Below are 121,896 nucleotides of genomic sequence, written 5' to 3' on the forward strand. Positions count from 1 at the left end.
AGTGTGACCAATAGTAACACATCTGCCAACGGGGGTGGGGTTTACATTTATAATGACTCATCAGGTTGACCAATAGTGACAGATCTGCCAACGTGGGTTGGCTTTACATTTATAATGACCAGATCTGCCAACCAATCACGAGCGATTATACTTGTTTAAAACTAGTGGTTTCATCCAATCCTGAGTGAGGATATTCAAGCCATCTCTGGCCAGGCGCGGTTTCGCTGCTATTCATATGCTAATTAGAGCCTTCGCTGTGGTTCGTTTCCGACAATTTTCGGCACAGACGAACGCGGCGTTCGCAGCCTGTAAATTGTCGTTAACTCCCGAAAATTAGGGAGATTTCCGGGCGTTTACAGGGACGAAAATCCGACTTTTCATGCAGTGCCATTAGCTGTATTTTGTGCTTTTGCAGTGTCCCAGCAATGAGCTGAGACAGTGGTGGCGCCATCATTCCCCAGTTTCACCTTATTAATTGTAAAAAACAGAACAAAAAACAAGAAAATCACCACAAGCAACAGAATGCTAGTCTATATGTTTTTAGAACTCAGAACGTACCAATTGTAAAAATACTTACTTCTGAAGGTTTGCAAGGTGTCACGGTTTCACCCTCACTTTCAACCTCACTGACGCTGACATCTTTGATGGGATTATTCTTGGTGATAACCTTTCTCACGTCCACTAACAAAGCAGGAATCTCTGGAAAATATTTTGAATTAAAAAATTAGTGTGCTACAAAATTATACAGGTGGCAACCACGTTGACTGTATATTGAGTCAAAGGAAGATGTGCCGTAATGATTATAGCTTTGTGTATTATTTCTTAGCCTCACAAGCCAGATGAACCTCGCATGTTTTCACAATGTGAGATACAGTCTTCCACCATTCCCCATTCATAACATTCTGGGAAGGCAGGCTTACCACATATCAAATGGCCAAACTAGCAGGATTTTCTCTACTTCACTTAGTTGTTATACTTTTGCTGTATTGCACACTCTGGCCAGGAGAGGGCACGTTTCAATGAATGAGCAGCAGGCAGCAGGTGGCTGGCCCTGAGGTTGGTTCTTCTATTTTTCCCTTTTTTTGGTGTTGGGAGTTTTTTCTTGACCGCTACAAGGTTTCAAGTCAGGGAGTGGCGTTTCATTTTCTATAAACAGTGATTAAGGGCCCTAAATAAACTTGAACAGTTTGGTGGTATCTCACTCCAGCAAAGAACAGTGAGTGGCATTTGCAGTAGTAACACTGATGTAAACAAGTAGGCGTTTTTGTCCAACATAAATGATCTGAATGATGCTTAATAATAATAATAATAATAATAATAATAATTAATGCTCTCCATGTTGCTACTGAATTTTCAAGCTTACACATATTGATTTGAGTAATTCGTGGCTCGTTCAAACTCATTTGATGTTGACAATTCCGATGTTGGATAGTAGCCTATGCTTTAAATGATCACACTCGACTACAGGAGACCGCTCTAGGCGCATGCACGTCCAGTATTTAGCAGGTCCTGGGTAATAAGACATCAATGAAAAAGGAAAAGTAGCCCAACTCAGCTGTTTGCCATGTAAAGCGTGATTTCTTTCCATGGTGAGTAACTGCAGTCACTGCAAGGGTTGGGCACCTCCAAAGCCCATTTTAAGCCAGTAAAAACCCTGGCTAGGTGTTGAAGATCACACATGGAATAAGATTTAGCAACTGTATTGACTACTTCTTGTCTCATATGCTTAACTGAAGGCAGCGTGCTAAATTAATGATTGGTTTGTCCGAATGCAAGCCCACCTATTTTCTAGCATCTATGGGAATCATCACCAGACTGAATCTCGCGATGTGAAATTCAAGATTCATCTGGCAGCAAAGCTATTTCCTCCTACCACATTAATCTATTTTATCTAAAATGAAGAGGTACTCATTACTATTTAAACTTAAAGAGAGATACTTGCCTTTAACTGCCATGTTGCGCAGTTTGGTATTTTCCTTCTGCAAAGCCTTGACCTGGTTCTGAAGGTCTCTGATTTGGGCAGCATTTTCATTGCTGGAAGATTCTCCTGGACTCCGGATTCCTGGGGTAAGTTGGTTGTCTTCAGAAAGAATTTCTTCCTCAGCCCGTCTCTGAGCTACAAGTTTGGGCTTTTTCTATAGGGTAAAGATATTGACTTTTGATTATGGATGAACCAACACACAAATACTCTAATTTGATACCAGTTCCAGTTTTGAGGACATTTTCAATTTTCAATTCCTAATGTATTAAAAAGTAATCATGTTGCAGAACTCTGATATACTGTATATAGTATGGTGTGGCTCTATAAACAGAAAATCTATTTCAAAGCTGTACTAATACACACTAATGCATTGTCTAAATGAGAGAATATGGAGAAGGCAGTAGCCTGTATAGACGGTAGTGCTGTCTTTGGTCACATCCAACTGCAACCCAGTATCACCACCTAGTGCATTGTATAGCTGTTCAATTACCTTTCTTGGAATTTCACAGTTTGTCTCCAGTGGGCCTCGAATCCTCATCTTCATCAAAGAACAGGCGTTTGGGTTTTCTGAGTCTCTTGTGGTCTTGTGGCACGTCCACTTTTACAAGTTCCCGCTCAGCGGATTTCAGTGTAGACTCTTTTTCTACATTAATGTGGGAAGACAGAATTTTAAATGCCAACAAGATGCCAAAAATCAACACCATTAACGTTACAAGCTATAAAACACTGTATACTTGAGGGCTAACAGTAAACTTTCAAAATTAATAATGTGTCCCATTATTGATTTCTTTCAAAAGTAGCCCTGTAAATCCAAGTAATGTGCAGCTAGTTGGTCATTATTGCCTGATGTGTGATCACCCTGAGTGGGTGTCATTTAGCCTATTTTGCAATAAAGGCGGGTCCACAGCGGACCGAAAATCGGCGTCTTTGAGAGAGTCGGCGTACGTGACATGAGTCTCCTTGGTGTGGTCGCTCGAATCGGCCCACGTCGGCGTTCATTTCAGCCGATTCAAATGTGTAATCCGCCATTCGAGTCGGCCATATTAAGTAGCCCGACTTCATTTACCGACGCGAGTCGGGCAGTCGGTGCGGTGTGGACCCGCCTTAAGGTACACCTGGCTATACATTGCTAATTGTTACCTTATTAGCATGCTGGCCTAAGAGTTTTCTAATTTAAGTTATGGTCACTATTAAAATTAAGGGCTGAACTTACCTGCTAACTGCAGCACCACTGCATGCTCAACTTGCCATCCGTTCACAGGCTTCTTGGTGTTAGCCATGCGACATTCAACAAGATATGTTCTGGAAGTATCTGTTGGGTCAAAGTCAATTATCCAGTTTGTTGGTACAATGCTAACCGCATCTTTGTCTGGTCCCTTAGTCCAAGACACAAGGGCATACCGATACTTCGACATTTTATTTAGCAAATTCAAACGTAGCTGTTGCTGCCTATCTACAATTTAAGCGGCCTTTTCCTTATCGCGAGAGTGCGCCGCCTAGTCCCGCCCTACTGTGCTATGATTGGCTAATACTACTGTGCTGTGGTTGGCATCGTTTTCCGGTTTTGCGGACCAATCACGGCGCACTTGTCCATCAGTCGCGATCAGAACGCTCATATGTCCCAGGGGAAAAAATGGACCGATTGAAAAGGAAATATATTCTCCCTGGTTCCGATAAAACGGAGATTCCAGCAAGAACAAAACGATGGAAAAAAAGGTTAGTGTTTTGCTTCATCCTAGCCGACTATAATAAGCAGCGCAGTTGTGATTCTTTACTAGCGTTAGGTTACGCAACCGGTAACTTTGGCTGTGTTTTAGCTGTTCATGCTAACGTAGCTAACGTTAGCAGTTAGCTGATGCTTGCTTCATTCAACTGGTTTCGCGGTAGGGATGATGAAGGGCAGCCCAGTCGCCAGAATAAAATGTTGTCATTGTATGCTTCTGTAAACCACGGATAGGTATTTTTCCAGCTGTGTTTGTAGCGACCAAAAACATGATCTTTTCCTAACCCTAAACCTTTGAAGTGCAAATTCTTAGGTTTAGTCAGAGTTGACTGGATTATGACTGGGACTTTTTAAACTTCTTACTTTCATTAACTAATTTTCAGACATGCAGTAGCTGAGCCATCACATATGTCTTGTTATGAATAGACAAGCTTTTTGGGGGAAACATTAAAATCCGTCGGTGTTTGAAAGATATACATTTATTAAAATCAAGCAATTTTTTCTTATCATTTGCATCCTTAATCACAGGAAAGCACTGACAGAGGCAAACAACATTGAGGTTCATCAGTCAATCCAGGATCTGGTGAGTCATGAATATGTAAATATAAAGTTACACCTTTTTGTAGACCTTTTGAAAGTTACTTGTGCTGTGTGTCTGTTCTGTCTTCAGGAAAGAAGACAGAAAGTCTACATAGAAAGTGTTTTGGACATAATATGTGAGAACTTTGTCCTTTTTTTTATTTTTAGCCAAGAGCCCATGACAGTTCAGAGGTCTGGAGCCCCCTAAGTGGACTATCTTCCCAAAGTCTATCAACAACTACAGAAGAAGTCGATGTAAGTTTCAGCTGCTTAATGTCTTGTTACCAAGATAGTCATGATACATTGTGACCAATAATAGCTCAATAGTGTCTTTTGTGATCTATTGTTCTCATATAACAGAACCTGAATCATAATTCCTCTGACCACTACTCTGACAATGGTTCTGAAGATGCACATGATGTCACCCACATTGCCGTAAGTATAGTGTACTTTTTTCAAATTGCACATTCTATGTGTAAGGTTTGTTTAAAAATATCTCTTAATATCAATAAGAATTAACCAAGTTACATCTTGGTAGCTTTGGCCACATGCAGGTTGTTTTGGAGACTATGTATGGGTATTTATTTTGTAATCTGTTTTTCAGATAACTGATGACGATTCTGAAGCTTGGGCTCCTCTCAGTGGACAACAAAGTGTGTCAGGAGCAGAAGTCTGTGTAAGTTTCAACTGTGTGGTGTGTAGTTGAACAATGTATTCTTTAGCAACGCTATCAACTTTAGCAAGTATTAGCATTTGAGAGTAAGAAAATGCTTGATTTCAGCTGGTATCCCCCCAGCCAGCACATTAAAAAACATTGCACCAAAGTGGATGGTTGTGCATGGCAAGGTGTACTGTGATATATTTTGCTATAGGTTTCAGGTCATTGTCTATAGCCCTACTGGTTTCTGTGTTTGACTGATTCACTGAAGCTACTTAAAAACTGTAATTTAATCAAGACTTTTTATTCTTACACAACAGAACCTGAATCATAATTCCTCTGACCACGACTCTGACAATGGTTCTGAAGATGCACACGATGTTGGTGACATTACCGTAAGTAGAATGTACTTTTAACTTGGCACTGATCTAAGATCATATTTTGATACACTAACCATAACCAAACTGTTTCATTTACTGTCAACACATTTGTTTTTATTTTTATGTGTGTTTTTAATTATTTTTTAGGGGATAGCCGATGATCTCTCTGAAGCTTGGACCCCTCTCAGTGGACAGCGGTGCCTTTCAGGAAAAGAAGTCTCTGTAGGTACCAGTTATAATAAGCGTAAATGATCAATGCATCCTTCAGTAAAAGCAAAGCATAAGCCTTTTCTTGTGTGAATGTGTGTGAAGCTGCTTAATTTGAAAATTAGTAAAGACTTGATCATTGTTCTCAAAAAACAGAACTTGATGGGTCATGATGATTCTGACCATGACGTTGAAAACTTCTCTGAAGATGCTCATGATGCTCAACACACCACTGTAATTATAAAGAAAAGTATATGAATGGGTTAGTTTCATAGATGCTATACTGTATGTAAGTCACAATTTTATTTCAGCAGATTGAGTTTTACAGGATCAGGTAAGATTGATCATGTGGGCAAGTTCAGTCAATTTCTGAATAATTGAGCTTTAGAGGAACAGTTCACCCAAAAGTGAAAATGTTGTCATACAGTATCTATTCACCCCCCTGCCACTTGAAACACAGGTGATGTCTTTGTCCACACAACACACAGGAGGCAGCTAGCACAATTCCATAGCAGCCTTCTCCAAAACAACTAAAATCCTCTGGTACAGCTCTGTAGAGTTCCAACATTGTTTCTAAAATTACCTGGTATGGCCATATGCTGCTGTACATTTTGGAGTAGATTTAATAATGTAAAAAATTAGAGACTCAGCCGCAACACCCCTTTTTCCAAAAACAATGGCATGGATACCCGACATAATCCTCAGCCCTTGTGGGTGACAAGTTTCGATGGGAACTACTTCCTGCTGAAAAGATGTAATAATACAAATTTGTCAGAATTAGACATTCAGGATCATTGTCATTGTTCCACTTAGCAGGTTTAAGCAGCCTGCTTTTTCAATCTAAATTGGTATTAGTTCTCATGTGTCCTGAAAACCCAGGCAGTTCCTCTGAAATGTTAATTTCCTATTTTGCAAAATTAATTCATTTGTAAAATGTTTGTGGGTCTATTTTATTTCTTATGTTATTTTCAAATAATCAGAATTTACTTTTTCTTTTCTCCCTATTACAGAGCCTGCATGCAGACCATGGTGAATTTATGCCCAGATATCCTACATCCCCACTCTTGTTTGAGGATGAATGTTCCACAGAGTGTGATCTTCACTTCAGTGATCCACCAAATTTGAGCCCAGCATCAGAGTCATCAAATAACTTCATTCCTGATAACGTGGATGACGGTGTCGGTATCGGTGTGTTTGAACGAAGGCAGTCTTTTACTGACTCTGACTCTGAATCCATTCTTGGCAGTGGAGAACAATTTGCCCCTGTCTATTAAGACAGTACTGATGAGTCAGTGAATGAGGAATCACGTTTGGGAGAAGGCAGCAATTAAAAGTTTCCTCATGTAAATGAAGAGCCACTTTACACTGGATCACGACTAACCAAAGCTCAGAGTTTTTTACTTATACTCTCGTTTGTTTTGAGACACGCACTCACTGGTTTGGCCCTCTCTGATCTTCTGGATTTGATTAATATTCACTGTCCAGAAAACACACCGTCAACCTCAAAGCATCTGTTCTTAAAAGAGCTTAAGCCAATACAAGGTCACCTACAATGTCACATATACTGTCCAAATTGTGAATATTACATTGGTGACGAAGTTAGTGAAGGGCAGTGTACTGTGTGCAACACAACGTGGGATAAAAACAGCTCACTGAAGAATGGAAACTTCTTCATATACTTACCAATCCAGACACAGTTGGAACATCTTCTTCAAAGAGAAGATGTTGCAGGTTCTCTCAAGTCAGGAAATGGCACATGTAATTCTGAAAATTATGATGATATATGTAGTGGTAAAATGTACCATAATCTGAGCAAAAATGGAGGCCCACTTGATTGTCCTCATGGATACTCCTTAACACTCAACTGCGATGGTGTACCTGTGTTTAAATCGTCACTGTATAGTATTTGGCCATTACAAGGGATTGTAAACGAGCTTCCTTACCCTGTACGCAAAGAAAATGTTTTACTTTTTGGCTTGTGGTTTGGCAGTAAAAAGCCAAATGTTAATACATTTTTAAAGCCGTTCACTCTAGAGTGTCAGAAGTTGTCAACTGTGGGCTTCAAGTTAAAAAGAAACAGCATTTTGGAACAATGTAGAGTTGTGGCAGCTCTTATGATGTGTGATTCAGTTGCCAGGCCCATACTACAAAACATGACCCAGTTCAATGGTCATTACGGGTGCAGCCTCTGTTTACATCCTGGTGAACAAGTTCAAAAGGGAAATGGTACTGTTAGGGCATACCCATACATAGATGTTCCAAAAAGGGACCATGCTTCAACCATAAATGATGCAAGGGAGGCTCTGCGTACCACAAAATCTGTGAGGGGTGTTAAAGGACCCACATGTCTTATAAACATTCCACACTTTGACATCATATCTGGCATGCCCCCTGACCATATGCATAATATACATCTTGGTGTGGTTCGGCAAATGACAAGCATGTGGCTGGACAGTGAAAACCACGAGAAGCCATATTATATTGGGAATAGAGTGACTGAACTTGATCAGCAACTCTTACTAATCAAGCCTCCTTGCAATGTGACAAGAGTGCCCCGATCTTTTCAGCAAAGGAGGTTTTGGAAGGCTAGTGAATGGCAGAACTGGTTACTGTTTTATAGTATCTTTGTGCTAAAAGGAATTCTGCCCCAGGTATTTTACAAACACTAGTTAATCCTTGTCACATTCATGTTCTTACTATGCAAGGACATTATTACAACAGATGAGTTAAAAAGATGTGAAAAACTGGTTGTAGATTTTGTCAAACAATTTGAAACACTCTATGGAAAGCAAAATGTGTCATTTAATGTACATTTATGTCTTCATTTGCCTGAATCTGTAAAGAATTGGGGACCTTTATGGGCACATTCAGGCTATATTTTTGAGTCATTTAATGGGGACATACTAAAAATGTTTCATGGCACTCAATGTGTTCCTTTCCAGATAATGAAAGAATTCACATATAGACAAGTATTGCCTCTTTTGAGAAATGATGCATTGAGAAATGCTGTGCCTGAATGCATCCAGCTGTATAACCACTTAACTGGTCAAAAAAGACTGAAGCAGTTTGAAAGAGTAGCAGATCAGGTAGTTACCCTTGGTTTGCATTATTCACGAAAACTTACTAGTGAAGAGATACTGGCCGTGAGAGAGCAACTTTCAGTCACCGTGGATACAGTTGTGAAAATATTCAGTAGACTTCTAGTGAAAGGACAACTGTATTACTCACAAGAGTTTACTAGAGTAGTGAAAAGGAACAGCTTCACTGTTTTGTTACAAAATGGACACATAATCACTGTTTACTATTACATTATAGTAGAGCAACAAGGTAACAGAAAATGCTTTGCTCTTGGAAAACAGTATGATAGATCACACAGTACATTAATTAATGTACAAAATGTAGTTGGTCTGAAAAGAGTATTGCAGGGCAGGAAAGTGATATTTGATGTGACGATGTTCAAAAGAAAATGCATGCTAATTGATCTGCCACAATATGCAAGCCTCTATGCATGCATACCTCCAAGATGCAGTGTGGAGGACTGAAAATTTGAGGGCACAGTAGATGTCTATTGGCAAGAAAAACATGTCTGTCACTGCGTTCCAGTACCCATACTACTGTTGGGACCTAACCGTTAGGACTACACAATGCGGCCTACAGAAGCCTACACATGCGGCCAGGACAAAGGGACAAAGGGGATTAAAAACTACACCGCCATTTTAGTTTCACATCTCACCCAGGTGAGAGATGCGACGCCACCCAACCATCCTATTGGCTGACATCTTCAGGGAACCCCGGGGGGTCCCCTGGAGCGGCCTGAGCTTTATAAACCGAAGCCGCCCGGAGAACGCTCTCTTATTCACTCTTACTCCGACTCCTACTGGCCTCTTCCTACAACCGGCGCAACTCCACGTTGCAACGGGAGGCGACCCCCTCCCGCAGCGCACCGCTGCAACAAGAGGAACCAAGCCGGTTCCTGCCGTCCAGCTACCAGACGCTGTCTGAAGTAAGCTGACTAAATCGCCAAGCCGCGATTATATCGCCGTCCGTGGAAGAAAGAAACACGGACTGTTTTCTTTATTTGAGTTTGATCAACGAGAGGAAACCCGCTCCGCTCTCGTCTGGACGAAGCCGACTCATCACGTCCCCCGCTGACGCCGGGGACTCACGAACCACCGCCGTTACGGAACGCCGTCATCGTCTTACGCAACGATACCAGTAAGAGGCTATCAGTCTGGGCAGAGACACAAGTGATAGTGTAGGATATGCTTGTAATTCTTGTTAATGTGTTTTAAGTTCTGATCGCGGACCGCCGAGTCCGTTGGTTCATGTGCTGCTGTATTTGAATACTGATTGTGTACACGCAGCTGGGTTGATTTCTGTAACAGTGTTTTCGACTAACCTCCGCCATATTCGCGAGCTCAGAAAGCCTCTACTATCAGTTAAAAGACCGGTCTCGCGGAATAAACGCCAGTTCATTCACGCGAGCCCGTGTGGTAACGGCACGCTTTCTGTCCCTCCGAATATCGCTCGCGCATCCTCTCTCTCTTTGTTTGTGCCCCGCTAACACACACACACCGCACACACGTGTCCTAAGCCAGCTGTTCCCGGCGGGCGCTAGGGACATAGCTACATCTGGTGGCTACATACGGCTATCTCACTCTCTCTCTCTCTCTCTCTCTCTCTCGCTACTCCGTCAGACCTCAGTGGCTCCGCCCCTGACCGCTGCGAGGAATAGCTCCACCTCTCTCTCTCTCTCTCTCTCTCGCTACCCCATCGAACCTCAGTGGCTCCGCCCCTGAACGCTGCGAGGAATAGCTCCATCTGGTGGCCGCACATCAGCTATCTCTCCCTCTCTCTCTCGACACGCACGCACGCACGCACGCACACACGCACACGCACGCACACACACACATACGCACACACACACTCCACGTGTGTCTCTCCTTCTGTTTAGCTTAGTTTTGTGTGTTAGGTAGTTAGGTAATAAGGCTTTGTTAATTGCAGTGTTATTGATTGTGATCATTATTACTGATTTTAATAAATCTTATTATATTATAACTAGCGGTCTCTTGTGCTTGTTGTGTATATGTCACTGGATAACAGCAGGTTGTGAAGGCTAGTGCTTGAATTTCACGCCTTTTAATTGTTCGATTGGTTTTGTACTCCTATGCCAATGATCACGATGATTGGCATGTGAGTATAAAACCTTCATATTGAGACTGAATACAGTTTTAGGTTATCTTTTCCCTGATCCCAGGGTGGTGCCCCGTTTATTCATGATTATATCATGATAATATATTAAATATAATTATTAATACCGATAATCATATTGATATTGATAGTTAACTGTTGATAACCAAATCTGCTCCTGCTACAACCCTAACATAAATGTCGCCCCGTGTGAGGGCTTCTTAAACCAGCTTTATCCAGAGATTTATGCACAATAACCTGAGAATTATAGTAATAATAACAATAATGGGAATTGTTGTTATTGATATCATTGTTTAGAAATCGATGTTCAAGGATCGATTTGTTTGCTCCCTGTTACTATTTGCCAAGCAAATACAGTTGAGGGTTGCATATGCATGTTGTGATTAGCCATTTATTGTTTGACAACAATACTAACAAACTACGCAGTGGTAGGGATACTAAGACGCGTTATAACACTGTTATTACTCACCAGAGGTGCTAGAGACACCTCATTGACAGTCCACAGGCTGTAGAAGAGTACTAACATCTCCATTGTAAGTCACAGGTCGACGCAGCTCACCTGTGCACCCACATCAGTATAACAACAAATACATTCTTTTTTCTTGCGATTAGCACCGAACAAGTAAAGCCACCGTATTCTCCCTTTACTAGAAGTAGAGCAGAGAATAGAGCCACAGAGTGCACCGACTCTGTGAACGTTGAAATTGTACCTTGCTATTTCCACCACGGGTTCTAGCTCGAGTTAAAATTTCTAAATAATTCCCTAACTGTTCCTGCCGCGCATTTCAGTTAGCGTGCCTTTGGCAAAGAATTAAGTAAGCAGCCTACAGTAAGTCTGAGTTGCTGTATAGAATCATTAGAGCGTGAAGCTGACCTCTCTAAAAGAGAACCGCCAGTCACCTTATCAGGTGATTTGCATAACCCCCCTCCTTTCTCTCCAGACACAATGGAGAACTTTTGTGAACAGTTCATCTCATCTGTGGCACAGAGCCTTCAGACAGGCTACTCTGAGTTTTTGCAGAAACTAAATCTCAGTGAGTGCCAAGAGGAGATCAACGTGTTACTGAACAGCAGATCTGATGAAGTAACATCATCCAAGGGTCCATTATTAAAATGCTTGCTACTGACTTTCTACAAACAAACCTGTCTCTTGGTTCAGAGTAAATCTGCCCTAGAGAAAAAAGTGGTAGCACTAGAGGAGCAAAGTGCTTGTCGCCTCCACGACGCTCAAGCAGCAGACATGAGAGCCATGCGTTATTTAGATGTCCTGCACACCACAGAGTCCCAGTTTTTGTCCTACAAAAACAGGTGGTCGAAGTCTAAACCAGAATGTCCTCCCTCAGCCGACTCGGCCAGTCAGTGTGATTCCGGCTTCTCCGACTCCCACTCTTTTTGTAGTGAAAATACGACTCCTCCGCCATGCAGAAGATGGGAACAGTTACCAGCGGACACAAAGTCCTTAAGACAAACTCCACTGAGAGATAGCGGTAACGGCTACGCAGCTTCCCATTGCTCCGACACAGACAGCGAAGAAACCAGCAGTGGAACTTACACAAGTTCTCCTCCAAAATCTTCCTATCTTTGGAACAAACCTGTAATTTGCGACGCGCCTCCTCAACCTAGCTTAGTCTCGCCTTCACCAGAAAGGACGCCACAGCGCTTCCGCTTTGAAGAGCTTGAGAGCATGGCTAAAGATATTCAACATTTTGATCCCGACAACTCAAACCATAATATTGACGAATATTTGAGAGAGTTAGACAGACTCCTGATTGACCTCCCCCATGCCTCCTCACGGGAGAAGCTCAGACTAGTCGGGAAGACCACAACCAGACATGTCCGCAGTTTCATAGGAACACTTGCACCCAGAACCCAGGACCGATACCCCAGACTTTGTGCAGCACTCCGGAAGGAGTATAGCCGGGACTGGGATCCCGCCGCCGCTACGATCAGTGCCCTCGCCGTCGTACATGAGGAGCAGGAATCACCCACGGAGTACTATTGGCGCTTCAGGGCCGCCTATGCTCAGGGCCGTAACTCCCCAGGAGTGGAGGAAGAGCCTGCCTTCAAGGCCCTCTTCCTGCATAACCTACACGAAAGTGTGCGCTACGATGCCACCATACACTTCAGGACACATCGACTCTCCATGCAAGAGATTCGTAATTACGCACAGATGGCTTGGGAAACCCACTTAGCGCGCAAACTTAAAAGCCAGCCCGCTAACTTCGACACATCTGCGTCCGAAACGTCTGCCGCCTTAAAGCATAGCCCTCGTAACAGCGCGAAAGGGGGTGAGCGGCCAGCACGCCCCAGGAATCAGACAAAACCAAGGAACGAGAGTAACTCCCAAACATCCGCCGCCTTAAAGCAGAGCCCTCATAACAGCGCGAAAGGGGGTGAGCTGCCAGCACGCCCCTGGAATCAGACAAACTCCCAAACTGACGAAGATAGGGATCCGTGCGACCCGATCGAGAAGCTGATAAAAACGATAGCGCTATGGCGTGACGCGACCCAACCATCACTAAACTCCCCCCAGAAGCCTGGTAAGAGACGGCGGGGGGATACTGAGCATCACCGACATGCCCACCAACTGCGTCGAGATGGGCATTCACACAGAAGTAGTAGGAAGCCCTACTCCGAAATTCTGTCCCAGTCACGTGAACCAGCAGTGTACAAACATGACAACTCAGATAATGACAGCGCCTCTGACATTTCCTCTGTTTCTGGCTACATGGAGCGTTACAGCCCTGAGCCACAACATAGTAAATATGGCTAACTTAAATCTTCTCCAGGAGTAAACCAAACGACCACTAACCCCTTCTCCTTTTCCTCCTTCGTTCCGTTTCATAGTTGGGGTGTGTCCTGTTTGAAACTACCTGAGTGTAATGACAATGTTGATGTTTGTGAAAATTGTGTCTTAGCAGATGTTTGATATAGGTTAGATGGTTAGAAATCTCTGCCCAGACCGTAGAAATCTCTGCCCAGACCTTGCCTCAATCTCTGCCCAGACAATGCTGCAACAAGAGGATCAAGTTATGGACTTTAACCTGAATGAACTGTTTAACCTCTTTTCCATGGAATATACAGACTGTTTGGACTCCCACATGTGTCAAGGAATACATGGACGGTTCGGCCCTTATGTTGCTCCGAAGGTTGCGTCCCACACCTCAACCTTCAGACCAAAAGGGGGACTGTTGGGACCTAACCGTTAGGACTACACAATGCGGCCTACAGAAGCCTACACATGCGGCCAGGACAAAGGGACAAAGGGGATTAAAAACTACACCGCCATTTTAGTTTCACATCTCACCCAGGTGAGAGATGCGACGCCACCCAACCATCCTATTGGCTGACATCTTCAGGGAACCCCGGGGGGTCCCCTGGAGCGGCCTGAGCTTTATAAACCGAAGCCGCCCGGAGAACGCTCTCTTATTCACTCTTACTCCGACTCCTACTGGCCTCTTCCTACAACCGGCGCAACTCCACGTTGCAACGGGAGGCGACCCCCTCCCGCAGCGCACCGCTGCAACAAGAGGAACCAAGCCGGTTCCTGCCGTCCAGCTACCAGACGCTGTCTGAAGTAAGCTGACTAAATCGCCAAGCCGCGATTATATCGCCGTCCGTGGAAGAAAGAAACACGGACTGTTTTCTTTATTTGAGTTTGATCAACGAGAGGAAACCCGCTCCGCTCTCGTCTGGACGAAGCCGACTCATCACGTCCCCCGCTGACGCCGGGGACTCACGAACCACCGCCGTTACGGAACGCCGTCATCGTCTTACGCAACGATACCAGTAAGAGGCTATCAGTCTGGGCAGAGACACAAGTGATAGTGTAGGATATGCTTGTAATTCTTGTTAATGTGTTTTAAGTTCTGATCGCGGACCGCCGAGTCCGTTGGTTCATGTGCTGCTGTATTTGAATACTGATTGTGTACACGCAGCTGGGTTGATTTCTGTAACAGTGTTTTCGACTAACCTCCGCCATATTCGCGAGCTCAGAAAGCCTCTACTATCAGTTAAAAGACCGGTCTCGCGGAATAAACGCCAGTTCATTCACGCGAGCCCGTGTGGTAACGGCACGCTTTCTGTCCCTCCGAATATCGCTCGCGCATCCTCTCTCTTTGTTTGTGCCCCGCTAACACACACACACCGCACACACGTGTCCTAAGCCAGCTGTTCCCGGCGGGCGCTAGGGACATAGCTACATCTGGTGGCTACATACGGCTATCTCACTCTCTCTCTCTCTCTCTCTCTCTCTCGCTACTCCGTCAGACCTCAGTGGCTCCGCCCCTGACCGCTGCGAGGAATAGCTCCACCTCTCTCTCTCTCTCTCTCTCTCGCTACCCCATCGAACCTCAGTGGCTCCGCCCCTGAACGCTGCGAGGAATAGCTCCATCTGGTGGCCGCACATCAGCTATCTCTCCCTCTCTCTCTCGACACGCACGCACGCACGCACGCACACACGCACACGCACGCACACACACACATACGCACACACACACTCCACGTGTGTCTCTCCTTCTGTTTAGCTTAGTTTTGTGTGTTAGGTAGTTAGGTAATAAGGCTTTGTTAATTGCAGTGTTATTGATTGTGATCATTATTACTGATTTTAATAAATCTTATTATATTATAACTAGCGGTCTCTTGTGCTTGTTGTGTATATGTCACTGGATAACAGCAGGTTGTGAAGGCTAGTGCTTGAATTTCACGCCTTTTAATTGTTCGATTGGTTTTGTACTCCTATGCCAATGATCACGATGATTGGCATGTGAGTATAAAACCTTCATATTGAGACTGAATACAGTTTTAGGTTATCTTTTCCCTGATCCCAGGGTGGTGCCCCGTTTATTCATGATTATATCATGATAATATATTAAATATAATTATTAATACCGATAATCATATTGATATTGATAGTTAACTGTTGATAACCAAATCTGCTCCTGCTACAACCCTAACATAAATGTCGCCCCGTGTGAGGGCTTCTTAAACCAGCTTTATCCAGAGATTTATGCACAATAACCTGAGAATTATAGTAATAATAACAATAATGGGAATTGTTGTTATTGATATCATTGTTTAGAAATCGATGTTCAAGGATCGATTTGTTTGCTCCCTGTTACTATTTGCCAAGCAAATACAGTTGAGGGTTGCATATGCATGTTGTGATTAGCCATTTATTGTTTGACAACAATACTAACAAACTACGCAGTGGTAGGGATACTAAGACGCGTTATAACACTGTTATTACTCACCAGAGGTGCTAGAGACACCTCATTGACAGTCCACAGGCTGTAGAAGAGTACTAACATCTCCATTGTAAGTCACAGGTCGACGCAGCTCACCTGTGCACCCACATCAGTATAACAACAAATACATTCTTTTTTCTTGCGATTAGCACCGAACAAGTAAAGCCACCGTATTCTCCCTTTACTAGAAGTAGAGCAGAGAATAGAGCCACAGAGTGCACCGACTCTGTGAACGTTGAAATTGTACCTTGCTATTTCCACCACGGGTTCTAGCTCGAGTTAAAATTTCTAAATAATTCCCTAACTGTTCCTGCCGCGCATTTCAGTTAGCGTGCCTTTGGCAAAGAATTAAGTAAGCAGCCTACAGTAAGTCTGAGTTGCTGTATAGAATCATTAGAGCGTGAAGCTGACCTCTCTAAAAGAGAACCGCCAGTCACCTTATCAGGTGATTTGCATAACCCCCCTCCTTTCTCTCCAGACACAATGGAGAACTTTTGTGAACAGTTCATCTCATCTGTGGCACAGAGCCTTCAGACAGGCTACTCTGAGTTTTTGCAGAAACTAAATCTCAGTGAGTGCCAAGAGGAGATCAACGTGTTACTGAACAGCAGATCTGATGAAGTAACATCATCCAAGGGTCCATTATTAAAATGCTTGCTACTGACTTTCTACAAACAAACCTGTCTCTTGGTTCAGAGTAAATCTGCCCTAGAGAAAAAAGTGGTAGCACTAGAGGAGCAAAGTGCTTGTCGCCTCCACGACGCTCAAGCAGCAGACATGAGAGCCATGCGTTATTTAGATGTCCTGCACACCACAGAGTCCCAGTTTTTGTCCTACAAAAACAGGTGGTCGAAGTCTAAACCAGAATGTCCTCCCTCAGCCGACTCGGCCAGTCAGTGTGATTCCGGCTTCTCCGACTCCCACTCTTTTTGTAGTGAAAATACGACTCCTCCGCCATGCAGAAGATGGGAACAGTTACCAGCGGACACAAAGTCCTTAAGACAAACTCCACTGAGAGATAGCGGTAACGGCTACGCAGCTTCCCATTGCTCCGACACAGACAGCGAAGAAACCAGCAGTGGAACTTACACAAGTTCTCCTCCAAAATCTTCCTATCTTTGGAACAAACCTGTAATTTGCGACGCGCCTCCTCAACCTAGCTTAGTCTCGCCTTCACCAGAAAGGACGCCACAGCGCTTCCGCTTTGAAGAGCTTGAGAGCATGGCTAAAGATATTCAACATTTTGATCCCGACAACTCAAACCATAATATTGACGAATATTTGAGAGAGTTAGACAGACTCCTGATTGACCTCCCCCATGCCTCCTCACGGGAGAAGCTCAGACTAGTCGGGAAGACCACAACCAGACATGTCCGCAGTTTCATAGGAACACTTGCACCCAGAACCCAGGACCGATACCCCAGACTTTGTGCAGCACTCCGGAAGGAGTATAGCCGGGACTGGGATCCCGCCGCCGCTACGATCAGTGCCCTCGCCGTCGTACATGAGGAGCAGGAATCACCCACGGAGTACTATTGGCGCTTCAGGGCCGCCTATGCTCAGGGCCGTAACTCCCCAGGAGTGGAGGAAGAGCCTGCCTTCAAGGCCCTCTTCCTGCATAACCTACACGAAAGTGTGCGCTACGATGCCACCATACACTTCAGGACACATCGACTCTCCATGCAAGAGATTCGTAATTACGCACAGATGGCTTGGGAAACCCACTTAGCGCGCAAACTTAAAAGCCAGCCCGCTAACTTCGACACATCTGCGTCCGAAACGTCTGCCGCCTTAAAGCATAGCCCTCGTAACAGCGCGAAAGGGGGTGAGCGGCCAGCACGCCCCAGGAATCAGACAAAACCAAGGAACGAGAGTAACTCCCAAACATCCGCCGCCTTAAAGCAGAGCCCTCATAACAGCGCGAAAGGGGGTGAGCTGCCAGCACGCCCCTGGAATCAGACAAACTCCCAAACTGACGAAGATAGGGATCCGTGCGACCCGATCGAGAAGCTGATAAAAACGATAGCGCTATGGCGTGACGCGACCCAACCATCACTAAACTCCCCCCAGAAGCCTGGTAAGAGACGGCGGGGGGATACTGAGCATCACCGACATGCCCACCAACTGCGTCGAGATGGGCATTCACACAGAAGTAGTAGGAAGCCCTACTCCGAAATTCTGTCCCAGTCACGTGAACCAGCAGTGTACAAACATGACAACTCAGATAATGACAGCGCCTCTGACATTTCCTCTGTTTCTGGCTACATGGAGCGTTACAGCCCTGAGCCACAACATAGTAAATATGGCTAACTTAAATCTTCTCCAGGAGTAAACCAAACGACCACTAACCCCTTCTCCTTTTCCTCCTTCGTTCCGTTTCATAGTTGGGGTGTGTCCTGTTTGAAACTACCTGAGTGTAATGACAATGTTGATGTTTGTGAAAATTGTGTCTTAGCAGATGTTTGATATAGGTTAGATGGTTAGAAATCTCTGCCCAGACCGTAGAAATCTCTGCCCAGACCTTGCCTCAATCTCTGCCCAGACAATGCTGCAACAAGAGGATCAAGTTATGGACTTTAACCTGAATGAACTGTTTAACCTCTTTTCCATGGAATATACAGACTGTTTGGACTCCCACATGTGTCAAGGAATACATGGACGGTTCGGCCCTTATGTTGCTCCGAAGGTTGCGTCCCACACCTCAACCTTCAGACCAAAAGGGGGACTGTTGGGACCTAACCGTTAGGACTACACAATGCGGCCTACAGAAGCCTACACATGCGGCCAGGACAAAGGGACAAAGGGGATTAAAAACTACACCGCCATTTTAGTTTCACATCTCACCCAGGTGAGAGATGCGACGCCACCCAACCATCCTATTGGCTGACATCTTCAGGGAACCCCGGGGGGTCCCCTGGAGCGGCCTGAGCTTTATAAACCGAAGCCGCCCGGAGAACGCTCTCTTATTCACTCTTACTCCGACTCCTACTGGCCTCTTCCTACAACCGGCGCAACTCCACGTTGCAACGGGAGGCGACCCCCTCCCGCAGCGCACCGCTGCAACAAGAGGAACCAAGCCGGTTCCTGCCGTCCAGCTACCAGACGCTGTCTGAAGTAAGCTGACTAAATCGCCAAGCCGCGATTATATCGCCGTCCGTGGAAGAAAGAAACACGGACTGTTTTCTTTATTTGAGTTTGATCAACGAGAGGAAACCCGCTCCGCTCTCGTCTGGACGAAGCCGACTCATCACGTCCCCCGCTGACGCCGGGGACTCACGAACCACCGCCGTTACGGAACGCCGTCATCGTCTTACGCAACGATACCAGTAAGAGGCTATCAGTCTGGGCAGAGACACAAGTGATAGTGTAGGATATGCTTGTAATTCTTGTTAATGTGTTTTAAGTTCTGATCGCGGACCGCCGAGTCCGTTGGTTCATGTGCTGCTGTATTTGAATACTGATTGTGTACACGCAGCTGGGTTGATTTCTGTAACAGTGTTTTCGACTAACCTCCGCCATATTCGCGAGCTCAGAAAGCCTCTACTATCAGTTAAAAGACCGGTCTCGCGGAATAAACGCCAGTTCATTCACGCGAGCCCGTGTGGTAACGGCACGCTTTCTGTCCCTCCGAATATCGCTCGCGCATCCTCTCTCTTTGTTTGTGCCCCGCTAACACACACACACCGCACACACGTGTCCTAAGCCAGCTGTTCCCGGCGGGCGCTAGGGACATAGCTACATCTGGTGGCTACATACGGCTATCTCACTCTCTCTCTCTCTCTCTCTCTCTCTCGCTACTCCGTCAGACCTCAGTGGCTCCGCCCCTGACCGCTGCGAGGAATAGCTCCACCTCTCTCTCTCTCTCTCTCTCTCGCTACCCCATCGAACCTCAGTGGCTCCGCCCCTGAACGCTGCGAGGAATAGCTCCATCTGGTGGCCGCACATCAGCTATCTCTCCCTCTCTCTCTCGACACGCACGCACGCACGCACGCACACACGCACACGCACGCACACACACACATACGCACACACACACTCCACGTGTGTCTCTCCTTCTGTTTAGCTTAGTTTTGTGTGTTAGGTAGTTAGGTAATAAGGCTTTGTTAATTGCAGTGTTATTGATTGTGATCATTATTACTGATTTTAATAAATCTTATTATATTATAACTAGCGGTCTCTTGTGCTTGTTGTGTATATGTCACTGGATAACAGCAGGTTGTGAAGGCTAGTGCTTGAATTTCACGCCTTTTAATTGTTCGATTGGTTTTGTACTCCTATGCCAATGATCACGATGATTGGCATGTGAGTATAAAACCTTCATATTGAGACTGAATACAGTTTTAGGTTATCTTTTCCCTGATCCCAGGGTGGTGCCCCGTTTATTCATGATTATATCATGATAATATATTAAATATAATTATTAATACCGATAATCATATTGATATTGATAGTTAACTGTTGATAACCAAATCTGCTCCTGCTACAACCCTAACACTACCATACTATTTGCGTGTATTTTTTATTTTATTCTTTTACATAATACTGCTATGTAGTTCCTGGGTCGTAGACAAAGGTCCCTAATTTTCGTATCTCTGTCTCACTCCCTCTGTCTGTGGCTTGCTGTTTCATGCTCTCTTACCTGGTATAACTGGACGTGCATAGCCATTAATCAGAGCGCACTGACAAGTGTAAATGTACATAGGCATAAAGTTTGAAAATGAGCACTCAATCCATTAAGGTATAAATGTCGTTTTCTTCTTACCATGTTGCCAAAATGACTAACATGGCATCCAATTGTCCAAAAATCCTAAAATTTTACTGAGTATTTGTTTTCAGTAAACACTTTTTTTTCATATATATCATCACATATTTTCATATATGAAATGTGTAACTATGCAAACAATGAAGTGAGATGACTGTTTGATTATCTGTTCAGCTTTATGAAAATTCATGCGTTAACTCATGAAAGAGAAATGAATTAATTCAGTGTTTCAATAAAACTATTAGATGTAAAAATATAGTGCAGTTTTTGTCTTCATTGCAATATATTTTTTATATGTATCAATATATAGCCATACATGGTCCATGCATATATTGCAGTATATTGAAAAATATAAGCACTAGTTTCCCATATATGGAAATATATTATTTATTATATTGCATTATATTTTCCAATATATTGCTATATATTTTTGTTTCATAAGGGTATGTAACTTTTACATACAGATATGTATAGAGAACAAATGGTCTATTTATTTATACCTTAACAGTTACCTCCATCCAAGTGTGGCGGTGTTTTTGGCCCCTGTAAAAAGGTGGTCATTCTCACCCCAGAGTTTAATGAACTCCTCCGTCTGCTCCTTGCTCCCTACAACAACAACGACATGTAATGCACATTTCCTGTTATGTCAACAGGCAAAATGATTGTACGATATAATAACAATATTAACAGTAATAATGCTCCTAAGGTAAGCTCTGTATTCAGCCCAAACGTTTACAGTTTTACAGCCTACAAATACAGCGGGGCTCACAACCCATCGTTATATATTCAGCTGCATTCAGCTTTGGGCGCAGGAGAGGAGCGAACTGTAGCCTACACAACTTACAACGAGAACAAATTAACTTAACAGCTTCACGGTTACAATAAGATATAAGTTACCATCGGAGCTTGTAACATTTGAAAGTGAAGGGTTTTAGGCTTACGTTACGTTTAAGGGCTAACGTTAACAGAGCTCCTCGTATCAACAGCCTTAAGCTACATCACGTAGCTGGCCCTTCATTCCGGTGGCTACACGTATTAGCATTATTAACTTCACACATTTTAACATTTAAATATGTTTTAAGGCCCCTTGAACGTCCGGCGTTAAGCAAAAACCCGTTACTTACATTTAAATGTGTACTCCGGTGCCGGAGCTGCTGCTGTTTCCCGCCGCCATTGTTCGTTTAACAGCGGCATCTTGGGATATGGGAGGCCGCGAAGGATAGTAGCAGTGCATCCTCCGAATACAGGGAAAAGGAGGACACATTTGTCGGCCGCATTTGGAGGAGCCTTCGAATTTAGACGAATTGGGACAGCCTTCGCACAGCTCTGTGACGTAAGCGGCCTTCGAATGCAGCCTCCGAAGGCTGCAGACCCTGAATTGGGACACAGCTATAGAGTCAGTCAACACAGCCAACATGGCGCCTGCATTAGCATTTCTTACCGGAGCTAAAGCCCGCTAACAGGGGCGTTCCGTTCCACCTGAATCTTCACACGTTTCACCCTGACGAACGAACAACAGTCTGTGCCAGAGGAATTATAGTGAATTTCTGGTTTGAAGAGTGTATATTCCCTACCGGGAGTTCTCAGTTGGTGAGCTGGGTGCTCTCAGGCAATATCTTCTGCCGAAAAGAGAGTGAATACCGGCTGAGACTTTTACTCATAGCGGACGCGCCACCCTCTGGTTGGCCAGGGAACTGCACTATTTCAAACAGCAAGCTCAGAAACCCAGGTGGGTTACATATGCAATGCATTCGGTTTCATCAAAATAAAGATAAATAAGCCAGTCAGGCTAAACTGAAAAGACAAAATAAAGGTAGGCCTAAAAACAAAACCCCATCCTACCAGCCATTAACGGCCCATTAACAAATTGTTTCGCTCACAAAGATCTGTCTGGCTGCAGTTTATTTGGCTACAGACTTTTTTAAGTTATTTGCCAAAAATGCCAGGTGATTCACATGTTCTGGCTCTAGGGAAGAGCGTTGCTTTGTGACTATGTTCCCCGCGGTGGAAAACACTCGTTCCGACCTCACGGATGTCCCAGGTATTGCCAGGTTGCCGTGTGCCAGCTGGGCGAGATGGGGGTACTTGGGGCTCCGCTCCTTCCTCCAATACAGGGGGTTGCTGTTAGACGGGGGTGGGGGCTCATTGTTGTAGGCCATCATTTCTCTTTGGATCACATCTTCATTCGATCTAACTGTTAAAAATAATAAAAATGTTCTGTTAATGTGTTGTTTAGGCTACGTCCAATGCAGGGTTTGAGTTTGAGTTGTTATGAAGGCAATCAATATTTGAAACGTTTTGTATTATTTCTTATTGATTATAATAGCATAATTATTACCTGCTCCGGCCGAGTTCTGGCAGTAAACATCACCAAAGAGGTCCCCCATCGCACTAATAGCATTATTTTCCTTGCGCTGCTGTGGCGCTGTAGTCATGGCGTTCTCATCGTCGCCTTCCGCGCCTGTCTCCTCGCTGAGGTCTGCAAGCTCCCTCTGGACCTTATCTCGCACTGCCTGTCGCGACTCTTGTTCCAAATGAACCAGCCGGTGAAATCGAGGTAGCTGGCTGTGTTCAGTAGCAAGAATGCATCTTTGTTGGGGCCATATCGCGCCTTCAGATCAGTTGACATCATTTTTTTCATCTCTCTCAGTCCTGCCGGGTCATCGGTGGAGGGCTTTAGTTGTGTCAGAAGCACGTACTGCAGGGGAAGGACCGCTGATGCTGTTGGGTAGTCTTCTGTTGACAGCGCCTGGTTGGCTACTTTGAACGGCTTCAGCACGTCTTTCACCTGTGGGACAAACATATTTAATTACAAACTTATTCTAGCGCCACTAACATTAGATAGCTAGCTAACATGCTATACTGCTAGCTAGTAAGTGCAGATAGGCTGTGTGCCACTTGACGTTACACAAAACACAAACTTAGCTTAGCCAACGTTAACTAGACTTACACTGCATGAAAAGTGGGATTTTCGTCAGTTAGCGGCCCTGTAAATTCCCGTGGAAGTTCAGGTTTACGACTGCAAACGGCAATTTGCAGGAAACACAGAAAACTGACGTAAATTGCCGGGAATTGACGTGGGCCTTGCTTGGCAGTTGTCCCCCCATGCCCCCCCTCCCCGTAATCCTAGGGGAGGCTTTAACATGTAAATGAAAATGCTGTGAGCTATACAAATGCAAATCAGGGTAGGGGGAGTTTTCCCCCAGGAGACATTTTTCTGAAAGGTGTTAACTTCATTTCATCTTCATTCAAAGATATAACTTAATTTCATCTTCATTCAAAGATACACAAAACAATTTGCTTCAACAATTACTTTTAATCAGGCTTTGCCACAAAGGTAAAATGTACATTCATGCAAACAACATCACAGTCTCCTAGAGCTCAACCACTGTGCATAGTGGTATGACTACAGTGACCCTTTCTTTGGTCTTGCTTAAATGCACAGTGGATGTGTTAACCACACATCTCCCAGCAATGCGCTCAACAGGCAGAAATGATGCTGGGTATGACGTGTCTGTTCGCTGCAAGCTCCAAACTTCTATTGGCTTTCCATAAAAATGTCTGTCCGGATGGGGATGAAGCCAGGAAACTTGCGCAATAACATGTTTAAATGCAGTACCTTTTGACACAACATTAACAACTATAAACTGCTTTATAATGGCTGGTCGTAGTTCTGCTAGAGGGTCAAGGATGGGTTCATAATAATTATTAACGCCGTGCACCGTTGTCCGTTAAAGGGACGGATGCAGGCACCGGGCGCCTCATTCAGTGGAGGGAACGATGCGGAGACGTTCACGTTCACCGGCAGCAGGAATGCTGCTCTGAGAGGCTTCACTTAAGAAAATGTGGTTTAAATGTTATAATTCTTATATCCAGGACTGCTGGAGACTCTCAGGATGATTGCGGTAAGAATATGTTCCTTCCGGTGACATGCTGTGAGGACGCCAAAAACGCCGACCACGCCGCTCCTTCAAACAATTAAGTTCTAGATTGAGTTTTATATCTCCCCTAAATTAGCTCTTTCTGGTGATTTATATCAGTTCGTCAAACTTATGCCGTCTACACTCCGCAGTGCAATAATGGATCCCGAAGCATTAGCGAAAATGATTAGAGACATTGTGCGGGAGGAAATCTCTGCGGCTTTTGACACGAAGCTGAAGCCGATGCAGGAGGAGCTAAGTAAGTTAAATCTTACATTAACAGCATGTAAATCAAAAGTGGAGGACTTGGAAATTTCTACAAATACAATGGAAGAACGCATCCAATCTTTGGAGAAGAGCTACAAAGCTCTGTTGGGAGAGAACGAAGAATTAAAAGAAAAAACACAAGCGCTGGAAAATCACAGCAGGAAGTACAATCTCCGAATTATTGGCCTGCAACAGGGGATAGAGGCAGGTAACCCCACTGCCTTTGTTACCAAGCTTTTGTATGAACTGTTCGGGGAAGAAAAACTGGGCCCGCAACCACTTGTGAGCATGGCGCATCGCACCGGACCAATTGCGCAAAATGAGAGCCGCTGTATGATCACCCGGCTACACAGCTTCGAAGTGAGACGCACCATCCAGCGCCTGGTCGGAGCCATGGGAGGAAAACTAAACTATAGAGGAAGAAGAATTCATATCTACCCTGATATGACCACAGAGCAGCGCAAACAACAGGCGCGTTTCAACGATATCAGGGCGCTATTACGCACAGCCAACCTGAGGCATGGCATGGCTTATTCTGCCAAACTGCTGGTGACTTTCAGGGAGAAAACGTACGCTTTCACTAGAGCTACGGATGCGATGGATTTCTTCGAACAACAGGTGAAACCATCTCTTAATATCCCGACTGACTGAACATTTTCTGTCCTCAGTTATCATGAGGTGCGGATACAAACTTTCTGATTCATGACAGTTGTTGGACATGAGTGATGTCTTCTCTTGTCTCTCTTTTCTTTTTTCTTCCACTCTCCCATCCTCTAACATCAAAGTAGTAACTTTGGTAATAAGATTAGAAATTACGTTTAACTATATTAATGAACTTGGGAGTCACTTATAGAAGCGGCGAGGATGTGTTTTTTGTTTTTCTTTCTCCTTCTTAAAGCGTGTTACACATCCGCACAGATGGGGCGGAGTGAGAGGAGTCTGTTCAATAGGGCAATATATTTTCTTTCTGCTACATCTGTATTTTTGATTATATTTGTGTCCTATTGGTGGGTGACCCAGAGGGTCGGGGTGGGGGGATGTACAGGATCTTGTTTATATCTTTGTGAAGAATGGTGCTGGTATGAATTTGGTTTATTAGAATATGGTTGAAACTTATTTTTCATTTATATACTTCCTTTCCCTGAATGCTTCAGTATTGAAAACCACATGGGCAGTTTGAATATATTTTGTTGCAACTTAAAGGGCCTTAATTCCCCTAATAAGAGAGTAGCCTGTTTGGATCTATTAGCAAGAAACAAAATTGATTTAGCTATGTTTCAGGAGACACATTTGCAAAGAGATGATGTTAACAGAATGGAAAATCACTTGTATAAAGTATGTGCTTCCTCTTCTGCTTTAAATAAAACAAAAGGAGTCATTATACTAATTCGTAAAGCACTACGATTTACCATCATTGACAAGGGAGGTGATGAAGATGGTAGAGTTGCTTTTGTTAAGTGTATTTACAATGAAAGGAAACTGGCATTTATCAATATATATGCCCCTAACTCATATGATGATGTTTTTTTTACTCAATTGAATAGTATACTGGCTGAACTTTCTGACTTTGAGTTGGTAATCGGCTCTGACATGAATGCCATATTGGATCACAAATTGGATAAATCAAGTAAATCTGACTCTAATGTACAAGCAACCAAAGCAATACAGCATTTACTCTCTGACTTTAATCTTATGGATGTCTGGCGGTTACACCATCCCACTGCTAAGGAGTATACTTTTTTCTCAAATAGGCATAAAACTTTTACAAGGATAGATTTTATTTTTATGTCTACTCCCCTTATATCTTTGGTTCAAAACATAGAAATAAAGCACATGACCCTAACAGATCACCATGCATATGTATGTCAATTAATGGTCTCAAATTTGTCTAAAAGAGCCACTAGGTGGCGCTTTGATCTAACTTTGTTACAAAATCAAGATTTTTGCGAACAATTTAAATTGGAACTTGTAGAATTTTTGGAGATGAATCGTCACTCTGTGGATGATGCTAGATATCTTTGGGACTCAATAAAAGGCTTCATAAGGAATTATGCCAGTTCATATTCTTCTAGACTCAATAAAGCCCAGCTTAAGAGAATTGGGGAATTAGAGGCCTCAATGACTGACTTAGAACGATCTCAACAAATGCATTTTTCTGAGCAAACAGCCAAGTCATTAACAAAAATAAAAGTAGAACTTAACTTAATATTAACGCAGAGAGCTGAGTTTGTTATACATAAAAATAGAATGAATAACTTTTTTTATGGTAATCGTCCCAGTCGGCTTTTAGCCAATAAAATAAAAACAAATGATCAGCTTACAAATATAGCAATCATTGCATCAGAAACTGGCTCTATGATATCTGATCCTGATTTGATTAATCAAAGATTCTTTAACTTCTATAAAAAGTTGTACACTTCAGATAATATTGCATCAGTTTCAGAGAAGGATAACTATCTCCAGAAATTAAAGCTAACTTCATTATCAAAAGAAGAGGCTTTTATATTAGGGGCCCCTTTATCACTGGATGAACTTAAACAGTCCTTAGAAAAAATGAATAAAGGTAGGTCCCCTGGAATTGATGGCATACATCCTGAGGTCTATTCAAAATTTTGGAGCATTTTAGGACCACCATTACTGGAGATGTTTAACACAGCTATTCAAAAAGGATGTTTTGGAAGAGATGTAAATACAGCGTTAATAATACTTCTTTCAAAAAAAGATAAGGACCCAACTAATTGCGGTAATTATCGCCCCCTATCGTTACTGAATGCAGACATCAAATTATTTTCAAAGACACTTGCTAGTAGGTTGGAGCTGTATCTGCCAAAATTGATTCATCCAGATCAAAGTGGATTTGTAAAAAAGCGCCTCTCAGCAGACAATTTGCGACGTCTATTGCATATTCTTGATACTTCTGATAATCTATCATCAAGAGCCATCTTGTCAATTGATGCAGAAAAGGCCTTTGATCGCCTTGAGTGGTCTTTTCTATGGTCTGTACTCAATTCCATGGGTTTGGGGTCAAATTTTATTAACATGGTCAAAACTATTTATGCAAATCCTTCAGCTAGTGTAAGTACAGGTAATATACACTCTCCTCCCTTTAAATTAAGCAGGAGCAGTCGGCAGGGAGATCCGATTTCTTCAATGTTGTTTATATTATCATTGGAGCCTTTAGCAGAGTCTATTAGGTTATCCCCAAACATTACACCAATAAAAATTAAATCCACTTTGCATCATATATCTTTATTTGCTGATGACGTCCTTTTATTTTTTTCTGATATTAAGTACTCTCTTCCAAGCATCCTTAATATATTTGAACAGTTTAGTTATGTTTCCAGTTATAAGATAAACTGGTCTAAGTCCTCCCTTTTACCATTGAACTCTGCGAGCAAGGACGAATGTACAGATTTCAATATCCCGGTAGTATCTCACTTTAAATACTTAGGAGTAAATGTATATACATCATTACAAAAAACAATCACTAAGAATTATAATAACACCCTAAATATGGTCAAACAAGACCTGGAAAGATGGCAGAAGCTACCTATATTTTTGTCTGGTAGAATTTCAATAATTAAAATGAATGTGCTTCCTAGAGTTAATTTCTGTAGCTATATGCTACCTATGGCACCTCCTCCAAGATATTGGGAGAAAATACATAGCATTATTACAAGGTTTTTATGGAGAGGCAGACGATCAAAAATAAAGTTAACTAATTTACAAAGAAAGAAGGAATCGGGAGGCTTATCAGTTCCTAATTTCAAACTTTACTTTTATGCCCTAACTATCCGTCCTTTGTTAAATTGGTTTAGTGAGAAAACTTCTCCTCCATGGCTTAATATAGAGAAGAATTTGGTGGCACCTGCCTCTTTAAATGATTGTTTGTTTACAGGTCTCTCTGTCAATAAATGTAAACTGGAGTATGGTTCAGTAATAGCCAGTGCAATTCAAAATTTCAGGAAAATAGAAAGAATATATAATTGGACATCTAAATGGCATGCAAGTACTCCACTATTCTATAACATCCTTCTTAAGTCTGGTGGGGAGCACTTTATCTCACCTCAGTGGTCTAAAGCAGGAATCCACAGTTTAGGAGACATTATGAATGACGATGGGTTAAGAAGTTTTCAGGATTTGAGTGAAACATTTAAACTGTCATCAAATTCCTTCTTTTTATATTTACAATTACGTTCTGCCTTAAGAGCAGCAGGTATTTTGACAGATAGGAAACCTCTTTATCATCCAATAATGGAATTATTTAAGAAAATGTCAGGGCTACCTAAAGGACATGTCTCAGTAATCTATAATAGTTTGTTGGAACATATGCAGACCCCTTTAGCGATAACTAATGTGTGGAATAAGGACTGCCCTGAATCATCTATAGACTGGAATAGAGTTTGGAGGAATAATGCGTACTCCTCACAAAATCTAAATAATAAATTAACCAATCTCAACTTCTTATATCGCACTTATTTAACACCAAAACGGCGCTTACTGATTAAGTTATCTCCTTCTCCAAATTGTAATCTATGTGACTTGAATCAAATAGGGACCTTTTTGCATATCATGTGGGAGTGTCCACCAGTTCAAAATTTTTGGCAACAAATAGTAAAACATCTGTACAATGCACTCGGCTTAGAGTTTGACCTCTCCCCAAAATGTATGCTTCTAAATGATGATTCTGGGCAAAACCTTAACCATACGCAAAGGCTGCTGTGGCTTTCTGCTTGTACAGTGGCTAAAAAGATGTTAGCGGTTAGGTGGCAACCACCGCATGCACTTCCTATACTTCAATGGACTTACTCTTTAATAGAGTTGTTATCCCTGGAGCTCTCTGTTGCAAAAATGAATGGAGCAGGTCAGAGGGTGCTCAATGCAAGGAAGGAGGCACTCGAGCTAGCTCGAGCTATGATTTAAACTTTTATTATTATTTAATATTTTTATGTATCTATCTGAAATATCCAGCACGGTTTGAAAATGAGAGAAGGACCTGTGCGAGGGGTTTGGGGAGGGTTAAGGGGTTAAATAATGTGCAGGTGTTGTGTGTTGTTGTTTTTTCATTGCTTTAGTTATGATTTGTCTCTGCCAATTGTACATAGTAACGATATTAATTTGTCTAATGGTTGGGGTGTGTTCATGTTCTTGGGTATGATTATGGTTACTCGTCTATGTATGTGTGTATATATATGAGTGTGTCTATGTGTATATGTATATGTATGTGTTGCACCTGTATAAAAAAAAAAAAAAAAAAAAAAAAAAAAAGAATATGTTCGGTTACTGCTAGCTAAGCTAAAATTAGCAAAGCAAGCCCAAGCTAAAAGTAGCTTAAAAGCTAATAGTCCAAGCTAAAAGTAGCATAGTAGCTTTGTAAAAGAACAAGAGAGAGGAACCAGTGTAACGTTAAGTTGCTTTGTTAAGTGTATGTTGTTGGTCTTTTACAGGAAGCAGTACGCCGTCTTCACAACTCGGAGACGAATTGTAGGCTCTACGAACCGGAGCAAGGGTACGATTTAAAGAATATGCTTTCATTCTGCTGTATAAGGAAATAGATGCGTTAACAGTAGATACCGATCTTAACTGTTCATTTTGTTTTCACAGACGAACCTCGCCTCATAACGAAGCTGTGACCTCTTACTTGCTCGGAGCTTTGTCCGCAAGTCCGGATTTCTATGACGCTGATAGTGACGCCATTGTGTGTAAGTAACTTTTACTGATTTCTTCTTCCTTGTTTTAATTTTACTGTGACTTAAGTTTTCTTATTCATACCACTCATTTAATTGTTTTCCAGCTGCCTGTAAGACATACTATGAAACGGTACGCAGGAGCTTCAGACACACACAGCCTGATCTCGCATCGCAGGCGGAAGCTGTGAAGACGTCAGCTCGGAGTCGTTCCAGGAGAAAGAGGGTAAGACTTATTAGATTTATTAGATCCGTTTTTGGTCAATGTGACCAAACCTACCTAAACCTATTTTTCAGGTGCATTAATAGATGTGTTGTGTCCATGCGCAGTGCATCGCGCAGTACTGATTGTCTTTATTTATTGTTTTACAGCTGCTGGAAGCGAGACGGAGTGTGCTTGCTGGCGATGAGGTGGACCGTTGGAAGTGCGCCACCACAGACATGATGTCTGATGAGGAGGACGGCGTCGTTGGCGGGGTGTCTGGATGGATTGTGCGACAGCCAGGAGCTCACCGAGCTCTGTGCGACTCTACAGTCGCGATTAGAGAAGACTCCCAAGTACAGGGCCACGCACCGCAGGCGGCTGTAAAATTGACCAAATTCGGACAGAATGTCGCCAGTTCATTTGTTTGTTGTGTGGGCAAATTTGTACAGTTGTGTGTTGTGTTGTCAATAAAGCTCTTTCTTTGAATACTTCCTCCTGGCAATTTTTCCTTTCCTCAATAAATTCATTCATATTTATACTTATAAATATATAAATAAATAAAAATAAATATATATGTATATATATATATACAGTGATAGATCTGCTAACCAATCACTAGTGATTATTCTTGTTTAAAAGACCCAGTGTGACCAATAGTAACACATCTGCCAACGGGGGTGGGGTTTACATTTATAATGACTCATCAGGTTGACCAATAGTGATGGATCTGCCAACGTGGGTTGGCTTTACATTTATAATGACCAGATCTGCCAACCAATCACGAGCGATTATACTTGTTTAAAACTAGTGGTTTCATCCAATCCTGAGTGAGGATATTCAAGCCATCTCTGGCCAGGCGCGGTTTCGCTGCTATTCATATGCTAATTAGAGCCTTCGCTGTGGTTCGTTTCCGACAATTTTCGGCACAGACGAACGCGGCGTTCGCAGCCTGTAAATTGTCGTTAACTCCCGAAAATTAGGGAGATTTCCGGGCGTTTACAGGGACGAAAATCCGACTTTTCATGCAGTGTTATACGTGACGTGTTATTACATTTGCAAACAGTAATGTTAACATTACGTATATAATATTATTAGACCACCCAACATAATTAGCCAACGTTACTGACCTTCTCCATCAGGGTGCACTCCACACTGCTGAGCTCCAGGTGGTTTCTTCTCCATTATCACTGCTGCAACGGGCTTGTTGATCAGCTGCCCGACTAGGGTTGCAAAGGGGTGGAAAATTCCCGGTACATTTCCGGAAAGTTTCCGGTAAATTTCCACGGGAACTTAAGCTTGGGAATTTTGGAAATATTCCATATTTGGAAACTCTCCATGGGAATAATGGGAATTATGGGAATTTAGGGGAACTAACTGGGAATATATTATATCCAAGCAAAAATGAACAGAACTCATAAGAAAACATCCATACAAAATGTTTTCAACAGATATTTCAACAGATTTATTTGAAAGTAGAACAGAACATGTTTTAATTAGTTGTTTCATGGGTGAAGTCAAGAACAGGAATGTTAGGTTCAATATATCATCTCCCAACCCCACTCATTCAAAAATGGAATGGAATGTTCCCATACATTGTCTATGTAAGAAGCCGTGCAATGCCGTCGCGGAGCGGCGAATTTCGAGAGACGGAGGGCCGCCGCCCGCAAGCCGGACCGTTGTCGATCTAAAATAAAGACAGATTCAGCAACTGCATAGCTTATTTCTCACCTAAAATGTTTTCAGAAACACATTTCAGTGAACTATTTTCGTAAAATAAGAGGGAGGTGGGAGGCTTATAAAATAAGAGGGAGGGGAGAACGATACGAGCTCAGAGGAGCACAGAGGGAAGGGGTGCGTGTGTGTGTGTGTGTGTGTGTGTGTGTGTGTGGGGGGGGGGGTTCTTTTTTCAAACCTTTCAAATCGTAGACTAGAGGGCTCCTTACCCAAGTAAAGGTGTGTAGCCTGACATGTAGCCTACTTTAGATTAGGTTTAACAGCAACTACTAGTAGTCGTGCAGATGTGTATTTCTATTATGTGATATCATGGGTTTCATTCCTCCATACAACTCTGTTACAGCTACTGTGTCCTGCAAGGACTTTGGTGTTGGCACAGCCATGGTTCCAGACCTGTTTCACAACCACTCCAATAAGGAGACCATCAAAGAGAGCTCGCCTGGACCCGGTAGAGGAGGAGGATACTTTGGAGGGCAGCTCTTCCTTGACTTCAGAAGAGCTTGATATGACCCTGCAGAGTCGGCCACAAACAGTTTGCGAGTTATGAAAATATATTTTATTGCCATACCACCTGTTTTTAATAACGTTTTGTAGTGTATGATCAACCTGGAGGAAAAACATTTTAGGAATGCTTCAATAAACTGCTGCAGATTTGTGATGTTACTATGACAGATGTTTCTGTTATTTAGTCCAATCCACTGAGGGGATGCAAAAATAAAGGCCTATCTCTGTAATACAGTTCAGAAACACTACAAACAAAGACAGAACTAAGATTTCTGCCTAAAAGTCAGTTTTTTTCTCCCCACTGTCGCACTGCAATGCTACCTCCTGGGTGATGTTGGGATTTTGAAAATGTATTGCCTCTGAAAATCAAAAGTTCTCATCCTGCTGTGTTCTGAGGTAACTGTGAACTTCAACTGCTGATTAATTCGACAATAAAGTCTTTACAGTAATTGTAAAATGTGTCATGGTTAATATTACTGAAGTAATGGTCAGGAAGACTGCATAATATGTTGCATAGAGGGATTTATTTTTTATAAAACACAATTGATAAACAAACAACTGACTGCTGTATTCCTCTTACGTGTAAAGCACCATAACCAGCTGTATATAATTTCATGCGTTTTGGAGAGAGAACATTCAGACAGACAGTTCCAACCAGGATGTCCCACCATGCAAGCCTCTTCCTCCTCCAGCTGCTGCATCCGTCTTCTTGCGTAGTGTGAATCATGATCATCGTCATGTTATGTGAATAATAATCTCAACAGACAACTTGGTGTAACAAAGTAACATTACCCGTGGTGTCTCCATGCAGCCGACATGTTCAGTGTCTGAAGGCTGTTGCACAATTCCCACATGGTCACCTAGATGAATATAGTACAGAATTTGAGCATTTCAACAACAAATCTTGTTAATATGGTAACCTGACGGACACTGCTGACAAGCTGAGGTGTAAACTTCATGTTTGAATTTTGTAACAGTAAGTTTGGCACGTAATGTTGAGATGGAGCAAATCACGTTATAAAACACAGCACACAGCCTATAATTCAAAATCCAATACATAATTCTGGAGGACGACATGATACTGACCAAATCCTGTTGCTTGTATATCTTTGTGTAGAGGATCAAGTTTTTAATCCCGTTAATGTGATGTAAACAAACTGCCCGCATACAGGACGCTGTTTTCATCGGGTTCTCATCCTTTTAAATTGTTGCGTCCCCATTTGGAAAACATGCAACTGTGACCTGTCAACAACACGGCACTACTAACGATATTAATTGTGGCCAAAATAGCTCACAGATACGTTACTTATAGAGCGAAGAACGCAGCATTAGCGTCATTGTGCTTAGCGCTAGCTACGCTAAAACACATCGAGTTACTGTCGAAAACGTTACACAAACATGTTAACTAACCATCCAGGTTCGTCCTGCTGCATCCGTGGCGTCGGAACTTCTACAGGAGCTGGTCCTGGTTCTGGGTTGGAGTCCGGTTCGAAGCGGTACGGCTGGACCGCTGTTAGTTTGTAGCGTAGAACCATAACCATGGCAACAAGCTGGACGCGGACAGCACGGGGTGGAGAGACACAACCACTTCCTCAGTAGGAGCGGGGTCGGGGGTCATCTCATTAGCATAAGGCTACACCTCGACAGACTCACCCGTTTGAAAAAGTGGGGTAAAAAAGCTGAAAATGAGGAGTGTGATCCACTCCGAAATACATGTTCCGATTGTTTTTTCCAGTTGAGGAATTCAAAGACCAGGTTTGGAGACATCAATAAAAAAAAATAGCATAATAGGGCCCCTTTAATACAACAGAATGAATCTTTCCTGCAGGTTAACTATCTCATATTTACACTGCATGAACACAAACCGAAATAATAAACATGGCTGGCCAATAGCTTGCCGCTTTGACCCGCGAACTCTTGAACCATATAATTGTTTACGGCTGCAGCCGTAGCTGGTCTTAACCTGGACATTAGCATTAGCTTCCACATTTACAGCTTCCGCAAGAACACACTCCACATATAATAATAATCAACACATCATAGCCCACAAATGGCCATTTCAAATTATGTACCATACACACTTACTCTTTTACACATACAGCATTACCCCACAAATGCCGAGGAGCCAAAAGAAAATAAACATAACGGCAACGGTGCCTGATGCCATTTTAGGCGCTACAAAACTCAAGTACCATGGCACTTTAGTTTAGAGTTCTCAATGGGTCGGGTTGGCCTGACAAACCCGATGGGACCCGCGGGTTCGGGCCGGGTTCGGGTCTAAAATATAAGTAAGTGACTCGGGTCGGACCTCGATCTTAATTTTTTCCGCTCAGTGAAAAAAAAAAAAAAAAGTATTAATCATCGCTGCTGTTCACCGTAAAGTCTGGCTGCTGCGTGTTACGTGCATCATGGAGAGGGGCGGGGGCAGACCTGACGCCGCTGCGTTCACGTTTCATGTAACTTCAAGTCATTGTGTTTCTCTTTCTTAATTAGAGTAAAATAATCAAATAAAATGATAGGGTTAGGGTTAGGGTTATGTTGAGCTGATATCTTGCTTTCTTATCTCCACCACTTTGGCTGTACCCATGTTTGGAATTCCGTCGATGCTGCTTAAATTTACCAGCTGGTTAAAGTCTGAAATTAAATGGAATATCCAGTTTCTGACGAAGTAAACTGGTCAGTTGAGGGACAGAATCAGGGCGACACTGGAGTGACACTCCAGTGTCGCCCTGATTCTGGAGTGTCACTCTCTCAACCTGTAGACGAAATGCCTCTTCTTCTGCCATGGTCCTACAGCTGTTGAGAGGATCATCGGTTTACCTTCAGTCCTGCAAAAAAGTACTAAGTCAGTTCAAATCCATTTTCTTTGTCAGTGTGAGCATTTAAATTTACATTCAAACATTAACGATAAGAATTGTTATTTTATCATTTCCCCCACAAGTCTCCATTCCATAATTTTTCCATTTTGTTTTTGTCTGTTATTACTTTTCAACAATACTTTGTAGGAAGCTTATATACAATATTGGGTTTATTGCTTTTTTCAACCAAATTTGAATGGCTAAATTACATTTTGTAACTGCATGTTAGCAGAGTGCAACCTGTATTTAACTCAAGAGAATAAAGTGCTTGTTGGTAATAAGGAGTTGTCCACTTTTCATGTAGGCAGTTAGAAGGTAAACATCATGGAGTTCTGACACCCTCCTCATGTCATGGGATTCTTGTGCAGTCACCTCATAGGCACGAAGGTGTTCACTGAACCAGGACTAACCTGTACCTACCAGTAATTCTGGCAGTCGAATAAAACTTGGTGTTTGACGAGTATTATATCCACTATCCGTTTGAACTGGGGTAACCAAACTTCCACTCCAGTGCAATCAAACATGCCACCAACATAACAAATGCTGTCTATAGCAATTTTGGAAGTGCGATACACTGTGGTGCTGTTTGTTATTTGATGTACGTCACTCTGGGCTTCTGGGGTAAGGGTGTTAACAAACATTTTTTACAGCAAAGGTCTCCGCTGAGGGCTTGAAGAAATTTGGTAGTGACAGGTGATAGGCCATCTGTTGCTGATGCTTGTAAGCAAGTGTTTTAGTGATGTTTTTGAAGTTGTGAGCGTCGTGTACTATTTTTTTTTAAACACTTTGTGTGTTCCCTCAAATCTAATGGTCCAAAAATGTACAAGAGGGCCAAAACGGCAAATCATCTCTGGATAGTGCTCAATGAAATGGTGTTTTGGCCGCAAGTTGACATTTGGAAATACCTCCTGGAATAATTGACGATGGTCAGAGATTTTCATAGATAAGTATTGTAACTCATCTGTGAAAACTGGGGACAAAACTAATTCCACCAAATCTTTCAAATTCATCAAGATCTCCCAAGCTTTGTCTTCTGCAGGGACCAAGGTGCCAACAATGGTGGGGAGAAGCCTGATCATGTCAAATTCTCATGACCATTGCCTCCAATGGTTTGCCTTTTGGAAAAGCTTTTTGAAATAGGCTGAGGATGATCCACTTTGTCAGAATTCTCAAAAGGAAACTGCAAGATTCAACTGCAAGTATTTTTTTCGTATCAGCTCCTGCAAACACAGAGCTAACTCCACTGGTACCACACCTTCTAAGACAACAAGCCGTCTTTACACCATAATCCTCCACAACATTCCCAGTTTCAATGTCAGTGCACAACTGGTCATGACTTTCCTTTGACCTCAGCTCAAATGTTGTTGCCTCATGTATTTGAATTTCTTCCTTGGCAGCATAACAATCTGCAAGGGCATGGTCCACTGAAGTTTTCTTTGAACCCTGCAAGTCCATGTGCAGCTAAATTGTCTGCCACAACACACAACAATGTCCCGTGAAAATTTTAGCCTAAACCATCCACAAAGAGACCATCACTTTCTAGGACTCTCAAATCATTCAGAATTGGCTCAAAACCCTTTTCGTAGCCACAAGTTTTCAGGTCATTCGAATTGCAAATGAACCCAGCTGCATAGTGTGCAGGGCCCGGTTTCCCGAAGCCTTCTTAAAGCCTTCTTAACGCTACGTCATTCGTAACCCCTACTTAGAGTTCATACTTAACATTTCGCGTGTTTCCCGAAACGTTCTTTGCTACGAATCTCTTTCGTACGTCATACATTGGTAAGAGTGGTCTGGAGCACTCTTAGAGCCTTCTTAGCTCTACCGTAGTGATGTTTCTGCTCCTGACACTAGTCGCCGCCACTGTACGGTAATCCAGAAATCCCCGTTGCGCATGGAACTGCACATTGCCAGTGTAGTGTTTCACCAATGGTTTTAAGTCATTCATGAAGAAAATAAAAATAAAATGCGCATGCATTTCATCACAAGGCTAAGCTTTACCTCAACCTCAGAAGTAGCCTAGGTATATTACAGTGTCATTTAATTAGCCCATTATCCCTAGTCAATGCCAAGGCATGTCATAAATGGACGCCGGTGACAGTTGTGAACGGTGGCAAAACTATGGCAGCGATACAACGCAGCCTGAACCAAAGACGTCGCCGACCTCGGAGCCGTTTAGTTGGAATAACTAATTTCATAAGGATCAACTTCAATCCCATGGATATATTGACCGACGCGGCTATATTGCATAAGTTTCGACTACAACGGCAACAAATACGCATGTAATTAAGGATCTAATTGGCTCAATCTCCCCCGCTGTTTCTATATTTTCTATATCTTTTTTAAATCAGTATATGGTAGTATGTTCGACCATGGTTAAATAAATGTTTAGGCCCAGAAGGATTTCTAGCAATGTTTTATTATTATTAACACTGCAATAGCCTACATTTTATAATATAAGCACAATTTGGACAGTGGAAGACCAGATGTGGGTAATTTGGTGGCTTCGGTCCTGGCTCGTTGTGAACTCTGGTAAGATGAATTTTCGGTGCATTTTGAGTGGCAAAGGTGCACATACAGCTCTCACATAAACATGGCAGGGGGCTGATTCTGCTGTGCTGACTATGTACAAGATGATAATGATGGAGAAGACCGTTTTTTTAATTGACAGAGGACATCACAGAGCTTACAAGTCCATGTCATTTTTGAAAATTTGACATAATCTGCAAAATACGGATGGAAAGTAGATAATGTTCAATTAGATTATTATGTTGCCTGTGGTCTGCATAACTTTTATAACTGCTCTACACTCTTAAGTACTATAAATCATTCAAGAATCAAGAGACTCGTGAGGTATTGCTGTTTACTTACCACTTGTTGGCATAGATTGCTCTTGAAACTGTGAAGAATTGTAGCTTTCCTAAAGAGACAAAGCCCAGGCACAATGGAGCCTAATGACCAGATTGTTTGACTAGTGTGAGCGCTCCGTTCCGTAGTTAAGAACGCTTCCTTGCCCCGGCACGATTGGAAGAGGTGCATTTCAGCACGTAACTGGTCATGCACGAGCACATGCACGGGTACACAACGTGGATATGGCTTTAATCGATAGGTCGTCACACCTAACCCACCTTCTGGGTCAGGCTTGTAGTTGGGTCATCTATAGAAGTTCCGTGACCATGGAGAGGAAAGGTTCGTTTCTCACTGGATTTGTCATCTATAAAGGTTAAATTAAAAAATGAGCCGGGGTGCCCCTCACAAAAATGTGGGGGAATTTTGGGAGAGCTCTATATCCAAAATGGCTGCTGTCAGCTAAGCTGGAAATGAACTTTTTAATGGTTTTGCCCACAGTTCTGCATAATACATGGTTTCTGAGACTATTTGGGTCAAGAAATTCACAAATGATGTAGATTTATTGATTTGACCTATTTTTGACCTTCAAATTCAAGATGGCTGCCACTTTTGGCTCTTTAAATGTACATTTTTCAAAATCGTCATAGAGCCTTAATATTAGGCTCAAATGAAAGGTCTGCTCATACTGAGTTCAGTTCTTTCCATCATAATTCTCATCATGACACTCTACACCTTTTTACATCTAAACATCAGGGGAATTAGAGGAAATAAAGAAGAACTAATCCAACTGCTAAATGACAAAAACATCTCTGTAGCTTACATAAACGAAACACTTTTATCAACCAAATCACGGATCAATATTCCCGGATACTTTATCAATCAGAAAAGAGCGACAGACAGGACATGGAGGAGGAGTAGCCATCTTAATCAGAAAAAACATTGAATACAGTGAAATGGATTTTGGTCTCACATCAGAAGAACTCAACGGAAACGAATATGTTGCAATAAAAATGAAAACCCACTTAAATCACTCCATCACAGTCATCAGCATCTATTGTCCCCCGGGAATAAAACCCTCTGCAAACCTGTTACAAGCTGTATCCACCTCCAGCCACACCCTCATCATGGGAGACTTCAATGCCAAACATGCTGATTTCTACTGCAATAAAACAAACACAAGTGGCAGAATACTCAAACAGATCCTCACTGACACCAACTTAACAATCATCAATACAAATGAACCCACTTACATATCTCCATCAACTGGCAACTCAGATATCCTGGACCTCATTATATGCTCCCCTGACCTGATTTCCAAACTCCATGAGTTCTCCACCACCAGCCACCTCTCCAGCGACTACCTACCTGTCCTCACCACATTCTCTTTTCAGCTACAAGGCTCCAACAAGAACAAACACAACTACAAAACAGCAGACTGGGAAAAATACAGATCAAACATTGAAGACAAACTGAAGAACATCACTCTCATCACCACTCCTCAACACCTGGACCAACAAGCATCACTTCTAAGTCAAATTCTCACCCAAGCCAGAGAGGAAACCATATCCCTACAATCTGCAAAACCACCGAAACAGACATTACCTGCTCACCTCCTCCAACTCATCAGGCACAAAAGGAAGCTGCGACGAGATTTCATCAGGTTCAGGTCACCCCACATCAAAACTGAACTAAACAGACTGCAAAGCACTATCAAAACACAACTCACCCTCCACCGACAGAGAACATGGAACACATTCTACAGAAAACTCTACCAAGACACAAACCCCCGGACATTCTGGCAAAAAATAAAGAACCTAAACGGAGACCCAGAGACCAATAACACACCACCACTCAAATCATCAGGAACAATAATCAATAATAACACCGAAAAGGCCACACTCTTCCGAAAACACCTGGAAAACATTCACTCTTGCCCAACAGACCCCCATTTTGACAATGAGTGGAAAGATGTGGTGGATAATGAAATAGCAAAACACAACATAAAACAGACAAACACTGCCACCTTCACTACAGAGCACCAACCCCTCACAAAACCAGTCACCATGCCGGAAATACAACTGCACCTAAAGAAAATGAAAAACAAAGCACCAAACTCGCTAATTAAAGCAGCGCTTACCCGGTTAAGCCTGGTTAGAACTAACGCCAACTTCCACTTGCGGCTAAACCCATTCCATTAACGCATTTCAGCCGCGCCTTGTTAAGGCTAATTCAAGCCGGGCTAACGTTATTTGGTGATACACACGTTCACAGGATATAAAGCCAGCCCAGAACCGTGAATGTCGAATCATCGAGGAAATGGCTGAAAAGACACGAGCAGAGATTTTTTCACCCGCAGAGCAAAAGTTATTGATGGAACTGTACGAGGAGTACAAACCCATCATTACCAAAAAAGGGAATACTGTGATCATTACTAAAAATCGCGAGGCTGCTTGGGCAGGAATTGCCGAGCGATTAAATGCGCAAGTAGTGTCAAGAGTAACATGTTCTAATATAATACTGACAACTATTTCATCAGTGTGAGCATAGCGTAGGGGTAATATGCCGGCTTAGCACGTGGCTGGCCAGGGTTCAATTCCCGACTATGGAAATTTGTGAGATTTCTTTTTGCCAGAACTGAGGTTTAGTGTGAAGTCTCTCTCTCTCTCTCTCCCTCTCCCCTTTTTTTAGATAGGCCTGGTAAATGCATCTACATTGACCAACACATTTATCTCAACAGAAGTGGTTTGGGAAACAAAAGGACCTGGCAACAGGTCAAAGTCAAGCACAAGAATATATTGCAGAGTGGTAAGTACCCTATCCTACATTGAACTCAAGGAAATTGTTAAAATTGTGGTTAATCTTTAGTGTTTTATTGTAGCTACAAAGAAAAAGGTTTGCATGGTGGAGATAGGTGGAGGGAATCCACCAAAAGGCCTTACTGCAGCAGAGGACCTAGCTTTGGCCCTCAACCGGGGACGCCCCCTGGTTGAGGGCATTGAAGGAGGGACCTCCTCCCAGTGTGGCCCTCATGAAGCTGCCGACTCATTTATTCAAGGTAGCTATTGCTGATCACATGCTTAGCCGATCAATTGTCCTTCAGTTGTATCTATTTTAATTTGATGATTCCTTGTAGTTACAGGTGACCATCTTGAATTGTTGGATCCTCCAGATGACACAGAACAAGTAGGTTATGAACATGCATATTTTTTACCCTTCACGTTTACTAATTGTTGTTCTTGCAGTTGCAAGAAACCTTGGAACAGCAAGATGAGGAGGAAACCCTGTCTGCTGTAACTGACACACCAGATGTAAGTAGGAAAATGTGTGTTTGGTCTTCTTGCCATTTTTACATGTCAAATGTGTAATGAAAACAACCCTCTGTAGAACACCCCGGAGACCAGCCGAGCAGCAGGCCGGAATGAAGTGAGTATTCACATTGGTTTTAACAGTAGGCCTACATTTGTCCAAGTTATTCTGACACATTTGTTTCACAGGATGTCAAGTCAATTTATAAAAGACACCTCTTGCTGGACATAGAATACAAGAGGCTGAAAATGAGAAAGGTTCAGCTTGAAATAAAGAAGCTTGAAAAGGAAGTAAGTAAAAATGTAAACACTGCACAGGTTCATGTATTTGGAATGTATTTAATTCTTGTCTTTTCTTCCCACAGCTACAGGAAGATAACTGATCAAATAAAAATCATTTAGTGAAAACAAATGTGGTCACTGTGGTCTTCCACACAACTGAAAAGGTCATAGTAATACTTCCAAAAGGGGTTAAATGCAGAGAAATAATTTCCCTAAGGGGATTAACAAAGAAAAGGCATTTAGGCTACTGCAAACAAGTGTAAAAAAAAATATATATATATATCCTTTTGGCACCCACACACAAAAAAAGAAAATGTTCAGCAAAATGTAGGCTAATAAAATAAACTAAAAAAGACTGAAATCACATAAAATAGGTATTTGCATACAGCTCTCTCACGGCCCTGCCATCTGCATTGTGAAGGGCAGCAGGGTCAATTTGCTCCCAGTTGTCGTCGGGGGAAATGGCTGGCATCCTCTCACCGCGAATAATTGCGATATTATGCAGGACTGCACAAGCCACAGTAATATCGCATGCCCTGTTGGGTGAAACTCTGAGGCCCTTTAGGCACTGAAAACGGGACTTGAGGAGGCCAAAGGTCATCTCGATCCGCACCCTGGTCTTGCAGTGGGCAGAATTGTAGCGCATCTGTGGCTGTGTTGTGGGGTCGGAGTATGGGGTTAAAAGGTGAGGTAGGGAGGGATAGCCCCTGTCCCCCAACAAAATTCCATTGAACTGGCCTAGAAAACATTAAATCATAATGAATAAGTATACTTGAATGTTATTGTTCTAGCAGCTGAAATAATAACCTAAAAAAAAAAAAAACTGTACTCCTACCTTGTATGAACATTCTTGCCATGCTTGATTCTCTGAAGATCCTGGCATCATGGACAGAGCCAGGCCACTTTGCCTCAATGTTGGTTATTAGGCAATTTGCTGCACACACCATCTGAAAAAAGATATTCATATATTAGTGGCTCATAAGACTGAATTGATTTATCTCTATATTTATATCAATAAATTAAATATTCAATAATGTAAAAATTGCATTTGAGTTACAAGAGTGCTTGTCCTACAAATAACTATCCTGCATATTCACAACTGGTCTTATACATATGTACCTGTATATTGAGACTATGGAAGGACTTCCTATTAACATAGTCTGCCTCATCAGGACCAGGTGGGGCCTGGATGCGCACATGCGTGCAGTCTATCGCCCCTATAACATTGGGGAAGCCTGCAGAAGATTAACGTTCCTGTTAGTCTGCTGATGTATTACAACATTACATGACTATTTTTCATACATTATTTTAATCATCACATACCTGCAATTAAATAAAATTCCTCTTTGACCCTCTGTGGCGGTAGAGGGCCAGGGAAAAAGACAAAAACACAGAGCAGTGTTTTCAAGGCAAGGCACACTCGCCTTACCTCCCTACAGACAGTGGCTTTGGAGAGCCTCTCTGCGTCACCCACAGTATATAAAAAGGTCCCTGATGCTAGGAACCGGAGGGTCACACACACTGACTGCACAGAGGTAAGGGCCTTACTGCGTTGAGTCGTTTTTCGAATCTGAGGCTCCAGCAAACTGGTCAGGTACACGATACTGGCCCTTGAAAACCGGTACCTCTCCCACAGGTACTCCTCAGTGAAGGCCAGTGGCGAGGATTATCGAAATTAGCCCGGCTTTGCGCTTAGCGAGTTTGATGGAATACCCCTCCGGAGAAGATAATGTCAACACCACACTAATAAAACAAGCACCAGCCACCTACCTTCAGCACCTTGGACAACTCTTCTCCACCTGCCTCTCCACTGGTCATTTCCCCTCACCATGGAAAGTTGCATTAGTCATCATGATTCATAAACCCGGAAAAGATCCACACAACACCACAAGTTACCGCCCCATAAGCCTTCTCAGTCACATAGGGAAATTATTTGAAAGAATCCTCACCTCACGTCTCACCAGCCACATCGACTCAATGGGCCTCCTGGGAATTCACCAAGCCGGTTTCAGGAAAGGGAGAGCAACCACAGACAACATTCTCAGACTATCAGAAGACATCCACAGAAACTTCAACAAAAAAGAAATAACCCTGGCAATATTCTTCGACATTGAAAAAGCATTCGACAAAGTATGGCACAACGGACTCAAATACAGACTACTGGACACTAACCTCAAACTGCCACAACCCACCCAATACATCATTTCAAGCTTTCTGGATAACCGTCAAATCAAAGTTAAAGCTGCTTCCACCATCTCAACATCTTTCACCCCCCAAGCAGGAGTTCCACAGGGTGCAGTTCTGAGCCCACTATTATTCCTCATATACATCTCTGACATCTACTACCCCCCAGCCACCATAGCCAAAGTCTGACAGTTTGCAGATGACCTCTGTTACTGGTCCAGCTCAAAACGCCCACACCTAGCAGCCAAGAAACTCCAAACATGCATCGTTGAAATAGAAACCGGGGGGGCGCTGCTGAGCCTGAATGGAGTAGGACGTGAGTTTGGGAGCTCCTGCCGATTTCGATAAAAATTGTTATTCTTCTGCGCTTTTAGGTTACTTTTTTCGTCCTGTCTTACACTGCAGTATTTTTTTGTTGAAAAGTTTTACTTTGGACTGCGTAAAATGTCTCGCAATACTATCCAGACACATCTGAGGCCTGGTCTGCAAACCGCGACCCCACCCTCGAGTAGGCCGCCGACTCCTACAGGTGTCCCCCCAACGCAAGCTAATCCTGACATTGCTGCCCTCAAGCTCGAGTTGCTGACTTCGCTACGGAAAGACATTGCTGCTATTTTTAAGAAGGAACTCCAAGATACCCTCGGCGATGTTCTGTCTACTATCAAGCTCGACCTGCAAGCGGTGAAAACACAGCTGGCGAATGATAAAGCAGCTACCGATGCTACCGTGTCCGAGCTAAAAGGTACGGTCGGGGAGATGGAGTACGCGCTCACTGAGTGCTCAGATGACATCGCCGAGTTGAAAACTACTGTCAAGTCCCTCACTGCTAACGTAGCCAAGCTGGAAAATAAATGTGAAGATTTGGAATCCAGGTCACGGCGGAACAACGTTAGGATAGTGGGAGTACCGGAGGGTCCTGACACCTGCACCACGGCCGCTGTAGCCGCCTTGCTAATGGAAGCTTTTGGCCTGACAAAGGAGCCGCTTTTGGACCGGTCCCACCGGACCCTCCAACCCAAGCCCAAGCCCGGTGAGCGTCCACGAGTCATTGTATGCAGACTTCATTATCACAGTGACTGTGTTGACATTTTACGCCGCGCTAGAGAGCTCCGACAAATTAAAGCCAGAGACCTGACCATGTCAGTCTTCCCTGACCACACGGCCAAGGTAGCCCGGGCTCGGGCTGCATTCAACGAGGTCAGGCGGCAACTTCGTGGCATTGACGGCGCTCGGTATGGCCTGTTTCATCCAGCGCGACTTCGCATCACATACAACGGTGTTGAGAAGGACTTCGTTTCAGTGGATGAAGCCAGCGACTACGTCAAAACCTTGATTTCTGGGTGAGCTCCAATAGCTCTACAGTCCTGTGTTGCATTATTGCTTAAAACATGTGGCCTTAACTCTGTACTGCTGGGGCTTTGTTGCACTAACTAAATTAGTGTTACTATTGTTTGTTTATAGCAGGCAATTTTCCCCTCTTCCTTACAAATAAGGATCCCACATTTGAGTTTTTGCACTTCTGTTTAGATCAGTAGCCTATTATCTTATTTTTGCTCTATTGTTAATTTTATTTTTCTGTTTTCATTTCATATTTACATTATTATCCATCTGATCTGTGGAAATTTGATTTGTGCTACTAAGGTGAATTTTTATTTATTTATTTTTTTAATGCTCACCTTAAGATGAAACAATATTGTATTGTGAGGTTTTTTTTTTTTTCTTATTCTTTTGTTTATTCGTTTTTCATTACAACTCATGCGCATACTGTTAAACAAAGTTGAAGTCGGCGGGAGTTTTTTTTTTTCTCTCTTACTTCTACTTGCTCTGCTTAGTCTCCGGGTTGTTCTAACACTACTCTGGACAACTTTTGGTTATTGTGGGAAACACTGCTGTCCCCTTTGTTCTGTTGTTATATGGGGACTTTGGGTGTATTTGTGTTTTGGGGTATTTTGGGGGGAGGGAGGGTGTCCCACCTCAGCGACAATATGCATTTTTTTTTTTTTTTTTTTAATTTAAATGGTTAATGGCAATATAGATCCCAGCATTGCTGGGTCAGGTACACCTCTCAGATTTATTACTTGGAATATCAGAGGTATGGGTAATCCCGTTAAGAGATCCAAAGTTTTTACTCATTTGAAACGTTTAAACTCTGATATAGTATTTTTACAGGAGACTCATCTTCGCATTAAAGATCACCGTAGGTTACATTGCCCTTGGGTAAGTCAAGTCTTCCACTCAAATTTTAACTCAAAAGCGAGAGGGGTCGCTATTCTCATTAATAAAAAAGTTCAGTTCTCATCCACTGATGTGATTGCTGATAGGAACGGCAGATACCTTATAGTTGCTGGTACCCTGATGCAAAAAAAGGTTCTGTTAGTAAATATATATGCCCCGAACTTCGATGATGTTGAATTTGCTAATAGTTTGCTAAGTAACATCCCCTTCTTGAATACGCACCTGCTGATCCTCGGAGGGGATCTAAATTGTGTCTTTGATCCAATCTTGGATCAGTCTAATCCTCGTAATCTGACTCAATCTGCTATGTCTAAAACATTCTCAGATTTTATGAAACAGAATGGTCTCATCGATCCGTGGAGATCTCATAATCCTTCTATAAAAAATGTTCTTTTTTCTCTCAGGTGCACCTCTCATATTCTAGGATTGATTATTTTTTTATTGACAGTACTCTTAATTCATGTGTAAAGTCTTCTGACTATCTAGGTATTGTAATTTCTGACCATTCACCTTTGTTATTAGAGATTCAACTTTCTACTTATAAACGTAGCCCTCCACTTTGGAGATTCAATTCTCTTCTTTTGGCAGATAAAGAATTTTGCGAACTCATTTCAAATTCTATTGACGAGTTCTTGTCTTTCAATCAAAATGACTCCTCTTCATATTCATTGTTATGGGAGACACTTAAATGCTACCTTCGAGGTCAAATTATTTCTTACTCTGCCCTATCTAATAAAAAGAATAATGCTAGGCTTAATGAACTTAGATCTGCAATTAGTAACCTCGATCAAAGTTATGTGCTGAACCCTTCTCCCGAACTACTTAAGCAGCATCTTGATCTGCAAGCAGAATTTAATCTCATGTCAACTAAGGAGGCAGAGCGCTTGCTACTACGCACTCGTGGCTCATATTACGAGCACGGCGACAAGGCAAGTCGCTTACTGGCACATCAGTTACGACGTCAAACCACTTCCCGTTTGATACCTAGTATTAAGAACGCTCATGACACTATTACTACAGATCCCTTGGTAATTAATTCTACTTTTAAATAATTTTACTCTTGATTATATAAATCTGAATTTCCTACAGACAACATTAAAATGAACAAATTTCTTCAGAACCTTTCGAATCCAGTCATTGATATTAACACTTCCCTGCAATTGGACTCCCCCCTCTCCCTTGAAGAAGTGTCAAATGCTATTAAAGCTATGCAGTCTAATAAAGCCCCAGGCCCTGATGGGATTCCGATTGAATTTTTCAAAACATTTATTGGTAAATTGGCGCCACTACTTCTATCTGTATTCAATGAATCCTTAGAAAGTGGTACATTACCTCCAACTTTGACACAAGCCACTATAGCGCTCCTTCTCAAAAAGGACAAAGATCCAACCTCCTGTAGTTCCTACAGACCATTATCTCTGCTTAATGCTGATGTAAAGGTGTTGGCTAAAGTAATTGCAACTCGTTTAGAGAATGTGCTTCCTAATATTATATCTGAGGAGCAAAATGGTTTTATAAAGGGTCGTCAATTGTTTTTTAATACCCGTACACTTTTTAATATAATTTATTCAGAACATTCGGCTGAACTTCCTGAACTTGTGATTTCTTTAGATGCCGAAAAAGCATTCGATAGGGTAGAGTGGGAGTATTTGTTTGCAGTTTTGAAAAAATTCGGTTTTGGTGATACATTTATTTCTTGGATTCGCCTTCTTTATTCGTCCCCTAAAGCCAGTGTCCATACTAATGATGTTTATTCTGATTATTTTGCTCTTGGTCGCGGAACTCGCCAAGGTTGTCCTTTGTCGCCTTTGCTCTTCGCTATAGCTGTAGCTGTATATCTGTCTATTACATTAAGATCTTCCCCCTTAGTTAAAGGAATCACCCGTAATGGAATTGAATATAAATTATCGTTGTATGCGGATGATTTGTTGTTGTATATAACTGATCCTACATTCTCTATCCCTACTGTCTTGAGTATTCTGGAGGACTTCAGCACCTTTTCAGGTTATAAATTAAATTTGGGGAAAAGTGAGTGTTTTCCCATTAATACTGCAGCATGTCTTCTTCAGCAGTCAGATTTACCTTTTCAGTTTAGTCCATCAAGGTTTAAATACCTAGGTATTAACGTGACTCGTTCTTTATCCAGCCTTGCATCAGCTAATTTCACTCCCCTTATCTCAAAGATTACATCTGATTTTCAAAGATGGGGTAACCTCCCCCTTTCATTAATCGGCAAGATCAATGTTGTTAAAATGAATATCTTACCAAAACTTTTATTTTTCTTCCAGTCAATTCCTCTTTTTTTACCTAAACATTTTTTTGACTCACTGGACAAGATCATTTGTTCTTTTATTTGGGGCGGGAAGTCACCTAGAGTTCGTAAATCATTACTGCAGAGATGCAGACTTAGTGGAGGACTTGCATTACCTAATTTCCAAGCCTATTATTGGGCTGCTCACATCCATAAACTTTGCTACTGGTTAAAATCTTCTGGACCCTCTTGGTGTAAATTGGAACTGTCATCATATACAGGATCTTCCATACCTGCTCTACTTTATTCCTCTTTACCTGCAAAACCCTCTTTATATACTAAGAATCAAGTGGTTCTAAACACACTTAAAATCTGGTTTCAATTTAGGCGGCACTTTAAATTTGTAGCTGCATCCTCCTCAAGTCCTATTAATAACAACCATTTATTTCCTCCATCACTTTCAGACTCAACATTTTCAATGTGGCATGACAAGGGTATTACGCAATTTAAATATTTATATGTAGGTGGTGTATTTGATAGCTTTGCGAATTTGTCATCTCGCTACGGTCTCCCTGTTAGTCATTTATTTCGCTATTTTCAAACTCGCAGATTTGTTACTAAGTGTTTCCCAAATTTTCCCTCTTTACCACCGTAACAGCAATGGGAAACAATGTTATCATCTACTCCTCATCACAGAGGAATCACTTCGAAATTGTACAATATTATTTTGGCTCTTAGCGACCATTCAAATGTTAAACTTAAGTGTACATGGGAAGAGGAACTTGGAATACAAATACATGAGGAGTCCTGGGAAAAAGCCATAGAGAGGGTAAAATCTACCACTTCTTGTGCACGTCTTGGACTTATTCAATTTAAGGTTCTACACAGGGTGCATTTCTCCAAGTCTAGACTGTCGGTACTAGATCCGGAACTGGAAGACAAATGTGATAAATGTCATGGCTCTCCTTGTCACCTCAGTCATATGTTTTTTCTATGTCCTGTTCTGAAAGATTTTTGGGCGGGTTATTTTGTTATTATGTCAACTGTTCTTGGTGTAAATCTCCAACCTTGCCCTCTGATTGCTATATTTGGGATTCCTAACCCCTCACTTGCACTCAACTCTACACAAAAGGATATTATAGCTTTCACATCCTTACTTGCAAGACGTTTATTATTGTTACATTGGAAATCTGCTAAATATCCTTCTGTTTCCCGGTGGCTTAAAGACATGATGTTTTTTTTAAAGCTTGAGAAAATTAAATATACATTAAGAGGATGTACAGTAACATTTTTCCACAAATGGCAACCCTTTATTTCCTATTTCACTAATTTAGGTACTACCTGATTGAATTTCTGCCTATTACCATTGTACATTTTATATTGCATAAACAACCAGTAGTATGCGTGTTTGTCGTGATGTGCCGAGTTGGGGCATGGGTGGGTGGGGGGGTGTTCACTGTTTTTGTATGTTTGTTTGTTTGTTTTTTTTATTCTGCACTCTGTAATTTAATGTAATTATTTTTCCTCTACAATTTTATCAGAGTGTGTTTTTGTTAATTTTCGTTTGTTTATGTGTATATGTGACTGTTTACATATACATATATGTTAAAAGAAAAAGAAAAGGATAATTGTATCCCTGTAATTGGAAATATCTAATTGTATTCTTCAATAAAAAGATTTTGAAAAAAAAAAAAGAAATAGAAACCTGGACAAACTTGTGGAGAATCAAACTGAACCCTGTCAAGACCCAATGCATCCTCTTCACCAAAAACCCACACCTGCAGACCAACAACATCAACCTGTCACTGAACAATCACCAAATCAATACCAGCAAAGACACAACATTCCTCGGTGTAACATTTCAAAACAATATGACCTGGACCAAACACATCAATAACCTGGAACAAAAAGCAAACAACAGACTCAACCACCTCAAAGCCCTCTGTGGATCACCCTCTCGGACAACCAGCTACAACGACTACAAGTCATTCAAAACAAAGCACTGAAACTGGCTCACAGACTCCCATCCTACATCAGCAACCATTACATCCACACCATAACCGGCATCCAGACTGTCAGACAGAGACACCAAGTCATAGCACGGAAATACATGAGAACAGCAATTAACAACCCTTCACTCCAGAAAACCATACAGGAAGCACACACCACAGTTGATACCCCCATGTCATTCATGCTGCAGCTGGCCAAAGACCCCCACTCACAGACCCCCCAAAGCCCCCAGAACTGAATTAATGAACTTGTAGATCACTTCTCCTAACATCACATCACATGCACACACACACACACACACACACACACACACACACACACACACACACACAGTAATGTAAATAACATGCACACACGGTGTTTGGTTTATTGTTATTTTTATTTGTTTATTTGTGCCTTGGTCTTCATGCGCTAAAACCTCACGAGTCCTTTGCCTCCTCCCACCTCTCCGCCCCCTCCTGACATCACAAATTATGGGTAGAAAAGGGCACAAGCCCTGAGCTATCCCTCCAGGATCATGACTCTTTAGCTTAGCTGTTGGTCAGAGCTGCTGCTGACTTTGTTCAGAGAAACTCTTTGTTCACTGAGAGGAGAAATGGAACAGAAAAGACTCAACCTGGACCAGGAAACCTTCTCTTGTTGCATCTGTTTGGATCTACTGAAGGACCCGGTGACTAGTCCATGTGGACACAGCTACTGCATGAAGTGTATTGAAACCTACTGGGATAAAATAGGAGATCCACAGCTGCCCTCAGTGTAGGCAGACCTTTAAGGCGGGTCCACACCGCACCGACTGCCCGACTTGCGTTGGTAAATGAAGTCGGGCTACTTAATATGGCCGACTCCAATGGCGGATTACACATTTGAATCGGCTGAAATGAACGCCGACGTGGGCCGATTCGAGCGACCACACCAAGGAAACTCATGTCACGGACGCCGACTCTCTCATACCCCTTTTCCACCGAGGCATTTTGAGGGCCGGTTCGGAGCCGGTGCCCAATCGCGAACCAGTTCTTCCTGTTTCCACAGACAAAGAGCCGGCTCTCAGCCTGGAAAACTGGTTCCCGAGCGGCCCCAATTCTTTGCTGGGCTGGAACCGGCCCCGGCTTACGTTAGGGGCTGGGGGCGGGGTTAACGCTCGAGGCAACGGGGGAAAATACGCCGCTGCGGAGTTTTACTAACGTTACTGTTCCCGGTAAGTTTCACTTTTAAAATGTTTCACCTCGTTGCAAACTAACGACACATTTCTGTTTAGTTTACCAAGCTAGTGATTACGTTCGTAACAGCAGCAACTAGTGGCTTTGCTTCCTTGGGTAATGTAAGCTGACCGGCTAGCTAGCCAGCTAGCGTGATATTGCTAACAACAACGTTAGCATGCCACTTTCTGACTGCCGTTAACTAAACGTTACCAACTACCAACGTAACATAACATCTGTGTTCACAGCGTCGTGGACACGTTTGTGATTAAACCGCTGTTCTCTGGTTTGTGTTTGTAGAGCTGTCGGACATCGGCGATGAACGGAGGTCCAACCTGCAGATGACTAAACATCAAACACTCCGATCTATTGATCACACACTGTTCTAAACTTTAAAAAATGATGTGATTTTAGTATTTTGTGAATTTTATTGTTATTGTATTATTTACCAAAATAAACACCTTTTCTGAAGAGACATGTCTGCTATGCTTGAAATTAGCGCTGCGGGGAAACCTCAGACGTATACAGTGACGTAATGACGTGGTTCTCTGGGCTCTCTAGCCGGTGGAAACGCAAACAGGTTCTCGGACGGTTCGCAAGTTGAACCAACTGCGAACCAGCACGGCACCGGCCCGGCTCTTGAACTAAGTTCGCGTTGGTGGAAAAGGGGTATCAAAGACGCCGATTTTCGGTCCGGTGTAGACCTGCCTTTACACCGAGGCCTGTCCTGCTGAAAAACACCATGTTGGCAGTTTTGGTGGAGGAGCTGAAGAAGACTGAACTCCAAGCTGCTCCTGCTGGTCTCTGCTATGCTGGACCTGAAGATGTGGCCTGTGATTTCTGCACTGGGAGGAAACTGAAAGCCCTCAAGTCCTGTCTGGTGTGTCTGGCCTCTTACTGTGAGAAACACCTCCAGCCTCATTATGAATCACCAGCATTCAAGAAACATCAGCTGGTGGAGCCCTCCAACAAGCTCCAGGAGAACGTGTGCTCTCGTCATGATGAGGTGATGAAGATGTTCTGCCATACTGATCAGCAGTCTATCTGTTATCTCTGTGCTGTGGAGGAACACAAAGGCCACGACACAGTCTCAGCTGCAGCAGAAAGGACTGAGAGGCAGAGAGAGTTGGATGTGAGTCGACTAAACATCCAGCAGAGAATCCAGGACAGAGACAAAGATGTGAAGCTGCTCCAACAGGAGGTGGAGGCTATCAACCACTCTGCTGATAAAGCAGTGGAGGACAGTGAGGTGATGTTCACTGAGCTGATCCGTCTCATGGAGAAAAGACGCTCTGACGTGAAGCAGCAGGTCAGATCCCGGCAGGAAACTGAATTGAGTCGAGTCACAGAGCTTCAGGAGAAGCTGGAGCAGGAGATCAGTGAGCTGAAGAGGAAAGACGCTGAGCTGGAGAAGCTCTCACACACAGAGGATCACAACCAGTTTCTACACGACTACCCGTCGCTGTCACCACTCGGTGAGTCCACACACTCATCCAGCATCAACACCCGTCGTCTGCGCAACTTTGAGGACGTGACAGCGGCTGTGTCAGCGGTCAGAGATGACCTGCATGATGTTCTGACAGAGACATGGATGAAGGTCTTGGCTAAAGGGACTGATGTGGTTGTTTCACTGCCGCAACCAGAGCCCAGGACCAGAGCTGAATTCTTAAAATATTCATGTGCACTCACACTGGATCCAAACACGGCACACAGAGACTTGATATTATCTGAGGGGAACAGGAAAGTATCAATGACGGTACCAGGACAGACCGTTCGTAATCACAGAGACAGATTCCAAGATTGGAATCAGGTCCTGAGTAGAGAGAGTCTGACTGGACGCTGTTACTGGGAGGTGGAGAACACTGGGGGGTTAATTTCTATAGCAGTCGCATACAAGAGTAACATCAGAAAAGGTAACCTGCAAGAAGTTGGGTTTGGATACAGTGATAAATCTTGGGCATTAGCAAGTGACAATAAGAGATATGAACTCATTCACAACAAAGTCCTAACTCGCGTCTCAGGTCCTCCGTCCTCCAAAGTAGGAGTGTACCTGGATCACGGAGCAGGTATACTGTCCTTCTATAGGGTCTCCAAGACCATGACTCTCCTCCACAGAGTCCAGACCAGGTTCACTGAGCCTCTCCATGCTGGATTTTCTTTAGATTTCTGTTACGGGGAATCTGTTGTGCTCTGTAAACTCAAATAGACAGAAGTCAGTTAACAGTTGAATTCAGTCTTTTAACTCTTCAACCCATTGTGTCTCCATGTTTGCTGCAGATTGTTGGTTCTTCACTGCTCTGAGATCAGCTGTCAAACATGACAGTTGATCATGTTCATGATTTAAAAAAAAAGTTATATTGGTACTGGAAACTACAATATTGGTATTTTGAAATTGAAACTGCAATAAATTTCTGAAAGCTCAATATTTTCGCACACATTTTTTCCCATTTTTGTTCATGAAGGGGTTTTTGTTTAATTTAGATATAATGAATCACATTAAGTACACAATGTGTAGTTAGCGATAACCTCATTTAGTCAGACTGGTTGAAGTAAAACAATATTTCCCAAGACTACAATCAAACCACAGACACTGAAATCCTTATGTCAAAAAAGGTAATTTTGTAAACTCAAAGATAAGCCATAAAACAAGTATTTTTATTCCTTGGCCATGATGGGACACAATCTGGATTTGCATCATGTTTCAAATTCACTTTGAATGTAAGGCATCACATTATATGTGATTTATGGATTACATATAATTTCCCACTGAGGATCAAACATGCCTCCTGACACAAACCAGAAAAAAATAGGAATTTTCAAAACTTCTGTCAAACTTCAGAATAAAAGGTCACTGTGACAAGCAAAAGTCTTTGAAAATGGCAAATTTGTTCTGATATGGATAGTAGAGACTGCTGCCTGCATGTTGATGACATGAATGCAAACTGAGCATTTGATCCCTCTTGATTGGCTGGAGTTGCCTCGGTGGTCGTGGGAGAATTTTCCCAGTGGATTAGGCCTACTGGGTTTTTCACACTCACTTCCATTGATTGTTGTTGTGACTCATTGTATGCATGTATTTTTCATACATAATTATCACTTGATTGTCCGAACAAACATCGTTACATTTCAAAGGAGGTGACCAGAAAGTGAGTTGTTGTCAGTAGACGACTCTGCTTTCGTCTCAAAGAGGCTCACATTGATCAGCGACTGCAAACCTAAACTCCACTCACCACTTGCACCTGGACAACGACCTGAAGGAATTGTGCATTTTGAAAGAAAATGGGACAGTGTTGACACCAAGGAGGACTTTGTCCATCCTGGAGAGGGAGGTAACTGGCCGGTCATGAGAAACCACTGGACTTTACCTGCTCAGCAGCAAACAGCAGACCCCAATCCAGAAGGACTCAAGGAACCAGATCTGCTTCTTTTGGTGACTGAATCCATCGATCTGTAGTATTGATACACTTTACTTGTGATGTCATTTCATTCATAGCATCCTCTCGTTTCACAACTAATCAACAGAAAGCACACTTCATTATTTGATCTGAAATGTAAATGTGTAAACATCACCTGACATAAAATCTTCAAATGTGGTCAACCTGAACTTCAGGAGATGGAAACATGAGAAAAAGTCCAAAACCAACCTCAACACTTCTATGAAACATGGCTGATATTATGTTGCACACTAAAATAAAACCTCTAATCAGTGAGAATCAAAAGGACAACAGCTAATAAAGAAATCCATTCAGCCATTTCAATACATAGCAGGAGTAATTTTGTCACATTTTCCCCATAAACTTAATTTCACCACAATAGGCACTTATGTCCATTTGGATTTGGAGCTCTTTCTCTCTTTGAACAAGCCAATGGGGACGCTCCAACCGACCGACCAATGACCTCAAAGGGCCCGCCCCCACTCTGCTGCGGTCCAATCAAGTTCTGAATACCAGAAACCTTGGTAACCCCTCCCTCCCTCCCTGCTATAAAAACAGCTCGTCTCTGCCTGTTGGTCAGAGCTGCTGCTGACTTTGTTCAGAGAAACTCTTTGTTCACTGAGAGGAGAAATGGAACACAAAAGACTCAACCTGGACCAGGAAACCTTCTCTTGTTGCATCTGTTTGGATCTACTGAAGGACCCGGTGACTATTCCCTGTGGAAACAGCTACTGCATGAAGTGTATTGAAACCTACTGGGATAAGAAGGAGATCCACAGCTGCCCTCAGTGTAGGCAGACCTTTACACCGAGGCCTGTCCTGCTGAAAAACACCATGTTGGCAGTTTTGGTGGAGGAGCTGAAGAAGACTGGACTCCAAGCTGCTCCTGCTGGTCTCTGCTATGCTGGACCTGAAGATGTGGCCTGTGATTTCTGCACTGGGAGGAAACTGAAAGCCCTCAAGTCCTGTCTTGTGTGTCTGGCCTCTTACTGTGAGAAACACCTCCAGCCTCATTATGAATCACCAGCATTCAAGAAACATCAGCTGGTGGAGCCCTCCAACAAGCTCCAGGAGAACGTGTGCTCTCGTCATGACGAGGTGATGAAGATGTTCTGCCGTACTGATCAGCAGTCTATCTGTTATCTCTGCGCTGTGGAGGAACACAAAGGCCACGACACAGTCTCAGCTGCAGCAGAAAGGACTGAGAGGCAGAGAGAGTTGGATGTGAGTCGACTAAACATCCAGCAGAGAATCCAGGACAGAGACAAAGATGTGAAGCTGCTCCAACAGGAGGTGGAGGCTATCAACCACTCTGCTGATAAAGCAGTGGAGGACAGTGAGGTGATGTTCACAGAGCTGATCCGTCTCATGGAGAAAAGACGCTCTGACGTGAAGCAGCAGGTCAGATCCCGGCAGGAAACTGAATTGAGTCGAGTCACAGAGCTTCAGGAGAAGCTGGAGCAGGAGATCAGTGAGCTGAAGAGGAAAGACGCTGAGCTGGAGAAGCTCTCACACACAGAGGATCACAACCAGTTTCTACACGACTACCCGTCGCGGTCACCACTCGGTGAGTCCACACACTCATCCAGCATCAACACCCGTCCTCTGCGCAACTTTGAGGACGTGACAGCGGCTGTGTCAGCGGTCAGAGATGACCTGCATGATGTTCTGACAGAGAAATGGAGGAAGGTCTTAGCTAAAGGGACTGATGTGGTTGTTTCACTGCCGCAACCAGAGCCCAGGACCAGAGCTGAATTCTTAAAATATTCATGTGCACTCACACTGGATCCAAACACGGCACACAGAGACTTGATATTATCTGAGGGGAACAGGAAAGTAACAATGACGGTACCAGGACAGACCGTTCGTAATCACAGAGACAGATTCCAAGATTGGAATCAGGTCCTGAGTAGAGAGAGTCTGACTGGACGCTGTTACTGGGAGGTGGAGAACACTGGGGGGTTAATTTCTATAGCAGTCGCATACAAGAGTAACATCAGAAAAGGTAACCTGCAAGAAGTTGGGTTTGGATACAGTGATAAATCTTGGGCATTAGCAAGTGACAATAAGAGATATGAACTCATTCACAACAAAGTCCTAACTCGCGTCTCAGGTCCTCCGTCCTCCAAAGTAGGAGTGTACCTGGATCACGGAGCAGGTATACTGTCCTTCTATAGGGTCTCCAAGACCATGACTCTCCTCCACAGAGTCCAGACCAGGTTCACTGAGCCTCTCCATGCTGGATTTTCTTTAGATTTCTGTTATGGGGAATCTGTTGTGCTCTGTAAACTCAAATAGACAGAAGTCAGTTAACAGTTGAATTCAGTCTTTTAACTCTTCAACCCATTGTGTCTCCATGTTTGCTGCAGATTGTTGGTTCTTCACTGCTCTGAGATCAGTAGTCAAACATGACAGTTGATCATGTTCATGATAAAAAAAAAAGTTATATTGGTACTGTAAACTACAATATTGGTATTTTGAAATTGAAACTGCAATAAATTTCTGAAAGCTCAATATTTTCGCACACATTTTTTCCCATTTTTGTTCATGAAGGGGTTTTTGTTTAATTTAGATATAATGAATCACATTAAGTACACAATGTGTAGATAGCGATAACCTCATTTAGTCAGACTGGTTGAAGTGAAACAATATTTCCCAAGACTACAATCAAACCACAGACACTGAAATCCTTATGTCAAAAAAGGCAATTTTGTAAACTCAAAGAAAGCCATAAAACAAGTATTTTAATCCTTGGCCATGATGGGACACAATCTGGATTTGCATCATGTTTCACATTCACTTTGAATGTAAAGCATCACATTTTATTTGATTTATGGATTACATATCATTTCCCACTGATGATCAAACATGCCTCCTGACACAAACCAGAAAAAAATAGGAATTTTCAAAACTTCTGTCAAACATCAGAATACAGAATATTGTCTTTGAAAATGGCAAATTTGTTCTGATATGGATAGTAGAGACTGCTGCCTGCATGTTGATGACATGAATGCAAACTAAGCAATTGATCCCTCTTGATTGGCTGGAGTTGCCTCGGTGGTCGTGGGAGAATTTTCCCAGTGGATTAGGCCTACTGGGCTTTTCACACTCACTTCCATTGATTGTTGTTGTGACTCATTGTATGCATGTATTTTCCATACATAATTATCACTTGATTGTCCGAACAAACATTGTTACATTTCAAAGGAGGTGACCAGAAAGTGAGTTGTTGTCAGTAGACGACTCTGCTTTTGTCTCAAAGAGGCTCACATTGATCAGCGACTGCAAACCTAAACTCCACTCACCACTTGCACCTGGACAACGACCTGAAGGAATTGTGCATTTTGAAAGAAAATGGGACAGTGTTGACACCAAGGAGGACTTTGTCCATCCTGGAGAGGGAGGTAACTGGCCGGTCATGAGAAACCACTGGACTTTACCTGCTCAGCAGCAAACAGCAGACCCCAATCCAGAAGGACTCAAGGAACCAGATCTGCTACTTTTGGTGACTGAATCCATCGATCTGTAGTATTGATACACTTTACTTGTGATGTCATTTCATTCATAGCATCCTCTCGTTTCACAACTAATCAACAGAAAGCACACTTCATTATTTGATCTGAAATGTAAATGTGTAAACATCACCTGACATAAAATCTTCAAATGTGGTCAACCTGGACTTCAGGAGATGGAAACATGAGAAAAAGTCCAAAACCAACCTCAACACTTCTATGAAACATGGCTGATATTATGTTGCACACTAAAATAAAACCTCTAATCAGTGAGAATCAAAAGGGGAACAGCTAATAAAGAAATCCATTCAGCCATTTCAATACATAGCAGGAGTCATTTTGTCACATTTTCCCCATAAACTTAATTACACCACAATAGGCACTTATGTCCATTTGGATTTGGAGCTCTTTCTCTCTTTGAACGAGCCAATGGGGACGCTCCAACCGACCGACCAATGACCTCAAAGGGTCCGCCCCCACTCTGCTGCGGTCCAATCAAGTTCTGAATACCAGAAACCTTGGTAACCCCTCCCTCCATCTCCTGCTATAAAAACAGCTCGTCTCTGCCTGTTGGTCAGAGCTGCTGCTGACTTTGTTCAGAGAAACTCTTTGTTCACTGAGAGGAGAAATGGAACACAAAAGACTCAAACTGGACCAGGAAACCTTCTCTTGTTGCATCTGTTTGGATCTACTGAAGGACCCGGTGACTATTCCCTGTGGACACAGCTACTGCATGAAGTGTATTGAAACCTACTGGGATAAGAAGGAGATCCACAGCTGCCCTCAGTGTAGTCAGGCCTTTACACCGAGGCCTGTCCTAGTGAAAAACACCATGTTGGCAGTTTTGGTGGAGGAGCTGAAGAAGACTGGACTCCAAGCTGCTCCTGCTGGTCTCTGCTATGCTGGACCTGAAGATGTGGCCTGTGATTTCTGCACTGGGAGGAAACTGAAAGCCCTCAAGTCCTGTCTGGTGTGTCTGGCCTCTTACTGTGAGAAACACCTCCAGCCTCATTATGAATCACCAGCATTCAAGAAACATCAGCTGGTGGAGCCCTCCAACAAGCTCCAGGAGAACGTGTGCTCTCGTCATGATGAGGTGATGAAGATGTTCTGCCGTACTGATCAGCAGTCTATCTGTTATCTCTGCGCTGTGGAGGAACACAAAGGCCACGACACAGTCTCAGCTGCAGCAGAAAGGACTGAGAGGCAGAGAGAGTTGGATGTGAGTCGACTAAACATCCAGCAGAGAATCCAGGACAGAGACAAAGATGTGAAGCTGCTCCAACAGGAGGTGGAGGCTATCAACCACTCTGCTGATAAAGCAGTGGAGGACAGTGAGGTGGTGTTCACTGAGCTGATCCGTCTCATGGAGAAAAGACGCTCTGACGTGAAGCAGCAGGTCAGATCCCGGCAGGAAACTGAAGTGAGTCGAGTCACAGAGCTTCAGGAGAAGCTGGAGCAGGAGATCAGTGAGCTGAAGAGGAAAGACGCTGAGCTGGAGAAGCTCTCACACACAGAGGATCACAACCAGTTTCTACACGACTACCCGTCGCTGTCACCACTCGGTGAGTCCACACACTCATCCAGCATCAACACCCGTCCTCTGCGCAACTTTGAGGACGTGACAGCGGCTGTGTCAGCGGTCAGAGATGACCTGCATGGTGTTCTGACAGAGAAATGGATGAAGGTCTTAGCTAAGGGGACTGATGTGGTTGTTTCACTGCCGCAACCAGAGCCCAGGACCAGAGCTGACTTCTTAAAATATTCATGTGCACTCACACTGGATCCAAACACGGCACACAGAGACTTGATATTATCTGAGGGGAACAGGAAAGTAACAATGACGGTACCAGGACAGACCGTTCGTAATCACAGAGACAGATTCCAAGATTGGAATCAGGTCCTGAGTAGAGAGAGTCTGACTGGACGCTGTTACTGGGAGGTGGAGAACACTGGGGGGTTAATTTCTATAGCAGTCGCATACAAGAGTAACATCAGAAAAGGTAACCTGCAAGAAGTTGGGTTTGGATACAGTGATAAATCTTGGGCATTAGCAAGTGACAATAAGAGATATGAACTCATTCACAACAAAGTCCTAACTCGCGTCTCAGGTCCTCCGTCCTCCAAAGTAGGAGTGTACCTGGATCACGGAGCAGGTATACTGTCCTTCTATAGGGTCTCCAAGACCATGACTCTCCTCCACAGAGTCCAGACCAGGTTCACTGAGCCTCTCCATGCTGGATTTTCTTTAGATTTCTGTTATGGGGAATCTGTTGTGCTCTGTAAACTCAAATAGACAGAAGTCAGTTAACAGTTGAATTCAGTCTTTTAACTCTTCAACCCATTGTGTCTCCATGTTTGCTGCAGATTGTTGGTTCTTCACTGCTCTGAGATCAGTAGTCAAACATGACAGTTGATCATGTTCATGATAAAAAAAAAAGTTATATTGGTACTGTAAACTACAATATTGGTATTTTGAAATTGAAACTGCAATAAATTTCTGAAAGCTCAATATTTTCGCACACATTTTTTCCCATTTTTGTTCATGAAGGGGTTTTTGTTTAATTTAGATATAATGAATCACATTAAGTACACAATGTGTAGTTAGCGATAACCTCATTTAGTCAGACTGGTTGAAGTGAAACAATATTTCCCAAGACTACAATCAAACCACAGACACTGAAATCCTTATGTCAAAAAAGGCAATTTTGTAAACTCAAAGAAAGCCATAAAACAAGTATTTTAATCCTTGGCCATGATGGGACACAATCTGGATTTGCATCATGTTTCACATTCACTTTGAATGTAAAGCATCACATTTTATTTGATTTATGGATTACATATAATTTCCCACTGATGATCAAACATGCCTCCTGACACAAACCAGAAAAAAATAGGAATTTTCAAAACTTCTGTCAAACATCAGAATACAGAATATTGTCTTTGAAAATGGCAAATTTGTTCTGATATGGATAGTAGAGACTGCTGCCTGCATGTTGATGACATGAATGCAAACTGAGCAATTGATCCCTCTTGATTGGCTGGAGTTGCCTCGGTGGTCGTGGGAGAATTTTCCCAGTGGATTAGGCCTACTGGGCTTTTCACACTCACTTCCATTGATTGTTGTTGTGACTCATTGTATGCATGTATTTTCCATACATAATTATCACTTGATTGTCCGAACAAACATTGTTACATTTCAAAGGAGGTGACCAGAAAGTGAGTTGTTGTCAGTAGACGACTCTGCTTTTGTCTCAAAGAGGCTCACATTGATCAGCGACTGCAAACCTAAACTCCACTCACCACTTGCACCTGGACAACGACCTGAAGGAATTGTGCATTTTGAAAGAAAATGGGACAGTGTTGACACCAAGGAGGACTTTGTCCATCCTGGAGAGGGAGGTAACTGGCCGGTCATGAGAAACCACTGGACTTTACCTGCTCAGCAGCAAACAGCAGACCCCAATCCAGAAGGACTCAAGGAACCAGATCTGCTTCTTTTGGTGACTGAATCCATCGATCTGTAGTATTGATACACTTTACTTGTGATGTCATTTCATTCATAGCATCCTCTCGTTTCACAACTAATCAACAGAAAGCACACTTCATTATTTGATCTGAAATGTAAATGTGTAAACATCACCTGACATAAAATCTTCAAATGTGGTCAACCTGGACTTCAGGAGATGGAAACATGAGAAAAAGTCCAAAACCAACCTCAACACTTCTATGAAACATGGCTGATATTATGTTGCACACTAAAATAAAACCTCTAATCAGTGAGAATCAAAAGGGGAACAGCTAATAAAGAAATCCATTCAGCCATTTCAATACATAGCAGGAGTCATTTTGTCACATTTTCCCCATAAACTTAATTACACCACAATAGGCACTTATGTCCATTTGGATTTGGAGCTCTTTCTCTCTTTGAACGAGCCAATGGGGACGCTCCAACCGACCGACCAATGACCTCAAAGGGTCCGCCCCCACTCTGCTGCGGTCCAATCAAGTTCTGAATACCAGAAACCTTGGTAACCCCTCCCTCCATCTCCTGCTATAAAAACAGCTCGTCTCTGCCTGTTGGTCAGAGCTGCTGCTGACTTTGTTCAGAGAAACTCTTTGTTCACTGAGAGGAGAAATGGAACACAAAAGACTCAAACTGGACCAGGAAACCTTCTCTTGTTGCATCTGTTTGGATCTACTGAAGGACCCGGTGACTATTCCCTGTGGACACAGCTACTGCATGAAGTGTATTGAAACCTACTGGGATAAGAAGGAGATCCACAGCTGCCCTCAGTGTAGTCAGGCCTTTACACCGAGGCCTGTCCTGCTGAAAAACACCATGTTGGCAGTTTTGGTGGAGGAGCTGAAGAAGACTGGACTCCAAGCTGCTCCTGCTGGTCTCTGCTATGCTGGACCTGAAGATGTGGCCTGTGATTTCTGCACTGGGAGGAAACTGAAAGCCCTCAAGTCCTGTCTGGTGTGTCTGGCCTCTTACTGTGAGAAACACCTCCAGCCTCATTATGAATCACCAGCATTCAAGAAACATCAGCTGGTGGAGCCCTCCAACAAGCTCCAGGAGAACGTGTGCTCTCGTCATGATGAGGTGATGAAGATGTTCTGCCGTACTGATCAGCAGTCTATCTGTTATCTCTGCGCTGTGGAGGAACACAAAGGCCACGACACAGTCTCAGCTGCAGCAGAAAGGACTGAGAGGCAGAGAGAGTTGGATGTGAGTCGACTAAACATCCAGCAGAGAATCCAGGACAGAGACAAAGATGTGAAGCTGCTCCAACAGGAGGTGGAGGCTATCAACCACTCTGCTGATAAATCAGTGGAGGACAGTGAGGTGATGTTCACAGAGCTGATCCGTCTCATGGAGAAAAGACGCTCTGACGTGAAGCAGCAGGTCAGATCCCGGCAGGAAACTGAAGTGAGTCGAGTCACAGAGCTTCAGGAGAAGCTGGAGCAGGAGATCAGTGAGCTGAAGAGGAAAGACGCTGAGCTGGAGAAGCTCTCACACACAGAGGATCACAACCAGTTTCTACACGACTACCCGTCGCTGTCACCACTCGGTGAGTCCACACACTCATCCAGCATCAACACCCGTCCTCTGCGCAACTTTGAGGACGTGACAGCGGCTGTGTCAGCGGTCAGAGATGACCTGCATGGTGTTCTGACAGAGAAATGGATGAAGGTCTTAGCTAAGGGGACTGATGTGGTTGTTTCACTGCCGCAACCAGAGCCCAGGACCAGAGCTGAATTCTTAAAATATTCATGTGCACTCACACTGGATCCAAACACGGCACACAGAGACTTGATATTATCTGAGGGGAACAGGAAAGTAACAATGACGGTACCAGGACAGACCGTTCGTAATCACAGAGACAGATTCCAAGATTGGAATCAGGTCCTGAGTAGAGAGAGTCTGACTGGACGCTGTTACTGGGAGGTGGAGAACACTGGGGGGTTAATTTCTATAGCAGTCGCATACAAGAGTAACATCAGAAAAGGTAACCTGCAAGAAGTTGGGTTTGGATACAGTGATAAATCTTGGGCATTAGCAAGTGACAATAAGAGATATGAACTCATTCACAACAAAGTCCTAACTCGCGTCTCAGGTCCTCCGTCCTCCAAAGTAGGAGTGTACCTGGATCACGGAGCAGGTATACTGTCCTTCTATAGGGTCTCCAAGACCATGACTCTCCTCCACAGAGTCCAGACCAGGTTCACTGAGCCTCTCCATGCTGGATTTTCTTTAGATTTCTGTTATGGGGAATCTGTTGTGCTCTGTAAACTCAAATAGACAGAAGTCAGTTAACAGTTGAATTCAGTCTTTTAACTCTTCAACCCATTGTGTCTCCATGTTTGCTGCAGATTGTTGGTTCTTCACTGCTCTGAGATCAGCTGTCAAACATGACCGTTGATCATGTTCATGATAAAAAAAAAAGTTATATTGGTACTGTAAACTACAATATTGGTATTTTGAAATTGAAACTGCAATAAATTTCTGAAAGCTCAATATTTTCGCACACATTTTTTTCCATTTTTGTTCATGAAGGGGTTTTTGTTTAATTTAGATATAATGAATCACATTAAGTACACAATGTGTAGTTAGCGATAACCTCATTTAGTCAGACTGGTTGAAGTGAAACAATATTTCCCAAGACTACAATCAAACCACAGACACTGAAATCCTTATGTCAAAAAAGGCAATTTTGTAAACTCAAAGATAAGCCATAAAACAAGTATTTTAATCCTTGGCCATGATGGGACACAATCTGGATTTGCATCATGTTTCACATTCACCTTGAATGTAAGGCATCACATTTTATTGGATTTATGAATTACATATAATTTCCCACTGAGGATCAAACATGCCTCCTGACACAAACCAGAAAAAAATAGGAATTTTCAAAACTTCTGTCAAACTTCAGAATAACAGGTCACTGTGACAAGCAAAAGTCTTTGAAAATGGCAAATTTGTTCTGATATGGATAGTAGAGACTGCTGCCTTTGGTGGAGGAGCTGAAGAAGACTGGACTCCAAGCTGCTCCTGCTGGTCTCTGCTATGCTGGACCTGAAGATGTGGCCTTTGATTTCTGCACTGGGAGGAAACTGAAAGCCCTCAAGTCCTGTCTGGTGTGTCTGGCCTCTTACTGTGAGAAACACCTCCAGCCTCATTATGAATCACCAGCATTCAAGAAACATCAGCTGGTGGAGCCCTCCAACAAGCTCCAGGAGAACGTGTGCTCTCGTCATGATGAGGTGATGAAGATGTTCTGCCGTACTGATCAGCAGTCTATCTGTTATCTCTGCGCTGTGGAGGAACACAAAGGCCACGACACAGTCTCAGCTGCAGCAGAAAGGACTGAGAGGCAGAGAGAGTTGGATGTGAGTCGACTAAACATCCAGCAGAGAATCCAGGACAGAGACAAAGATGTGAAGCTGCTCCAACAGGAGGTGGAGGCTATCAACCACTCTGCTGATAAAGCAGTGGAGGACAGTGAGGTGGTGTTCACAGAGCTGATCCGTCTCATGGAGAAAAGACGCTCTGACGTGAAGCAGCAGGTCAGATCCCGGCAGGAAACTGAAGTGAGTCGAGTCACAGAGCTTCAGGAGAAGCTGGAGCAGGAGATCAGTGAGCTGAAGAGGAAAGACGCTGAGCTGGAGAAGCTCTCACACACAGAGGATCACAACCAGTTTCTACACGACTACCCGTCGCTGTCACCACTCGGTGAGTCCACACACTCATCCAGCATCAACACCCGTCCTCTGCGCAACTTTGAGGACGTGACAGCGGCTGTGTCAGCGGTCAGAGATGACCTGCATGATGTTCTGACAGAGAAATGGATGAAGGTCTTAGCTAAGGGGACTGATGTGGTTGTTTCACTGCCGCAACCAGAGCCCAGGACCAGAGCTGAATTCTTAAAATATTCATGTGCACTCACACTGGATCCAAACACGGCACACAGAGACTTGATATTATCTGAGGGGAACAGGAAAGTAACAATGACGGTACCAGGACAGACCGTTCGTAATCACAGAGACAGATTCCAAGATTGGAATCAGGTCCTGAGTAGAGAGAGTCTGACTGGACGCTGTTACTGGGAGGTGGAGAACACTGGGGGGTTAATTTCTATAGCAGTCGCATACAAGAGTAACATCAGAAAAGGTAACCTGCAAGAAGTTGGGTTTGGATACAGTGATAAATCTTGGGCATTAGCAAGTGACAATAAGAGATATGAACTCATTCACAACAAAGTCCTAACTCGCGTCTCAGGTCCTCCGTCCTCCAAAGTAGGAGTGTACCTGGATCACGGAGCAGGTATACTGTCCTTCTATAGGGTCTCCAAGACCATGACTCTCCTCCACAGAGTCCAGACCAGGTTCACTGAGCCTCTCCATGCTGGATTTTCTTTAGATTTCTGTTACGGGGAATCTGTTGTGCTCTGTAAACTCAAATAGACAGAAGTCAGTTAACAGTTGAATTCAGTCTTTTAACTCTTCAACCCATTGTGTCTCCATGTTTGCTGCGGATTGTTGGTTCTTCACTGCTCTGAGATCAGCTGTCAAACATGACCGTTGATCATGTTCATGATAAAAAAAAAAGTTATATTGGTACTGTAAACTACAATATTGGTATTTTGAAATTGAAACTGCAATAAATTTTCTGAAAGCTCAATATTTTCGCACACATTTTTTCCCATTTTTGTTCATGAAGGGGTTTTTGTTTAATTTAGATATAATGAATCACATTAAGTACACAATGTGTAGTTAGCGATAACCTCATTTAGTCAGTCTGGTTGAAGTAAAACAATATTTCCCAAGACTACAATCAAACCACAGACACTGAAATCCTTATGTCAAAAAAGGTAATTTTGTAAACTCAAAGAAAGCCATAAAACAAGTATTTTAATCCTTGGCCATGATGGGACACAATCTGGATTTGCATCATGTTTCACAATCACTTTGAATGTAAAGCATCACATTTTATTTGATTTATGGATTACATATAATTTCCCACTGAGGATCAAACATGCCTCCTGACACAAACCAGAAAAAAATAGGAATTTTCAAAACTTCTGTCAAACATCAGAATACAGAATATTGTCTTTGAAAATGGCAAATTTGTTCTGATATGGATAGTAGAGACTGCTGCCTTCATGTTGATGACATGAATGCAAACTGAGCAATTGATCCCTCTTGATTGGCTGGAGTTGCCTCGGTGGTCGTGGGAGAATTTTCCCAGTGGATTAGGCCTACTGGGTTTTTCACACTCACTTCCATTGATTGTTGTTGTGACTCATTGTATGCATGTATTTTCCATACATAATTATCACTTGATTGTCCGAACAAACATCGTTACATTTCAAAGGAGGTGACCAGAAAGTGAGTTGTTGTCAGTAGACGACTCTGCTTTTGTCTCAAAGAGGCTCACATTGATCAGCGACTGCAAACCTAAACTCCACTCACCACTTGCACCTGGACAACGACCTGAAGGAATTGTGCATTTTGAAAGAAAATGGGACAGTGTTGACACCGAGGAGGACTTTGTCCATCCCGGAGAGAGAGGTTAACTGGCCGGTCATGAGAAACCACTGGACTTTACCTGCTCAGCAGCAAACAGCAGACCCCAATCCAGAAGGACTCAAGGAACCAGGTCTGCTTCTTTTGGTGACTGAATCCATCGATCTGTAGTATTGATACACTTTACTTGTGATGTCATTTCATTCATAGCATCCTCTCGTTTCACAACTAATCAACAGAAAGCACACTTCATTATTTGATCTGAAATGTAAATGTGTAAACATCACCTGACATAAAATCTTCAAATGTGGTCAACCTGAACTTCAGGAGATGGAAACATGGGAAACAGTCCAAAACCAACCTCAACACTTCTATGAAACATGACTGATATTATGTTGCACACTAAAATAAAACCTCTAATCAGTGAGAATCCAAAGGAGAACAGCTAATAAAGAAATCCATTCAGCCATTTCAATACATAGCAGGAGTCATTTTGTCACATTTTCCCCATAAACTTAATTACACCACAATAGGCACTTATGTCCATTTGGATTTGGAGCTCTTTCTCTCTTTGAACGAGCCAATGGGGACGCTCCAACCGACCGACCAATGACCTCTAAGGGCCCGCCCCCACTCTGCTGCGGTCCAATCAAGTTCTGAATACCAGAAACCTTGGTAACCCCTCCCTCCATCTCCTGCTATAAAAACAGCTCGTCTCTGCCTGTTGGTCAGAGCTGCTGCTGACTTTGTTCAGAGAAACTCTTTGTTCACTGAGAGGAGAAATGGAATGGAAACCTTCTCTTGTTGCATCTGTTTGGATCTACTGAAGGACCCGGTGACTATTCCCTGTGGACACAGCTACTGCATGAAGTGTATTGAAACCTACTGGGATAAGAAGGAGATCCACAGCTGCCCTCAGTGTAGGCAGACCTTTACACCGAGGCCTGTCCTGCTGAAAAACACCATGTTGGCAGTTTTGGTGGAGGAGCTGAAGAAGACTGGACTCCAAGCTGCTCCTGCTGGTCTCTGCTATGCTGGACCTGAAGATGTGCCCTGTGATTTCTGCACTGGGAGGAAACTGAAAGCCCTCAAGTCCTGTCTGGTGTGTCTGGCCTCTTACTGTGAGAAACACCTCCAGCCTCATTATGAATCACCAGCATTCAAGAAACATCAGCTGGTGGAGCCCTCCAACAAGCTCCAGGAGAACGTGTGCTCTCGTCATGATGAGGTGATGAAGATGTTCTGCCGTACTGATCAGCAGTCTATCTGTTATCTCTGCGCTGTGGAGGAACACAAAGGCCACGACACAGTCTCAGCTGCAGCAGAAAGGACTGAGAGGCAGAGAGAGTTGGATGTGAGTCGACTAAACATCCAGCAGAGAATCCAGGACAGAGACAAAGATGTGAAGCTGCTCCAACAGGAGGTGGAGGCTATCAACCACTCTGCTGATAAAGCAGTGGAGGACAGTGAGGTGGTGTTCACTGAGCTGATCCGTCTCATGGAGAAAAGACGCTCTGACGTGAAGCAGCAGGTCAGATCCCGGCAGGAAACTGAAGTGAGTCGAGTCACAGAGCTTCAGGAGAAGCTGGAGCAGGAGATCAGTGAGCTGAAGAGGAAAGACGCTGAGCTGGAGAAGCTCTCACACACAGAGGATCACAACCAGTTTCTACACGACTACCCGTCGCTGTCACCACTCGGTGAGTCCACACACTCATCCAGCATCAACACCCGTCCTCTGCGCAACTTTGAGGACGTGACAGCGGCTGTGTCAGCGGTCAGAGATGACCTGCATGGTGTTCTGACAGAGAAATGGATGAAGGTCTTAGCTAAGGGGACTGATGTGGTTGTTTCACTGCCGCAACCAGAGCCCAGGACCAGAGCTGAATTCTTAAAATATTCATGTGCACTCACACTGGATCCAAACACGGCACACAGAGACTTGATATTATCTGAGGGGAACAGGAAAGTAACAATGACGGTACCAGGACAGACCGTTCGTAATCACAGAGACAGATTCCAAGATTGGAATCAGGTCCTGAGTAGAGAGAGTCTGACTGGACGCTGTTACTGGGAGGTGGAGAACACTGGGGGGTTAATTTCTATAGCAGTCGCATACAAGAGTAACATCAGAAAAGGTAACCTGCAAGAAGTTGGGTTTGGATACAGTGATAAATCTTGGGCATTAGCAAGTGACAATAAGAGATATGAACTCATTCACAACAAAGTCCTAACTCGCGTCTCAGGTCCTCCGTCCTCCAAAGTAGGAGTGTACCTGGATCACGGAGCAGGTATACTGTCCTTCTATAGGGTCTCCAAGACCATGACTCTCCTCCACAGAGTCCAGACCAGGTTCACTGAGCCTCTCCATGCTGGATTTTCTTTAGATTTCTGTTATGGGGAATCTGTTGTGCTCTGTAAACTCAAATAGACAGAAGTCAGTTAACAGTTGAATTCAGTCTTTTAACTCTTCAACCCATTGTGTCTCCATGTTTGCTGCAGATTGTTGGTTCTTCACTGCTCTGAGATCAGCTGTCAAACATGACCGTTGATCATGTTCATGATAAAAAAAAAAGTTATATTGGTACTGTAAACTACAATATTGGTATTTTGAAATTGAAACTGCAATAAATTTCTGAAAGCTCAATATTTTCGCACACATTTTTTTCCATTTTTGTTCATGAAGGGGTTTTTGTTTAATTTAGATATAATGAATCACATTAAGTACACAATGTGTAGTTAGCGATAACCTCATTTAGTCAGACTGGTTGAAGTGAAACAATATTTCCCAAGACTACAATCAAACCACAGACACTGAAATCCTTATGTCAAAAAAGGCAATTTTGTAAACTCAAAGATAAGCCATAAAACAAGTATTTTAATCCTTGGCCATGATGGGACACAATCTGGATTTGCATCATGTTTCACATTCACCTTGAATGTAAGGCATCACATTTTATTGGATTTATGAATTACATATAATTTCCCACTGAGGATCAAACATGCCTCCTGACACAAACCAGAAAAAAATAGGAATTTTCAAAACTTCTGTCAAACTTCAGAATAACAGGTCACTGTGACAAGCAAAAGTCTTTGAAAATGGCAAATTTGTTCTGATATGGATAGTAGAGACTGCTGCCTTTGGTGGAGGAGCTGAAGAAGACTGGACTCCAAGCTGCTCCTGCTGGTCTCTGCTATGCTGGACCTGAAGATGTGGCCTTTGATTTCTGCACTGGGAGGAAACTGAAAGCCCTCAAGTCCTGTCTGGTGTGTCTGGCCTCTTACTGTGAGAAACACCTCCAGCCTCATTATGAATCACCAGCATTCAAGAAACATCAGCTGGTGGAGCCCTCCAACAAGCTCCAGGAGAACGTGTGCTCTCGTCATGATGAGGTGATGAAGATGTTCTGCCGTACTGATCAGCAGTCTATCTGTTATCTCTGCGCTGTGGAGGAACACAAAGGCCACGACACAGTCTCAGCTGCAGCAGAAAGGACTGAGAGGCAGAGAGAGTTGGATGTGAGTCGACTAAACATCCAGCAGAGAATCCAGGACAGAGACAAAGATGTGAAGCTGCTCCAACAGGAGGTGGAGGCTATCAACCACTCTGCTGATAAAGCAGTGGAGGACAGTGAGGTGGTGTTCACAGAGCTGATCCGTCTCATGGAGAAAAGACGCTCTGACGTGAAGCAGCAGGTCAGATCCCGGCAGGAAACTGAAGTGAGTCGAGTCACAGAGCTTCAGGAGAAGCTGGAGCAGGAGATCAGTGAGCTGAAGAGGAAAGACGCTGAGCTGGAGAAGCTCTCACACACAGAGGATCACAACCAGTTTCTACACGACTACCCGTCGCTGTCACCACTCGGTGAGTCCACACACTCATCCAGCATCAACACCCGTCCTCTGCGCAACTTTGAGGACGTGACAGCGGCTGTGTCAGCGGTCAGAGATGACCTGCATGATGTTCTGACAGAGAAATGGATGAAGGTCTTAGCTAAGGGGACTGATGTGGTTGTTTCACTGCCGCAACCAGAGCCCAGGACCAGAGCTGAATTCTTAAAATATTCATGTGCACTCACACTGGATCCAAACACGGCACACAGAGACTTGATATTATCTGAGGGGAACAGGAAAGTAACAATGACGGTACCAGGACAGACCGTTCGTAATCACAGAGACAGATTCCAAGATTGGAATCAGGTCCTGAGTAGAGAGAGTCTGACTGGACGCTGTTACTGGGAGGTGGAGAACACTGGGGGGTTAATTTCTATAGCAGTCGCATACAAGAGTAACATCAGAAAAGGTAACCTGCAAGAAGTTGGGTTTGGATACAGTGATAAATCTTGGGCATTAGCAAGTGACAATAAGAGATATGAACTCATTCACAACAAAGTCCTAACTCGCGTCTCAGGTCCTCCGTCCTCCAAAGTAGGAGTGTACCTGGATCACGGAGCAGGTATACTGTCCTTCTATAGGGTCTCCAAGACCATGACTCTCCTCCACAGAGTCCAGACCAGGTTCACTGAGCCTCTCCATGCTGGATTTTCTTTAGATTTCTGTTACGGGGAATCTGTTGTGCTCTGTAAACTCAAATAGACAGAAGTCAGTTAACAGTTGAATTCAGTCTTTTAACTCTTCAACCCATTGTGTCTCCATGTTTGCTGCGGATTGTTGGTTCTTCACTGCTCTGAGATCAGCTGTCAAACATGACCGTTGATCATGTTCATGATAAAAAAAAAAGTTATATTGGTACTGTAAACTACAATATTGGTATTTTGAAATTGAAACTGCAATAAATTTTCTGAAAGCTCAATATTTTCGCACACATTTTTTCCCATTTTTGTTCATGAAGGGGTTTTTGTTTAATTTAGATATAATGAATCACATTAAGTACACAATGTGTAGTTAGCGATAACCTCATTTAGTCAGTCTGGTTGAAGTAAAACAATATTTCCCAAGACTACAATCAAACCACAGACACTGAAATCCTTATGTCAAAAAAGGTAATTTTGTAAACTCAAAGATAAGCCATAAAACAAGTATTTTTATTCCTTGGCCATGATGGGACACAATCTGGATTTGCATCATGTTTCAAATTCACTTTGAATGTAAGGCATCACATTATATGTGATTTATGGATTACATATAATTTCCCACTGAGGATCAAACATGCCTCCTGACACAAACCAGAAAAAAATAGGAATTTTCAAAACTTCTGTCAAACTTCAGAATAAAAGGTCACTGTGACAAGCAAAAGTCTTTGAAAATGGCAAATTTGTTCTGATATGGATAGTAGAGACTGCTGCCTGCATGTTGATGACATGAATGCAAACTGAGCATTTGATCCCTCTTGATTGGCTGGAGTTGCCTCGGTGGTCGTGGGAGAATTTTCCCAGTGGATTAGGCCTACTGGGTTTTTCACACTCACTTCCATTGATTGTTGTTGTGACTCATTGTATGCATGTATTTTCCATACATAATTATCACTTGATTGTCCGAACAAACATCGTTACATTTCAAAGGAGGTGACCAGAAAGTGAGTTGTTGTCAGTAGACGACTCTGCTTTTGTCTCAAAGAGGCTCACATTGATCAGCGACTGCAAACCTAAACTCCACTCACCACTTGCACCTGGACAACGACCTGAAGGAATTGTGCATTTTGAAAGAAAATGGGACAGTGTTGACACCGAGGAGGACTTTGTCCATCCCGGAGAGAGAGGTTAACTGGCCGGTCATGAGAAACCACTGGACTTTACCTGCTCAGCAGCAAACAGCAGACCCCAATCCAGAAGGACTCAAGGAACCAGGTCTGCTTCTTTTGGTGACTGAATCCATCGATCTGTAGTATTGATACACTTTACTTGTGATGTCATTTCATTCATAGCATCCTCTCGTTTCACAACTAATCAACAGAAAGCACACTTCATTATTTGATCTGAAATGTAAATGTGTAAACATCACCTGACATAAAATCTTCAAATGTGGTCAACCTGAACTTCAGGAGATGGAAACATGAGAAAAAGTCCAAAACCAACCTCAACACTTCTATGAAACATGACTGATATTATGTTGCACACTAAAATAAAACCTCTAATCAGTGAGAATCCAAAGGAGAACAGCTAATAAAGAAATCCATTCAGCCATTTCAATACATAGCAGGAGTCATTTTGTCACATTTTCCCCATAAACTTAATTACACCACAATAGGCACTTATGTCCATTTGGATTTGGAGCTCTTTCTCTCTTTGAACGAGCCAATGGGGACGCTCCAACCGACCGACCAATGACCTCTAAGGGCCCGCCCCCACTCTGCTGCGGTCCAATCAAGTTCTGAATACCAGAAACCTTGGTAACCCCTCCCTCCATCTCCTGCCATAAAAACAGCTCGTCTCTGCCTGTTGGTCAGAGCTGCTGCTGACTTTGTTCAGAGAAACTCTTTGTTCACTGAGAGGAGAAATGGAACAGAAAAGACTCAACCTGGACCAGGAAACCTTCTCTTGTTGCATCTGTTTGGATCTACTGAAGGACCCGGTGACTATTCCCTGTGGACACAGCTACTGCATGAAGTGTATTGAAACCTACTGGGATAAGAAGGAGATCCACAGCTGCCCTCAGTGTAGTCAGGCCTTTACACCGAGGCCTGTCCTGCTGAAAAACACCATGTTGGCAGTTTTGGTGGAGGAGCTGAAGAAGACTGGACTCCAAGCTGCTCCTGCTGGTCTCTGCTATGCTGGACCTGAAGATGTGGCCTGTGATTTCTGCACTGGGAGGAAACTGAAAGCCCTCAAGTCCTGTCTGGTGTGTCTGGCCTCTTACTGTGAGAAACACCTCCAGCCTCATTATGAATCACCAGCATTCAAGAAACATCAGCTGGTGGAGCCCTCCAACAAGCTCCAGGAGAACGTGTGCTCTCGTCATGATGAGGTGATGAAGATGTTCTGCCGTACTGATCAGCAGTCTATCTGTTATCTCTGCGCTGTGGAGGAACACAAAGGCCACGACACAGTCTCAGCTGCAGCAGAAAGGACTGAGAGGCAGAGAGAGTTGGATGTGAGTCGACTAAACATCCAGCAGAGAATCCAGGACAGAGACAAAGATGTGAAGCTGCTCCAACAGGAGGTGGAGGCTATCAACCACTCTGCTGATAAAGCAGTGGAGGACAGTGAGGTGATGTTCACAGAGCTGATCCGTCTCATGGAGAAAAGACGCTCTGACGTGAAGCAGCAGGTCAGATCCCAGCAGGAAACTGAATTGAGTCGAGTCACAGAGCTTCAGGAGAAGCTGGAGCAGGAGATCAGTGAGCTGAAGAGGAAAGACGCTGAGCTGGAGAAGCTCTCACACACAGAGGATCACAACCAGTTTCTACACGACTACCCGTCGCTGTCACCACTCGGTGAGTCCACACACTCATCCAGCATCAACACCCGTCCTCTGCGCAACTTTGAGGACGTGACAGCGGCTGTGTCAGCGGTCAGAGATGACCTGCATGATGTTCTGACAGAGAAATGGATGAAGGTCTTGGCTAAAGGGACTGATGTGGTTGTTTCACTGCCGCAACCAGAGCCCAGGACCAGAGCTGAATTCTTAAAATATTCATGTGCACTCACACTGGATCCAAACACGGCACACAGAGACTTGATATTATCTGAGGGGAACAGGAAAGTAACAATGACGGTACCAGGACAGACCGTTCGTAATCACAGAGACAGATTCCAAGATTGGAATCAGGTCCTGAGTAGAGAGAGTCTGACTGGACGCTGTTACTGGGAGGTGGAGAACACTGGGGGGTTAATTTCTATAGCAGTCGCATACAAGAGTAACATCAGAAAAGGTAACCTGCAAGAAGTTGGGTTTGGATACAGTGATAAATCTTGGGCATTAGCAAGTGACAATAAGAGATATGAACTCATTCACAACAAAGTCCTAACTCGCGTCTCAGGTCCTCCGTCCTCCAAAGTAGGAGTGTACCTGGATCACGGAGCAGGTATACTGTCCTTCTATAGGGTCTCCAAGACCATGACTCTCCTCCACAGAGTCCAGACCAGGTTCACTGAGCCTCTCCATGCTGGATTTTCTTTAGATTTCTGTTACGGGGAATCTGTTGTGCTCTGTAAACTCAAATAGACAGAAGTCAGTTAACAGTTGAATTCAGTCTTTTAACTCTTCAACCCATTGTGTCTCCATGTTTGCTGCAGATTGTTGGTTCTTCACTGCTCTGAGATCAGTAGTCAAACATGACAGTTGATCATGTTCACGATAAAAAAAAAAGTTATATTGGTACTGTAAACTACAATATTGGTATTTTGAAATTGAAACTGCAATAAATTTCTGAAAGCTCAATATTTTCGCACACATTTTTTCCCATTTTTGTTCATGAAGGGGTTTTTGTTTAATTTAGATATAATGAATCACATTAAGTACACAATGTGTAGTTAGCGATAACCTCATTTAGTCAGACTGGTTGAAGTGAAACAATATTTCCCAAGACTACAATCAAACCACAGACACTGAAATCCTTATGTCAAAAAAGGCAATTTTGTAAACTCAAAGAAAGCCATAAAACAAGTATTTTAATCCTTGGCCATGATGGGACACAATCTGGATTTGCATCATGTTTCACAATCACTTTGAATGTAAAGCATCACATTTTATTTGATTTATGGATTACATATCATTTCCCACTGAGGATCAAACATGCCTCCTGACACAAACCAGAAAAAAATAGGAATTTTCAAAACTTCTGTCAAACATCAGAATACAGAATATTGTCTTTGAAAATGGCAAATTTGTTCTGATATGGATAGTAGAGACTGCTGCCTGCATGTTGATGACATGAATGCAAACTGAGCAATTGATCCCTCTTGATTGGCTGGAGTTGCCTCGGTGGTCGTGGGAGAATTTTCCCAGTGGATTAGGCCTACTGGGTTTTTCACACTCACTTCCATTGATTGTTGTTGTGACTCATTGTATGCATGTATTTTCCATACATAATTATCACTTGATTGTCCGAACAAACATCGTTACATTTCAAAGGAGGTGACCAGAAAGTGAGTTGTTGTCAGTAGACGACTCTGCTTTTGTCTCAAAGAGGCTCACATTGATCAGCGACTGCAAACCTAAACTCCACTCACCACTTGCACCTGGACAACGACCTGAAGGAATTGTGCATTTTGAAAGAAAATGGGACAGTGTTGACACCGAGGAGGACTTTGTCCATCCTGGAGAGGGAGGTAACTGGCCGGTCATGAGAAACCACTGGACTTTACCTGCTCAGCAGCAAACAGCAGACCCCAATCCAGAAGGACTCAAGGAACCAGGTCTGCTTCTTTTGGTGACTGAATCCATCGATCTGTAGTATTGATACACTTTACTTGTGATGTCATTTCATTCATAGCATCCTCTCGTTTCACAACTAATCAACAGAAAGCACACTTCATTATTTGATCTGAAATGTAAATGTGTAAACATCACCTGACATAAAATCTTCAAATGTGGTCAACCTGAACTTCAGGAGATGGAAACATGGGAAACAGTCCAAAACCAACCTCAACACTTCTATGAAACATGACTGATATTATGTTGCACACTAAAATAAAACCTCTAATCAGTGAGAATCCAAAGGAGAACAGCTAATAAAGAAATCCATTCACCCATTTCAATACATAGCAGGAGTCATTTTGTCACATTTTCCCCATAAACTTAATTACACCACAATAGGCACTTATGTCCATTTGGATTTGGAGCTCTTTCTCTCTTTGAACGAGCCAATGGGGACGCTCCAACCGACCGACCAATGACCTCTAAGGGCCCGCCCCCACTCTGCTGCGGTCCAATCAAGTTCTGAATACCAGAAACCTTGGTAACCCCTCCCTCCATCTCCTGCTATAAAAACAGCTCGTCTCTGCCTGTTGGTCAGAGCTGCTGCTGACTTTGTTCAGAGAAACTCTTTGTTCACTGAGAGGAGAAATGGAACAGAAAAGACTCAACCTGGACCAGGAAACCTTCTCTTGTTGCATCTGTTTGGATCTACTGAAGGACCCGGTGACTATTCCCTGTGGACACAGCTACTGCATGAAGTGTATTGAAACCTACTGGGATAAGAAGGAGATCCACAGCTGCCCTCAGTGTAGGCAGACCTTTACACCGAGGCCCGTCCTGCTGAAAAACACCATGTTGGCAGTTTTGGTGGAGGAGCTGAAGAAGACTGGACTCCAAGCTGCTCCTGCTGGTCTCTGCTATGCTGGACCTGAAGATGTGGCCTGTGATTTCTGCACTGGGAGGAAACTGAAAGCCCTCAAGTCCTGTCTGGTGTGTCTGGCCTCTTACTGTGAGAAACACCTCCAGCCTCATTATGAATCACCAGCATTCAAGAAACATCAGCTGGTGGAGCCCTCCAACAAGCTCCAGGAGAACGTGTGCTCTCGTCATGATGAGGTGATGAAGATGTTCTGCCGTACTGATCAGCAGTCTATCTGTTATCTCTGCGCTGTGGAGGAACACAAAGGCCACGACACAGTCTCAGCTGCAGCAGAAAGGACTGAGAGGCAGAGAGAGTTGGATGTGAGTCGACTAAACATCCAGCAGAGAATCCAGGACAGAGACAAAGATGTGAAGCTGCTCCAACAGGAGGTGGAGGCTATCAACCACTCTGCTGATAAAGCAGTGGAGGACAGTGAGGTGATGTTCACTGAGCTGATCCGTCTCATGGAGAAAAGACGCTCTGACGTGAAGCAGCAGGTCAGATCCCGGCAGGAAACTGAATTGAGTCGAGTCACAGAGCTTCAGGAGAAGCTGGAGCAGGAGATCAGTGAGCTGAAGAGGAAAGACGCTGAGCTGGAGAAGCTCTCACACACAGAGGATCACAACCAGTTTCTACACGACTACCCGTCGCTGTCACCACTCGGTGAGTCCACACACTCATCCAGCATCAACACCCGTCCTCTGCGCAACTTTGAGGACGTGACAGCGGCTGTGTCAGCGGTCAGAGATGACCTGCATGATGTTCTGACAGAGAAATGGATGAAGGTCTTAGCTAAAGGGACTGATGTGGTTGTTTCACTGCCGCAACCAGAGCCCAGGACCAGACCTGAATTCCTAAAATATTCATGTGCACTCACACTGGATCCAAACACGGCACACAGAGACTTGATATTATCTGAGGGGAACAGGAAAGTAACAATGACGGTACCAGGACAGACCGTTCGTAATCACAGAGACAGATTCCAAGATTGGAATCAGGTCCTGAGTAGAGAGAGTCTGACTGGACGATGTTACTGGGAGGTGGAGAACACTGGGGGGTTAATTTCTATAGCAGTCGCATACAAGAGTAACATCAGAAAAGGTAACCTGCAAGAAGTTGGGTTTGGATACAGTGATAAATCTTGGGCATTAGCAAGTGACAATAAGAGATATGAACTCATTCACAACAAAGTCCTAACTCGCGTCTCAGGTCCTCCGTCCTCCAAAGTAGGAGTGTACCTGGATCACGGAGCAGGTATACTGTCCTTCTATAGGGTCTCCAAGACCATGACTCTCCTCCACAGAGTCCAGACCAGGTTCACTGAGCCTCTCCATGCTGGATTTTCTTTAGATTTCTGTTACGGGGAATCTGTTGTGCTCTGTAAACTCAAATAGACAGAAGTCAGTTAACTGTTGAATTCAGTCTTTTAACTCTTCAACCCATTGTGTCTCCATGTTTGCTGCAGATTGTTGGTTCTTCACTGCTCTGAGATCAGTAGTCAAACATGACAGTTGATCATGTTCATGATTTAAAAAAAAGTTATATTGTTACTGTAAACTACAATATTGGTATTTTGAAATTGAAACTGCAATAAATTTCTGAAAGCTCAATATTTTCGCACACATTTTTTCCCATTTTTGTTCATGAAGGGGTTTTTGTTTAATTTAGATATAATGAATCACATTAAGTACACAATGTGTAGTTAGCGATAACCTCATTTAGTCAGACTGGTTGAAGTAAAACAATATTTCCCAAGACTACAATCAAACCACAGACACTGAAATCCTTATGTCAAAAAAGGCAATTTTGTAAACTCAAAGATAAGCCATAAAACAAGTATTTTTATTCCTTGGCCATGATGGGACACAATCTGGATTTGCATCATGTTTCACGTTCACTTTGAATGTAAGGCATCACATTATATTTGATTTATGGATTACATATAATTTCCCACTGAGGATCAAACATGCCTCCTGACACAAACCAGAAAAAAATAGGAATTTTCAAAACTTCTGTCAAACTTCAGAATAACAGGTCACTGTGACAAGCAAAAGTCTTTGAAAATGGCAAATTTGTTCTGATATGGATAGTAGAGACTGCTGCCTGCATGTTGATGACATGAATGCAAACTGAGCAATTGATCCCTCTTGATTGGCTGGAGTTGCCTCGGTGGTCGTGGGAGAATTTCCCCAGTGGATTAGGCCTACTGGGTTTTTCACACTCACTTCCATTGATTGTTGTTGTGACTCATTGTATGCATGTATTTTTCATACATAATTATCACTTGATTGTCCGAACAAACATCGTTACATTTCAAAGGAGGTGACCAGAAAGTGAGTTGTTGTCAGTAGACGACTCTGCTTTTGTCTCAAAGAGGCTCACATTGATCAGCGACTGCAAACCTAAACTCCACTCACCACTTGCACCTGGACAACGACCTGAAGGAATTGTGCATTTTGAAAGAAAATGGGACAGTGTTGACACCAAGGAGGACTTTGTCCATCCTGGAGAGGGAGGTTAACTGGCTGGTCATGAGAAACCACTGGACTTTACCTGCTCAGCAGCAAACAGCAGACCCAGCAGACGAGACATCCAGCTCAAAACCTCCTTTGGATCTTCATTCATTATCCTGGCATATGTTGGTAAATGTTGGACCCAGTTGATTCCTCCTTGTTGATAGTTGACTAAGTCGTACATCATCTTTTTCCTGAGTACACGGTGGCTTCTCTCCACTTTACCCTGGCTCTGGGGATGATATGGCGCGCTCTGAATTATTTTCACCTGAAGGGATTCCATGAATTTTTTTACTGCTCCTTTGAATTCCTTTCCTTGATCATGCTGTATAACCTTCGGCGGACCATGCTCAGTGTAAATGTCCTCAAGATGTCTGGCAATCTCAGTGCTGTGTTTACTCTTCAGTGGTCTTAGCCAGGTGTATCTGCTAAATACATCTATTATCGTCAGGATGTACCGATACGTAGCTCTAGCATGCTTGACTCTCCATTTACCCATGTCAAGCAGGTCTATCTGGTGACGAACTTGAACTGCTTTGGCTTTAATGGATTTTGGAATGGGTTTGTTTTCAAAGGTAGCCTTATGCAGTTGGTAGCGTCTTGATCTGTCCAATGAGTCTTGAATACTAGCTCGACTGATGCCAGAGTATTCTTCCCGAAGTTGTATGTTCAGTTTTCTTGCACCAGAACCTTTGGTTTCATCGAGAGCCTTGTTCACAACTGCAGCGATAGTTGACTTCCTAGCTACCAGTTTGCCGTTGTATGTAATTGTCTGGCCATCCTCACCGAGGGCATAATGTTGCCTATTCCGCCACAGTAGAATAAGTGCAGCACGCTGGATCCTTGTTCTCTCTGCTACAGGAATATTGAATTCCCCCTTGAGTGCACTGAGTATCACATCATAAGTGTCATCTGACATTTGTCTCTGTCCATGTCCTGCACATCCCCAGATGATACAGGAGAGGACAAAGATTGTTTGCAGTATTTTCATCTTTGCAGATCTGTGAAATACATACAATTGTGTTAAAGATTAAGGTGTGTCATACTTTTCTTTAAACTGTAAATTCTGAATATTAAATGGTGTAACGTATATGTACGTATATGTGTAACGTATATGGCAAGAGCTCCAAAGATTCAGTTCAAGGGCAATACAAAGTTAAGGGCAATACAAAGTTATTCACACACTTTTCATTTAATTAGAACTCCACTGGTGCGCCGGCGCTCCCACACGACATCGTCGGTACTTTGTAGAATATCTCAGGATCCACACAACTAAACTAATAGCAGTAGTGATAGCAATTTTCCCCATTAAGTGTGTTGTGTGGTTCCAGAGATATTCTACAAAGTACAGACGCTGTTGCATGGGGTACGGAAGCCCTAAACGGCCATGCATACATATATTTTATTTCCTCCGTTTTCCCGTGATAACGAGATCATTTTCCTCCGTTTTCCCGTGATAACGAGATCATTTTGAAGTTCGGTAAAGTTGGAAAGATATTCACAGAGTCGAACTTCCGGGATCAATAAATCAGTGAAAGTGAAACGTTTTTCAAACACAAATGATGCCTCTGTCTCACCGTAATATCATAGACTACGAGCTACAAGCACCAAAACCCTGATTTTTTACATAAATAAGCCGTCCTGCGAGCTGAACGGAGAACATTGATCTCCATGCGCAACCGGCAGCCGGGCCAGTGCGCAGGGACCGTCTGCAAATTGCATGACAATCAATAACTCCACTGTTATACAGTAGACCTACAGAGACTCCAAAATCACTACACACATCAAGGGTCTCTTTATGGTCAGTTCGAATCTGTGAATATCTTTCCAACTTTACCGAATTTGAAATCTCGCCTATCACGTTTCATTTGTTATCTCGTTATCACGGGAAAACGGAGGGAAATTATCTGGTTATCACGAGAAAACGGATGAAATAAAATGTATGTATGCATGGCCGTTTAGGGCTTCCGTACATGGGAGCGCCAGCGTACGAACAGAGTTCTAAAAGGTTGATAGGCTCTGATATTAGCAAACTGTAAGAGTTAATTATGCTAATAGCTAGCCAACAGTTGGCTAGCTGTAGTCAGTTAACTTTGAATACACTCTCAATAATGTTATATCCTCTTGCACTAACTATGTAAGATAGTTTGTGTGGTACATTCAAGAATTTTAACAAAATCAACTGTTCATCAAAGAAAATTCATCACTGCTTACCTCTCACCATGTGGGCTGGATAGGAAGCAAGGAAATGTGGACAACTGAAGAAAGTTAATCACACCATTGTCATCTAGTGGTCAATTATGGGAAATCAAAAATCCTTAAGAGTGAAATTTGTTTTACTGTCTTCAAGAGTGAGTTACATGTCATACATATCTCATATCTTGCCATTGTCTATGTTTGCAAACAAGCGCAAGTGACAGATTTTATCACAGATATATATTATTACTTTATTGGCTCACTTATTACATTTGCAAAGTTTTTTCTTTTATCAGGCCAATAACGTAATAAGCAGTCAATAACGTAATAAATGATTACGTTATTGGCCAAAAGTTATTACGTTATCGTTTCAGGACTTTTATTACGTTATTGGCCAGTTATTACGTTATTGGCCTATTACATTTCAAAAAGGGCAAATTTATTACGTTATCGGCTGTTATTACGTTATCGGCTGTTATTACATAATTGGCTTCAACAGGATTACATATAATTTCCCACTGAGGATCAAACATGCCTCCTGACACAAACCAGAAAAAAATAGGAATTTTCAAAACTTCTGTCAAACTTCAGAATAACAGGTCACTGTGACAAGCAAAAGTCTTTGAAAATGGCAAATTTGTTCTGATATGGATAGTAGAGACTGCTGCCTGCATGTTGATGACATGAATGCAAACTGAGCAATTGATCCCTCTTGATTGGCTGGAGTTGCCTCGGTGGTCGTGGGAGAATTTTCCCAGTGGATTAGGCCTACTGGGTTTTTCACACTCACTTCCATTGATTGTTGTTGTGACTCATAGTATGCATGTATTTTTCATACATAATTATCACTTGATTGTCCGAACAAACATCGTTACATTTCAAAGGAGGTGACCAGAAAGTGAGTTGTTGTCAGTAGACGACTCTGCTTTTGTCTCAAAGAGGCTCACATTGATCAGCGACTGCAAACCTAAACTCCACTCACCACTTGCACCTGGACAACGACCTGAAGGAATTGTGCATTTTGAAAGAAAATGGGACAGTGTTGACACCAAGGAGGACTTTGTCCATCCTGGAGAGGGAGGTTAACTGGCTGGTCATGAGAAACCACTGGACTTTACCTGCTCAGCAGCAAACAGCAGACCCAGCAGACGAGACATCCAGCTCAAAACCTCCTTTGGATCTTCATTCATTATCCTGGCATATGTTGGTAAATGTTGGACCCAGTTGATTCCTCCTTGTTGATAGTTGACTAAGTCGTACATCATCTTTTTCCTGAGTACACGGTGGCTTCTCTCCACTTTACCCTGGCTCTGGGGATGATATGGCGCGCTCTGAATTATTTTCACCTGAAGGGATTCCATGAATTTTTTTACTGCTCCTTTGAATTCCTTTCCTTGATCATGCTGTATAACCTTCGGCGGACCATGCTCAGTGTAAATGTCCTCAAGATGTCTGGCAATCTCAGTGCTGTGTTTACTCTTCAGTGGTCTTAGCCAGGTGTATCTGCTAAATACATCTATTATCGTCAGGATGTACCGATACGTAGCTCTAGCATGCTTGACTCTCCATTTACCCATGTCAAGCAGGTCTATCTGGTGACGAACTTGAACTGCTTTGGCTTTAATGGATTTTGGAATGGGTTTGTTTTCAAAGGTAGCCTTATGCAGTTGGTAGCGTCTTGATCTGTCCAATGAGTCTTGAATACTAGCTCGACTGATGCCAGAGTATTCTTCCCGAAGTTGTATGTTCAGTTTTCTTGCACCAGAACCTTTGGTTTCATCGAGAGCCTTGTTCACAACTGCAGCGATAGTTGACTTCCTAGCTACCAGTTTGCCGTTGTATGTAATTGTCTGGCCATCCTCACCGAGGGCATAATGTTGCCTATTCCGCCACAGTAGAATAAGTGCAGCACGCTGGATCCTTGTTCTCTCTGCTACAGGAATATTGAATTCCCCCTTGAGTGCACTGAGTATCACATCATAAGTGTCATCTGACATTTGTCTCTGTCCATGTCCTGCACATCCCCAGATGATACAGGAGAGGACAAAGATTGTTTGCAGTATTTTCATCTTTGCAGATCTGTGAAATACATACAATTGTGTTAAAGATTAAGGTGTGTCATACTTTTCTTTAAACTGTAAATTCTGAATATTAAATGGTGTAACGTATATGTACGTATATGTGTAACGTATATGGCAAGAGCTCCAAAGATTCAGTTCAAGGGCAATACAAAGTTAAGGGCAATACAAAGTTATTCACACACTTTTCATTTAATTAGAACTCCACTGGTGCGCCGGCGCTCCCACACGACATCGTCGGTACTTTGTAGAATATCTCAGGATCCACACAACTAAACTAATAGCAGTAGTGATAGCAATTTTCCCCATTAAGTGTGTTGTGTGGTTCCAGAGATATTCTACAAAGTACAGACGCTGTTGCATGGGGTACGGAAGCCCTAAACGGCCATGCATACATATATTTTATTTCCTCCGTTTTCCCGTGATAACGAGATCATTTTCCTCCGTTTTCCCGTGATAACGAGATCATTTTGAAGTTCGGTAAAGTTGGAAAGATATTCACAGAGTCGAACTTCCGGGATCAATAAATCAGTGAAAGTGAAACGTTTTTCAAACACAAATGATGCCTCTGTCTCACCGTAATATCATAGACTACGAGCTACAAGCACCAAAACCCTGATTTTTTACATAAATAAGCCGTCCTGCGAGCTGAACGGAGAACATTGATCTCCATGCGCAACCGGCAGCCGGGCCAGTGCGCAGGGACCGTCTGCAAATTGCATGACAATCAATAACTCCACTGTTATACAGTAGACCTACAGAGACTCCAAAATCACTACACACATCAAGGGTCTCTTTATGGTCAGTTCGAATCTGTGAATATCTTTCCAACTTTACCGAATTTGAAATCTCGCCTATCACGTTTCATTTGTTATCTCGTTATCACGGGAAAACGGAGGGAAATTATCTGGTTATCACGAGAAAACGGATGAAATAAAATGTATGTATGCATGGCCGTTTAGGGCTTCCGTACATGGGAGCGCCAGCGTACGAACAGAGTTCTAAAAGGTTGATAGGCTCTGATATTAGCAAACTGTAAGAGTTAATTATGCTAATAGCTAGCCAACAGTTGGCTAGCTGTAGTCAGTTAACTTTGAATACACTCTCAATAATGTTATATCCTCTTGCACTAACTATGTAAGATAGTTTGTGTGGTACATTCAAGAATTTTAACAAAATCAACTGTTCATCAAAGAAAATTCATCACTGCTTACCTCTCACCATGTGGGCTGGATAGGAAGCAAGGAAATGTGGACAACTGAAGAAAGTTAATCACACCATTGTCATCTAGTGGTCAATTATGGGAAATCAAAAATCCTTAAGAGTGAAATTTGTTTTACTGTCTTCAAGAGTGAGTTACATGTCATACATATCTCATATCTTGCCATTGTCTATGTTTGCAAACAAGCGCAAGTGACAGATTTTATCACAGATATATATTATTACTTTATTGGCTCACTTATTACATTTGCAAAGTTTTTTCTTTTATCAGGCCAATAACGTAATAAGCAGTCAATAACGTAATAAATGATTACGTTATTGGCCAAAAGTTATTACGTTATCGTTTCAGGACTTTTATTACGTTATTGGCCAGTTATTACGTTATTGGCCTATTACATTTCAAAAAGGGCAAATTTATTACGTTATCGGCTGTTATTACGTTATCGGCTGTTATTACATAATTGGCTTCAACAGGATTACATATAATTTCCCACTGAGGATCAAACATGCCTCCTGACACAAACCAGAAAAAAATAGGAATTTTCAAAACTTCTGTCAAACTTCAGAATAACAGGTCACTGTGACAAGCAAAAGTCTTTGAAAATGGCAAATTTGTTCTGATATGGATAGTAGAGACTGCTGCCTGCATGTTGATGACATGAATGCAAACTGAGCAATTGATCCCTCTTGATTGGCTGGAGTTGCCTCGGTGGTCGTGGGAGAATTTTCCCAGTGGATTAGGCCTACTGGGTTTTTCACACTCACTTCCATTGATTGTTGTTGTGACTCATAGTATGCATGTATTTTTCATACATAATTATCACTTGATTGTCCGAACAAACATCGTTACATTTCAAAGGAGGTGACCAGAAAGTGAGTTGTTGTCAGTAGACGACTCTGCTTTTGTCTCAAAGAGGCTCACATTGATCAGCGACTGCAAACCTAAACTCCACTCACCACTTGCACCTGGACAACGACCTGAAGGAATTGTGCATTTTGAAAGAAAATGGGACAGTGTTGACACCAAGGAGGACTTTGTCCATCCTGGAGAGGGAGGTTAACTGGCTGGTCATGAGAAACCACTGGACTTTACCTGCTCAGCAGCAAACAGCAGACCCCAATCCAGAAGGACTCAAGGAACCAGATCTGCTTCTTTTGGTGACTGAATCCATCGATCTGTAGTATTGATACACTTTACTTGTGATGTCATTTCATTCATAGCATCCTCTCGTTTCACAACTAATCAACAGAAAGCACACTTCATTATTTGATCTGAAATGTAAATGTGTAAACATCACCTGACATAAAATCTTCAAATGTGGTCAACCTGAACTTCAGGAGATGGAAACATGAGAAAAAGTCCAAAACCAACCTCAACACTTCTATGAAACATGACTGATATTATGTTGCACACTAAAATAAAACCTCTAATCAGTGAGAATCAAAAGGAGAACAGCTAATAAAGAAATCCATTCAGCCATTTCAATACATAGCAGGAGTCATTTTGTCACATTTTCCCCATAAACTTAATTACACCACAATAGGCATGTCCATTTGGATTTGGAGCTCTTTCTCTCTTTGAACGAGTCAATGGGGACGCTCCAACCGACCGACCAATGACCTCTAAGGGCCCGCCCCCACTCTGCTGCGGTCCAATCAAGTTCTGAATACCAGAAACCTTGGTAACCCCTCCCTCCATCTCCTGCTATAAAAACAGCTCATCTCTGCCTGTTGGTCAGAGCTGCTGCTGACTTTGTTCAGAGAAACTCTTTGTTCACTGAGAGGAGAAATGGAACAGAAAAGACTCAACCTGGACCAGGAAACCTTCTCTTGTTGCATCTGTTTGGATCTACTGAAGGACCCGGTGACTATTCCCTGTGGACACAGCTACTGCATGAAGTGTATTGAAACCTACTGGGATAAGAAGGAGATCCACAGCTGCCCTCAGTGTAGGCAGACCTTTACACCGAGGCCCGTCCTGCTGAAAAACACCATGTTGGCAGTTTTGGTGGAGGAGCTGAAGAAGACTGGACTCCAAGCTGCTCCTGCTGGTCTCTGCTATGCTGGACCTGAAGATGTGGCCTGTGATTTCTGCACTGGGAGGAAACTGAAAGCCCTCAAGTCCTGTCTGGTGTGTCTGGCCTCTTACTGTGAGAAACACCTCCAGCCTCATTATGAATCACCAGCATTCAAGAAACATCAGCTGGTGGAGCCCTCCAACAAGCTCCAGGAGAACGTGTGCTCTCGTCATGATGAGGTGATGAAGATGTTCTGCCGTACTGATCAGCAGTCTATCTGTTATCTCTGCGCTGTGGAGGAACACAAAGGCCACGACACAGTCTCAGCTGCAGCAGAAAGGACTGAGAGGCAGAGAGAGTTGGATGTGAGTCGACTAAACATCCAGCAGAGAATCCAGGACAGAGACAAAGATGTGAAGCTGCTCCAACAGGAGGTGGAGGCTATCAACCACTCTGCTGATAAAGCAGTGGAGGACAGTGAGGTGATGTTCACTGAGCTGATCCGTCTCATGGAGAAAAGACGCTCTGACGTGAAGCAGCAGGTCAGATCCCGGCAGGAAACTGAATTGAGTCGAGTCACAGAGCTTCAGGAGAAGCTGGAGCAGGAGATCAGTGAGCTGAAGAGGAAAGACGCTGAGCTGGAGAAGCTCTCACACACAGAGGATCACAACCAGTTTCTACACGACTACCCGTCGCTGTCACCACTCGGTGAGTCCACACACTCATCCAGCATCAACACCCGTCCTCTGCGCAACTTTGAGGACGTGACAGCGGCTGTGTCAGCGGTCAGAGATGACCTGCATGATGTTCTGACAGAGAAATGGATGAAGGTCTTGGCTAAAGGGACTGATGTGGTTGTTTCACTGCCGCAACCAGAGCCCAGGACCAGAGCTGAATTCTTAAAATATTCATGTGCACTCACACTGGATCCAAACACGGCACACAGAGACTTGATATTATCTGAGGGGAACAGGAAAGTAACAATGACGGTACCAGGACAGACCGTTCGTAATCACAGAGACAGATTCCAAGATTGGAATCAGGTCCTGAGTAGAGAGAGTCTGACTGGACGCTGTTACTGGGAGGTGGAGAACACTGGGGGGTTAATTTCTATAGCAGTCGCATACAAGAGTAACATCAGAAAAGGTAACCTGCAAGAAGTTGGGTTTGGATACAGTGATAAATCTTGGGCATTAGCAAGTGACAATAAGAGATATGAACTCATTCACAACAAAGTCCTAACTCGCGTCTCAGGTCCTCCGTCCTCCAAAGTAGGAGTGTACCTGGATCACGGAGCAGGTATACTGTCCTTCTATAGGGTCTCCAAGACCATGACTCTCCTCCACAGAGTCCAGACCAGGTTCACTGAGCCTCTCCATGCTGGATTTTCTTTAGATTTCTGTTACGGGGAATCTGTTGTGCTCTGTAAACTCAAATAGACAGAAGTCAGTTAACAGTTGAATTCAGTCTTTTAACTCTTCAACCCATTGTGTCTCCATGTTTGCTGCAGATTGTTGGTTCTTCACTGCTCGAGATCAGCTGTCAAACATGACAGTTGATCATGTTCACGATAAAAAAAAAGTTATATTGGTACTGTAAACTACAATATTGGTATTTTGAAATTGAAACTGCAATAAATTTCTGAAAGCTCAATATTTTCGCACACATTTTTTCCCATTTTTGTTCATGAAGGGGTTTTTGTTTAATTTAGATATAATGAATCACATTAAGTACACAATGTGTAGTTAGCGATAACCTCATTTAGTCAGACTGGTTGAAGTGAAACAATATTTCCCAAGACTACAATCAAACCACAGACACTGAAATCCTTATGTCAAAAAAGGCAATTTTGTAAACTCAAAGAAAGCCATAAAACAAGTATTTTAATCCTTGGCCATGATGGGACACAATCTGGATTTGCATCATGTTTCACATTCACTTTGAATGTAAAGCATCACATTTTATTTGATTTATGGATTACATATAATTTCCCACTGAGGATCAAACATGCCTCCTGACACAAACCAGAAAAAAATAGGAATTTTCAAAACTTCTGTCAAACATCAGAATACAGAATATTGTCTTTGAAAATGGCAAATTTGTTCTGATATGGATAGTAGAGACTGCTGCCTGCATGTTGATGACATGAATGCAAACTTAGCAATTGATCCCTCTTGATTGGCTGGAGTTGCCTCGGTGGTCGTGGGAGAATTTTCCCAGTGGATTAGGCCTACTGGGTTTTTCACACTCACTTCCCACTTCCGGTGACTATTCCCTGTGGACACAGCTACTGCATGAAGTGTATTGAAACCTACTGGGATAAGAAGGAGATCCACAGCTGCCCTCAGTGTAGGCAGACCTTTACACCGAGGCCTGTCCTGCTGAAAAACACCATGTTGGCAGTTTTGGTGGAGGAGCTGAAGAAGACTGGACTCCAAGCTGCTCCTGCTGGTCTCTGCTATGCTGGACCTGAAGATGTGCCCTGTGATTTCTGCACTGGGAGGAAACTGAAAGCCCTCAAGTCCTGTCTGGTGTGTCTGGCCTCTTACTGTGAGAAACACCTCCAGCCTCATTATGAATCACCAGCATTCAAGAAACATCAGCTGGTGGAGCCCTCCAACAAGCTCCAGGAGAACGTGTGCTCTCGTCATGATGAGGTGATGAAGATGTTCTGCCGTACTGATCAGCAGTCTATCTGTTATATCTGCGCTGTGGAGGAACACAAAGGCCACGACACAGTCTCAGCTGCAGCAGAAAGGACTGAGAGGCAGAGAGAGTTGGATGTGAGTCGACTAAACATCCAGCAGAGAATCCAGGACAGAGACAAATATGTGAAGCTGCTCCAACAGGAGGTGGAGGCTATCAACCACTCTGCTGATAAATCAGTGGAGGACAGTGAGGTGATGTTCACTGAGCTGATCCGTCTCATGGAGAAAAGACGCTCTGACGTGAAGCAGCAGGTCAGATCCCGGCAGGAAACTGAATTGAGTCGAGTCACAGAGCTTCAGGAGAAGCTGGAGCAGGAGATCAGTGAGCTGAAGAGGAAAGACGCTGAGCTGGAGAAGCTCTCACACACAGAGGATCACAACCAGTTTCTACACGACTACCCGTCGCTGTCACCACTCAGTGAGTCCACACACTCATCCAGCATCAACACCCGTCCTCTGCGCAACTTTGAGGACGTGACAGCGGCTGTGTCAGCGGTCAGAGATGACCTGCATGATGTTCTGACAGAGAAATGGATGAAGGTCTTGGCTAAAGGGACTGATGTTTTGTGGGTTGTTTCACTGCCGCAACCAGAGCCCAGGACCAGAGCTGAATTCTTAAAATATTCATGTGCACTCACACTGGATCCAAACACGGCACACAGAGACTTGATATTATCTGAGGGGAACAGGAAAGTAACAGGTCACTGTGACAAGCAAAAGTCTTTGAAAATGGCAAATTTGTTCTGATATGGATAGTAGAGACTGCTGCCTGCATGTTGATGACATGAATGCAAACTGAGCAATTGATCCCTCTTGATTGGCTGGAGTTGCCTCGGTGGTCGTGGGAGAATTTCCCCAGTGGATTAGGCCTACTGGGTTTTTCACACTCACTTCCATTGATTGTTGTTGTGACTCATTGTATGCATGTATTTTTCATACATAATTATCACTTGATTGTCCGAACAAACATCGTTACATTTCAAAGGAGGTGACCAGAAAGTGAGTTGTTGTCAGTAGACGACTCTGCTTTTGTCTCAAAGAGGCTCACATTGATCAGCGACTGCAAACCTAAACTCCACTCACCACTTGCACCTGGACAACGACCTGAAGGAATTGTGCATTTTGAAAGAAAATGGGACAGTGTTGACACCAAGGAGGACTTTGTCCATCCTGGAGAGGGAGGTTAACTGGCTGGTCATGAGAAACCACTGGACTTTACCTGCTCAGCAGCAAACAGCAGACCCAGCAGACGAGACATCCAGCTCAAAACCTCCTTTGGATCTTCATTCATTATCCTGGCCTATGTTGGTAAATGTTGGACCCAGTTGATTCCTCCTTGTTGATAGTTGACTAAGTCGCACATCATCTTTTTCCTGAGTACACGGTGGCTTCTCTCCACTTTACCCTGGCTCTGGGGATGATATGGCGCGCTCTGAATTATTTTCACCTGAAGGGATTCCATGAATTTTTTTACTGCTCCTTTGAATTCCTTTCCTTGATCATGCTGTATAACCTTCGGCGGACCATGCTCAGTGTAAATGTCCTCAAGATGTCTGGCAATCTCAGTGCTGTGTTTACTCTTCAGTGGTCTTAGCCAGGTGTATCTGCTAAATACATCTATTATCGTCAGGATGTACCGATACGTAGCTCTAGCATGCTTGACTCTCCATTTACCCATGTCAAGCAGGTCTATCTGGTGACGAACTTGAACTGCTTTGGCTTTAATGGATTTTGGAATGGGTTTGTTTTCAAAGGTAGCCTTATGCAGTTGGTAGCGTCTTGATCTGTCCAATGAGTCTTGAATACTAGCTCGACTGATGCCAGAGTATTCTTCCCGAAGTTGTATGTTCAGTTTTCTTGCACCAGAACCTTTGGTTTCATCGAGAGCCTTGTTCACAACTGCAGCGATAGTTGACTTCCTAGCTACCAGTTTGCCGTTGTATGTAATTGTCTGGCCATCCTCACCGAGGGCATAATGTTGCCTATTCCGCCACAGTAGAATAAGTGCAGCACGCTGGATCCTTGTTCTCTCTGCTACAGGAATATTGAATTCCCCCTTGAGTGCACTGAGTATCACATCATAAGTGTCATCTGACATTTGTCTCTGTCCATGTCCTGCACATCCCCAGATGATACAGGAGAGGACAAAGATTGTTTGCAGTATTTTCATCTTTGCAGATCTGTGAAATACATACAATTGTGTTAAAGATTAAGGTGTGTCATACTTTTCTTTAAACTGTAAATTCTGAATATTAAATGGTGTAACGTATATGTACGTATATGTGTAACGTATATGGCAAGAGCTCCAAAGATTCAGTTCAAGGGCAATACAAAGTTAAGGGCAATACAAAGTTATTCACACACTTTTCATTTAATTAGAACTCCACTGGTGCGCCGGCGCTCCCACACGACATCGTCGGTACTTTGTAGAATATCTCAGGATCCACACAACTAAACTAATAGCAGTAGTGATAGCAATTTTCCCCATTAAGTGTGTTGTGTGGTTCCAGAGATATTCTACAAAGTACAGACGCTGTTGCATGGGGTACGGAAGCCCTAAACGGCCATGCATACATATATTTTATTTCCTCCGTTTTCCCGTGATAACGAGATCATTTTCCTCCGTTTTCCCGTGATAACGAGATCATTTTGAAGTTCGGTAAAGTTGGAAAGATATTCACAGAGTCGAACTTCCGGGATCAATAAATCAGTGAAAGTGAAACGTTTTTCAAACACAAATGATGCCTCTGTCTCACCGTAATATCATAGACTACGAGCTACAAGCACCAAAACCCTGATTTTTTACATAAATAAGCCGTCCTGCGAGCTGAACGGAGAACATTGATCTCCATGCGCAACCAGCAGCCGGGCCAGTGCGCAGGGACCGTCTGCAAATTGCATGACAATCAATAACTCCACTGTTATACAGTAGACCTACAGAGACTCCAAAATCACTACACACATCAAGGGTCTCTTTATGGTCAGTTCGAATCTGTGAATATCTTTCCAACTTTACCGAATTTGAAATCTCGCCTATCACGTTTCATTTGTTATCTCGTTATCACGGGAAAACGGAGGGAAATTATCTGGTTATCACGAGAAAACGGATGAAATAAAATGTATGTATGCATGGCCGTTTAGGGCTTCCGTACATGGGAGCGCCAGCGTACGAACAGAGTTCTAAAAGGTTGATAGGCTCTGATATTAGCAAACTGTAAGAGTTAATTATGCTAATAGCTAGCCAACAGTTGGCTAGCTGTAGTCAGTTAACTTTGAATACACTCTCAATAATGTTATATCCTCTTGCACTAACTATGTAAGATAGTTTGTGTGGTACATTCAAGAATTTTAACAAAATCAACTGTTCATCAAAGAAAATTCATCACTGCTTACCTCTCACCATGTGGGCTGGATAGGAAGCAAGGAAATGTGGACAACTGAAGAAAGTTAATCACACCATTGTCATCTAGTGGTCAATTATGGGAAATCAAAAATCCTTAAGAGTGAAATTTGTTTTACTGTCTTCAAGAGTGAGTTACATGTCATACATATCTCATATCTTGCCATTGTCTATGTTTGCAAACAAGCGCAAGTGACAGATTTTATCACAGATATATATTATTACTTTATTGGCTCACTTATTACATTTGCAAAGTTTTTTCTTTTATCAGGCCAATAACGTAATAAGCAGTCAATAACGTAATAAATGATTACGTTATTGGCCAAAAGTTATTACGTTATCGTTTCAGGACTTTTATTACGTTATTGGCCAGTTATTACGTTATTGGCCTATTACATTTCAAAAAGGGCAAATTTATTACGTTATCGGCTGTTATTACGTTATCGGCTGTTATTACATAATTGGCTTCAACAGGATTACATATAATTTCCCACTGAGGATCAAACATGCCTCCTGACACAAACCAGAAAAAAATAGGAATTTTCAAAACTTCTGTCAAACTTCAGAATAACAGATCACTGTGACAAGCAAAAGTCTTTGAAAATGGCAAATTTGTTCTGATATGGATAGTAGAGACTGCTGCCTGCATGTTGATGACATGAATGCAAACTGAGCAATTGATCCCTCTTGATTGGCTGGAGTTGCCTCGGTGGTCGTGGGAGAATTTTCCCAGTGGATTAGGCCTACTGGGTTTTTCACACTCACTTCCATTGATTGTTGTTGTGACTCATAGTATGCATGTATTTTTCATACATAATTATCACTTGATTGTCCGAACAAACATCGTTACATTTCAAAGGAGGTGACCAGAAAGTGAGTTGTTGTCAGTAGACGACTCTGCTTTTGTCTCAAAGAGGCTCACATTGATCAGCGACTGCAAACCTAAACTCCACTCACCACTTGCACCTGGACAACGACCTGAAGGAATTGTGCATTTTGAAAGAAAATGGGACAGTGTTGACACCAAGGAGGACTTTGTCCATCCTGGAGAGGGAGGTTAACTGGCTGGTCATGGGAAACCACTGGACTTTACCTGCTCAGCAGCAAACAGCAGACCCCAATCCAGAAGGACTCAAGGAACCAGATCTGCTTCTTTTGGTGACTGAATCCATCGATCTGTAGTATTGATACACTTTACTTGTGATGTCATTTCATTCATAGCATCCTCTCGTTTCACAACTAATCAACAGAAAGCACACTTCATTATTTGATCTGAAATGTAAATGTGTAAACATCACCTGACATAAAATCTTCAAATGTGGTCAACCTGAACTTCAGGAGATGGAAACATGAGAAAAAGTCCAAAACCAACCTCAACACTTCTATGAAACATGACTGATATTATGTTGCACACTAAAATAAAACCTCTAATCAGTGAGAATCAAAAGGAGAACAGCTAATAAAGAAATCCATTCAGCCATTTCAATACATAGCAGGAGTCATTTTGTCACATTTTCCCCATAAACTTAATTACACCACAATAGGCATGTCCATTTGGATTTGGAGCTCTTTCTCTCTTTGAACGAGTCAATGGGGACGCTCCAACCGACCGACCAATGACCTCTAAGGGCCCGCCCCCACTCTGCTGCGGTCCAATCAAGTTCTGAATACCAGAAACCTTGGTAACCCCTCCCTCCATCTCCTGCTATAAAAACAGCTCATCTCTGCCTGTTGGTCAGAGCTGCTGCTGACTTTGTTCAGAGAAACTCTTTGTTCACTGAGAGGAGAAATGGAACAGAAAAGACTCAACCTCGACCAGGAAACCTTCTCTTGTTGCATCTGTTTGGATCTACTGAAGGACCCGGTGACTATTCCCTGTGGACACAGCTACTGCATGAAGTGTATTGAAACCTACTGGGATAAGAAGGAGATCCACAGCTGCCCTCAGTGTAGGCAGACCTTTACACCGAGGCCCGTCCTGCTGAAAAACACCATGTTGGCAGTTTTGGTGGAGGAGCTGAAGAAGACTGGACTCCAAGCTGCTCCTGCTGGTCTCTGCTATGCTGGACCTGAAGATGTGGCCTGTGATTTCTGCACTGGGAGGAAACTGAAAGCCCTCAAGTCCTGTCTGGTGTGTCTGGCCTCTTACTGTGAGAAACACCTCCAGCCTCATTATGAATCACCAGCATTCAAGAAACATCAGCTGGTGGAGCCCTCCAACAAGCTCCAGGAGAACGTGTGCTCTCGTCATGATGAGGTGATGAAGATGTTCTGCCGTACTGATCAGCAGTCTATCTGTTATCTCTGCGCTGTGGAGGAACACAAAGGCCACGACACAGTCTCAGCTGCAGCAGAAAGGACTGAGAGGCAGAGAGAGTTGGATGTGAGTCGACTAAACATCCAGCAGAGAATCCAGGACAGAGACAAAGATGTGAAGCTGCTCCAACAGGAGGTGGAGGCTATCAACCACTCTGCTGATAAAGCAGTGGAGGACAGTGAGGTGATGTTCACTGAGCTGATCCGTCTCATGGAGAAAAGACGCTCTGACGTGAAGCAGCAGGTCAGATCCCGGCAGGAAACTGAATTGAGTCGAGTCACAGAGCTTCAGGAGAAGCTGGAGCAGGAGATCAGTGAGCTGAAGAGGAAAGACGCTGAGCTGGAGAAGCTCTCACACACAGAGGATCACAACCAGTTTCTACACGACTACCCGTCGCTGTCACCACTCGGTGAGTCCACACACTCATCCAGCATCAACACCCGTCCTCTGCGCAACTTTGAGGACGTGACAGCGGCTGTGTCAGCGGTCAGAGATGACCTGCATGATGTTCTGACAGAGAAATGGATGAAGGTCTTGGCTAAAGGGACTGATGTGGTTGTTTCACTGCCGCAACCAGAGCCCAGGACCAGAGCTGAATTCTTAAAATATTCATGTGCACTCACACTGGATCCAAACACGGCACACAGAGACTTGATATTATCTGAGGGGAACAGGAAAGTAACAATGACGGTACCAGGACAGACCGTTCGTAATCACAGAGACAGATTCCAAGATTGGAATCAGGTCCTGAGTAGAGAGAGTCTGACTGGACGCTGTTACTGGGAGGTGGAGAACACTGGGGGGTTAATTTCTATAGCAGTCGCATACAAGAGTAACATCAGAAAAGGTAACCTGCAAGAAGTTGGGTTTGGATACAGTGATAAATCTTGGGCATTAGCAAGTGACAATAAGAGATATGAACTCATTCACAACAAAGTCCTAACTCGCGTCTCAGGTCCTCCGTCCTCCAAAGTAGGAGTGTACCTGGATCACGGAGCAGGTATACTGTCCTTCTATAGGGTCTCCAAGACCATGACTCTCCTCCACAGAGTCCAGACCAGGTTCACTGAGCCTCTCCATGCTGGATTTTCTTTAGATTTCTGTTACGGGGAATCTGTTGTGCTCTGTAAACTCAAATAGACAGAAGTCAGTTAACAGTTGAATTCAGTCTTTTAACTCTTCAACCCATTGTGTCTCCATGTTTGCTGCAGATTGTTGGTTCTTCACTGCTCGAGATCAGCTGTCAAACATGACAGTTGATCATGTTCACGATAAAAAAAAAGTTATATTGGTACTGTAAACTACAATATTGGTATTTTGAAATTGAAACTGCAATAAATTTCTGAAAGCTCAATATTTTCGCACACATTTTTTCCCATTTTTGTTCATGAAGGGGTTTTTGTTTAATTTAGATATAATGAATCACATTAAGTACACAATGTGTAGTTAGCGATAACCTCATTTAGTCAGACTGGTTGAAGTGAAACAATATTTCCCAAGACTACAATCAAACCACAGACACTGAAATCCTTATGTCAAAAAAGGCAATTTTGTAAACTCAAAGAAAGCCATAAAACAAGTATTTTAATCCTTGGCCATGATGGGACACAATCTGGATTTGCATCATGTTTCACATTCACTTTGAATGTAAAGCATCACATTTTATTTGATTTATGGATTACATATAATTTCCCACTGAGGATCAAACATGCCTCCTGACACAAACCAGAAAAAAATAGGAATTTTCAAAACTTCTGTCAAACATCAGAATACAGAATATTGTCTTTGAAAATGGCAAATTTGTTCTGATATGGATAGTAGAGACTGCTGCCTGCATGTTGATGACATGAATGCAAACTTAGCAATTGATCCCTCTTGATTGGCTGGAGTTGCCTCGGTGGTCGTGGGAGAATTTTCCCAGTGGATTAGGCCTACTGGGTTTTTCACACTCACTTCCCACTTCCGGTGACTATTCCCTGTGGACACAGCTACTGCATGAAGTGTATTGAAACCTACTGGGATAAGAAGGAGATCCACAGCTGCCCTCAGTGTAGGCAGACCTTTACACCGAGGCCTGTCCTGCTGAAAAACACCATGTTGGCAGTTTTGGTGGAGGAGCTGAAGAAGACTGGACTCCAAGCTGCTCCTGCTGGTCTCTGCTATGCTGGACCTGAAGATGTGCCCTGTGATTTCTGCACTGGGAGGAAACTGAAAGCCCTCAAGTCCTGTCTGGTGTGTCTGGCCTCTTACTGTGAGAAACACCTCCAGCCTCATTATGAATCACCAGCATTCAAGAAACATCAGCTGGTGGAGCCCTCCAACAAGCTCCAGGAGAACGTGTGCTCTCGTCATGATGAGGTGATGAAGATGTTCTGCCGTACTGATCAGCAGTCTATCTGTTATATCTGCGCTGTGGAGGAACACAAAGGCCACGACACAGTCTCAGCTGCAGCAGAAAGGACTGAGAGGCAGAGAGAGTTGGATGTGAGTCGACTAAACATCCAGCAGAGAATCCAGGACAGAGACAAATATGTGAAGCTGCTCCAACAGGAGGTGGAGGCTATCAACCACTCTGCTGATAAATCAGTGGAGGACAGTGAGGTGATGTTCACTGAGCTGATCCGTCTCATGGAGAAAAGACGCTCTGACGTGAAGCAGCAGGTCAGATCCCGGCAGGAAACTGAATTGAGTCGAGTCACAGAGCTTCAGGAGAAGCTGGAGCAGGAGATCAGTGAGCTGAAGAGGAAAGACGCTGAGCTGGAGAAGCTCTCACACACAGAGGATCACAACCAGTTTCTACACGACTACCCGTCGCTGTCACCACTCAGTGAGTCCACACACTCATCCAGCATCAACACCCGTCCTCTGCGCAACTTTGAGGACGTGACAGCGGCTGTGTCAGCGGTCAGAGATGACCTGCATGATGTTCTGACAGAGAAATGGATGAAGGTCTTGGCTAAAGGGACTGATGTTTTGTGGGTTGTTTCACTGCCGCAACCAGAGCCCAGGACCAGAGCTGAATTCTTAAAATATTCATGTGCACTCACACTGGATCCAAACACGGCACACAGAGACTTGATATTATCTGAGGGGAACAGGAAAGTAACAATGACGGTACCAGGACAGACCGTTCGTAATCACAGAGACAGATTCCAAGATTGGAATCAGGTCCTGAGTAGAGAGAGTCTGACTGGACGCTGTTACTGGGAGGTGGAGAACACTGGGGGGTTAATTTCTATAGCAGTCGCATACAAGAGTAACATCAGAAAAGGTAACCTGCAAGAAGTTGGGTTTGGATACAGTGATAAATCTTGGGCATTAGCAAGTGACAATAAGAGATATGAACTCATTCACAACAAAGTCCTAACTCGCGTCTCAGGTCCTCCGTCCTCCAAAGTAGGAGTGTACCTGGATCACGGAGCAGGTATACTGTCCTTCTATAGGGTCTCCAAGACCATGACTCTCCTCCACAGAGTCCAGACCAGGTTCACTGAGCCTCTCCATGCTGGATTTTCTTTAGATTTCTGTTACGGGGAATCTGTTGTGCTCTGTAAACTCAAATAGACAGAAGTCAGTTAACAGTTGAATTCAGTCTTTTAACTCTTCAACCCATTGTGTCTCCATGTTTGATGCAGATTGTTGGTTCTTCACTGCTCTGAGATCAGCTGTCAAACATGACAGTTGATCATGTTCATGATAAAAAAAAAGTTATATTGGTACTGTAAACTACAATATTGGTATTTTGAAATTGAAACTGCAATAAATTTCTGAAAGCTCAATATTTTCGCACACATTTTTTCCCATTTTTGTTCATGAAGGGGTTTTTGTTTAATTTAGATATAATGAATCACATTAAGTACACAATGTGTAGTTAGCGATAACCTCATTTAGTCAGACTGGTTGAAGTGAAACAATATTTCCCAAGACTACAATCAAACCACAGACACTGAAATCCTTATGTCAAAAAAGGCAATTTTGTAAACTCAAAGAAAGCCATAAAACAAGTATTTTAATCCTTGGCCATGATGGGACACAATCTGGATTTGCATCATGTTTCACATTCACTTTGAATGTAAAGCATCACATTTTATTTGATTTATGGATTACATATCATTTCCCACTGAGGATCAAACATGCCTCCTGACACAAACCAGAAAAAAATAGGAATTTTCAAAACTTCTGTCAAACATCAGAATACAGAATATTGTCTTTGAAAATGGCAAATTTGTTCCGATATGGATAGTAGAGACTGCTGCCTGCATGTTGATGACATGAATGCAAACTGAGCAATTGATCCCTCTTGATTGGCTGGAGTTGCCTCTGTGGTCGTGGGAGAATTTTCCCAGTGGATTAGGCCTACTGGGTTTTTCACACTCACTTCCATTGATTGTTGTTGTGACTCATTGTATGCATGTATTTTCCATACATAATTATCAATTGATTGTCCGAACAAACATCGTTACATTTCAAAGGAGGTGACCAGAAAGTGAGTTGTTGTCAGTAGACGACTCTGCTTTTGTCTCAAAGAGGCTCACATTGATCAGCGACTGCAAACCTAAACTCCACTCACCACTTGCACCTGGACAACGACCTGAAGGAATTGTGCATTTTGAAAGAAAATGGGACAGTGTTGACACCAAGGAGGACTTTGTCCATCCTGGAGAGGGAGGTTAACTGGCTGGTCATGAGAAACCACTGGACTTTACCTGCTCAGCAGCAAACAGCAGACCCCAATCCAGAAGGACTCAAGGAACCAGATCTGCTTCTTTTGTTGACTGAATCCATCGATCTGTAGTATTGATACACTTTACTTGTGATGTCATTTCATTCATAGCATCCTCTCGTTTCACAACTAATCAACAGAAAGCACACTTCATTATTTGATCTGAAATGTAAATGTGTAAACATCACCTGACATAAAATCTTCAAATGGGGTCAACCTGAACTTCAGGAGATGGAAACATGAGAAAAAGTCCAAAACCAACCTCAACACTTCTATGAAACATGGCTGATATTATGTTGCACACTAAAATAAAACCTCTAATCAGTGAGAATCAAAAGGACAACAGCTAATAAAGAAATCCATTCAGCCATTTCAATACATAGCAGGAGTCATTTTGTCACATTTTCCCCATAAACTTAATTTCACCACAATAGGCACTTATGTCCATTTGGATTTGGAACTCTTTCTCTCTTTGAACAAGCCAATGGGGACGCTCCAACCGACCGACCGATGACCTCAAAGGGCCCGCCCCCACTCTGCTGCGGTCCAATCAAGTTCTGAATACCAGAAACCTTGGTAACCCCTCCCTCCATCTCCTGCTATAAAAACAGCTCGTCTCTGCCTGTTGGTCAGAGCTGCTGCTGACTTTGTTCAGAGAAACTCTTTGTTCACTGAGAGGAGAAATGGAACACAAAAGACTCAACCTGGACCAGGAAACCTTCTCTTGTTGCATCTGTTTGGATCTACTGAAGGACCCGGTGACTATTCCCTGTGGAAACAGCTACTGCATGAAGTGTATTGAAACCTACTGGGATAAGAAGGAGATCCACAGCTGCCCTCAGTGTAGGCAGACCTTTACACCGAGGCCTGTCCTGCTGAAAAACACCATGTTGGCAGTTTTGGTGGAGGAGCTGAAGAAGACTGGACTCCAAGCTGCTCCTGCTGGTCTCTGCTATGCTGGACCTGAAGATGTGGCCTGTGATTTCTGCACTGGGAGGAAACTGAAAGCCCTCAAGTCCTGTCTGGTGTGTCTGGCCTCTTACTGTGAGAAACACCTCCAGCCTCATTATGAATCACCAGCATTCAAGAAACATCAGCTGGTGGAGCCCTCCAACAAGCTCCAGGAGAACGTGTGCTCTCGTCATGATGAGGTGATGAAGATGTTCTGCCGTACTGATCAGCAGTCTATCTGTTATCTCTGCGCTGTGGAGGAACACAAAGGCCACGACACAGTCTCAGCTGCAGCAGAAAGGACTGAGAGGCAGAGAGAGTTGGATGTGAGTCGACTAAACATCCAGCAGAGAATCCAGGACAGAGACAAAGATGTGAAGCTGCTCCAACAGGAGGTGGAGGCTATCAACCACTCTGCTGATAAAGCAGTGGAGGACAGTGAGGTGATGTTCACAGAGCTGATCCGTCTCATGGAGAAAAGACGCTCTGACGTGAAGCAGCAGGTCAGATCCCGGCAGGAAACTGAATTGAGTCGAGTCACAGAGCTTCAGGAGAAGCTGGAGCAGGAGATCAGTGAGCTGAAGAGGAAAGACGCTGAGCTGGAGAAGCTCTCACACACAGAGGATCACAACCAGTTTCTACACGACTACCCGTCGCTGTCACCACTCGGTGAGTCCACACACTCATCCAGCATCAACACCCGTCCTCTGCGCAACTTTGAGGACGTGACAGCGGCTGTGTCAGCGGTCAGAGATGACCTGCATGATGTTCTGACAGAGAAATGGATGAAGGTCTTGGCTAAAGGGACTGATGTGGTTGTTTCACTGCCGCAACCAGAGCCCAGGACCAGAGCTGAATTCTTAAAATATTCATGTGCACTCACACTGGATCCAAACACGGCACACAGAGACTTGATATTATCTGAGGGGAACAGGAAAGTAACAATGACGGTACCAGGACAGACCGTTCGTAATCACAGAGACAGATTCCAAGATTGGAATCAGGTCCTGAGTAGAGAGAGTCTGACTGGACGCTGTTACTGGGAGGTGGAGAACACTGGGGGGTTAATTTCTATAGCAGTCGCATACAAGAGTAACATCAGAAAAGGTAACCTGCAAGAAGTTGGGTTTGGATACAGTGATAAATCTTGGGCATTAGCAAGTGACAATAAGAGATATGAACTCATTCACAACAAAGTCCTAACTCGCGTCTCAGGTCCTCCGTCCTCCAAAGTAGGAGTGTACCTGGATCACGGAGCAGGTATACTGTCCTTCTATAGGGTCTCCAAGACCATGACTCTCCTCCACAGAGTCCAGACCAGGTTCACTGAGCCTCTCCATGCTGGATTTTCTTTAGATTTCTGTTACGGGGAATCTGTTGTGCTCTGTAAACTCAAATAGACAGAAACAGTTGAATTCAGTCTTTTAACTCTTCAACCCATTGTGTCTCCATGTTTGCTGCAGATTGTTGGTTCTTCACTGCTCTGAGATCAGCTGTCAAACATGACAGTTGATCATGTTCATGATAAAAAAAAAGTTATATTGGTACTGTAAACTACAATATTGGTATTTTGAAATTGAAACTGCAATAAATTTCTGAAAGCTCAATATTTTCGCACACATTTTTTCCCATTTTTGTTCATGAAGGGGTTTTTGTTTAATTTAGATATAATGAATCACATTAAGTACACAGTGTGTAGTTAGCGATAACCTCATTTAGTCAGACTGGTTGAAGTGAAACAATATTTCCCAAGACTACAATCAAACCACAGACACTGAAATCCTTATGTCAAAAAAGGCAATTTTGTAAACTCAAAGAAAGCCATAAAACAAGTATTTTAATCCTTGGCCATGATGGGACACAATCTGGATTTGCATCATGTTTCACATTCACTTTGAATGTAAAGCATCACATTTTATTTGATTTATGGATTACATATAATTTCCCACTGAGGATCAAACATGCCTCCTGACACAAACCAGAAAAAAATAGGAATTTTCAAAACTTCTGTCAAACATCAGAATACAGAATATTGTCTTTGAAAATGGCAAATTTGTTCTGATATGGATAGTAGAGACTGCTGCCTGCATGTTGATGACATGAATGCAAACTGAGCAATTGATCCCTCTTGATTGGCTGGAGTTGCCTCGGTGGTCGTGGGAGAACTTTCCCAGTGGATTAGGCCTACTGGGTTTTTCACACTCACTTCCATTGATTGTTGTTGTGACTCATTGTATGCATGTATTTTTCATACATAATTATCACTTGATTGTCCGAACAAACATCGTTACATTTCAAAGGAGGTGACCAGAAAGTGAGTTGTTGTCAGTAGACGACTCTGCTTTCGTCTCAAAGAGGCTCACATTGATCAGCGACTGCAAACCTAAACTCCACTCACCACTTGCACCTGGACAACGACCTGAAGGAATTGTGCATTTTGAAAGAAAATGGGACAGTGTTGACACCAAGGAGGACTTTGTCCATCCTGGAGAGGGAGGTTAACTGGCTGGTCATGAGAAACCACTGGACTTTACCTGCTCAGCAGCAAACAGCAGACCCCAATCCAGAAGGACTCAAGGAACCAGATCTGCTTCTTTTGTTGACTGAATCCATCGATCTGTAGTATTGATACACTTTACTTGTGATGTCATTTCATTCATAGCATCCTCTCGTTTCACAACTAATCAACAGAAAGCACACTTCATTATTTGATCTGAAATGTAAATGTGTAAACATCACCTGACATAAAATCTTCAAATGTGGTCAACCTGAACTTCAGGAGATGGAAACATGAGAAAAAGTCCAAAACCAACCTCAACACTTCTATGAAACATGACTGATATTATGTTGCACACTAAAATAAAACCTCTAATCAGTGAGAATCAAAAGGACAACAGCTAATAAAGAAATCCATTCAGCCATTTCAATACATAGCAGGAGTCATTTTGTCACATTTTCCCCATAAACTTAATTTCACCACAATAGGCACTTATGTCCATTTGGATTTGGAACTCTTTCTCTCTTTGAACGAGCCAATGGGGACGCTCCAACCGACCGACCAATGACCTCAAAGGGCCCGCCCCCACTCTGCTGCGGTCCAATCAAGTTCTGAATACCAGAAACCTTGGTAACCCCTCCCTCCATCTCCTGCTATAAAAACAGCTCGTCTCTGCCTGTTGGTCAGAGCTGCTGCTGACTTTGTTCAGAGAAACTCTTTGTTCACTGAGAGGAGAAATGGAACACAAAAGACTCAACCTGGACCAGGAAACCTTCTCTTGTTGCATCTGTTTGGATCTACTGAAGGACCCGGTGACTATTCCCTGTGGACACAGCTACTGCATGAAGTGTATTGAAACCTACTGGGATAAGAAGGAGATCCACAGCTGCCCTCAGTGTAGTCAGGCCTTTACACCGAGGCCCGTCCTGCTGAAAAACACCATGTTGGCAGTTTTGGTGGAGGAGCTGAAGAAGACTGGACTCCAAGCTGCTCCTGCTGGTCTCTGCTATGCTGGACCTGAAGATGTGCCCTGTGATTTCTGCACTGGGAGGAAACTGAAAGCCCTCAAGTCCTGTCTGGTGTGTCTGGCCTCTTACTGTGAGAAACACCTCCAGCCTCATTATGAATCACCAGCATTCAAGAAACATCAGCTGGTGGAGCCCTCCAACAAGCTCCAGGAGAACATGTGCTCTCGTCATGATGAGGTGACAAACAAAAATTTTTTCCCATTTTTGTTCATGAAGGGGTTTTTGTTTAATTTAGATATAATGAATCACATTAAGTACACAATGTGTAGTTAGCGATAACCTCATTTAGTCAGACTGGTTGAAGTGAAACAATATTTCCCAAGACTACAATCAAACCACAGACACTGAAATCCTTATGTCAAAAAAGGCAATTTTGTAAACTCAAAGAAAGCCATAAAACAAGTATTTTAATCCTTGGCCATGATGGGACACAATCTGGATTTGCATCATGTTTCACATTCACTTTGAATGTAAAGCATCACATTTTATTTGATTTATGGATTACATATAATTTCCCACTGAGGATCAAACATGCCTCCTGACACAAACCAGAAAAAAATAGGAATTTTCAAAACTTCTGTCAAACATCAGAATACAGAATATTGTCTTTGAAAATGGCAAATTTGTTCTGATATGGATAGTAGAGACTGCTGCCTGCATGTTGATGACATGAATGCAAACTTAGCAATTGATCCCTCTTGATTGGCTGGAGTTGCCTCGGTGGTCGTGGGAGAATTTTCCCAGTGGATTAGGCCTACTGGGTTTTTCACACTCACTTCCCACTTCCGGTGACTATTCCCTGTGGACACAGCTACTGCATGAAGTGTATTGAAACCTACTGGGATAAGAAGGAGATCCACAGCTGCCCTCAGTGTAGGCAGACCTTTACACCGAGGCCTGTCCTGCTGAAAAACACCATGTTGGCAGTTTTGGTGGAGGAGCTGAAGAAGACTGGACTCCAAGCTGCTCCTGCTGGTCTCTGCTATGCTGGACCTGAAGATGTGCCCTGTGATTTCTGCACTGGGAGGAAACTGAAAGCCCTCAAGTCCTGTCTGGTGTGTCTGGCCTCTTACTGTGAGAAACACCTCCAGCCTCATTATGAATCACCAGCATTCAAGAAACATCAGCTGGTGGAGCCCTCCAACAAGCTCCAGGAGAACGTGTGCTCTCGTCATGATGAGGTGATGAAGATGTTCTGCCGTACTGATCAGCAGTCTATCTGTTATCTCTGCGCTGTGGAGGAACACAAAGGCCACGACACAGTCTCAGCTGCAGCAGAAAGGACTGAGAGGCAGAGAGAGTTGGATGTGAGTCGACTAAACATCCAGCAGAGAATCCAGGACAGAGACAAATATGTGAAGCTGCTCCAACAGGAGGTGGAGGCTATCAACCACTCTGCTGATAAATCAGTGGAGGACAGTGAGGTGATGTTCACTGAGCTGATCCGTCTCATGGAGAAAAGACGCTCTGACGTGAAGCAGCAGGTCAGATCCCGGCAGGAAACTGAATTGAGTCGAGTCACAGAGCTTCAGGAGAAGCTGGAGCAGGAGATCAGTGAGCTGAAGAGGAAAGACGCTGAGCTGGAGAAGCTCTCACACACAGAGGATCACAACCAGTTTCTACACGACTACCCGTCGCTGTCACCACTCAGTGAGTCCACACACTCATCCAGCATCAACACCCGTCCTCTGCGCAACTTTGAGGACGTGACAGCGGCTGTGTCAGCGGTCAGAGATGACCTGCATGATGTTCTGACAGAGAAATGGATGAAGGTCTTGGCTAAAGGGACTGATGTTTTGTGGGTTGTTTCACTGCCGCAACCAGAGCCCAGGACCAGAGCTGAATTCTTAAAATATTCATGTGCACTCACACTGGATCCAAACACGGCACACAGAGACTTGATATTATCTGAGGGGAACAGGAAAGTAACAATGACGGTACCAGGACAGACCGTTCGTAATCACAGAGACAGATTCCAAGATTGGAATCAGGTCCTGAGTAGAGAGAGTCTGACTGGACGCTGTTACTGGGAGGTGGAGAACACTGGGGGGTTAATTTCTATAGCAGTCGCATACAAGAGTAACATCAGAAAAGGTAACCTGCAAGAAGTTGGGTTTGGATACAGTGATAAATCTTGGGCATTAGCAAGTGACAATAAGAGATATGAACTCATTCACAACAAAGTCCTAACTCGCGTCTCAGGTCCTCCGTCCTCCAAAGTAGGAGTGTACCTGGATCACGGAGCAGGTATACTGTCCTTCTATAGGGTCTCCAAGACCATGACTCTCCTCCACAGAGTCCAGACCAGGTTCACTGAGCCTCTCCATGCTGGATTTTCTTTAGATTTCTGTTACGGGGAATCTGTTGTGCTCTGTAAACTCAAATAGACAGAAGTCAGTTAACAGTTGAATTCAGTCTTTTAACTCTTCAACCCATTGTGTCTCCATGTTTGATGCAGATTGTTGGTTCTTCACTGCTCTGAGATCAGCTGTCAAACATGACAGTTGATCATGTTCATGATAAAAAAAAAGTTATATTGGTACTGTAAACTACAATATTGGTATTTTGAAATTGAAACTGCAATAAATTTCTGAAAGCTCAATATTTTCGCACACATTTTTTCCCATTTTTGTTCATGAAGGGGTTTTTGTTTAATTTAGATATAATGAATCACATTAAGTACACAATGTGTAGTTAGCGATAACCTCATTTAGTCAGACTGGTTGAAGTGAAACAATATTTCCCAAGACTACAATCAAACCACAGACACTGAAATCCTTATGTCAAAAAAGGCAATTTTGTAAACTCAAAGAAAGCCATAAAACAAGTATTTTAATCCTTGGCCATGATGGGACACAATCTGGATTTGCATCATGTTTCACATTCACTTTGAATGTAAAGCATCACATTTTATTTGATTTATGGATTACATATCATTTCCCACTGAGGATCAAACATGCCTCCTGACACAAACCAGAAAAAAATAGGAATTTTCAAAACTTCTGTCAAACATCAGAATACAGAATATTGTCTTTGAAAATGGCAAATTTGTTCCGATATGGATAGTAGAGACTGCTGCCTGCATGTTGATGACATGAATGCAAACTGAGCAATTGATCCCTCTTGATTGGCTGGAGTTGCCTCTGTGGTCGTGGGAGAATTTTCCCAGTGGATTAGGCCTACTGGGTTTTTCACACTCACTTCCATTGATTGTTGTTGTGACTCATTGTATGCATGTATTTTCCATACATAATTATCAATTGATTGTCCGAACAAACATCGTTACATTTCAAAGGAGGTGACCAGAAAGTGAGTTGTTGTCAGTAGACGACTCTGCTTTTGTCTCAAAGAGGCTCACATTGATCAGCGACTGCAAACCTAAACTCCACTCACCACTTGCACCTGGACAACGACCTGAAGGAATTGTGCATTTTGAAAGAAAATGGGACAGTGTTGACACCAAGGAGGACTTTGTCCATCCTGGAGAGGGAGGTTAACTGGCTGGTCATGAGAAACCACTGGACTTTACCTGCTCAGCAGCAAACAGCAGACCCCAATCCAGAAGGACTCAAGGAACCAGATCTGCTTCTTTTGTTGACTGAATCCATCGATCTGTAGTATTGATACACTTTACTTGTGATGTCATTTCATTCATAGCATCCTCTCGTTTCACAACTAATCAACAGAAAGCACACTTCATTATTTGATCTGAAATGTAAATGTGTAAACATCACCTGACATAAAATCTTCAAATGTGGTCAACCTGAACTTCAGGAGATGGAAACATGAGAAAAAGTCCAAAACCAACCTCAACACTTCTATGAAACATGGCTGATATTATGTTGCACACTAAAATAAAACCTCTAATCAGTGAGAATCAAAAGGACAACAGCTAATAAAGAAATCCATTCAGCCATTTCAATACATAGCAGGAGTCATTTTGTCACATTTTCCCCATAAACTTAATTTCACCACAATAGGCACTTATGTCCATTTGGATTTGGAACTCTTTCTCTCTTTGAACAAGCCAATGGGGACGCTCCAACCGACCGACCGATGACCTCAAAGGGCCCGCCCCCACTCTGCTGCGGTCCAATCAAGTTCTGAATACCAGAAACCTTGGTAACCCCTCCCTCCATCTCCTGCTATAAAAACAGCTCGTCTCTGCCTGTTGGTCAGAGCTGCTGCTGACTTTGTTCAGAGAAACTCTTTGTTCACTGAGAGGAGAAATGGAACACAAAAGACTCAACCTGGACCAGGAAACCTTCTCTTGTTGCATCTGTTTGGATCTACTGAAGGACCCGGTGACTATTCCCTGTGGAAACAGCTACTGCATGAAGTGTATTGAAACCTACTGGGATAAGAAGGAGATCCACAGCTGCCCTCAGTGTAGGCAGACCTTTACACCGAGGCCTGTCCTGCTGAAAAACACCATGTTGGCAGTTTTGGTGGAGGAGCTGAAGAAGACTGGACTCCAAGCTGCTCCTGCTGGTCTCTGCTATGCTGGACCTGAAGATGTGGCCTGTGATTTCTGCACTGGGAGGAAACTGAAAGCCCTCAAGTCCTGTCTGGTGTGTCTGGCCTCTTACTGTGAGAAACACCTCCAGCCTCATTATGAATCACCAGCATTCAAGAAACATCAGCTGGTGGAGCCCTCCAACAAGCTCCAGGAGAACGTGTGCTCTCGTCATGATGAGGTGATGAAGATGTTCTGCCGTACTGATCAGCAGTCTATCTGTTATCTCTGCGCTGTGGAGGAACACAAAGGCCACGACACAGTCTCAGCTGCAGCAGAAAGGACTGAGAGGCAGAGAGAGTTGGATGTGAGTCGACTAAACATCCAGCAGAGAATCCAGGACAGAGACAAAGATGTGAAGCTGCTCCAACAGGAGGTGGAGGCTATCAACCACTCTGCTGATAAAGCACTGGAGGACAGTGAGGTGATGTTCACAGAGCTGATCCGTCTCATGGAGAAAAGACGCTCTGACGTGAAGCAGCAGGTCAGATCCCGGCAGGAAACTGAATTGAGTCGAGTCACAGAGCTTCAGGAGAAGCTGGAGCAGGAGATCAGTGAGCTGAAGAGGAAAGACGCTGAGCTGGAGAAGCTCTCACACACAGAGGATCACAACCAGTTTCTACACGACTACCCGTCGCTGTCACCACTCGGTGAGTCCACACACTCATCCAGCATCAACACCCGTCCTCTGCGCAACTTTGAGGACGTGACAGCGGCTGTGTCAGCGGTCAGAGATGACCTGCATGATGTTCTGACAGAGAAATGGATGAAGGTCTTGGCTAAAGGGACTGATGTGGTTGTTTCACTGCCGCAACCAGAGCCCAGGACCAGAGCTGAATTCTTAAAATATTCATGTGCACTCACACTGGATCCAAACACGGCACACAGAGACTTGATATTATCTGAGGGGAACAGGAAAGTAACAATGACGGTACCAGGACAGACCGTTCGTAATCACAGAGACAGATTCCAAGATTGGAATCAGGTCCTGAGTAGAGAGAGTCTGACTGGACGCTGTTACTGGGAGGTGGAGAACACTGGGGGGTTAATTTCTATAGCAGTCGCATACAAGAGTAACATCAGAAAAGGTAACCTGCAAGAAGTTGGGTTTGGATACAGTGATAAATCTTGGGCATTAGCAAGTGACAATAAGAGATATGAACTCATTCACAACAAAGTCCTAACTCGCGTCTCAGGTCCTCCGTCCTCCAAAGTAGGAGTGTACCTGGATCACGGAGCAGGTATACTGTCCTTCTATAGGGTCTCCAAGACCATGACTCTCCTCCACAGAGTCCAGACCAGGTTCACTGAGCCTCTCCATGCTGGATTTTCTTTAGATTTCTGTTACGGGGAATCTGTTGTGCTCTGTAAACTCAAATAGACAGAAACAGTTGAATTCAGTCTTTTAACTCTTCAACCCATTGTGTCTCCATGTTTGCTGCAGATTGTTGGTTCTTCACTGCTCTGAGATCAGCTGTCAAACATGACAGTTGATCATGTTCATGATAAAAAAAAAGTTATATTGGTACTGTAAACTACAATATTGGTATTTTGAAATTGAAACTGCAATAAATTTCTGAAAGCTCAATATTTTCGCACACATTTTTTCCCATTTTTGTTCATGAAGGGGTTTTTGTTTAATTTAGATATAATGAATCACATTAAGTACACAGTGTGTAGTTAGCGATAACCTCATTTAGTCAGACTGGTTGAAGTGAAACAATATTTCCCAAGACTACAATCAAACCACAGACACTGAAATCCTTATGTCAAAAAAGGCAATTTTGTAAACTCAAAGAAAGCCATAAAACAAGTATTTTAATCCTTGGCCATGATGGGACACAATCTGGATTTGCATCATGTTTCACATTCACTTTGAATGTAAAGCATCACATTTTATTTGATTTATGGATTACATATAATTTCCCACTGAGGATCAAACATGCCTCCTGACACAAACCAGAAAAAAATAGGAATTTTCAAAACTTCTGTCAAACATCAGAATACAGAATATTGTCTTTGAAAATGGCAAATTTGTTCTGATATGGATAGTAGAGACTGCTGCCTGCATGTTGATGACATGAATGCAAACTGAGCAATTGATCCCTCTTGATTGGCTGGAGTTGCCTCGGTGGTCGTGGGAGAACTTTCCCAGTGGATTAGGCCTACTGGGTTTTTCACACTCACTTCCATTGATTGTTGTTGTGACTCATTGTATGCATGTATTTTTCATACATAATTATCACTTGATTGTCCGAACAAACATTGTTACATTTCAAAGGAGGTGACCAGAAAGTGAGTTGTTGTCAGTAGACGACTCTGCTTTCGTCTCAAAGAGGCTCACATTGATCAGCGACTGCAAACCTAAACTCCACTCACCACTTGCACCTGGACAACGACCTGAAGGAATTGTGCATTTTGAAAGAAAATGGGACAGTGTTGACACCAAGGAGGACTTTGTCCATCCTGGAGAGGGAGGTTAACTGGCTGGTCATGAGAAACCACTGGACTTTACCTGCTCAGCAGCAAACAGCAGACCCCAATCCAGAAGGACTCAAGGAACCAGATCTGCTTCTTTTGTTGACTGAATCCATCGATCTGTAGTATTGATACACTTTACTTGTGATGTCATTTCATTCATAGCATCCTCTCGTTTCACAACTAATCAACAGAAAGCACACTTCATTATTTGATCTGAAATGTAAATGTGTAAACATCACCTGACATAAAATCTTCAAATGTGGTCAACCTGAACTTCAGGAGATGGAAACATGAGAAAAAGTCCAAAACCAACCTCAACACTTCTATGAAACATGACTGATATTATGTTGCACACTAAAATAAAACCTCTAATCAGTGAGAATCAAAAGGACAACAGCTAATAAAGAAATCCATTCAGCCATTTCAATACATAGCAGGAGTCATTTTGTCACATTTTCCCCATAAACTTAATTTCACCACAATAGGCACTTATGTCCATTTGGATTTGGAACTCTTTCTCTCTTTGAACGAGCCAATGGGGACGCTCCAACCGACCGACCAATGACCTCAAAGGGCCCGCCCCCACTCTGCTGCGGTCCAATCAAGTTCTGAATACCAGAAACCTTGGTAACCCCTCCCTCCATCTCCTGCTATAAAAACAGCTCGTCTCTGCCTGTTGGTCAGAGCTGCTGCTGACTTTGTTCAGAGAAACTCTTTGTTCACTGAGAGGAGAAATGGAACACAAAAGACTCAACCTGGACCAGGAAACCTTCTCTTGTTGCATCTGTTTGGATCTACTGAAGGACCCGGTGACTATTCCCTGTGGACACAGCTACTGCATGAAGTGTATTGAAACCTACTGGGATAAGAAGGAGATCCACAGCTGCCCTCAGTGTAGTCAGGCCTTTACACCGAGGCCCGTCCTGCTGAAAAACACCATGTTGGCAGTTTTGGTGGAGGAGCTGAAGAAGACTGGACTCCAAGCTGCTCCTGCTGGTCTCTGCTATGCTGGACCTGAAGATGTGCCCTGTGATTTCTGCACTGGGAGGAAACTGAAAGCCCTCAAGTCCTGTCTGGTGTGTCTGGCCTCTTACTGTGAGAAACACCTCCAGCCTCATTATGAATCACCAGCATTCAAGAAACATCAGCTGGTGGAGCCCTCCAACAAGCTCCAGGAGAACATGTGCTCTCGTCATGATGAGGTGATGAAGATGTTCTGCCGTACTGATCAGCAGTCTATCTGTTATCTCTGCGCTGTGGAGGAACACAAAGGCCACGACACAGTCTCAGCTGCAGCAGAAAGGACTGAGAGGCAGAGAGAGTTGGATGTGAGTCGACTAAACATCCAGCAGAGAATCCAGGACAGAGACAAAGATGTGAAGCTGCTCCAACAGGAGGTGGAGGCTATCAACCACTCTGCTGATAAAGCAGTGGAGGACAGTGAGGTGATGTTCACAGAGCTGATCCGTCTCATGGAGAAAAGACGCTCTGACGTGAAGCAGCAGGTCAGATCCCGGCAGGAAACTGAATTGAGTCGAGTCACAGAGCTTCAGGAGAAGCTGGAGCAGGAGATCAGTGAGCTGAAGAGGAAAGACGCTGAGCTGGAGAAGCTCTCACACACAGAGGATCACAACCAGTTTCTACACGACTACCCGTCGCTGTCACCACTCGGTGAGTCCACACACTCATCCAGCATCAACACCCGTCCTCTGCGCAACTTTGAGGACGTGACAGCGGCTGTGTCAGCGGTCAGAGATGACCTGCATGATGTTCTGACAGAGAAATGGAGGAAGGTCTTAGCTAAAGGGACTGATGTGGTTGTTTCACTGCCGCAACCAGAGCCCAGGACCAGAGCTGAATTCTTAAAATATTCATGTGCACTCACACTGGATCCAAACACGGCACACAGAGACTTGATATTATCTGAGGGGAACAGGAAAGTAACAATGACGGTACCAGGACAGACCGTTCGTAATCACAGAGACAGATTCCAAGATTGGAATCAGGTCCTGAGTAGAGAGAGTCTGACTGGACGCTGTTACTGGGAGGTGGAGAACACTGGGGGGTTAATTTCTATAGCAGTCGCATACAAGAGTAACATCAGAAAAGGTAACCTGCAAGAAGTTGGGTTTGGATACAGTGATAAATCTTGGGCATTAGCAAGTGACAATAAGAGATATGAACTCATTCACAACAAAGTCCTAACTCGCATCTCAGGTCCTCCGTCCTCCAAAGTAGGAGTGTACCTGGATCACGGAGCAGGTATACTGTCCTTCTATAGGGTCTCCAAGACCATGACTCTCCTCCACAGAGTCCAGACCAGGTTCACTGAGCCTCTCCATGCTGGATTTTCTTTAGATTTCTGTTACGGGGAATCTGTTGTGCTCTGTAAACTCAAATAGACAGAAACAGTTGAATTCAGTCTTTTAACTCTTCAACCCATTGTGTCTCCATGTTTGCTGCAGATTGTTGGTTCTTCACTGCTCTGAGATCAGCTGTCAAACATGACAGTTGATCATGTTCATGATAAAAAAAAAGTTATATTGGTACTGTAAACTACAATATTGGTATTTTGAAATTGAAACTGCAATAAATTTCTGAAAGCTCAATATTTTCGCACACATTTTTTCCCATTTTTGTTCATGAAGGGGTTTTTGTTTAATTTAGATATAATGAATCACATTAAGTACACAGTGTGTAGTTAGCGATAACCTCATTTAGTCAGACTGGTTGAAGTGAAACAATATTTCCCAAGACTACAATCAAACCACAGACACTGAAATCCTTATGTCAAAAAAGGCAATTTTGTAAACTCAAAGAAAGCCATAAAACAAGTATTTTAATCCTTGGCCATGATGGGACACAATCTGGATTTGCATCATGTTTCACATTCACTTTGAATGTAAAGCATCACATTTTATTTGATTTATGGATTACATATAATTTCCCACTGAGGATCAAACATGCCTCCTGACACAAACCAGAAAAAAATAGGAATTTTCAAAACTTCTGTCAAACATCAGAATACAGAATATTGTCTTTGAAAATGGCAAATTTGTTCTGATATGGATAGTAGAGACTGCTGCCTGCATGTTGATGACATGAATGCAAACTGAGCAATTGATCCCTCTTGATTGGCTGGAGTTGCCTCGGTGGTCGTGGGAGAATTTTCCCAGTGGATTAGGCCTACTGGGTTTTTCACACTCACTTCCATTGATTGTTGTTGTGACTCATTGTATGCATGTATTTTTCATACATAATTATCACTTGATTGTCCGAACAAACATTGTTACATTTCAAAGGAGGTGACCAGAAAGTGAGTTGTTGTCAGTAGACGACTCTGCTTTCGTCTCAAAGAGGCTCACATTGATCAGCGACTGCAAACCTAAACTCCACTCACCACTTGCACCTGGACAACGACCTGAAGGAATTGTGCATTTTGAAAGAAAATGGGACAGTGTTGACACCAAGGAGGACTTTGTCCATCCTGGAGAGGGAGGTTAACTGGCTGGTCATGAGAAACCACTGGACTTTACCTGCTCAGCAGCAAACAGCAGACCCCAATCCAGAAGGACTCAAGGAACCAGATCTGCTTCTTTTGTTGACTGAATCCATCGATCTGTAGTATTGATACACTTTACTTGTGATGTCATTTCATTCATAGCATCCTCTCGTTTCACAACTAATCAACAGAAAGCACACTTCATTATTTGATCTGAAATGTAAATGTGTAAACATCACCTGACATAAAATCTTCAAATGTGGTCAACCTGAACTTCAGGAGATGGAAACATGAGAAAAAGTCCAAAACCAACCTCAACACTTCTATGAAACATGACTGATATTATGTTGCACACTAAAATAAAACCTCTAATCAGTGAGAATCAAAAGGACAACAGCTAATAAAGAAATCCATTCAGCCATTTCAATACATAGCAGGAGTCATTTTGTCACATTTTCCCCATAAACTTAATTTCACCACAATAGGCACTTATGTCCATTTGGATTTGGAACTCTTTCTCTCTTTGAACGAGCCAATGGGGACGCTCCAACCGACCGACCAATGACCTCAAAGGGCCCGCCCCCACTCTGCTGCGGTCCAATCAAGTTCTGAATACCAGAAACCTTGGTAACCCCTCCCTCCATCTCCTGCTATAAAAACAGCTCGTCTCTGCCTGTTGGTCAGAGCTGCTGCTGACTTTGTTCAGAGAAACTCTTTGTTCACTGAGAGGAGAAATGGAACACAAAAGACTCAACCTGGACCAGGAAACCTTCTCTTGTTGCATCTGTTTGGATCTACTGAAGGACCCGGTGACTATTCCCTGTGGACACAGCTACTGCATGAAGTGTATTGAAACCTACTGGGATAAGAAGGAGATCCACAGCTGCCCTCAGTGTAGTCAGGCCTTTACACCGAGGTCCGTCCTGCTGAAAAACACCATGTTGGCAGTTTTGGTGGAGGAGCTGAAGAAGACTGGACTCCAAGCTGCTCCTGCTGGTCTCTGCTATGCTGGACCTGAAGATGTGCCCTGTGATTTCTGCACTGGGAGGAAACTGAAAGCCCTCAAGTCCTGTCTGGTGTGTCTGGCCTCTTACTGTGAGAAACACCTCCAGCCTCATTATGAATCACCAGCATTCAAGAAACATCAGCTGGTGGAGCCCTCCAACAAGCTCCAGGAGAACATGTGCTCTCGTCATGATGAGGTGATGAAGATGTTCTGCCGTACTGATCAGCAGTCTATCTGTTATCTCTGCGCTGTGGAGGAACACAAAGGCCACGACACAGTCTCAGCTGCAGCAGAAAGGACTGAGAGGCAGAGAGAGTTGGATGTGAGTCGACTAAACATCCAGCAGAGAATCCAGGACAGAGACAAAGATGTGAAGCTGCTCCAACAGGAGGTGGAGGCTATCAACCACTCTGCTGATAAAGCAGTGGAGGACAGTGAGGTGATGTTCACAGAGCTGATCCGTCTCATGGAGAAAAGACGCTCTGACGTGAAGCAGCAGGTCAGATCCCGGCAGGAAACTGAATTGAGTCGAGTCACAGAGCTTCAGGAGAAGCTGGAGCAGGAGATCAGTGAGCTGAAGAGGAAAGACGCTGAGCTGGAGAAGCTCTCACACACAGAGGATCACAACCAGTTTCTACACGACTACCCGTCGCTGTCACCACTCGGTGAGTCCACACACTCATCCAGCATCAACACCCGTCCTCTGCGCAACTTTGAGGACGTGACAGCGGCTGTGTCAGCGGTCAGAGATGACCTGCATGATGTTCTGACAGAGAAATGGAGGAAGGTCTTAGCTAAAGGGACTGATGTGGTTGTTTCACTGCCGCAACCAGAGCCCAGGACCAGAGCTGAATTCTTAAAATATTCATGTGCACTCACACTGGATCCAAACACGGCACACAGAGACTTGATATTATCTGAGGGGAACAGGAAAGTAACAATGACGGTACCAGGACAGACCGTTCGTAATCACAGAGACAGATTCCAAGATTGGAATCAGGTCCTGAGTAGAGAGAGTCTGACTGGACGCTGTTACTGGGAGGTGGAGAACACTGGGGGGTTAATTTCTATAGCAGTCGCATACAAGAGTAACATCAGAAAAGGTAACCTGCAAGAAGTTGGGTTTGGATACAGTGATAAATCTTGGGCATTAGCAAGTGACAATAAGAGATATGAACTCATTCACAACAAAGTCCTAACTCGCATCTCAGGTCCTCCGTCCTCCAAAGTAGGAGTGTACCTGGATCACGGAGCAGGTATACTGTCCTTCTATAGGGTCTCCAAGACCATGACTCTCCTCCACAGAGTCCAGACCAGGTTCACTGAGCCTCTCCATGCTGGATTTTCTTTAGATTTCTGTTACGGGGAATCTGTTGTGCTCTGTAAACTCAAATAGACAGAAGTCAGTTAACAGTTGAATTCAGTCTTTTAACTCTTCAACCCATTGTGTCTCCATGTTTGCTGCAGATTGTTGGTTCTTCACTGCTCTGAGATCAGCTGTCAAACATGACAGTTGATCATGTTCATGATAAAAAAAAAGTTATATTGGTACTGTAAACTACAATATTGGTATTTTGAAATTGAAACTGCAATAAATTTCTGAAAGCTCAATATTTTCGCACACATTTTTTCCCATTTTTGTTCATGAAGGGGTTTTTGTTTAATTTAGATATAATGAATCACATTAAGTACACAATGTGTAGTTAGCGATAACCTCATTTAGTCAGACTGGTTGAAGTGAAACAATATTTCCCAAGACTACAATCAAACCACAGACACTGAAATCCTTATGTCAAAAAAGGCAATTTTGTAAACTCAAAGAAAGCCATAAAGCAAGTATTTTAATCCTTGGCCATGATGGGACACAATCTGGATTTGCATCATGTTTCACATTCACTTTGAATGTAAAGCATCACATTTTATTTGATTTATGGATTACATATAATTTCCCACTGAGGATCAAACATGCCTCCTGACACAAACCAGAAAAAAATAGGAATTTTCAAAACTTCTGTCAAACATCAGAATACAGAATATTGTCTTTGAAAATGGCAAATTTGTTCTGATATGGATAGTAGAGACTGCTGCCTGCATGTTGATGACATGAATGCAAACTGAGCAATTGATCCCTCTTGATTGGCTGGAGTTGCCTCGGTGGTCGTGGGAGAATTTCCCCAGTGGATTAGGCCTACTGGGTATTGAAACCTACTGGGATAAGAAGGAGATCCACAGCTGCCCTCAGTGTAGGCAGACCTTTACACCGAGGCCTGTCCTGCTGAAAAACACCATGTTGGCAGTTTTGGTGGAGGAGCTGAAGAAGACTGGGCTCCAAGCTGCTCCTGCTGGTCTCTGCTATGCTGGACCTGAAGATGTGGCCTGTGATTTCTGCACTGGGAGGAAACTGAAAGCCCTCAAGTCCTGTCTGGTGTGTCTGGCCTCTTACTGTGAGAAACACCTCCAGCCTCATTATGAATCACCAGCATTCAAGAAACATCAGCTGGTGGAGCCCTCCAACAAGCTCCAGGAGAACGTGTGCTCTCGTCATGATGAGGTGATGAAGATGTTCTGCCGTACTGATCAGCAGTCTATCTGTTATCTCTGCACTGTGGAGGAACACAAAGGCCACGACACAGTCTCAGCTGCAGCAGAAAGGACTGAGAGAGTTGGATGTGAGTCGACTAAACATCCAGCAGAGAATCCAGGACAGAGACAAAGATGTGAAGCTGCTCCAACAGGAGGTGGAGGCTATCAACCACTCTGCTGATAAAGCAGTGGAGGACAGTGAGGTGATGTTCACAGAGCTGATCCGTCTCATGGAGAAAAGACGCTCTGACGTGAAGCAGCAGGTCAGATCCCGGCAGGAAACTGAAGTGAGACGAGTCACAGAGCTTCAGGAGAAGCTGGAGCAGGAGATCAGTGAGCTGAAGAGGAAAGAGGCTGAGCTGGAGAAGCTCTCACACACAGAGGATCACAACCAGTTTCTACACGACTACCCGTCGCTGTCACCACTCGGTGAGTCCACACACTCATCCAGCATCAACACCCGTCCTCTGCGCAACTTTGAGGACGTGACAGCGGCTGTGTCAGCGGTCAGAGATGACCTGCATGATGTTCTGACAGAGAAATGGATGAAGGTCTTGGCTAAAGGGACTGATGTGGTTGTTTCACTGCCGCAACCAGAGCCCAGGACCAGAGCTGAATTCTTAAAATATTCATGTGCACTCACACTGGATCCAAACACGGCACACAGAGACTTGATATTATCTGAGGGGAACAGGAAAGTAACAATGACGGTACCAGGACAGACCGTTCGTAATCACAGAGACAGATTCCAAGATTGGAATCAGGTCCTGAGTAGAGAGAGTCTGACTGGACGCTGTTACTGGGAGGTGGAGAACACTGGGGGGTTAATTTCTATAGCAGTCGCATACAAGAGTAACATCAGAAAAGGTAACCTGCAAGAAGTTGGGTTTGGATACAGTGATAAATCTTGGGCATTAGCAAGATAACAGAGAGACAATAAGAGATATGAACTCATTCACAACAAAGTCCTAACTCGCGTCTCAGGTCCTCCGTCCTCCAAAGTAGGAGTGTACCTGGATCACGGAGCAGGTATACTGTCCTTCTATAGGGTCTCCAAGACCATGACTCTCCTCCACAGAGTCCAGACCAGGTTCACTGAGCCTCTCCATGCTGGATTTTCTTTAGATTTCTGTTACGGGGAATCTGTTGTGCTCTGTAAACTCAAATAGACAGAAGTCAGTTAACAGTTGAATTCAGTCTTTTAACTCTTCAACCCATTGTGTCTCCATGTTTGCTGCAGATTGTTGGTTCTTCACTGCTCTGAGATCAGCTGTCAAACATGACAGTTGATCATGTTCATGATTAAAAAAAAAGTTATATTGGTACTGTAAACTACAATATTGGTATTTTGACATTGAAACTGCAATAAATTTCTGAAAGCTCAATATTTTCGCACACATTTTTTTCCATTTTTGTTCATGAAGGGGTTTTTGTTTAATTTAGATACAATGAATCACATTAAGTACACAATGTGTAGTTAGCGATAACCTCATTTAGTCAGACTGGTTGAAGTAAAACAATATTTCCCAAGACTACAATCAAACCACAGACACTGAAATCCTTATGTCAAAAAAGGCAATTTTGTAAACTCAAAGATAAGCCATAAAACAAGTATTTTTATTCCTTGGCCATGATGGGACACAATCTGGATTTGCATCATGTTTCACATTCACTTTGAATGTAAGGCATCACATTTTATTTGATTTATGGATTACA

General features: G+C 43.3%; 10 protein-coding genes, 1 long non-coding RNA gene and 1 pseudogene across 12 annotated transcripts in view; 11 read left to right on the top strand and 1 right to left on the bottom strand.

Moving 5' to 3' along the window:
- Positions 1-7,906, top strand: part of LOC311012414 (uncharacterized protein) — a gene marked incomplete at its 5' end in the record, with an annotated part of 12,060 nt that extends 4,154 nt beyond the window's left edge. Inside the window, 9 exons of the mRNA XM_084007879.1 lie at positions 3,607-3,697; positions 4,233-4,287; positions 4,452-4,538; positions 4,644-4,718; positions 4,888-4,959; positions 5,262-5,336; positions 5,469-5,543; positions 5,685-5,762; positions 6,539-7,906. Coding sequence (XP_083864005.1) covers positions 3,607-3,697; positions 4,233-4,287; positions 4,452-4,538; positions 4,644-4,718; positions 4,888-4,959; positions 5,262-5,336; positions 5,469-5,543; positions 5,685-5,762; positions 6,539-6,802 — 872 coding nt within the window. The 3' untranslated portion in view covers positions 6,803-7,906. The remainder of the gene's footprint in view (positions 1-3,606; positions 3,698-4,232; positions 4,288-4,451; positions 4,539-4,643; positions 4,719-4,887; positions 4,960-5,261; positions 5,337-5,468; positions 5,544-5,684; positions 5,763-6,538) is intronic.
- A 25,709-nt stretch (positions 7,907-33,615) lies between these two features.
- LOC311013010 lies at positions 33,616-34,680 on the bottom strand. The gene is made up of 3 exons (XR_014597098.1): positions 34,475-34,680; positions 33,852-33,924; positions 33,616-33,772 (listed from the first exon to the last, which is right to left on the bottom strand). It is a non-coding gene; the product is annotated as an uncharacterized lncRNA (long non-coding RNA).
- A 16,951-nt stretch (positions 34,681-51,631) lies between these two features.
- LOC311012415 (tripartite motif-containing protein 16-like) lies at positions 51,632-57,964 on the top strand (the record flags this gene model as incomplete). Its single annotated transcript, XM_084007880.1, has 3 exons — positions 51,632-51,757; positions 53,047-53,130; positions 56,324-57,964. The coding sequence occupies 3 exons, from the start codon at positions 51,632-51,634 to the stop codon at positions 57,962-57,964; spliced, it is 1,851 nt and encodes a 616-aa protein (XP_083864006.1).
- A 1,866-nt stretch (positions 57,965-59,830) lies between these two features.
- LOC311012416 (tripartite motif-containing protein 16-like) lies at positions 59,831-61,474 on the top strand (the record flags this gene model as incomplete). Its single annotated transcript, XM_084007881.1, has 1 exon — positions 59,831-61,474. Exon 1 carries the CDS (start codon positions 59,912-59,914, stop codon positions 61,472-61,474), a length of 1,563 nt encoding a protein of 520 aa, XP_083864007.1. The 5' UTR covers positions 59,831-59,911.
- A 1,842-nt stretch (positions 61,475-63,316) lies between these two features.
- Positions 63,317-67,146, top strand: LOC311012417 (E3 ubiquitin/ISG15 ligase TRIM25-like; the record flags this gene model as incomplete). The annotated part of the gene is made up of 2 exons (XM_084007882.1): positions 63,317-64,936; positions 65,752-67,146. 2 exons carry the CDS (start codon positions 63,317-63,319, stop codon positions 67,144-67,146), a joined length of 3,015 nt encoding a protein of 1,004 aa, XP_083864008.1.
- A 1,849-nt stretch (positions 67,147-68,995) lies between these two features.
- LOC311012418 (E3 ubiquitin/ISG15 ligase TRIM25-like) lies at positions 68,996-72,798 on the top strand (the record flags this gene model as incomplete). The annotated part of the gene is made up of 2 exons (XM_084007883.1): positions 68,996-70,615; positions 71,335-72,798. 2 exons carry the CDS (start codon positions 68,996-68,998, stop codon positions 72,796-72,798), a joined length of 3,084 nt encoding a protein of 1,027 aa, XP_083864009.1.
- A 1,860-nt stretch (positions 72,799-74,658) lies between these two features.
- Positions 74,659-76,326, top strand: LOC311012419 (tripartite motif-containing protein 16-like; the record flags this gene model as incomplete). Its single annotated transcript, XM_084007884.1, has 1 exon — positions 74,659-76,326. One exon carries the CDS (start codon positions 74,659-74,661, stop codon positions 76,324-76,326), a length of 1,668 nt encoding a protein of 555 aa, XP_083864010.1.
- Positions 76,327-78,168: 1,842 nt separating this feature from the next.
- On the top strand, positions 78,169-79,836 carry LOC311012420 (tripartite motif-containing protein 16-like; the record flags this gene model as incomplete). Its single annotated transcript, XM_084007885.1, has 1 exon — positions 78,169-79,836. The coding sequence occupies one exon, from the start codon at positions 78,169-78,171 to the stop codon at positions 79,834-79,836; it is 1,668 nt and encodes a 555-aa protein (XP_083864011.1).
- Positions 79,837-88,239: 8,403 nt separating this feature from the next.
- On the top strand, positions 88,240-98,033 carry LOC311012421 (uncharacterized protein; the record flags this gene model as incomplete). The annotated part of the gene is made up of 4 exons (XM_084007886.1): positions 88,240-89,859; positions 90,736-91,701; positions 93,687-93,721; positions 96,359-98,033. 4 exons carry the CDS (start codon positions 88,240-88,242, stop codon positions 98,031-98,033), a joined length of 4,296 nt encoding a protein of 1,431 aa, XP_083864012.1.
- Positions 98,034-98,861: 828 nt separating this feature from the next.
- Positions 98,862-103,967, top strand: LOC311012422 (E3 ubiquitin/ISG15 ligase TRIM25-like; the record flags this gene model as incomplete). Its single annotated transcript, XM_084007887.1, has 2 exons — positions 98,862-100,409; positions 102,327-103,967. The coding sequence occupies exons 1-2, from the start codon at positions 98,889-98,891 to the stop codon at positions 103,965-103,967; spliced, it is 3,162 nt and encodes a 1,053-aa protein (XP_083864013.1). The 5' UTR covers positions 98,862-98,888.
- A 1,834-nt stretch (positions 103,968-105,801) lies between these two features.
- On the top strand, positions 105,802-108,479 carry LOC311012423 (tripartite motif-containing protein 16-like; the record flags this gene model as incomplete). The annotated part of the gene is made up of 2 exons (XM_084007888.1): positions 105,802-105,876; positions 106,881-108,479. The coding sequence occupies 2 exons, from the start codon at positions 105,802-105,804 to the stop codon at positions 108,477-108,479; spliced, it is 1,674 nt and encodes a 557-aa protein (XP_083864014.1).
- Positions 108,480-110,321: 1,842 nt separating this feature from the next.
- On the top strand, positions 110,322-121,349 carry LOC311012424 (annotated as a pseudogene). Its single transcript has 4 exons — positions 110,322-111,938; positions 117,353-118,528; positions 118,835-118,914; positions 119,776-121,349. The product of its transcript is annotated as an uncharacterized misc_RNA (transcript).
- The last annotated feature ends 547 nt before the right edge of the window (positions 121,350-121,896 follow it).

The sequence above is a fragment of the Eutrigla gurnardus genome (genome assembly GCF_963514095.1).
Source record: "Eutrigla gurnardus genome assembly, chromosome: 4".
Taxonomy (NCBI): domain Eukaryota; kingdom Metazoa; phylum Chordata; class Actinopteri; order Perciformes; family Triglidae; genus Eutrigla; species Eutrigla gurnardus.